The 139055-nt window shown below is 54.3% G+C and overlaps 3 protein-coding genes, 2 non-coding genes and 1 pseudogene across 7 annotated transcripts; 4 read left to right on the top strand and 2 right to left on the bottom strand.

Annotated features, from left to right (window-relative positions):
- The first annotated feature begins 17816 nt into the window (after window positions 1-17816).
- LOC117073939 lies at window positions 17817-17923 on the top strand. Its single transcript, XR_004433468.1, has one exon. It is a non-coding gene; the product is annotated as a U6 spliceosomal RNA (small nuclear RNA).
- A 367-nt stretch (window positions 17924-18290) lies between these two features.
- Window positions 18291-19030, bottom strand: LOC117072732 (protein S100-A11-like). The gene is made up of 2 exons (XM_033193131.1): window positions 18719-19030; window positions 18291-18412 (listed from the first exon to the last, which is right to left on the bottom strand). Exons 1-2 carry the CDS (start codon window positions 18910-18912, stop codon window positions 18340-18342), a joined length of 267 nt encoding a protein of 88 aa, XP_033049022.1. The 5' UTR covers window positions 18913-19030; the 3' UTR covers window positions 18291-18339.
- Window positions 19031-55271: 36241 nt separating this feature from the next.
- On the top strand, window positions 55272-58971 carry ACTB (actin beta). Its single transcript, XM_033193120.1, has 6 exons — window positions 55272-55616; window positions 56463-56591; window positions 56726-56965; window positions 57411-57849; window positions 57945-58126; window positions 58239-58971. Exons 2-6 carry the CDS (start codon window positions 56469-56471, stop codon window positions 58380-58382), a joined length of 1128 nt encoding a protein of 375 aa, XP_033049011.1. The 5' UTR covers window positions 55272-55616; window positions 56463-56468; the 3' UTR covers window positions 58383-58971.
- Window positions 58972-73351: 14380 nt separating this feature from the next.
- Window positions 73352-138112, top strand: FBXL18 (F-box and leucine rich repeat protein 18). 2 transcript variants are annotated; one of them, XM_033193098.1, is made up of 5 exons: window positions 73352-73504; window positions 87605-87823; window positions 91496-93039; window positions 100993-101211; window positions 137085-138112. In XM_033193098.1, the coding sequence occupies exons 1-5, from the start codon at window positions 73487-73489 to the stop codon at window positions 137089-137091; spliced, it is 2007 nt and encodes a 668-aa protein (XP_033048989.1). In that variant the 5' UTR covers window positions 73352-73486; the 3' UTR covers window positions 137092-138112. The 2 variants fall into 2 exon arrangements, with proteins under 2 accessions (XP_033048989.1, XP_033048988.1); XM_033193097.1 differs by lacking the exon at window positions 137085-138112 and adding an exon at window positions 111976-112975 and having other exon boundaries at window positions 73356-73504.
- LOC117073908 lies at window positions 108434-108540 on the bottom strand. Its single transcript, XR_004433453.1, has one exon. It is a non-coding gene; the product is annotated as a small nucleolar RNA U13 (small nucleolar RNA).
- LOC117072726 lies at window positions 113354-116318 on the top strand (annotated as a pseudogene). The gene has a single exon (XR_004432916.1). The product of XR_004432916.1 is annotated as an uncharacterized LOC117072726 (transcript).
- Window positions 138113-139055: the final 943 nt, after the last annotated feature.

Here is a 139055-nt window from a genome sequence, read left to right as displayed (position 1 = left end):
CCCAGTTTCATGCGATTCTCCTGCCTCAGTCTCCCTAGTAGCTGGGATTACAGGCGCCTGACACCGTGCCCAGCTAATTTTTTTTCTTTAATTTTATTTTTAGCAGAAACGGGGTTTCACCATATTGGCCGGGCTGGTTTCGAACCTCTGACCTCAGGTGATCCACCCATCTCTGGGATTAAAGGCGTGAGCCACCGCGCCTAGCCTTGTTTTTGTTTTTGGGGAGTTTGTTTGTTTGTTTGTTTTGTTTTGTTTTTGACACAGAGTCTTGCTGTGTCACCCAGGCTGGAGTGCAGTGGCACGATCTCGGTTCACTACAACCTCTGCCTCCTGGGTTCAAGCAATTGTCCTGCCTCAGCCTCCCGAATAGCTGGGATTACAAGTATACGCCACCATGCCTGGCTCATTTTTTGTATTTTTGGTAGAGATGGGGTTTCACCATGGTGGCCACACTGGTCTCGAACTCCTGACCTCAGGTGATCCGCCCCCCCCACCGGCCCGACTTCATCCTCCAAAAGTGCTGGGTTTACAGGCGTGAGCCACTGCACCCGGCCTGATTATTTTTTTGTATCATGATTTATTTTTATTTTGCCGGAGGAGAGACGGGCTCGCTCTGTCCAAGCCCAAGTGTAGTGACACTATCATGGCTCACTGAAGCCTCAAACCCCTAGCCTGAAGCAATCCTCCCACCTCGGCCTTTCAAAGTGCTGAGATTACAGACATGAGCCGCCTCACCCAGCTGTACCGTGTTCTTTTTTTTTGGTGGTGGGGACAGAGTCTTGCACTGCTGGAATGCAGTGGTGTGATCTTGGCTCACTGCAACCTCTGCCTCCCTGGTTCAAGCAATTCTCCTGCTTCAGCCTCCCAGTAACTGGGATTACAGGTGCGCAGCACCACGCCCGTCTAATTTTATGCTTTTAATAAAGACGATACTTCACCATGTTGGCCAGGCTGGTCTCGAACTCCTGACCTCAAGTGATCCACCCCCATCAGCCTCCCAAAATGCTGGGATTACAGGCTTGAGCCACCGCCTCTGCCTCCCGGGTTCAAGTGATTCTCCTGCCTCAGGCTCCTAAATAGCTGGGACTACAGATGCCCGCCACACACACACGGCTAACTTTTTGTGTTTTTACTAGAGACAGGGTTTCACCATGTCAGCCAGGATGGTCTCAATCTCTTAACCTCGTGATTCACCTGCCTCGGCCTCCCAAAGTGCTGGGATTACAGGCGTGAACCACCACGCCCGGTCAAATTTTTGTGTTTTTAGTACAGATGGGAATTCACCATGTTGGCCGGGCTGGAAAGTAACATAACTTACTGAACATAAGTTTAGTCTCAGGCCGAGCACAGTGGCTCACACCTGTAATCCCAGTGCTTTCAGAGGCCCAGGAGGGAGGATTACTTGAGTCCAGGAGTTCTAGACCAGCCTGGGCAACGTAGTGAGACTCCATCTCTCAAAAAAAAATTAAAAAATTAGCCAGGCATGGTGATGCACATCCATAGTCCCAGCTACTCAGGAGGCCGAGGCACAAGGATCTCTTGAGCTCGGGAAGTCGAGGCTGCCGTGAGTCATGATCACACCACTGTACTCCAGCCAGGGTGACAGAGTGAGACCCTGTCTCAAAAGAAAAAATACTAAAAAAGAATAAAGAAACACAAAGACAACAATTATCTTTGTGTGACTGTGTCCTGGAGCCAGGGGAGATGTCTGGGCCTGGGAAAGGGCCTCCCCAGACGCCAGGCTCACAGCCAGCCTCCCAGTGACCCCAGGCACGGCTCCGAGGACCTCCCTTTCAGGAAGGCACAATGACAGGAGACCTCACTCCAGGCTGAGGGGCTCAGTGGGGGTAGTTTAGCCAGGTCTGCAAGGAAGGGGCCTTCCCCAGCAGGCAGTCGGCCAGATGCTGTGATTCCGGCCCTGACAAGACCCCTTATCTCAGCGGCAGCCAACAGCCCATTGTCCAGGGAAGGAAGAGGAGAGGAGGCCGGCCAGCCCCATCCACCCTTCCCCTCCCGTCTTCCCCCTCCCCCACCCCTCCCTGTCCTTCCCAGCCTGCCAGGCCCCCTCTCTCACCAGATGCAGCCCCTGGATAATCAGGCAGCAATTTTATCAGAAGTTGTATAGTGGAAACGCTGTATCACGTTAAAACAAAAGGAAGTGTGTTCTAGACTAAAGTGCACACGGGGCATGAATTTTTAAACTAAAGCAAGAACCGGAGAAAGCCTCCTTCCTTCTCTTCCTTTAGTCCCTTCCCCTTTCCGTTTCCTTCCAGAATAATCAGTCCCGGAGCCATTTGCTGGAGCAGAGCCAGGTGGGTGTCCCAGCGAGGTAGGGGAGGGTGGGGACGCTGAGCAGGGGTAGAGGCTGAGTGGGGTGGAGAGGGCTTGGGGGTAGGGGGTAGGAGAGAGGTGGCTGCTTGATGGACAGTCAAAATGTGGGAGGATGAGATCAGTGAGGGTAGGGAGCTCAATTAGGTGGGGTCGGTGACCTGGGAGCGATGTCCGTCCTGGGGCTAGAAGATATCCCTGCCAAAGGACAGCAAGGCTGGGGGACAGGTCTACATGGTGAAAGGTGACTGTGTCCAGGAGACACGTGCTACACCCGGAGGGTTGATAAAAGCAGCAGATGTGGGCCGGGCGCGGTGGCTTATGCCTGTAATCCCAGAACTTTGGGAGGCCGAAGCGGGTGGATCACCTGAGGTCAGGAGTTCCAGACCAGCCTGGCCAACATGATGAAACCCCATCTCTACTAAAGATACAAAAAATTAGCTGCATGTGGTGGCCCATGCCTGTAATCCCAGCCACTCAGGAGGCTGGGGCATGAGAATCGCTTGAACCCTGGAGGCGGAGATTGCAGTGAGCCGAGATCACACCACTGTACTCCAGGCTGGGCGACAGAGTGAGACTCCAACTCAAAAAAAAAAAGGCAGATATGGTCAGGCATGGTGGCTCCCGCCTGTAATCCCAGCACTTTGGGAGGCCGAGGTGGGCAGGTCACCCCAGGTCAGGAGTTCGAGACCAGCCTGGAGGACATGGCAAAACCCCATCACTACTAAAAATACAAAAATTAGCCAGGCATGGTGGCAGGCACCTGTAATCCCAGCTACTTGAGAGGCTGAGGCAGGAGAATCGCTTGAACCCGGGAGGTGGAGGTTGCAGCGGGCCAAGATCATGCCACTGCACTCCAGCCTGGGTGACAGAGTGAGACTCCATCTCAAAAAAAAAAAAAAAAAAAGGCCGGGCGCGGTGGCTCAAGCCTGTAATCCAGCACTTTGGGAGGCCGAGACGGGCGGATCACGAGGTCAGGAGATCGAGACCATCCTGGCTAACATGGTGAAAACTCGTCTCTACTAAAAACTACAAAAAACTAGCCGGGCGAGGTGGCAGGCGCCTGTAGTCCCAGCTACCCGGGAGGCTGAGGCAGGAGAATGGCGTGAACCGGGAGGCGAAGCTTGCAGTGAGCTGAGATCCGGCCACAGCACTCCAGCCTGGTGACAGAGCGAGACTCCGTCTCAAAAAAAAAAAAAAAAAAAAAAAAAAGAAGCAGATGTATCATAATAATGATAGCCAGGTTTTCACAGGCAGAGAAGGGAGTTATAAAACGGAGTGCACCCCTAGAGTTTACTATCAATGTAAACTCTTGGCTTTCAATATACATAAGAGGTATAGGATTTAGTAGAGATGCACATAAATATATTTTCCTAGCTCTGTCCCCTGAGAGAGGGCTTGGAACAGCAATACCCCAGAAACACCTCCCACCAACACCCCCATCCCCCACTAAAGGGATCAGAAATAACTGATTTCAGGCTGGGCGTGGTGGCTCATGCCTGTAATCCCAGCACTTGGGAGGCCGAGGTGGGCAGGTCACCCCAGGTCAGGAGTTCGAGACCAGCCTGGAGGACATGGCAAAACCCCATCACTACTAAAAATACAAAAATTAGCCAGGCATGGTGGCAGGCACCTGTAATCCCAGCTACTTGAGAGGCTGAGGCAGGAGAATCGCTTGAACCGGGAGGTGGAGGTTGCAGCGGGCCAAGATCATGCCACTGCACTCCAGCCTGGGTGACAGAGTGAGACTCCATCTCAAAAAAAAAAAAAAAAAGGCCGGGCGCGGTGGCTCAAGCCTGTAATCCCAGCACTTTGGGAGGCCGAGACGGGCGGATCACGAGGTCAGGAGATCGAGACCATCCTGGCTAACATGGTGAAAACTCGTCTCTACTAAAAACTACAAAAAACTAGCCGGGCGAGGTGGCAGGCGCCTGTAGTCCCAGCTACCCGGGAGGCTGAGGCAGGAGAATGGCGTGAACCCGGGAGGCGAAGCTTGCAGTGAGCTGAGATCCGGCCACAGCACTCCAGCCTGGGTGACAGAGCGAGACTCCGTCTCAAAAAAAAAAAAAAAAAAAAAAAAAAGAAGCAGATGTATCATAATAATGATAGCCAGGTTTTCACAGGCAGAGAAGGAGTTATAAAACGGAGTGCACCCCTAGAGTTTACTATCAATGTAAACTCTTGGCTTTCAATATACATAAGAGGTATAGGATTTAGTAGAGATGCACATAAATATATTTTCCTAGCTCTGTCCCCTGAGAGAGGGCTTGGAACAGCAATACCCCAGAAACACCTCCCACCAACACCCCCATCCCCCACTAAAGGGATCAGAAATAACTGATTTCAGGCTGGGCGTGGTGGCTCATGCCTGTAATCCCAGCACTTTGGGAGGCCGAGGCGGGTGGATCACCCTAAGTCGGGAGTTCAAGACCAGCCTGACCAACATGGATACCGTCTCTATTAAATACAAAAATTAGCCAGGCATGGTGGCGGGCGCTTGTAATCCCAGCTACTCGGGAGGCTGAGGCAGGAGAATCGCTTGAACCCGGGAGGCAGAGGTTGCAGTGAGCCGAGATAGCGCCACTACACTCCAGCCTGTGTGACAGAGGGGACTCTGTCTCAAAACAAACAAACAAAAAAAAATCCATCAGCCTGCAGGCTTGATGTGTTTTCAGGGAGCCCTCCCTGGCTTAGCTCATAACTGTGTATCAGGGGTGGGGAGAAGTGGGAGGTAGAGGATTACACCAGCCACCGCTTCTCCCTTTCCTTCCCATCCCTCAGTATTATTTCTGGGCTACCCCCTACTGCTGTGTGACTCGGGGCAGTTTAACTACCCTCTCTGAGCCACAGTTTTCTTTTCTTTTCTTTTTTTTTTTTTTTTTGAGACGGAGTCTGGCTCTGTCGCCCAGGCAGGAGTGCAGTGGCGCGATCTCGGCTCACTGCAAGCTCCGCCTCCCGGGTTTACGCCATTCTCCTGCCTCAGCCTCCCGAGTACCTGGGACTACAGGCGCCTGCCATCTCGCCCGGCTAATTTTTTGTATTTTTTTTTTAGTAGAGACGGGGTTTCACCGTGTTAGCCAGGATGGTCTCGATCTCCTGACCTCGTGATCCACCCGTCTCGGCCTCCCAAAGTGCTGGGATTACAGGCTTGAGCCACCGCGCCCGGCCAGAGCCACAGTTTTCTTAACTGTGACAGTTCCGTAACCAATTGAGTCCACTATCCCCCTCCCCTGGGCAGGGAGAGAAAATAGGGAAGGTCTGGGAACTAGGGGAAGGGGGTCAGTCCCTGGGAGGGATTAGAACCCCGGGGCTAGGGGTTGGGTAGAAGGGCTCCGAAATTTCCCCTCCCAGGCGGGATCCGAGGCTGTGGCAGCGGGACAGGCCCTAAGCCAGCGCCTTCCTCGAGTGCTCGAGTTCGGTGCTCACGGCCACCATGGCCGCAGTCACTACTACGACCCCCACGCGGGGACCGCGGCCCAGCCGCGCCGCCGGGGGCTCGGCGCACTCGGAGTTTGGGCTGGCTGGGCTGGCTGGGCTGGCCCGGCTCTTTGTGCCGACCAGGAGGCGTGGCCTCGCGGAGATGGACCACTCAAAGGAGGTCTTAGCTCTGGGAAGCCAATGGCGGGGTGGCGGGCGGGGAGTAGGTGCTGCTGGCAAGAGATGGGCAGCTGGGCTCCAGTGGGCTGCGGTGGCTGAGGGTCGTGCGCGGCCCCAGTAGTGCCATGGGACACGCGAGAGAGGCGTACCGGGGCAGCAAGGCCTGGGGTCCTGCAGTGGGGGTCAGCCCCCAATGTGGGCGCGGCTGGAGAGGGGGCGCCCTGGGGTTCACGAGGCCTTGCAGAGCGCACACCCTTGGCCACGCCCTGCCTGCCGACCCCTCCGGGTTGTTTCCCTCTCCGGTGAATCTGGATCGCAGCCCTCACCGCCCCTCCATTGGTCTGGCTCTGTCGCCCAGGCAGGAGTGCAGTGGCGCGATCTCGGCTCACTGCAAGCTCCGCCTCCCGGGTTTACGCCATTCTCCTGCCTCAGCCTCCCGAGTACCTGGGACTACAGCGCCTGCCATCTCGCCCGGCTAATTTTTTGTATTTTTTTTTTAGTAGAGACGGGGTTTCACCGTGTTAGCCAGGATGGTCTCGATCTCCTGACCTCGTGATCCACCCGTCTCGGCCTCCCAAAGTGCTGGGATTACAGGCTTGAGCCACCGCGCCCGGCCAGAGCCACAGTTTTCTTAACTGTGACAGTTCCGTAACCATTGAGTCCACTATCCCCCTCCCCTGGGCAGGGAGAGAAAATAGGGAGGTCTGGGAACTAGGGGAAGGGGGTCAGTCCCTGGGAGGGATTAGAACCCCGGGGCTAGGGGTTGGGTAGAAGGGCTCCGAAATTTCCCCTCCCAGGCGGGATCCGAGGCTGTGGCAGCGGGACAGGCCCTAAGCCAGCGCCTTCCTCGAGTGCTCGAGTTCGGTGCTCACGGCCACCATGGCCGCAGTCACTACTACGACCCCCACGCGGGGACCGCGGCCCAGCCGCGCCGCCGGGGCTCGGCGCACTCGGAGTTTGGGCTGGCTGGGCTGGCTGGGCTGGCTGGGCTGGCCGGCTCTTTGTGCCGACCAGGAGGCGTGGCCTCGCGGAGATGGACCACTCAAAGGAGGTCTTAGCTCTGGGAAGCCAATGGCGGGGTGGCGGGCGGGGAGTAGGTGCTGCTGGCAAGAGATGGGCAGCTGGGCTCCAGTGGGCTGCGGTGGCTGAGGGTCGTGCGCGGCCCCGTAGTGCCATGGGACACGCGAGAGAGGCGTACCGGGGCAGCAAGGCTGGGGTCCTGCAGTGGGGGTCAGCCCCCAATGTGGGCGCGGCTGGAGAGGGGGCGCCCTGGGGTTCACGAGGCCTTGCAGAGCGCACACCCTTGGCCACGCCCTGCCTGCCGACCCCTCCGGGTTGTTTCCCTCTCCGGTGAATCTGGATCGCAGCCCTCACCGCCCCTCCATTGGTTTCCTGCTGGCAGAGGCAGACGGGCGCTCAGCAGGAGGTCTGGGGGTGGGGGATGGGGGAAGCCGAGGTTTCTGGCCTCCATCCCGACGGCTTCCTGCAGAGTCTGCGAAATCCCTGGCTGCAGGCTCCCTTCCCTAAGGTCCCCTGCCACACCCACATCCCATGCTCCTTCCACCCTCCCTACCTCTCCCGCTGCACTGCTCTCTCTCCTGCTCCTCCAACCCCCGCCCCAGCCACATCCTCCACCAGCCCTCTCTGACTGCCTAAGGGATTTCCTTGTAAATCTCTCCTTCCCCCACCTTCTGCACTCCCACACATTGTAGGACAGCTCAGATCTTCATTCTGGTGCCTAGGGGGCCAACCTCTTCCCACGCAGTCATCGCCCTGGGGATGGGCATGTGAACCTGAATTGTGCCATCAACAGCAAACTCAGGCCTGCTGCTGGGAATTGCTGCCGCAGAATCCTGCTCTCTAGGAACACCTGGAGTCACCAGGACCCCAAGCAGGCAGGTGGCCACCCATGAATATAGATAAAGCTGACCCATGGGAAAGCCACTGCTAAGGAGGTCACAGGGATATGCAGCTGGAGCCTTGATCATAGCATACCTGAAGTCCTGTCACCTCTACACAGTTACAGAAGCCCTTATGACTGTTCTAGCCAGGATGCATTGCATTGGTATTTTCCACTTCTTTTCCTTTTTTTTTTTTTTTTTTTTTTTTTTTTTTGAGATGGAGTCTCGCTCTGTCGCCCAGGCTGGAGTGCAGTGGCGCGATCTCGGCTCACTGCAAGCTCCGCCCCCGGGGTTCACGCCATTCTCCTGCCTCAGCCTAGGGTGTAGCTGGGACTACAGGCGCCCGCCACCACGCCCAGCTAATTTTTTTTTTTTGTATTTTTAGTAGAGACGGGTTTCACCATGTTAGCCAGGATGGTCTTGATCTCCTGACCTCGTGACCCATCCGTCTCGGCCTCCCAAAGTGCTGGGATTACAGGCGTGAGCCACCGCGCCCAGTCTCCTTTTTTTTTTTTTTTTGAAACAGGGTCTTGCTCTGTCGCCCATGCTGGAGTAGTGCAGTGGCACAATTATGGCTAACTGCAGCCTCCACTGCCTGGGCTCAACCGATCCTCCCATCTCAGCCTCCCATGCCGCTGCTCTCAGCTAATTTTTTTTTTTTTTCAAGACAGAGTCTGGCTCTGGTGCCCAGGCTAGAGTGCAGTGGCGAGATCTTGGCTCACTGCAACCTCTGCCTCTCGGGTTCAAGCCATTCTCCTGACTCAGCCTCCCGAGTAGCTGGGACTACAGGTGGGCACCACCACGCCCAGCTAATTTTTGTATTTTTACTAGAGACAGGGTTTCACCATGTTGGCTAGGATAGTCTCGATCTCCTGACCTTGTGATCCACCTGCCTCAGCCTCCCAAAGTGCTGGGATTACAGGCGTGAGACACCGTGCCCGGCCGCTCTCAGCTAGTTTTTAACTTATTTTTGTTTTGGGGGTGGTTTGAGAGTCTCACTCTGTCACCCAGGCTGGAGTTCAGTAGCTCCAGCGTGGCTCACTGCAACTTCTGCCTCCTGGGTTCAGGCCATTCTTGTGCCTCAGCCTCCCGGAGTAGCTGGGATTACAGGCACGCACCACCACGCCCAGCTAACTTTAATATTTTTAGTAGAGACAGGGTTTCGCCATGTTAGCCAGGTGGGTCTCGAACTCCTGACTTCAGGTGATCTGCCTGCCTCAGCCCCCCCCAAAGTCCTGGGATTACAGGCGTGAGCCACTGCACCTGGCCTGCTCATTTTTAATTTTTAAATTTTTGGTGGAGACGAGGTCTCAGTATGTTGCCCAGCCTGGTCTCGAACTCCTGGGCTCAAGTGATCCTCCTGCCTTGACCTATCAAAGTCCTTGGATTACAGGCATGAGCCACAGCACCCATCGCATTTTCTTTTTTTTTTTTTTTTTTTTTGAGACGGAGTCTTGCTCTGTCGCCCAGGCTGGAGTGCAGTGGCCGGATCTCAGCTCACTGCAAGCTCCGCCTCCGGGTTTACGCCATTCTCTCGCCTCAGCCTCCCGAGTAGCTGGGACTACAGGCGCCCGCCATCTCGCCCGGCTATTTTTTGTATTTTTTTAGTAGAGACGGGGTTTCACCGTGTTAGCCAGGATGGTCTTGATCTCCTGACCTCGTGATCCGCCCGTCTCGGCCTCCCAAAGTGCTGGGATTACAGGCTTGAGCCACCGCGCCCGGCCACCCATCCTATTTTCTATTTCTTGCAACATGAAGATCCTAACTGACAATATGTTCATTGTATCTTCAAATCAACCCTGGGAAGATATTATGTCTTACTTTACAGTTTAGGAAACCAAGGCTCCAAGGAGCTAATTTATTCAGGATCCCTCAGCAAGGCAGTGGTAAATTGGGACCAGAGTCTGGGCTTTCCTGACTCTCTATTAGGTGCTGTATTTACTAGACCAAGGTGGGAACAACACACACAGCTGTGTCTCACTTTTGCACCATGGCAGACATTACCAATCAATTGCCAAATGATTTCCCCAGCAACCCATAAAAGGTGTCTGAGTTCCTGTCCTCTTAGGAGATCAGACCTGTTTCCAAGCCATTAGGGGTTCATCATGGCTCCCCTTCCCACAACCTCATTCTATCTGGATTTGAATGCAATCCAGTAGAATCAACGGAAAAGAGGATTCCCAGACTCCCATATCTAAGGGCCTCTGCCCCGCTGCAAGCTGTATGGGGGCAGCCACAATCTCCCCTCCTCCCCCCAGTCTCCAGCTGGAGGCAAGACATAGAGACTCAGAGAGGGGCCAAGATTTCCTGGAATCACACAGAACCTGGGGGCAGAGCTCAGAAGTGTGGCTGCTCCAATTCCTTCTTTAAAAAAAACTAGCCGGGCGCGGTGGCTCAAGCCTGTAATCCCAGCACTTTGGGAGGCCGAGACGGGCGGATCACGAGGTCAGGAGATCGAGACCATCCTGGCTAATACGGTGAAACCCCGTCTCTACTAAAAAATACAAAAAACTAGCCGGGCGACGAGGCGGGCGCCTGTAGTCCCAGCTACTCGGGAGGCTGAGACAGGAGAATGGTGTGAACCCGGGAGGCGGAGCTTGCAGTGAGCTGAGAGCCGGCCACTGCACTCCAGCCTGGGTGGCAGAGCAAGACTCCGTCTCAAAAAAAAATAAAAATAAAAAATAAAAAAAACTAGAGGGGGCCAGGCATGGTGGCTCATGCCTGTAATCCCAGCACTTTGGGAGGCCAAAGTGGGCAGATTGCTTGAACTCAGGAGTTGAAGACCAGCCTGGGCAACACAGCAAAACCTCATCTCTACTAAAACTACAAAAACTAACTGGGCATGGTGGCACACCTGTAGTCCCAGCTACTGGGGAGGCTGAGGAAGGAGAATCACTTGAACCTAGGAGGTTGACGCTGCAGCGAGCTGTGATCATGCTACTGAACACCAGCCTGGGTGACAGAACAAGACCCTGTCTCAAAAAATAAAAATATTAAAATAAGTTATCTGGGGCCAGACACAGTGGCTCACATCTGTAATCCCAGCACTTTGGGAGGCCAAGGCCAGGGTGGGTATCACCTGAGGTCAGGAGTTTGAGTCCAGCCTGGCCAACATGGTGAAACCTTGTCTCTGGTAAAAAATACAAAAATTAGGCCAGGTGTGGTGGCTCAGGCCTGTAATCCTAGCACTTTGTGAGTCCAAGGAGGGTGGATCACTTGAAGTCAGGAGTTCAACACCAGTCTGGTCAATATGGTAAAACCCCGTCTCTACTAAAAATATAAAGATTAGGCCGGGAGCAGTGGCTCATGCCTGTAATCTCAGCACTTTGGGAGGCCGAGGTGGGCGGATCACGGGGTCAGGAGTTCAAGTCCAGCCTGACCAACATGGTGAAACCCCGTCTCCACTAAAAAAATACAAAAATTAGCCAGGCATGGTGGTGCATGGTAATCCCAGGTACTCAGGAGGCTGAGGCAGGAGACTTGCTCGAGCCTGGGAGGCTAAGCTGTAGTGAGGCGAGATCGTGCACTCCAGCCTGGGCAACAAGAGTGAGACTCCGTCTCAAAAAAATAAATTAATAGGTCAAGACGGGCGGGTCAGGAGGTCAGGAGATCAAGACCATCCTGGCTAACACAGTGAAACCCCGTCTCTACTAAAAAATATAAAAAACTAGCCCGGCGAGGTAGCGTGTGCCTGTAGTCCCAGCTACTTGGGAGGCTGAGGCAGGAGAATGGCGTAAACCCGGGAGGTGGAGCTCGCAGTGAGCTCAGATCCGGCCACTGCACTCCAGCCTGGGTGACAGAGCCAGACTCCGTCTCAAAAAAAAAAAAAAAAAAAAAAATTAGCCAGGCATGCTGGTGTGTGCTTATAGTCCCAGCTACACAGGAGGCTGAGGTGGGAGGATCGCTTGAGCCTGGGAGGTAGAGGTTGCAGTGAGCCAAGATCATACCACTGCACTCCAGCTTGGGCGACAGAACGAGACCTGTCATAAATAAATAAATAAAGTGCCGGGCGCCTGTAATCCCAGCACTTTGGGAGGCCGAGACGGGCGGATCACCAGGTCAGGAGATCAAGACCATCCTGGCGAACACGGTGAAACCTCGTCTCTACTAAAAAAAATACAAAAAACTAACCGGGCGAGGTGGCGGGCGCCTGTAGTCCCAGCTATTCGGGAGGCTGAGGCAGGAGAATGGCGTAAACCCGGGAGGCGGAGCTTGCAGTGAGCTGAGATCCGGCCACTGCACTCCAGTCTGGGTGAAAGAGCGAGACCCCCCTCTCAAAAAATAAATAAATAAATAAATAAAGTAAATAAATAAAAGAAAAAAACCTTTCGAATATTGGACAGGAGGCCAAGGGGGAGGGCTGCTTTGCATAAAGAGCCCGCCTAAGGATTCTTTAATTCTTTCCAGTAAACTTTGGTTTGACTTTACTATCTACTTTTGATTAAGGGCTGAGGCTCAGTGAAGTTACAGGTTAACTTGTGAATTTGTATCTAAGACAAAAGATAACACAAAAAGTTACTCTTGATTGCCAGAAAGGACATTAGTCAGGTTGCTGGGTTTTGTGTTTCTGAATTGAATTTAGGAATCTTCCTTCCTTCATTCCCTTCCTTCCTCCCTCCCTCCTTTCCTTTTTTTCTTTTTTTTCTTTTTTTTTTGAGACAGAGTCTCGCTCTGTCGCCCGGGCTGGAGTGCAGTGGCCGGATCTCAGCTCACGGCAAGCTCCGCCTCCCGGGTTCACGCCATTCTCCTGCCTCAGCCTCCCGAGTAGCTGGGATCACAGGCGCCGCCACCTCGCCCGGCTAGTTTTTTGTATTTTTTAGTAGAGACGGGGTTTCACCGTGTTAGCCAGGATGGTCTTGATCTCCTGACCTAGTGATCCGCCCGTCTCGGCCTCCCAAAGTGCTGGGATTACAGGCTTGAGTCACCGCACCCGGCTCCTTTCCTTTTTTTCTTTCTTCTTTTCTTTCTACCTTCCTTCCTTTCGCTCTTTCTTTCTAAGATGGGTGTCTCAATATATTGCCCAGGCTGGAGTGCAGTGATGTGATCATAGGTCACTGCAGCCTCGAAGTCCTGGGCTCAAGTGATCCCTCTGGCCTCAGCCTCCCCAGTAGCTGGGGCTACAGGCATCTGCCACCACGGTCAGCTACGCTCAGCTAATTTTTTTTTCTTTTGAGACGGAGTTTCACTCTTGTTGCCCAGGCTGGAGTGCAATGGTGAGATCTCGGCTCACCACAACTTCTGCCTCCCAGGTTCAAGCTATTCTCCAGTCTCAGCCTCCCGAGTAGCTGGGATTACAGGCATGCACCACCACACCCTGGCTAATTTTGTATTTTTAGCCAGGGTTTCTCCATGTTGGTTGGGCTGGTCTCGAACTCCCGACCTCAGGTGATCCACCCGCCTAGACCTCTCAAAGTGCTGGGATTACAGGTGTAAGCCACTGCACCCGGCCTAGACAAAGTCTTACTCTATCGCCCAGGCTGGAGTGCAGTGGTGTCATCTTGGCTCACTGCAACCTCTGCCTCCTGGGTTCAAGCGATTCTCCTGCCTCAGCCCCCCAAGTAGCTGGGATTACAGGCACGCACCACCATGCCCAACTAATTTATATATATATATATATTTTTTTTTTTTTTTTTTTTTTGAGACGGAGTCTGGCTCTGCCGCCCAGGCTGGAGTGCAGTGGCCAGCTCTCAGCTCACTGCAAGCTCCGCCTCCCGGGTTCACGCCATTCTCCTGTCTCAGCCTCCCGAGTAGCTGGGACTACAGGCGCCCGCCTTGTCGCCCGGCTAGTTTTTTGTATTTTTTAGTAGAGACGGGGTTTCACCGTATTAGCCAGGATGGTCTCGATCTCCTGACCTCGTGATCCGCCCGTCTCGGCCTCCCAAAGTGCTGGGATTACAGGCTTGAGCCACCGCGCCCGGCCTAATTTTTATATTTTTAGTAGAGATGGTGTTTCACCATGTTGGCCAGGCTGTTCTCGAATTCCTGACCTCAAGTGATCTACCCGCCTTGGCCTCCCAACATGCTGGGATTACAGGCATGAGCCACCACACCTGGCCTTGCTCAGTTAATTTTTAAATTTTTTGTAGAGATGGGGTGGTCTTGCTATATTGCCCCGGCTGGTCTTGAACCCCTGGCCTCAAGTGATCCTCCCACTTTGGCCTCCCAAAGCTCTGGGATTACAGCATGAGCCACTGCGCCCAGCCTTGACTCTTATTTTGCATTTTTGAAACCAGTACTTTTTCTCCACTTCAAAGGCTTTTTTGTTTGTTTGTTTGTTTGTTTTTTTTTTGAGACGGAGTCTCACTCTGTCGCCCAGGCTGGAGTGCAGTGGCACCATCTCGGCTCACTGCAAGCTCCACCTCCCGGGTTCACACCATTCTCCTGCCTCAGCCTCCTGAGTAGCTAGGACTACAAGCGCCCGCCACCACACCCGGCTAATTTTTTTTTGTATTTTTAGTAGAGACGGGGTTTCACCATGTTAGCTAGGATGGTCTCGATCTCCTGACCCGGCCCAAAGGGCTTTTAAATGTGTCTGACTGCCAGGCACGGTGGCTCACACCTGTAATCCCAGCACTTTGGGAGGCCGAGGAAGGTGGATCACCTGAGGTCGGGAGTTCGAGACCAGCCTGACCAACATGGAGAAACCCCGTCTCTATTAAAAATACAAAATTAGCTGGGCGTGGTGGCAGATGCCTGTAATCCCAGTTACTCGAGAGGCTGAGTCAGGAGAATCGCTTGAACCTGGGAGGCAGAGATTGCGGTGAGCCGAGATCGCGCCATGGCACTCCAGCCTAGGCAACAAGAGTGAAACTCTGTCTGGAAAAAACAAAACAAAACAAAAAAACAGTGTCTGGCTGCCCAAAGGGCCCCATCACCGGACGAGTCCAGCCCCACCCAGCTTGGCGCGGCAGTCGCGTCTATGGCGCCACCTGGCGGTCGCCTAGAGCCCTACAACCCAACCAACCAGGTAGGGGAGATGGTACGAGGGCGGGCGCGCGGGCTGCTGGGGTCTAGGATGCGGCTGTCCCTGCTCTAGCTCTTAGGAGGGAACAGACCCAGGGCCACCCCGCCGCATCGTTTGTTCCGGCTTCCCTAAGGAAGGCAATTTGGGGATGGACCCTGCAGGACGCTGTTACTTCGCCTTCGGTCCAGCACCCCACTTATCCCAGGTGCCAGAGCGCGGTTCTTGCCCTGAATTAGGTGAATTAGGCGGACAGCGCGCAGCCTGCCAGTGACTCCAGCAAGCCTCATTCTTGGGACTGTTATGCCCATTGTATGCGTGGGAATTTTGAGGCTGAGCTTTTAGATTGGGGCTGAGGCCGCTGCTCAGGTCCAGCGCTTGGACCTTCACTCCCGTCTGCCCCAGCCTGGGGTGGAGAGCTGCTCGGAGCTCCCTCTCTCCCAACACACACATGTCCCATCAGCCACCAGGAAAGGGATCACTCTGGAGGGCCTGTTTTATCTCCGCGGACCCACTCCCGTCTGCTGGGTGAAAGATTCCCTTTATTTAGAGGAAGGGAGTCAGTCCCGGAGAGGGCCAGGACTGGGCTGAGTCACTCCGGGGCCTGGACAGGGCCAACCCTGACTGCTCCAAGCCAAAACCCTTGAGCCCCGTTTTGAGGGCAGAGTCAGCCCCCACCCCACCCTCAAATCAATCTCAGGGACCGGGGTTCCGAGAGGATGGGGCTATCCCACCCTAAGTCTTCCAGCATCATCCCCGTCTCGTCGCCGCTGGTGCCTGCAGATGTCTGGGCGGAGGGGAGGACGCGAGAGTGGGCGAGCTCCGCGGTCCGCAGGAACTGGGAGGAGGGGCTTGAGCGCGGGCAATGCCCCCTCCCCCAGCCCATCTGGAGCAAGCCTCGCCCCCACCCCAACTCCCAGGAATTCTGCTGAGTCACTTCCGAGGCCGCAGCTGCAGCCTTGGGAACAATACGAGTCCTTCAATTCACTAGGCAGCGGCCCCGCGCTCACCTGGGGGACCTGGCCACGGTCTCTTCTTAGAAGCCTTTTCATGGCCAACGCGGCCAGCCCCACCTCACCCCTATCCTCTCCCCCGGCCACACCCTGGGCCAAGCGTGCTCCCACCTCAGGGCCTTTGCAGTAAGCTGTGTTGGCTGCCCGGTACCTCCTTCCCGCGGGGGCACCTACAGCCTGGACATCCTCCCACCCTCACTGCCAAGGCCCCTGCTTCAGCTGGGGCTGCGTCAGGGAAGAGCGAGCGAGCATCTGCAAGCCTGATCCGCAGGACGCTTGGATGGGCACTTAGATTGGCAACGATGTCCAGGTACAAACTGCAGACCTGGAGCGCCCATATGCGTATGGTACTAGGGGACAGGTATGCGCCCGGGTCTGTGTGCCCGTGCGCGGGACTGCTCGTGGGCAGCGTGAGTATAGGGACACCGATTGTGCCTTTCGCAATTTCCCTGCTGACCTGGATGTCGGCCACAGAACTATTGTGTGGCAGCTCCGAGCCCACCCATCATAGTGGGCCTGTGACTCCGGCATGGGGGCTGCAAACTACATTTCCCAGAATCCATGACTGCCAGCTTCCTGCTAGGCTGGACCAATAGAAAGTACCAGGGCTGTAAGCTTTCAGGGGCGTGGATGCGATTAGCATTTGATGACATTTAGGGACCCCTTCTCAAAATCAAAGTTAAAAAAATAATTGTAGTAAAAGGTACATAACATAAAGTTTATCATTGTAACAATTTTTTTTTTTTTTTTTTTGAGACGGAGTCTCGCTCTGTCACCCAGGCTGGAGTGCAGTGGCCGGATCTCAGTTCACTGCAAGCTCCGCCTCCCGGGTTCACGCCATTCTGCCTCAGCCTCCCGAGTAGCTGGGACTACAGGCGCCGCCACCTCGCCCGGCTAGTTTTTTTTTTTTTTGTATTTTTAGTAGAGACGGGGTTTCACCGTGTTAGCCAGGATGGTCTCGATCTCCTGACCTTGTGATCCGCCCGTCTCGGCCTCCCAAAGTGCTGGGATTACAGGCTTGAGCCACCGCGCCCGGCCTTTTTTTTTTTTTTTTTTTGAGATAGATTCTCACTCTGTTGCCCAGGCTGGAGTGCAGTGGCATGATCTCGGTTCACTGCAACCTCAGCCTCCCGGGTTCCAGTGATTCTCCTGCCTCAGCCTCCCAAGTAGCTGGGATTACAGGTGCAGGCCACCACACCCAGCCAGTGTTTTGTATTTTTAGTAGAGGGGAGTTTCGTCATCTTGGCTATTCTGGTCTCAAACTCCTGACCTCAAGTGATCCACCTGCCTCCTATTTTCTTTCTTTAATGATGATCATGTCAGTGTGGCCGAGGTGGCTCAGGTACAGGCTGATCCAGCCACAAACACCGTATTTTGGTGGCACATTTTGCGGGCTTAGTTTACACACATGAGTAAAGCAACCAGAGTTTCTTCTTAAACCTTTACATCAGCATACTCTTGGCATTTTATTTATTTGTTTATTTTTTTGGAGATGGAGTCTTGCTCTGTTGCCCAGGCTGGAGTGCAGTGGTGCAATCTTGGCTCACTGCAGCCTCTGCCTCCCGGGTTCAAGCGATTCTCCTGCCTCAGCCTCCTGAGTAGCTGGGATTACAGGCACCCACCACGCTCAGCTAACTTTTGTATTTTTAACAGAGACAGTGTTTCACCATGTTGGCCAGGCAGGCCTCGAACTCCTAACCTCAGGCAATCCCTCCACCTCGGCCTCCCAAAGTGCTGGGATTATAGGCATGAGCCACTAGGTCTGGCCTGTCTTTAAAAAAAAAAAAAAAAAAAAAAAAAAATTTTTTTTCATGTTTTAAAAAAGTGACATTGTTGGGCCAGGTGCAGTGGCTCACGCGTGGTGGCGGGTGCCTGTAATCCTAGCTACTCGGGAGGCTGAGGCAGGAGAATGGCGTGAACCTGGGGCAGAGCTTACAGTGAGTCGAGATGGTGCCACTGCACTCCAGACTGGGCGACAGAGCGAGACTCCATCTCAAAAAAAAAAAAAAAAAAGTGGTGCTCGCTTCGGCAGCACATATACTAAAATTGGAACGATACAGAGAAGATTAGCATGGCCCCTGCGCAAGGATGACACGCAAATTCGTGAAGCGTTCCATATTTTTCAGCTGGAAACCATCATTCTTAGCAAACTATCACAAGAAGAGAAAACCAAACACCGCATGTTCTCACTCATAGGTGGGAACTGAACAATGAGATCACTTGGACTCGGGAAGGGGAACATCACACACTGGGGCCTATCATGGGGAGGGGGGAGGAGGGAGGGATTGCATTGGGGAGTTATACATGATATAAACGTCATGCACATGTACCCTAGAACTTAAAGTATAATAAAAAAAAAAAAAAAAAAAAAAAAAAAAAAAAGTGACATTGTTTTATTACTATCCGCAGGTGGGATCTGCATGAGGTAGTTGGTGTGCCGGGCTCAGGGGATGCGTGGGCTGTGGAGATGATGACAGAAAAGTTGGAAGAAAAGGGGATGGGTTTGAAGGCCAGGCCCAAGGGGTCCTCAGCTCTGCTTCTAGGAAGGGACAGCCTTGAGGAAGGAGTCATGGCAAGCCATAGCTAGGCCACCAATCAGATTAAGAAATTCTAGGCCGGGCACGGTGGCTCAAGCCTGTAATCCCAGCACTTGGGAGGCTGAGACGGGCGGATCACGAGGTCAGGAGTTCGAGACCATCCTGGCTAACACGGTGAAACCCCGTCTCTACTAAAAAATACAAAAAACTAGCCGGGCGAGGTGGCGGGCACCTGTAGTCCCAGCTACTCGGGAGCCTGAGGCAGGAGAATGGCATAAACCTGGGAGGCAGAGCTTGCAGTGAGCTGAGATCCGGCCACTGCACTCCAGCCCGGGCAACAGAGCGAGACTCCGTCTCAAAAAAAAAAAAAAAAAAAATTCTGAGAAATCTAGCTGTCCATCATTGTTGGTGTCCAGTTTCTTCATTATGTGGTCAAGGACACTGGGGTCCTTCTGGTTCTTTGTGAAGGCAGCCAATTCTGTATTCATGAAGCTTAGGAACTCCATTTTGGAGAGAATGCAGTTATAACCACCCTTTCCCGCATACCTCTGGAAAAGAGCAATCAGGGACTCCATGCTCAGTCTCTGTAGGGCTGGAGATTTTTGCAGTGTTGGAGCTGAGCCAGGCGCAGGAGCCTTAATCAAAATTTCCTGGCTGGCTGCAGTGCCTCACACCTGTAATCTCAGCACTTTGAGAGGCCGAGGTAAAAGGATTGCTTGAGCCCGGGAATCTGAGACCATCCTGGAAAACATGACAAGACCCTGTCTCATGGCCAGGGGTGGTGGTTCACACCTGTAATCCCAGTACTTTGGGAGGCCCAGGTGGGTGGATTGCCTGAGCTCGGGAGTTCGAGACCAGCCTGGCCAACATGGTGAAAACCGGTCTCTACTGAAAATACAAAAAATTAGCCGGGCGTGGTGGCGGGCGCCAGTAGTCCCAGCTACTTGGGAGGCTGAGGCAGGAGAATCGCTTGAACTTGGGAGGCCGAGGTTGCAGTGAGCCGATATCGTGCCACTGTATTCCAGCCTGGGTGACAGAGTGAGACTCTGTTTCAAAAGAGAAAAAACAAAAAGAAGAAGAAGACCCCGTCTCTTAATTTAATTTTATTAATTTATGTATGTTTTGGGGACACAGTTTCACTCTGTTTCCCAGGCTGGAGTGCAGTGGTACAATCGTAGCTCACTGCAGCCTCAGCCTCCTGGCTTCAAGCAGCCCTGCATCAACCTCCCAAACTACTGGTATTACCAGCGTGAACCACCACACCCAGCCCGCAGGCTCCTGTTAATGGAAATTGCTTCCTTTGCCATGCTTTAGCAGTACACTATAAGCTATTTCCTCCCAGGCTAACCTGGGAAATCTGAAATCTGCCTTTAGGGTAAGGGGTGGAGGTCACAGCAGAGGGGGAACCTGCAGGACAGGGCATTACCATGATCGGGTCTTGCAGCCAGGGAAAGCTGGATTCCTCAGATACAGGATCAGGTGCCGGCTCTCAGCTTCGTCTGCCTCCACCCAGAGCCACCCAGATGTGGAGACTCGGGGTGCCCAGTTGCACAGGAATGACCATGCAGCAGGCTGAGGGGTGGCGGGGTGTGCGATTGTGTGCCTGCATGCTGTCTGTGTCTCCTGGGCTGCTTGGGGATAGGCTTGGATCCCATGGAAACTCCCCAGCTTGACGACTTGTTGGCCACACCCCTGGGCAAGTGCCACCGCCCCCCTAGACCTCAGTTTCCTCATCTGTGTTTTATTGTTGTTGTTGTTTGAGACAGAGTCTCGCTCTGTCACCCAGGCTGGAGTGCAATGGTGCAATCTCTGCTCACTGCACCTCCATCATCACCCAGGTTCGAGCGATTCTCCTGCCTCAGCCTCCCGAGTAGCTGGGATTACAGGCGCCTGCCACCAAGCTGGGCTAATTTTTTTTTTTTTTTTTTTTTTTTTTTTTTTGAGACGGAGTCTTGCTCTGTCGCCCGGTCTGGAGTGCAGTGGCCGGATCTCAGCTCACTGCAAGCTCCGCCTCCCGGGTTCACGACATTCTCCTGCCTCAGCCTCCCGAGTAGCTGGGACCACAGGCGCCCGCCACCTCGCCCGGCTGGTTTTTTTTTGTATTTTCAGTAGAGACGGGGTTTCACCGTGTTAGCCAGGATGGTCTCGATCTCCTGACCTCGTGATCCGCCCGTCTCGGCCTCCCAAAGTGCTGGGATTACAGGCTTGAGCCACCGCGCCCGGCCGAGCTAATTTTTGTAATTTTACTAGAGATGAAGTTTCACCTTGTTGGCCAGGCTGGTCTCAAACTCCTGATCTCAGGTGATCCACCCGCTTCAGCCTCCCAAAGTGCTGGGATTACAGGCATGAGCCACCATGCCCAGCCAGTTTCATCTGTGTAAAGGGGAAAGCAGTACCTCCCAGGGTCCCTGTACCATTTAGTGGGTGGGCGATGGCAGAGCCCTGGGGCAGCTGAGGATGCTTTCCACGGCCACTTGTCCATCAAAGCCTGGGGGGACGCCACCCGAGCCTGGTGGGGGGTGAGGGATGATTGGGATGGGGATGCCCATGGTGGGCGGGGCATTCGGTGGGGCTATCACAGGTCCCTCTCTCCGGGTATGATGGCAAAGAAGGTCCCCACTAGGTGGCACCCAAGAGCAGTCTCCGTCTAGCCAGTCCTGGCGGCAGTCCCAACCCTCCAGCTGTCATTGGCTTCTCTGCACCCTGGCCCTTCCCCAGAAATGAGGCCCTTCCCTCCACCCCTCATTCCTGCCCATTCCCGGCAGCTGCTTCCTACCCACTGGTGAGGGCTTGCAAGTCCCCCCAGTCATATGTCTGTCAGTCTCTCTCTTTTTATCTCCCTGGGTCCCAACTCCTCCTGACTGCTCTTCTCAGCTGGTCACCTTGGTCAAGTTGTTTGACTTGCTGTATTTGGGAGTCTTTTGTTTTTTTGGAGACGGGACGGGGTCTCACTGTGTTGCCCAGGCTGGAAGCGCGGTGGCACCGTCACCACTCCCTGCAACCTCGACCTCCTGGATTCAAGTGATCCTCCTGTCTTAGCCTCCCTAGTAGCTGGGACTACAGATGTGCACCACCATGCCTGGCTAATTTTTAAATCTTTTGTAGAGATGGGGTCTTTTCCTTTCTTTTTTTTTTTTTTTGAGATGGAGTCTCGCTCTGTCGCCCAGGCTGGAGTGCAGTGATGTGAATGCGGCTCACTGCAAACTGCCTCCCGGCTTCTCACCATTGTCCTGTCTCAGCCTCCCGAGTAGCTGGGACTACAGGCACCCGCCACTACGCCCGGTTAATTTTTTTGCATTTTTAGTAGAGTAGGGGTTTCACCGTGTTAGCCAGGATGGTCTGATCTCCTGACCTCGTGATCCGCCCACCTTGGCCTCCCAAAGTGCTGGGATTACAGCACTGTGCCCGGCCAAGATGGGGTCTTGCTACATTACCCAGGCTGATCTCAAACTTCCAGCTTCAAGCAATCTTCCTGCCTTGGCCTCCCAAAGTGCTGAGATTACAGGCAGAAGCCACTATGCCTAGCCTTGTGGTCTTAATTCCCCTATCAGGGTCATGGGGGGCTCTTCTCAGAGAGCCTGGGTGCAGGGCTCAACACCCACGGGTGTTCAAAAATAACATCAGAAGTAGCTGCTCTCCTTTTACTTTCTCTTTTCTCTTCCTACCCCTAACCCCACCCCCTCCTGCCCTCCTCCCAGGCCGGCTCTGTCCGCCCACATACCTCTGGGGCTCTCTGGGCTATGATCCTGCAACAGTGCTCCGGCCAGGGCTCCAGGCCTGACCAGCTGGCACCTGCCACCCCAGTGTCCTCACTGCCCAGACAGGCTGCCTGAAGATCCGGTCGCCTGGAATTGGAGGTCAGGTGACCTGCCTGCCTGTGTCCGGTTGGGTACACTGGCCTTGAGTCTCACCCCAAGTGACCCTGGCCCCGGGGACAAGACAGGACAGGATGGAACAGCACAGGCAGGGCCTGGGGTTGGCTGGCCCCATTTGTCAGAAACACAAGCCTTCCCAACCAGGTCAGGTCGGGCCAGGAAAGAGCTGGGTGCAGAGAGCTGTGGGTGGAGGACCTTCCCATCCAAGAACCCCATCCCAACAAGGCCTCCCTTCCCCCAGGGGAGAAAGGGCAGCCCCTCACCAGACCCCTTTGTTGAGCACCTACTCTATGCCCAAGACTCATACTTACCACTTTGCACGCATTATCACGTATCATTTCAATTACCCCCCAAAAGATTATTGCCCCATGGTATGGAAGAAGAAACTGAGGGTCAAAGTGGTTGACCACTGTGTCCAGCTCTGAGCCTTTGTCCTTTTCCTTTCTTCCCTTTTTTGAAAAGTGTGAAATCTTTCTTTCTTTCTTTCTTTTTGAGACAGAGTTTTGTTCTTGTTGCCCAGGCTGAAGTGCAATGGCCCATTCTCGGCTCACCACAACCTCTGCCTCCGGGGCTCAAGTGATTCTCCTGCCTCAGCCTCCAAGTAGCTGGGACTACAGGCATACGCCACCACGCCCAGCTAATTTTGTATTTTTAGTAGAAATGGGGTTTCTCCATGTTGGTCAGGCTGGTCTTGAACTCTCGACCTCAGGTGATCCGCTCACCTTGGCCTCCCAAAGTGCTGGGATTACGGGCAAGAGCCACCGCGCCTTGCCGAAATATTTCAAAGATACAGAAAAGTACAGAAGGTACTGTAATACACCCCCGAATTGAGCAATTACTATTTTGTTATGTTTTATTCAGTTTTCTCAAAGAAATATAGGATCTCAGAATCAGTGGATTCCCCTCGCCACTCACTAACTCATGCTCTTCTCTGTGCCCCCTCCCATAAATACCTGCCCCCTCATCTGTAAATAATGCCACCTGTCTGCTGTCACCAGAAAATGTGAGGCTTCTTCTAGAACTTCACATAAGTGGAGTCAGACGGTAAGAACCCGTCTGTGTCTGGGGAACACTGAGGTAGACCCCCGTCGTCCACTGTAGCGCTAGTCCCTGCCTTGGCGCAGTGACTGATCCCCTGTTGGTCCCACCCACCCTCCGCCCTGCAGGAACGGGTTCTGGGTGGTTTCGGCCTGGGCGTTTTTCACATTTTACAGACTGGACGTCACCGCCTTGCACTTTTCTCCCAAGGAGGCCTCGCTGAGATTTCTCGGAGCAGGCACTTGGGCCTCCCTCGCCGGCGTCTTCCGGGTGGCCACTCCCTGCTGGACCCAGGGACCCCCGCCCCGCCCCACCGACCCCGGCTGGAGCCCAGCCCCTTACCCCCGGGTGGGAGGCCCGGCAGCTCAAGGGTTAAGGAGCCGCGGGCTCATTCCGGAGGGCGGGGCAGGGCGGGGGCCATCCCCTCCCCCACCCGGCCGATCCCCCGCTTCCCCACCATGGCTCCAAGGGCGCCCCCTCCGCCGCCCCTTCGGAGAAGCAGCCGAGCATTTCGAAAGCCGCGGCCACACCTCGGACCCCCTCCGGGCCCCGCTCCGAAAACGGGAAGCCCGCGGAGGAAGTCACTGCGGCTGCCGGCGGGCCGGATGACTAAGTTTGGCAGAGCGACCCGCGCCGTTTGCCTTTTATGGCGGACTCGTGGGCCGCGGACGTGGCCGGCTCAGGGCCCACCCTGCCGCGGAGTCACAGGGGCCGCGGGCCGGGGGCGGGAGGCGGTGCGCTCCCCCAAGGGTCCCCCAGGTTCCCCTCTGCCCGGCTCCTCGCCGCCCTCCGCCCCCCCAGGGGGTCAGGCCCGGCCCTGGCCTGCAGCAGGCAGAGGGGGAAACTGAGGCCCAGAGAGAGGCGAGACCTGCCCCGGCCCCAGAGCCAGGCGGGTGGAGCCAGATGAGAGCCAAGGCCCGGCTTCACAGCCTCGCCTGGACCGAGCTGACTCACGCTCCCCAGGGGGGTGGGGCGGGAGGGGCGCAGCTGCATTTATTGAGCACCCGGTGTTTGCTTGGTGATGTGCCTTATGTCTGCGTCTCCCTGCAGTCTTGCTGGGGCGGGCTTAGATCCTATCCTTCTCACCCCAAATGCAGGTTCTTCTGAGAGGGGTGTATGCGGCAGGGCAGGGGCCGGGAGTGCGCCGGGTCCCGCCCTTATCCCATTCCTCCTGTCCCCCGGCACTGACTCTCGGTTGGGTGTTGTACTTTGCACAACACGTTGTGCAAATTCGGCAGATGCAAACCTTCGCCCCCCATTTAACAGACAGGGAAACTGAGGCTGTTCGTAAAAGTGTCGTGTGCCCAGGGTCACGTGCGAGCTAAGTGGCAGCGCTGGCGGGGGTGTCTAGTCTAAGTGCGGGGAAGGGCCCCTCTTCCCTGAGGCCCCCAATCCCTGCAGGTGTAAAAATACACATGCATCCCACTTGCAGAAGGGTTCTTGTGCGTCTGTGAGGAGCTGGCTTGCCACCTGGAAGCACGTTGTGGCCGTTCAGTCCCCAACCCCGTGGCCCCAGCCGGGCCACGCTGCGGGCCTCAGTTTCTTCAATCGCAAAATGGGGATAGAGAGCACGGGACTCGCGGGGACCGGGAGGGTGTTGTGGGGCCGATCCGGAGTGGGGACTGGGGTCAAGGGTCGTGGTCTGGGGGCCCGGGGTGGGGGTCGCGGCAGGGGGGCTGGGCTGCACCCCCCCTGGCCTGGCGAGGACTCGCAGTGGGGGAGGGGAACGCGGTGGGCGGGGGCGGCCCGTGGACCCAACGCCCCCTCCCCGGGCGCTCCCAAACCTCGCCTTTTATGGAGAGGAACTCGGGCCAAGTGGGCCGGGCCGGTGCGAGGGGCGGGGTGGGGGCCGGCCGGCCCTGTCCGCGCTGGACTCTCACCGGGCCTGGCTTATCTCCCGGAGCGCCGCGCGGCCCTGGGACGCTGGAGGCCCCGCGAGCCGCGGCCGACGTGAGCCGCGCGGGCCTGGGAGCGCCCGATAACAACCATCCACTCAGCTTAAGCAGAGGCGGCCCCCGCATCCCGAGCTGAGACTCTAGCCCTGGCTCCGGGTTCGAACCCCGACCCTGCCAGAAGGCCCGTCTGGGGAAGGGGACGGATCAGCCTCTTCTCGGGCATCAGAGAGATCTGAGGGATCACCGACCTGGGGGAGGGACAGATGGACCCAACACCTCTAATTAGCTCTGAAGGAGCACACCCCCCCCACCAGTGCGCATGTGTGTACACACACACACACAGAGCTCTGGGACTACAGAAGGACCCTTGTCTGGGGCCAGGGACTCCCAGTAGGGAAATCTTGCTCCAAATGCCACCAGCTCCGCCCCACCCGGATTGTCCAGCCAGCCCTAGGAGGCCATTGGCTCCATTATACAGATGGGTACCTTGAGGCCAGACACTGCAGGGCTAACCCTGGGTGAGGCAAAGGTTCTGATCTTCTGCTGCTGGGCCCTAAGGACTGACTAGACAGCTCCAGACACCAGGAATGTAGATATTCCCAAGGAGGGCCCCCATGACTGGCGTGACAGGCTGTGATTTATTGGTTTTCTTTTCTTTCTTTTTTTTCTTTTGAGACAGGGTCTCACTCTCTCAGCCAGGCTGGCGCACAGTAGTCTGATCACGGCTCATTGTAGCCTTCACCTCCCAGGCTCAAGTGATCCTCCCACCTCAGCCTCCCTAGTAGCTGGGACCACAGGCGAGTGCCACCACACTCAGCTAATTTTTAGGTTTTTAGATTTTCTGTAGAGAGAAAATCTCACTTTGTGGCCCATGCTGGTTTCAAACTCTTGGGCTCAAGTGATCCTCCTACCTTGGCCTCCCAGAGTGCTGGGATTATAGGTGTGAGCCACCACGTGCATCTAATTTTTAATTTTTTTGGTAGAGATGAGGTCTTGCTATGTTGCCTAGGCTGGTCTTAAACGCCTGGGTTCAGGTGATCTTCCCACTTTAGCCTCCTGAGTAGCTGGGACTATAGGCGTCCGACACCGCATCTGGCTAATTTTTTTTTTTTTTTTTTAGAGGCAGAATCTTGCTCTGTCACCCAGGCTAGAGTGCAGTGGTGCGATCATGGCTCACTGCAGCCACAACTTCCCAGGCTCAGGTGTTTCTCCCACCTCAGCCTCCCGAGTAGCTGGGACTACAGGCACATGCCACCACACCCAGCTAATTTTTGTATTTTTTTTTTGTAGGGATGGGGTCTGACCATGTTGCCCAGGCTGGTCTCGAACTCCTGGGCGCAAGTGATCCTCCTGCCTCAGCTTCCCAAAGTGCTGGGATTACAGGCTTGAGCCACTGTGCCCGGCCTCAGGCTGTGACTTCTTACGACCCACCCAGAAATGTCCAGTGTCACTGTGTCAGGGCTGTGGCTGGGCATGGCCTCTGGTCCGGCTCCCCCAGGAAGGTATGCACTGTGGCATTTTGACGCTCACCTCCCTCTTCTGGGAACCTCCGGGCCTCCATTTCTGGACAGTAACATACCTGCTCCCTGCCCCCAGGCTGAGGGTGATGGTTCAGTGGGCAGGTGGGGGCAGAAGGGGCCTGCTTGCAAAAGCTCAGATAGAGGGCCCGCGCCCCACCCGGTGCACCCTCAGGGAAGGATGGCTGTCATGATTAAACCTAGATAGGCCGGGCGCAATGGCTTACGCCTGTAATCCCAGCACTTTGGGAGGCCAAGGTGGGCGGATCACGAGGTCAGGAGGTCGAGACCATCCTGGCTAACACGGTGAAACCCCGTTTCTACTAAAAATACAAAAAATTAGCTGGGTGTGGTGGTGGGCGTCTGTAGTCCCAGCTACTCGGGAGGCTGAGGCAGGAAAATGGCATGAACCCAGGAGGCAGAGCTTGCAGTGAGCCAAGATCGCGCCACTGCACTCCAGCCTGGGCGGCAGAGTGAGACTTCATCTCAAAAACAAAAAAACAAAAAAAAAAAACCGCCGGCCGGGCGCGGTGGCTCAAGCCTGTAATCCCAGCACTTTGGGAGGCCGAGACGGGCGGATCACGAGGTCAGGAGATCGAGACCATCCTGGCTAACACGGTGAAACCCCATCTCTACTAAAAAATACAAAAAATTAGCCGGGCGAGATGGCGGGCGCCTGTAGTCCCAGCTACTCGGGAGGCTGAGGCGAGAGAATGGCGTAAACCCGGGAGGCGGAGCTTGCAGTGAGCTGAGATCCGGCCACTGCACTCCAGCCTGGGCGACAGAGCGAGACTCCGTCTCAAAAAAAAAAAAAAAAAAAAAAAAAAAAAAACCGCCTAGGTAATGCCCGAGTGGCCCCTGGATGACAGGGAAAGGCCGGACTCCAGATCCTGACTTTTGCCCTTTGTCCTCTTTGCTGGACTCAGGTCCCTGGGTATGAGCTAAGACATGACCAGGAAGCTTAACCTTCATCCCATCTTTGAATACCCTGCTCCTCCTCTCTGTATCTCCCCTGCCCCCCTTCCCTAGAACCTACAGAGAGGCCGGTGGCTCCTGATTCCTCCCTGAGTGAGTAAGCAGTAATGACAGCTAACTTTTACTAGCACATGAGCTGCGGGCAGCGCTGGTCTGATTCCTGGACACACTGGCGTTGCCCTCCCAGGAACTCCATAGAGCAGGTTTCCACCCCTTTTTTTTTTCATTTCATTTTATTTTAGTTTAGTTTAGTTTAGTTTTTGAGACAGAGTCTCGTTCTGTCGCCCAGGCTGGAGTGGAGTGGTGGGATCTCGGCTCACTGCAACCTCCGCCTCCCGGGTTCAAGCGATTCTCCTGTCTCAGCCTCCCAAGTAGCTGGGATTACAGGTGCATGCCACCATGCCTGGCTAATTTTTATGTAGTTTTAGTAGAGATGGGATTTCGCCATGTTGACCAGGCTGGTCTTGAACTCCTGAACTCAAATGATCCACCCGCCTTGGCCTCCCAAAGTGCTGGGATTACAGGCATGAGCCACTGCACTCGGCCCACCCCATTTTGCAGATGAGAAAACGGGGGCCTGTGCCTCTGTTGGGGATTGACAGGGCCAGAGCAGGATGGGGCCTGGCTTCTGATGACCTTTGAAGGACGTCTGGGCCAGAAGGGACAGGGGTCTTAGCCAGGGGCTCACCACCTCCCCTAACCCAGCTGAGCAACGCCCTGATGGAAGGTGTGGGAGCTGCACACACCAGTCTCAACTACTGGCCCAAGGACCCGCAGCTATAAAATGGTGTGATAGGCTGGGCCCGGTGGCTCAAACCTGTAATCCCAGCACTTTGGAAGGCCGAGACGGGCGGATCACGAGGTCAGGAGATCGAGATCATCCTGGCTAACATGGTGAAACCCCGTCTCTACTAAAAAATACAAAAAACTAGCCGGGCGAGGTGGCGGGCGCCTGTAGTCCCAGCTACTCGGGAGGCTGAGGCAGGAGAATGGCATAAACCCAGGAGGCAGAGCTTGCAGTGAGCTGAGATCCGGCCGCTGCACTCCAGCCTGGGTGACAGAGCGAGATTCCGTCTCAAAAAAAAAAAAAAAAAAAAATGGTGTGATGACCTCGGGAGGCCGAGATGGGAGGATTGCTTGAGGACAGGAGTTCGAGACCAGCCTGGCCAACATAGACTCCTCCTGGCCATCTCTATAGAAATAGAATAAAATAAAATATAAAATAAACTGGTGTGATGATAGCTGCCCTGCTTACATCTTGGAGTTGCCATGGGGGCAAAAATCAAATTATAAAGCATCAAACTGAAAAAGCAATACAGACACACAGGTTGTTACTAGTATTATTATTGTTATTTTTTTGAGATGGAGTTTCGCCCTTGTTGCCCAGGCTGGAGTGCAATGGCACCATCTCGGCTCACCACAACCTCTGCCTCCTGGGTTCAAACGATTCTCCTGCCTCAGCCTCCCGAGTAGCTAGGATTATAGGCATGTGCCAGCATGCCTGGCTAATTTTTTTTTTTTTTTTTTTTTTTTTCTGAGACGGAGTCTCGCTCTGTCACCCAGGCTGGAGTGCTGTGGCCGAATCTCAGCTCACTGCAAGCTCCGCCTCCCGGGTTCACACCATTCTCCTGCCTCACGCCTCCCGCGTAGCTGGGACTACAGGCGCTGCCACCTCGCCCGGCTAGTTTTTTGTATTTTTTAGTAGAGACGGGGTTTCACCGTGTTAGCCAGGATGGTCTTGATCTCCTGACCTCGTGATCCGCCCGTCTCGGCCTCCCAAAGTGCTGGGATTACAGGCTTGAGCCACCGCGCCCGGCCCAATTTTGTATTTTTAGTAGAGATGGGTTTCTGCCATGTTGGCCAGGCTGGTCTTGAACTTCTGACCTCAAGTGATCTGTCCTCCTCGGCCATCCAAAGTGCTGGGATTACAGGCGTGAGCCACTGCACCCAACCCATTATTACAACTTCTTTTTTTTTTTTTTTCTTGAGACGAGTCTCGCTCTATTGGCAGGTTGGAGTGCAGTGGCGTAATCTCGGTTCACTGCAACCTCTGCCTCCCAGGTTCAAGCAATTCTCCTGCCTCAGCCTCCTGAGTAGCTGAGAGAGACTACAGGTAAGCACTACCATGTCCAGCTAATTTTTGTATTTTTGTATTTTTGTATTTTGTATTTTTAGGGGTTTCACCATGTTGGCCAGGATGATCTCGATCTCTTGACCTCATGATCCACCCGCCTCAGCCGCCAAAAGTGCTGGGATTACAGGCGTGAGCCACCGTGCCCGGCCCATTATTACAACTTCTAACAAACTTCTACTTAGCCAGAGGCGGAGAGAAATCTGAAATCCAAAGTCACGGGGTCTGTGCTGGACTCCTCTTCGGTCCTTTACAATATAGAGCCACCTCCTGAAACACCTTTTGCTTCTCTCCTGCTCTCATACCCTCCATGGCTCCCCATCGCCCTTAGGGAACGAAGCTGCAGCTCCCGAGACCACGTCCAGCCCTGCGGTTCTCCTCTGAGGACACTCCTGCCCCAGGCATTCCAGATCCCGGCTAATCTCTAGATTCCAAGGCCCTCCCCCACCTCTTAGCTGAGTTCCAGTGCCACATTCTTGCTGTGTGACCTTGCAAGCTCTGTTTTCTTCTCTGGACCTGGGCTGAGGGGGAGGAAAAGCTCACCTTCCCCCAGCTTTTGGGAGAAGGAAGCCCAGAGGTCCTGCGGCTGTTAGCTGGGAGGCCTGATCCAGAGTTCTAGTGCCTACTTTCTGCTAAGTTTTTTGGCAGGTCTCCCAGTGCCCCCAGCGCTGGGCCCAGAAGCTGACCCAGTCAACTTCCCTCTGTGTGGAGCCCAACTCCAGGGGAGCCTGTCTTTTGCCTTCATGGGCTCCAGAACCCAAGCTGAGCTCAGGTGTGTAAGCATGGACTCTGTCCCTGCCCACCTCGATCTTCCCATCTGTACAATGGGTCCAGTCCATTGCTTCAAGCAGCCAGGGTCCTCTCTGACCTCCTGTTGCACGCTGTCTTGGGAGGGATCAGTGCAGACAGAAAGGGGTGGACAGTGCTAAGAGGGCTCACCCAGCGCCCATGCCCCCACCAGCCTCCTCATCCAACTAGACTTTCTCACTGGAGTTCTCCCCCACACCTTTTTTTTTTTTTTTTGAGACGGAGTCTCGCTCTGTCGCCCAGGCTGGAGTGCAGTGGCCGGATCTCAGCTCACTGCAAGCTCCGCCTCCCGGGTTTACGCCATTCTCCTGTCTCAGCCTCCCGAGTAGCTGGGATTACAGGCGCGCCACCTCGCCTGGCTAGTTTTTGTTTTTTTAGTAGAGACGGGGTTTCACCGTGTTAGCCAGGATGGTCTCGATCTTCTGACCTCGTGATCTGCCCGTCTCGGCCTACCTTTTTTTTTTTTTTTTTTTTTTTTACTGAGACAGAGTCTTGCTCTGCTGCCCAGGCTGGAGTGCTGGAGTGCAGTAGTGCGAACTTGGCTCATTGCAACCTCGGCCTCCTGGGTTGGAGCGATTCTCCTGCCTCAGCCTCCCAAATAGCTGGGATTACAGGTGTGAGCCACCATGCCCAGCTATTTTTTTTGTTGTTGTTGTTCTGTTTTCAGTAGAGATGGGGTTTCACTGTGTTGGCCAGGCTGGTCTCGAACTTCCGACCTCAGGTGATCCTCCTGCCTCGGCCTCCCAAAGTGCTGGGATTACAGGCATGAGCCACCGCGCCTGGCCTCTCCACTTACCTTACTGGGTGTTGGCCAGGAAAGAAATGGTGTCCAGTCCAGACCTCCCCACCAAAGTCTCTCCAGACGCTTCCCAAAGGGCCCAGGCACATCAGATACTTGCAGTTTCCCCAACATCCTCTCCTGTCAAGCCCTCCCTAAATTGTCTCCTTGGTGAACTCCTATTCAGACTTCAAGGCCCAGCCCAAAAGACCCTTCCTCAGGAAAGCCTTGCCAGTTCCTCAAGCTGGGTTAGCGGCCTCCTCCAGGTCAGCCTCTCGCACACATTCAGGATATCAGACAGTCATTGATTCATTCCCCTGGGGGCCTCTGGAGAACAGGCTGTAGTCTGGCCTGTGAGTATTAATTTTTTTTTTTTTTTTTTTTTGAGACGGAGTCTCGCTCTGCCGCCCAGGCTGGAGTGCAGTGGCCGGATCTCAGCTCACTGCAAGCTCTGCCTCCTGGGTTTAGGCCATTCTCCTGCCTCAGCCTCCCGAGTAGCTGGGACTACAGGCGGCCGCCACGTCGCCCGGCTAGTTTTTTGTATTTTTTAGTAGAGACGGGGTTTCACCGTGTTAGCCAGGATGGTCTCGATCTCCTGACCTCGTGATCCGCCCGTCTCGGCCTCCCAAAGTGCTGGGATTACAGGCTTGAGCCACCGCCCCCGGCCGAGTATTAATATTATCAGAGTCCCGGTGAGTCAGCCGCAGCCCACGGACCAGGCACTTCCTGTGACACATCCTCCTCTCTGACATCCTCAGAAGGTGTGAGCCCCAAGCCAGCCCAGCCCTTTCCTCCCTAGCGCTATTCCTCAACAGCTCTGGCAGTCCCAGGACACTGTTCCTGCCAAGGGTGTGCCCACACCCTCCTGGGACACACTCCTGGGGCAGGACGCTCACTTGACAACACATCCATTCCGGACGTTCCTTCTGTCCCTTCTGACATAGAACGGGGTCTGCCCTCTCTCCCTCTCTCCTCTCCTTTCCTTTTCTCTCCTTCCCTTTCCTCTCCTTTCCTCTCCTTCATCCCTCTCTCCTTCCCTTCCTCCTTCCTTCTTCTCTTCTTTCCCTCTCTCCTACCTTCCTTCCCTCCCTTCCCTGTCTCTCTCCTTCCTTCCTTTATTCCTTCCTTCATCCCTCCTTCTTTCCTTCCTTTATTCCTTCCCTCCTCCAGCATTCCCTTCTTTCTTCCCCTTCCTCCTTCCTTCCTTTCTTCCTATCTGCAAGTAGGAGCTGAGTTTACTGAGTCCTAACTACATGCCGTGATCCCAAAGTGATCAAAACAGGTGTCAAGGCCAGACGTGGTGGCTTGCACCTGTAATCCCAGATTTTGGGAGGCTGAGGCTGGGCAACAAGGGAAAACCCCATCTCTACAAAAAGTACAAGAAATTTGGCAGGGCGCAGTGGCTAATGCCTGTAATCCCAGCACTTTGGGAGGCTGAAGTGGGTGGATCACAAGGTCAGGAGTTCGAGTCCAGCCTGGCCAACACTGTGAAACCCTGTCTCATAGTTGAGACAAAAATTAGCTGGGCACAGTGGTATACGCCTGTAGTCCCAGCTACTCACGAGGCTGAGGCAGGAGAATTGCCCGAACCTGGGAGACGAAGGTTGCAGTGAGCTGAAGATTGCGCTACTGCACTCCAGCCTAGGCGACAGGACAAGACTCCATCTCAAAAAAAAGAAAAAAAAAAAGACATTAGCCAGGTGTGGTAGTGTGCACTTGTACTCCTAGCTACTCAGGAGGCTGAGGTGGGAGGATCACTTGAGCCCCAGAGTTTGAGGCTGCAGTGAGCTATGATCGAGACACTACACTCCAGTCTGGGCCAAGAGTGAGACCCTGTCTCAAAAAAGAAACAAACAGATGTCATTCCTGCCTGTGGAGCAGTGAGGCAGAGCATAAACCCATCATCACACAGATACACTCAGTTATCCACTGTGACCAGTGTGACAAAAAATACTACAAGAGCCCTGACCCAGTCTAGGGATCAGGGAAGACTTCCTGTAGGAGGTGATGCCGACACTGACCCCTGAAGGATAAGTAAGAAAGAGCTACAAATGCTCTGTGTGGGGGAACTGGTGAGGCTTTTCAGAGAGGGAGGAGTCTTTTGGGCTGGGCCTTGAAGTCTGAATAGAAGTCCACCAAGGAGACAATTTAGGGAGAGCCTGACAGGAGGGTATGGTGGGGGCACAACAAGTGCAAAGGCCCTGTGGCAGGCAGGAGTTTGGTGCTCCAAGGATCAGAGAAGACCAGGCACAGTGGCTCACGCCTGTAATCCCAGCACTTTGGGAGGCCCAGGCTGGAGGATCACTTGAGCACAGGAGTTTGAGACCAACCTGGTCAACACAGCAAGATCCCATCTTTACAAAAAAATAAACATGGGGCCGGGCGCGGTGGCTCAAGCCTGTAATCCCAGCACTTTGGGAGGCCGAGACGGGTGGATCACGAGGTCAAGAGATCGAGACCATCCTGGCTAACACTGTGAAACCCCGTCTCTACTAAAAAATACAAAAAAACTAGCCGGGCAAGGTGGCGGGCGCCTGTAGTCCCAGCTACTCGGGAGGCTGAGGCAGGAGAATGGCGTGAACCCGGGAGGCGGAGCTTGTAGTGAGCTGAGATCCGGCCACTGCACTCCAGCCCCGGCGACAGAGTGAGACTCCGTCTCAAAAAAAAAAAAAAAAGAAAAAAAAGAAAAAATAAAAAAAAATAAAAAAAATAAATAAATAAACACGGACGGGCGTGGTGGCTCAAGCCTATAATCCCAGCACTTTGGGAGGCCGAGACGGGCGGATCACGAGGTCAGGAGATCGAGATCATCCTGGCTAACACGGTGAAACCCCGTCTCTACTAAAAAAAAAAATACAAAAAACTAGCCGGGCGAGGTGGTGGGCGCCTGTAGTCCCAGCTACTCGGGAGGCTGAGGCAGGAGAATGGTGTAAACCCGGGAGGCAGAGCTTGCAGTGAGCTGAGATCCGGCCACTGCACTCCAGCCTGGGCAACAGAGCCAGACTCCGTCTCAAAAAATAAAATAAAATAAAATAAAAATAAACACTTAGACATAGTGGCATGTACCTGTAGTCTCAGCGACTTGGGAGGCTGAGGCAGGGGGATTGCTTGAGCCCAGGAGGTCAGTGAGCACCACTGTGCTCCAGCCCGGGCGAAAGAGCCAGAGAGCCACACTTTGTCTAAATGGATGGATGCATGGATGCATGGATGCATGGATGGATGGATGGAGGCTGGGTGTGGTGACTCATGTCTGTAATCTCAGCACTTTGGGAGGCCAAGGCAGGTGGACTGCTTGACCCCAGGAGTGCCAGATCAGCCTGGGCAACAGACCCCCCCACCTGTCTCTACTAAAAATACAAAAAATTAGCCGGGCGTGGTGGCATGCGTCTATAATCCCAGCTACTAGGGAGGCTGAGGCAGGAGAATTGCTTGAACCCGGGAGGCGGAGGTTGCAGTGAGCCAAGATCATGCCACTGCACTCCAGCCCGGGCGACAGAGTGAGATTCTGTTTCAAATTAAAAAAAAAAAAAAAGGAGTAGGACATATATTAAGAAGTGCCCTTGGGGCCAACAGAAGTTGAGCTTCAGTGCAGGCCCAGGGACACCATGATGGCGAGGGACAGCCCGGCCCACCCCACAGGAGTTCTGTAGCTGGAAGGCCCTTCAGAGGTGCCTGGCATTGGGCAGAGATGGCCAGGGCTCGCAAGCCTGTGGCCAGGAGCTGATGGATGTGGGCACCCTGCCACCACAGTGACCTTGGGCCAGGTGGCTCTGCAGCTCAGGGCCTGGCAGCAAGTCTTGCATGTATTAGGCATGCCAGTGGCACATCCCAGCAGCCATCGCAAACCCTCAAAACCACGCTGACCCTGCCCGACCACGGGCTCTCCCTTGCTGGGCCCCACAGTATGAATATCCAGGGCCTAGGGCGCTATCCTGGGGTTCTGTCACCACATGGGATGGGTCCCCTCCCAGTGGACATTCAGGAGGTTTTCTTCCTCCTTGGGGTGCCCAGGAATGGGCACAGCAGCCTTGGGAGGTGCAGACCTTGGTGATCAGCCCTAAATGCCAGTGCCCCAGGGCAGATGCCATCAGTGGGCTTCCTAGGTTGCGACACCTGTTTCTTGGAATCAGAGAAACCCTGGCTCCAGAGAAATATCGGGAACAGGAGGGTCTTGTCCCGGAGGAGGGTCTTGTCCCTCCTTCACCTCCCCAAAGTGGCCCAGGATGGAGGGCACGAACCACCCAAAAGGTGTCTCTAAGACCCATGAGTATCATCCCTCTGTCCCTTATTGGAGCCCTCAACGGAGGCTCCTCCTTTCCTCTAGCCCCCAACCCCAGCAACCCTGTGACGGTGATGAGGTGTCACTACCTTCATGTCACAGAAACGCAGTGTGCCCAGCCCAAAATTGCTTCCTGTGGCTGCGCCAGACTTGATCTCTCTTTTTTTTTTTTTTTTTTTTTTTGAGATGGAGTCTTGCTCTGTTGCCCAGGCTGGAGTGCATGGAGTGCAGTGACTGGATCTTGGCTCACTGCAACCTCTACGTCCCGGGTTCCAGCGATTCTCCTGCCTCAGCTGGGATTATAGGCACTTGCCACCATGCCTGGCTAATTTTTTTTTTTTTTTTTTTGAGATGGAATCTCACTCTGCCGCCTGGGCTGGAGTGCAGTGGCCGGATCTCAGCTCACTGCAAGCTCCACCTCCCGGGTTTACGCCATTCTCCTGCCTCAGCCTCCCGAGCAGCTGGGACTACAGGCGCCCGCCACCTCACCCGGCTAGTTTTTTGTATTTTTTAGGAGAGACGGGGTTTCACCATGTTAGCCAGGATGGTCTCAATCTCCTGACCTCGTGATCCGTCCGTCTCGGCCTCCCAAAGTGCTGGGATTACAGGCTTGAGCCACCGCGCGCGGCCTAATTTTTGTATTTTTAGTAGAGACGGGGTTTCACCATGATGACCAGGCTCGTCTCGAACTCCTAACCTTGTGATCCACCCGGCTCGGCCTCCCAAAGTGCTGGGATTACAGGTGTGAGCCACTGCACCCGGCCTTGGAACTGATCTCTTTATCCTTCCCTACAGATCTTTGAGGTGGGCAAGGAACTGGGCCAAGAGGTTCAGTCACTGGCCCCAGGCCACCATGGCATGCTGGCCGCCGGGCTGTGTCCTCAGCAGGGGAGATGACAGGTCTGCTTCTCCTGACCTCCCATGCTCGCCTACCATAGCCGCGGTGCCTGCTGCGTGCTGGAACCACAATAACCAAACCAGAGCCCAGCCTCAGGGAGCCCCAGTCTGCAGGGTGGGGGCAGCAGGGGCCTTGGGAGCTGGGAGGGGGTCAAGGAGGCCCCCAGCCTCTGAGAGCTCTGTGAGGAAGGAGCTGGGTGGGGCCGGTTCTCCGCTGAGTCCTCTGCACCCAGCCCGGGGCTCTGGAGAGCCCAGCAGCCCGCAGGGAGGATTTGCTGGTTGAATACCTGACATCGGGGGCTGAGATGACGGAGGACTTCTGCAAGGAGACGGTGGCGGTTGTCCAGCATCCATGGTCCATGGTGACCCGGGAGCAGCGCGGCAGGGAATGGAACAGAAAGTGGAAATTTGCAGAAGCAAGATGAAGCCAGGCCCTGTGTGGGAACTGCAGGGCCCTCAGACTCAAGGAGGGCTGAGGGATGGGGCTGGGAAGGTTGGCAGGCCAAGGAATGCAGCTCAAGTTGCCTTCATTCATTCATTCTTTCAAACATTTAGTTAGTTAAGGGGTCTCCCTCTGTACCTCCCAGGTTCAACTGATTTCTCCTGCCTCAGCCTCCCGAGTAGCTGGGACTACAGGCGCCTGCCACCACACCCAGCTAGTTTTTGTATTTTTAGTAGAGTCAGGGTTTCACCGTTGGCCAGGCTTCACCTAGCTAACATTATACATGTGCAATAATAATTTATGGTGGCCGGGCGCGGTGGCTCAAGCCTGTAATCCCAGCACTTTGGGAGGCCGAGATGGGTGGATCACGAGGTCAGGAGATCGAGACCATCCTGGCTAACACGGTGAAACCCCGTCTCTACTAAAAAATACAAAAATAATAATAATAGGCCGGGCGCGGTGGCTCAAGCCTGTAATCCCAGCACTTTGGGAGGCCGAGACGAGCGGATCACGAGGTCAGGAGATCGAGACCATCCTGGCTAACACGGTGAAACCCCGTCTCTACTAAAAATATACAAAAAATTAGCCGGGCGAGATGGTGGGCGCCTGTAGTCCCAGCTACTCGGGAGGCTGAGGCGAGAGAATGGCGTAAACCCGGAGGCGGAGCTTGCAGTGAGCTGAGATCCGGCCACTGCACTCCAGCCTGGGCGACAGAGCGAGACTCCGTCTCAAAAAAAAAAATAAATAAATAAATAATAATAATAATAATAATTATTATTATTATTATTATTTATGGTGACACTACTCCCGGGTCACCGTGGATGCTGGACAACTGCCACCGTCTCCTTGGAGAAGCCCTCCATCATCTCAGCCCCCGATGTCAGGTATTCAACCAGCAAATCCTCCCTGAGAGCTGCTGGGCTCTCCAGAGCCATGGGCTGGGTGCAGGGGACTCAGCGGAGAACCAGCCCCACCCAGCTCCTTCCTCATAGAGCTCTCAGAGGCTGGGGGCCAACACGGTGAAATCCTAGCCTAGTGCAGTGTCACAATCATAGCTCACTTCAACCTTGGACTCCTGGGCTCAAGCGATCCTCCCACCTTAGCCTCCGGAGTAGCTGGGACTATAGATGTGCACCACCACACCCAGCTTCAGGGTCCTGCACCCACCCTGGACAGACCAGCCTGGCCCAGGAGAAGACTTCAAATTGTGGCCGGGAGTGGTGGCTCATGCCTGTAATCCCAACCCTTTGGGAGGCCGAGGCGGGCAGATCACCTGAGGTCAGGAGTTCAAGAGCAGCCTAGCCAACATGGTGAAAGGAGGTAGAGGTTGAGGTAGAGGTACCCGGGAGGTAGAGGTTGCAGTGAGCTGAGATGGTGCCACTGCACTCCAGCCTGGAAGACAGAGCAAGACTGTATCAAAAAATAAATAAATAGACTGGGCACGGTGGCTCACGCTTGTAATCCCAGCACTTTGGGAGACAGAGGCGGGCCTCACTATCCCAACGGTATGCAAAGTGCAATGCCCCCAACCAGGCCCCCCAGGCCTGGGCTCTGGCTCTGCCTCACCACACGTGCTGTGCGATTCTGGCTGAGCCTTCGCTCATCTCTGAGCCTGGTTTCCTGCCCTCCCTCTTTTTTTTTTGAGACAGAGTCTCACTCTGTCGCCCAGGCTGGAGTGCAGTGGTGTGATCTCGGCCCACTGCAAGCTTCACCTCCCAGGTTCACACCATTCTCCTGCCTCAGCCTCCCGAGTAGCTGGGACTACAGGTGCCCACCCACCATGCCCAGCTACTTTTTGTATTTTAGTAGAGATGGGGTTTCATCGTGTTAGCCAGGATGGTCTCGATCTCCTGACCTCATGATCCGCCCGCCTCGGCCTCCCAAAGCACTGGGATTACAGGCGTGAGCCACCACACCTGGCCCTCCCCTTTTTTAAATTTGAGACACGGGCCGGGCGCGGTGGCTCAAGCCTGTAATCCCAGCACTTTGGGAGGCCGAGACGGGCGGACCACGAGGTCAGGAGATCGAGACCATCCTGGCTAACACGGTGAAACCCCGTCTCTACTAAAAAAATACAAAAAGCCGGGAGGCTGAGGCAGGAGAATGGCGGAAACCCGGGAGGCGGAGCTTGCAGTGAGCTGAGATCTGGCCACTGCACTCCAGTCCGGGCCACAGAGCGAGACTCCGCCTCAAAAAAAAAAAAAAAAATACAAAAAGCTAGCTGGGCGAGGTGGCGGGCGCCTGTAGTCCCAGCTACTCAGGAGGCTGAGGCAGGAGAATGGCGTAAACCCGGGAGGCGGAGCTCGCAGTGAGCTGAGATCCGGCCACTGCACTCCAGCCCAGGCGACAGAGCGAGACTCCGTCTCAAAAAAAAAAAAAAAAATTTGAGACACAGTCTCGCTCTGTCACCCGGGCAGGAGTGCAGTGGCGTGATCTTGGCTCACTGCAACCTCCGCCTCCTGGGTTCAACCAATTCTCCTGCCTCAGCCTCCCAAGTAGCTGGGATTACAGGTATGAGCCACCATACCCAGCTAATTTTTGTATTTTCAGTAGGGATGGAGATTCACCATGTTGGCCAGGCTGATCTTGAACTCCTGACCTTAAGTGATCCACGCGCCTCGGCCCCTCAAAGTGCTGGGGTTACAGGCAAGAGCCACCAAGCCTGGCCTGGTTTCCTCATTTTGTGTCCAGCTTCTAGACGGTCTGTGACAAGCCCCTGAAAGGACTGGAAGTCGCCCTTCCCCAGTCAGTGTCATACACAAAAGGTCATTTTTTTGGTCTTTTTTTTTTTTTTTTTTGTAGAGACAGGGGTCTTGCCATGTTTCCCAAGCTAGTCTCAAACTCCTGGCCTCAAGCGATCCTCCTGCCTCAGCCTCCTGAGTAGCTGGGGCCACAGGCACATGTTATCACACACAGCTAATTTTTAAAATTTTTTCTGTGGAGATGGGGTCTCACTATGTTGCCCAGGCTGGTCTCAAACTCCTGGCCTAAAGCGAACCTCCCAACTCAGCCTCCCAAAGGATTGGGATTACAGGCATGAGCTGCTGCACCTCACCCACACAGGGCCTTGCTGAGGCTTATGGGCTTGAAGAGGCTGAGTCACTTTCTAAGGACATCCAGTGTGTGAGTGGCACGGCTGAACCCTACTATAAAGTCTGAAAGTGGCTCCAAGAAGGAAAGATCAGGGTCCTCAAAAGACTATTCTGGGCCGGGCGCGGTGGCTCAAGCCTGTAATCCCAGCACTTTGGGAGGCCGAGACGGGCGGATCACAAGGTCGGGAGATCGAGACCATCCTGGCTAATACGGTGAAACCCCGTCTCTACTAAAAATACAAAAACTAGCTGGGCGAGGTGGCGGGCGCCTGTAGTCCCAGCTACTCGGGAGGCTGAGGCAGGAGAATGGCGGAAACCCGGGAGGCGGAGCTTGCAGTGAGCTGAGATCTGGCCACTGCACTCCAGTCCGGGCGACAGAGCGAGACTCCGCCTCAAAAAAAAAAAAAAAAAAGACTATTCTGGGCATCTTGCAGCGTGGGAAGGATACTACGCCCATTTCTGGAGAGCCCCACCGGATCTGGGGCGCTCTTCACTCTGGCTTTTTTTTTTTTTTTCTTTTTGAGACAGAGTTTCGCTCTTGTTGCCCAGGCTGGAGTACAGTGGCGTGATCTTGGCTCACTGCAACCTCTGCCTCCCAGGTTCAAGCAATTCTCCTGCCTCAGCCTCTGGGGTAGCTGGGATTACAGGCATGTGCCACCAAGCCCGGCTAATTTTTTTGTATTTTTAGTAGACATGAGAGTTCTCCATGTTAGTCAGGCTGGTCTCGAACTCCCAACCTCGGGTGATCTGCCCGCCTCGGCCTCCCAAAGTGTTGAGATTACAGACGTGAGCCACCGCGCCCAGCTTCACTCTGGCTTTGCTGAGCTAAGAGGGCCCAATGCCTAGCACCCTGGCCTGTGCACAGTCGGCTCACTGCTAAGTCCCACCTGAGCCTGGACCAGCCCTCCAGCCTTACATGTCCCGGGTCACAGCCTCAGGGACATCTGTGTGCCTTCCCCCACAGTCACCCCCAATGCTACATGTCTAGGCAGCCCAGGTGGCCCCAGGGACAAAGGTATGGAGGTCCCAACATTGGGCCTTGGTCATCGCTGGCCTTGATGGCCCCTGGCTATCGGAGAGCCCGAGTGGCTTTATTATTATTATTATTTATTTATTTATTTTATTTATTTATTTTTTTGAGACAGAGTCTCGCTCTGTCACCCAGGCTGGAGTGCAGTGGCGTGATCTCGGCTCACTGCAAGCTCCGCCTCCCGAGTTCACACCATTCTCCTGCCTCAGCCTCCCGAGTAACTGGGACTACAGGCACCCACCACCATGCCTGGCTAATGTTTTGTATTTTTAGTAGAGACGGGGTTTCACTGTGTTAGCCAGGATGGTCTCCATCTGCTGACCTCATGATCCACCCGCCTCAGTCTCCCAAAATGCTGGGATTACAGGCGTGAGCCACCGCGCCTGGCTGACTTTATTATTATTATTATTTGAGACAGTGTCTCTACTGTTGCCCAGGTTGGAGTGCAGTGGTGTGATCTCAGCTCACTGTGACCTCTGCCTCCCCAGTTCAAGCAATTCTCGTGCCTCAGCCTCCTGAGTAGCTGGGATTATAGGCATGTGTCATGACGCCTGGCTAATTTTTGTATTTTTAGTAGAGATGGGATTTTGCCATGTTGGCCAGGCTGGTCTCAAACTCCTGGCCTTAAGTGAACTGTCCGCCTAGGCCTCCCAAAGTGCTAGGATTACAGGCATGAGCCATCGCGCCACGCAAGGTGACTTAAGCAGCAAGAATTACCCCCTAGAGACCTGGGAAACGGAGCGGCGGGGCTTCCTCAGGGAGGTCAGGGAGCCCTGCCTGTGCCCTGCCTCCAGCAGAAGCCAAAGTCCCAAGGGAAACCCCTTCTTGCCTGAGCTGCCAAAATCGAAGACTGGGAGGCCTCTGGGACTCTCCCTGCGCTGAGGCTGGGTCTGGGGCTTTCTCTGGGTTTGCACAGGACCAGTCTCATGGGATCAGGGCTGGCTAGCTCTGTGGCACTGTCCCCATTGGACAGTTCATGCCAGGGAGGTGCCCTCCTGTCCCCAGCACCTGGCACGGGGTAGCACATGGGAGACACTTCAGGAAGCCCAGACAGCTGGGCCTGTCCCCCACGGGCCGGCTCAGGTTCCTGATGAGCCCAGCAGTGGCAGAGATTTCTGGCTGAGGAGGGCCTGGTGATGCTGCACGGTGGCTGTGATCGGGTTTCCCCTCCGGCAGGCGGGCCCGGGAGTACAGGAGCCCACACCAGCTCAAGAGCACCAAGTGAGCCCTGCATGCGCCCCACAGCAGGGCAGCATGGCCAGTTGTAACCATGGAGCCTGGCTCTGCCTCTTCCCACTGGCCACTCAGAACCTCAGTTTACCCATCTGAAACGTGGAGCTGAGAACAGCAACCACATAGAGGCTGAAGGGCTTGGTCGGCCTTTGGAAGCTCGCCATGAACGGTGGCCCTGCGCCAGGACCTGGACAATCATGTTCCAGAACATTCTGGTAATAGCCAAACCGTGTTAACTACAGGGTCAAGTCCCTCACTTTCCCTGTCCTCAGTTTACTCATCTGAGAAATGGGAGCGTCCCACATGGCCAACAGGGGCGTCAGGAGCTTTCGATGAGGTGACGTGGGCACCTCCCTGACACGTGCAGCACGCAGTAGGCCCTTGGGGCCTCTGTCTTCCTTTCTCCTCTCTGGACTGGGGGCAGCCAGGAGGTCAGGCTGAGCCCCAAGGCAGGTGAGCCAGTGGCCTCCTGAGTCAGCAGCCGCCCCTCTGGCCTGCACCTCCCATCGCCTCCCTTTTCTCCCCTTCTCCACCCCTCCAAGGGGGCCTCACCCTCCCATTCCACCACTGCCCCACCCCCAAGGAACATTTATTTATTTATTTATTTTAAATTTTTAAATAAAGGCCGGGTGCGGTGGCTCAAGCCTGTAATCCCAGCACTTCGGGAGGCCGAGACGGGCGGATCACGGGGTCAGGAGGTCGAGACCATCCTGGCTAACACGGTGAAACTCCATCTCTACTAAAAAATACAAAAAACTAGCCAGGCGAGGTGGCAGGTGCCTGTAGTCCCAGCTACTTGGGAGGCTGAGGCAGGAGAATGGCGTAAACCCCGGAGGTGGAGCTTGCAGTGAGCTGAGATCCAGCCACTGCACTCCAGCCTGGGCGATAGAGCGAGACTCCGTCTCAAAAAAAAAAAAAAAAAAAAATTTAAATTAAAAAAAAAAATTGTGTGTGTGTGTGTGTGTGTGTGGTGGAGTCTTGCTCTGTTGCCCGGGCTGGAGTGCAGTGGCGTGATCTTGGCTCACTGCAACCTCCACCTCCCGGGTTCAAGCGATTCTCCTGCCTCAGCTTCCTGAGTAGCTGGAACTACAGGTGCCTGCCACCACGCCCAGCTAATTTTTGTATTTTTAGTAGAGATGGGGTTTCACCATGTTGGCCAGGCTGGTCTCGAACTCCTGACCTCGGGTGATCCTGCCCGCCTTGGCCTCCCAAAGTGCTGGGATTACAGGTGTGGGCCACCGTGCCCAGCCTCTCTTTCTTTCTTTCTTTTTCTTTGAGACTGAGTTTTGCTCTTCTCACCCAGGCTGGAGTACAATGGCATGAACTCGATCTCAGCTCACTGCAACCTCCACCTCCTGGGTTCAACTGATTCTCCTGCCTCAGCCTCCCGGGTAGCTGGGATTACAGGCGCCTGCCACCACACCCAGCTAATTTTTGTATTTTTAGTAGAGATGGGGTTTCACCATGTTGGCCAGGCTGGTCTCGAACTCCTGACCTCGGGTGATCCTGCCCGCCTTGGCCTCCCAAAGTGCTGGGATTACAGGTGTGGGCCACCGTGCCCAGCCTCTCTTTCTTTCTTTCTTTTTCTTTGAGACTGAGTTTTGCTCTTCTCACCCAGGCTGGAGTACAATGGCATGAACTCGATCTCAGCTCACTGCAACCTCCACCTCCTGGGTTCAACTGATTCTCCTGCCTCAGCCTCCCGGGTAGCTGGGATTACAGGCGCCTGCCACCACACCCAGCTAATTTTTTGTATTTTTAGTAGAGATGGGGTTTCACCTTGTTGCCCAAGCTGGTTTTGAACTCCTGACCTCAGGTGATCTGCCCACCTCGGCCCTCCAAAGTGCTGGGATTATAGGCGTGAGCCACTAGGCCCAGCTCCAAGGGGGCATTTCTGAGGTCCCAGGCCAGGCAGGAGAGTGTCAGGGATAAGCCGACCCAGCCAGGAAGGGGGCGAGTCCCTCGCACTGACCCTGGGCCTGGACTGCAGACCCCGCGTCACTGGCTCCTCTCAGGGGCCACCTGGGAGCTAGGTAACCCCCTGCCCCTTTTCATCGCTGAGGGCAAGAGGCCCAGGGCAGGGAAGCCACTGCCTGGGACAGTCTTTAGTATGGGAAGGACTCATCTTTGGCCCGTGCAACACCCCAAGAGGGTGTCAGAGCCAGGGTGTCAGAGCCAGGGCCTTAGGAGCCCCACTCAACCTGAACTTGAACTTGCTACTGACCCCCATCTCTCCTGCCCCAACTTGTCACCCAGCTTCTGAGGCCCCTCTTGGGACAACCAGAAGGGTCCTGAGTCCCGAGGGCTACCTTGGCCTCCAGGGGAGTGATTGTGAGCGCTGCGGAGGATGAGGGTGCCCGCAGCCTCCCCCCCAACCCCCAACCGCCTAGACCTCCAGGCCCCAAAGGATGCAGTTCCCATGGGCACATGTGGTCTCTGTTTCTCATCTGGAGAAGGGGGAGAGCTGGCCCTATAGCAGATGGGTCTAGAGAAAGCAAAAAGGGTTGTGTGTGTGTGTGTGTGTGTGGTACGTGTGTGGTGTGTGTGTGTGGTGTGTGTGGTGTGTGTAGTGTGTGGTGTGTGTGTGGTGTGTGTGGTGTGTGTGTGGTGTGTGTGTGTGGTGTGTGGTGTGTGTGTGTGGTGTGTGTAGTGTGTGGTGTGTGTAGTGTGTGGTGTGTGTGGTGTGTGTGTGATGTGTGTGGTGGTGTGGTTGTGTGTGTGTGTGTGTGGTGTGTGTGTGGTGTGTGTGGTGTGTGTGTGTGGTGTGGTGTGTGTGTGGGGTGTGTGTGGGTGTGTGTGTGGTGTGTGTGTGGTGTGTGTGTGGGGTGTGGGGTGTGTGTGGGGTGTGTGTGTGTATGGTGTGTGTGTGTGATGTGTGTGGTGTGTGGTGTGTGATGTGTTGGGTGTGTGTGTGGCGGGTATGTGTCTGTGGTGTGTGATGTGTGGTGGGTGTGTGGTGGGTGTGTGTGTGGCGGGTGTGTGTGTGGTGGGTGTGTGGTGTGTGTGTGTGTGTGGTGTGTGTGTGGGGTGTGTGTGGCAGGTGTGTGTGTGGGGGGTGTGTGTGGCAGGTGTGTGTGTGTGGAGTGTGTGTGGTGTGTGTGTGATGTGTGGTGTGTGTGTGTGTAGTGTGTGTGTGGCGGATGTGTGTGTGTAGTGTGTGTGTGGGGTGTGGGGTGTGTGTAGTGTGTGTGTGTGGTGTGTGTGTGTGGGTGTGTGATGTGTAGTGTGTGTGTGGTGTGTGTGTGATGTGTGGTGTGTGTGGGGGTGTGTGTGTGTGGTGTGTGTGGCGGGTGTGGGGTGTGGTGTGTGTGTGTGTAGTGTGTGTGTGGTGTGTGTGTAGTGTGTGTGTGGTGTGTGTGGCAGGTGTGGGGTGTGTGGTGTGTGTGTGTAGTGTGTGTGGTGGTGTGTGGGGTGTGTGTGGTGTGGTGTGTGGTGGTGTTGTGGCGGTGTGGGGTGTGTGGTGTGTGTGTGTAGTGTGTGTGTGGGGTGTGTGGTGTGTGTGTAGTGTGTGGTGTGTGTGGCGGGTGTGGGGTGTGTGTGTGTGTAGTGTGTATGGTGTGTGTGGCGGGTGTGGGGTATGTGGTGTGTGTGTGTGTAGTGTGTGTGTGGTGTGTGTGTGTTGTGTGTGGTGGTTGGTGGTGTGGCGGGTGTGGGGTGTGTGGTGTGTGGTGTAGGTGTGTGGTGTGTGGGGTGTGTGTGTGTGGTAGTGGTGTGGTGTGTGGTGGCGGGTGTGGGTGTGTTGGTGTGTGTGTGGTAGTGTGTGTGTGGTGTGTGTGTGTAGTGTGTGTGTGGTGTGTGTGTGTGTGTAGTGTGTGTGTGGTGTGTGTGGCGGGTGTGGGGTGTGTGGTGTGTGTGTGTAGTGTGTGTGGTGTGTGGGGTGTGTGTGTGTAGTGTGTGTAGTGTGTGTGTGGTGTGTGTGTGTAGTGTGTGTGTGGTGTGTGTGTGTAGTGTGTGTGTGGTGTGTGTGGCGGGTGTGGGGTGTGTGGTGTGTGTGTGTAGTGTGTGTGTGGTGTGTGTGGCGGGTGTGGGGTGTGTGGTGTGTGTGTGTAGTGTGTGTGTGGTGGGTGTGGGGGGGGTGTGTGTGTGTGTGAGTGGGAAGCCCAGGGAACCGCATTTTCTTTTTCTGAATAATTCAATCAAATAAGCAAGTCCGGGAACTCCCTAGGAAGGAAGGCTGGAAGGGTTTCTCCGGGTACCCTGGGGGCTGGAGAGAGGGTAGTTTTTAAGGATTTTTTAAAACTCTCCCAAGAGATGTTAGAAGTTCCCACTTCCTCTGGGGCAGGGATTCCCCCTTAGCCTGGTGCCTCTGCCCAGGATCTGGGGAGGCCCAGGGCAGAGCTACTGAAGGCAGCCAGGTGACCACCCAAGGCTAGGTCTGGAAGCCAGGTGTATATGGGGACCAAGGCTCTGCTGGTCACCTCCCCTGAGGAGCCCTCCCTGACTGCTTTTTTTTTTTTTTTTTTTTTTTTTTTTTTTAGACAGAGTCTCACCCTGTCGCCCAGGCTGGAGTGCAATGGCGCGATCTCAGCTCACTGCAACCTCCACCTCCCGGATTCAAGCCATTCTCCTGCCCCAGCCTCCCAAGTAGCTGGGATTAGAGGCATGTGCCACCATGCCTGGCTAATTATTGTATTTTTAGTAGATATGGGGTTTCACCATGTTGGTCAGGCTGGTCTCAAACTCCTGACCTCGTGATCTACCTGCCTCAGCCTCCCAAAGTGCTGGGATTACAGGTGTGAGCCAGCGCACCCGGCCTAACGCCCTCATTCTTTTTTTTTTTTTTTTTTTTGAGACAGAGTCTTGTTCTGTCGCCCAAGCTGGAGTGCAGTGGCACGATCTCGGCTCACTGCAAGCTCAGCCTCCGGGTTCACGCCATTCTCCTGCCTCAGCCTCCGAGTAGCTGGGACTACAGGCGCCCACCACCGTGCCTGGCTAATTTTTTGTATTTTTTTTTTTTTTTTTTTTTTTTTTTTTTGAGGCGGAGTCTTGCTTTGTCGCCCGGACTGGAGTGCAGTGGCCGGATCTCAGCTCACTGCAAGCTCTGCCTCCCAGGTTTACGCCATTCTCTGCCTCAGCCTCCCAAGTAGCTGGGACTACAGGCGCCCGCCACCTCGCCCGGCTAGTTTTTTTTTTTTTTTTTTTTTTTTGAGACGGAGTCTTGCTCTTTCACCCGGGCTGGAGTGCAGTGGCCGGATCTCAGCTCACTGCAAGCTCCGCCTCCCGGGTTTTTACGCCATTCTCCTGCCTCAGCCTCCGGAGTAGCTGGGATTACAGGCGCCCGCCACCTCGCCCGGCTAGTTTTTTGTATTTTTAGTAGAGACGGGGTTTCACCCTGTTAGCCAGGATGGTCTCGATCTCCTGACCTCGTGATCCGCCCGTCTCGGCCTCCCAAAGTGCTGGGATTACAGGCTTGAGCCACCGCGCCCGGCCTAGTTTTTTTTTTTTTTGTATTTTTAGTAGAGACGAAGTTTCACGGTATTAGCCAGGATGGTCTTGATCTCCTGACCTCGTGATCCTCCCGCCTCGGCCTCCCAAAGAACTCCCTCATTCTTTTTTTTTTTTTTTTGAGATGGAGTCTCGTTCTGTCGCCCAGGCTGGAGTGCAGTGGCCGGATCTCGGCTCACTGCAAGCTCCGCCTCCCGGGTTCACGCCATTCTCCTGCCTCAGCCTCCCGAGCAGCTGGGATTACAGGCGTCCACCACCACGCCCGGCTAGTTTTTGTATTTTTAGTAGAGAGACGGGGTTTCACCATGTTAGCCAGGATGGTCTCGATCTCTGACCTCGTGATCCGCCCGTCTCGGCCTCCCAAAGTGCTGGGATTACAGGCTTGAGCCACCGCGCCGGCCTAGTTTTTTTTTTTTTGTATTTTTAGTAGAGACGAAGTTTCACGGTATTAGCCAGGATGGTCTTGATCTCCTGACCTCGTGATCCTCCCGCCTCGGCCTCCCAAAGAACTCCCTCATTCTTTTTTTTTTTTTTGAGATGGAGTCTCGTTCTGTCGCCCAGGCTGGAGTGCAGTGGCCGGATCTCGGCTCACTGCAAGCTCCGCCTCCCGGGTTCACGCCATTCTCCTGCCTCAGCCTCCCGAGCAGCTGGGATTACAGGCGTCCACCACCACGCCGGCTAGTTTTTGTATTTTTAGTAGAGACGGGGTTTCACCATGTTAGCCAGGATGGTCTCGATCTCCTGACCTCGTGATCCGCCATCTCGGCCTCCCAAAGTGCTGGGATTACAGGCTTGAGCCACCGCGCCCGGCCTCAGAACGCCCTCATTCTTTTTTTTTTTTTTTTTTTTTTTTTTTTTTTTTTGAGGCGGAGTCTTGCTCTGTCGCCCAGACTGGAGTGCAGTGGCCAGATCTCAGCTCACTGCAAGCTCCGCCTCCCGGGTTTCCGCCATTCTCCTGCCTCAGCCTCCCGAGTAGCTGGGACTACAGGCGCCCGCCACCTCGCCCGGCTAGTTTTTGTATTTTTAGTAGAGACGGGGTTTCACCGTGTTAGCCAGGATGGTCTCGATCTCCTGACCTCGTGATCCGTCCGTCTCGGCCTCCCAAAGTGCTGGGATTACAGGCTTGAGCCACCGCGCCCGGCCAGAACGCCCTCATTCTTAAGGAAACCTGTTGCTTTTCTTCCTGACGCCATTCAACTTGTTCTCTCGCTCTCTCTCTCTCTCATTTGAGATCTGTCTTGAGAATTGTGCTTGCTTTCTTCAGGGTGCTTTTCCCATTTCTCAAAATAGTGCCAGTTAACTCTGGAAGCATGTCTGGTTGGTCAGTGACGGTGTGCTGCATGCAGGAGCGGTGTGATCCAGGAGCTGCTGCAGGTGAAAGGCCCTTCAAGCCCACAGCTCCTGGCTGTGCCCTTACTGGGTGATCCTGGTTGGGTCACTGACCCTTTCTGAGCAGGAAACCTGCTGTTAGAATAGAACAGGGAGGGAGTCATGGCAGGCTTCCTGGAGAAGGCAGCCTGAAGCTGGCCCTTAAGGCTGAGAAGGTGGCCAGCAGGCAGAGAGATCCCACTCTGTTTTATTTAAAAACATAAAATAGGCTGGGCACGGTGGCTCACGCCTGTAATCCCAGCACTTTGGGAGGCTGAGGCGGGCGGATCACAAGGTCAGGAGATGGAGACCATCCTAGCCAACATAGTGAAACTCTGAAACTCCGTCTCTACTAAAATCCAAAAAAAAAAAAAAAAAAATTAGCTGGGCATGGTGGCACGCGCCTGTAGTCCCAGCTACTCAGGAGGCTGAGGCAGGGGAATACTTTGAACTCAGGGGGTGGAAGTTGCAGTGAGCCGAGATCGCACCATTGCACTCCAGCCTGGTGACAGAGGGCGAGATGTCCTCTCAAAATAAATTAATCAGTAAAATAAAGGCCAGGTATTGTGGCTCACACCTGTAATCCCATCACTTTGGGAGGCCAAGGCAGATGGATCACCTGAGGTCGGGAGTTCGAGACCAGCCTGGCCAACACGGTGAAACCCTGTCTCTACTAAAAATACAAAATTAGCTGGGTGGGGTGGCGAGTGTCTGTAATCCCAGCTACTCAGGAGACTGAAGCAGGAGAATCGTCTGAACCTGGGAAGCGGAGGGTGCAGTGAGCCAAGATCACGCCATTGCACTCCAGCCTGGGTGACAAAGCAAGACTCTGTCTCAAAAAAGAAAAACATAAATAAAAATAAAATAAAATAAACTGTCCAGGCATGGTGGTTCACGCCTGTAAACCCAGCACTTTGGGAGACTTAAGTGGGCAGATCATGTGAAGTCAGGAGTTTGAGACCAGCCTGGCCAATATGGTGAAACTCCATCTCTACTAAAAATACAAAAAAAAAAAAATTAGCTGGGCATGGTGGCGCGAGCCAGTAGTCCCAGCTACTCAGGAGGCTGAGGCAGCAGAATCCCTTGAACCCGGGAGGCAGAGGTTGCAGTGAGCTGAGATTGCGCCACTGCAGTCTAGCCTGGACAACACAGCAAGACTCCATCTCAAAACAACAACAGGCCTGGCGCGGTGGCTCATGCCTGTGGTCCCAGCACTTTGGGAAGCTGAGGCGGGCGGATCACGAGGTCAGGAGATCGAGACCACCTTGGCTAACATGGTGAAACCGTCTCTACCAAAAATACAAAAAAAAATTAGCCAGGCATAGTGGTGGGCGCCTGTAGTCCCAGCTACTCGGGAGGCTGAGGCAGGAGAATGGCGTGAACCCGAGAGGCGGAGCTTGCAATGGGTCGAGATCACACCACTGCACTCCAGCCTGGGCAACAGAGTGAGACTCCATCTCAAAATAAAATAAAATGAAACAAAACAACAACTGAAAACGAACAACAACAACAAAAAACTGAGGCCAGGTGTGGTGGCTCACACCTCTATTCCCAGCACTTTGGGAGGCTGAGGTAAGAGGATCACTTCAGCTCAGCAGTTCGAGACCAGCTTGGACAACATAGGGAGAGAGACCCTGTTATATTGTAGAGAGACCCCCATCTCCATAAGATATAAAAATAAAAATGTTAGATGTGGTGGCATCCCTGCTGTCCCAGCTACTCAGGAGGCTGAGACAAGAGGATCACTTGAGCCCAGGTCAAGGCTGCAGTGAGCTGTGATCATGCCACTGCACTCCAGCCTGGGTCACAGAGCTAGACCCTATCTCTAAAAATAAATTAAATAAATAAACCTGGAGCACCCAATTTTTTAATTTAATTTTTCTTTTCATTTTACTTTTTTTTTTTTTTTGAGACAGGGTCTCTGTCACTCAGGCTGGAGCACAGTGGTATGATCTTGGTTCACTGCAGCCTCAACCTCTGGGGCACAGGCAATTCTCCCACCTTAGCCTCCCCAATAGCTGGGACTACAGGCACATGCCACCACGCCCGGCTAATTTTTGTCTTATTTTTTGGTAGAAAAGGTTTCACTATGCTGCTCAGATCGGTCTTGAACTCCTGGACTTAAGACATCCTCCTGCCTCAGCCTCCCAAAATGCTGGGATTACAGGTGTGAGCCACTGTGCCCAGCTATTTTATTTTTAAATGAATAAAAGCTGGAGCACCCAACTTTTTTTTTTTTTTGAGACGGAGTTTTGCTCTGGTTGCCCAGGCTGGAGTGCAATGGCACAATCTTGGATCACTGCAACCTCTGCCTCCCGGGTTCAAGCGATTCTCCTGCCTCAGCCTCCTGAGTAGCTGGGATTACAGGCATGTGCCACTACACCCAGCTAATATTTTGTATTTTTAGTTGAGACAAGGTTTCATCATGTTGGCCAGGCTGGTCTTGAATTCCTGACCTCAGGTGATCCACCCGCCTCGGCCTCCCAAAGTGCAGGGATTACAGGCGTGAGCCACCACGCCTGGCCTGGAGCACCCAATTTTTAAATTTAATTTTCCTTTTCTTTTTTTTGAGACAGAGTCTTCCTCTGTTACCCAAGCTGGAATGCAGTGACTTGATCATAGCTCACTATAGCCTTGACCTTCCAAGCTCAAGCAATCCTCCTGCTCCAGCCTCCCAATTAGCTGGGAGTACAGGCATGTGCCACAACACCCAGCTAATTTTGTAGAGGTAGGATCTCCCATGTTGCCCAAGCTGGTCTCCAACACCTGGGCTCAAGCGATCCTCCCTCCTTGGCCTCCCAAAATGCTTGGATTACAAGTATAAGCCATCACACCCCAGCCGGAGAGCCCCCACTTGTTGCTGTGTGACCACAGGCTAATGGTGTCCTCTCTGAGCCTCAGGTGATAAATGCTGAGGAGTGAGGTGGGCCCCAGGAATTCAGACTTTCAAACAGCCTTTGGACTTGGGCCTTGGGGACATTCCAGGGGACACTTTAGTAGGGAGGGGCAGTGTGAGACAGGAGGCGGGGCTGCCGCCTCTGGGGCCCTGAGCCTAGAGTCCTTCCCACTGCATTTGGGGACTTGAGCACTTCACCAGTCCTGACTCAGTTTCCTAGTCTGTGAATGGGGGTGTGTCTCCTGCAATGTTGCACCCCTTCAATCATTCACTCATTCATTCATTATCCTCTCATGAGCACCTACTGTGTTCAGAGCGCTGAACTGTGCCCATCCTCCTGGAGCTAACTCAAGTCTAGGAGGGAAGCTTTGTCTCAGTTCCTTCCTCTAAAAAATGGAGCTTGAGGACAGGCATGGTGGCTCACGCCTGTAATCCCAGGACTTTGGGAGGCTGAGGTGGGAGGATCGCTTGAGCCCCCAGGAGCTGGAGACCAACCTGGGCAACATGGTGAGAAGCCCGACCTCTACAGATAATTTAAAAATTAGCCAGGCATGGAAGTGTGTGCCTGTAGTCCTAGCTATTTGTGAGGGCTTTGAGCCCAGAAGGTCGAGGCTGCAGTGAGCTGTGACCGCACTCCAGCCTGGGCATCAGAGCAAGACCTTGTATCAAAAAAAAAAAAAAAAAAAGGTAATAAAAAGGAGGTTGGATTCCCTCTTGGCAGGGTAGGGAGGGGGCTTCAGTGCCCAGGGCAAGGTGGCTGGGTGGCGGTTTTGCGGGAGGGCCAAGGAGTGGTCCCTGGGTCTGGGCTGTAAGAGTCGGTTGCCTGGAGGCCTTGCAGGGTGGGGTCATCACCAAAGCAAAGGCTTGGAGGGGAAAAAACAAAAGCCCCAGCCAGGCAGGTGGAGTCCCCTTGGCTGAGTTCAACCGAGGGTTCTCTGGGGAATGCGTGCATACTCAAGTGACAGCTCCGAAAACTCCCTTCCAGGGCAAAGTTCCCAAGCGCAGAAGAGAACCTGTTCACTTCTCCCCTGCTCAGCCCGCCCCCCGGCCAGCCAGTTCTACTTCCTCTTTTCCTGCTCCGCTGCTTGCTTTCTCTCTTCAGCTCCTCCCTGCCCCTCACCCCAGGCTGCTCGGCCACCTCCAACCTGCCATCTGAGGACATCCAGGCAGTCACTCATTCAACAGCGAGGAGCCCTGGGGTGGGTGTGGTGGGAAGGAGTGGGGGTGATGGAGACCCTGGGAGGGCTCGCAGCCTGGTGGGTGAGGCCCAGTTCTAAATGCCAGCTGCAAGCCTTGGTCTGAGGTAGGGAGGAAGGCGTGTTTACAGAGGCTAAAAGGTTTCCCTAAAGACGGACTTTCTGGGATGGGACTTGAAGGGTGCATAGGAGAGCACCAAGAAGTGGCCGCTGCAGACAGAGGGAACCACAAGCCAGGAGGATAGGCCAGGAATGCTGCAGCCTGGGGTGGGGTGGGGCTGGAGCTCCTGTCTCTTGGCCAGCTGAGTGGAGGCCCAGTGGCAGCACAGGTCCTGCCTGGGGATCAGGTCTGCTCTGCACCCTACCTTGCTGCCTGGAGCCGCCCACCCGACAGCCTCCCATCCTTGCTCTGCAGATCTGGTCCCATCCCCACCTCCCACAGCACTCCACCCAGTTCAACCTTTGAGGAACCCCCAGAACCAGCCCTCATCAACAGGCAGCAAGAGGGTCCCCCCGCCCATCACCCCACAACGCTGGCCCGGTGAACTGTAGGGTTGGCAGGTCCTGAGACAGCTGGCAAGACGCCTGCAGCTGAAAGATACAAGGCCAGGCAGAGGACAGTCCCATCCCCAGGAGGCAGGGAGTATACAGGCTGGGAAAGTTTGCCCTTGCGTGGGGTGGTGATGGAGGAGGCCTAGCAAGCCTTCTGGACTGTGAACCCGTGTCTGCCACTGTGTGCTGGGCGGTGGTCATCTTTCCCACCAGGCTGTGGTCTCCGCAACCTTCAAGGGAGGAGTGGGTCCCACTAACTGAGCACAGCCTTGTACCGTGAACTGGAACAAGCCACCTCCTTCCTGGCCACAGGTTCCACGTCCTTATATGGACTCATCTTTGCCTGTTGCAACACACAGTCAATGAACACCTACTACGTGCTGCAAAGCCCCCCGAAGGCCTGAAGTGCCCCCACCTCACCACTCTTCCTATTTTTGTGTAAAAATCCAGCTTCTTGTCACCACCTCAAAGGAGGGGGATAAGGAGGAGGGCATGTTCCTCTAGGTTGAGCTGAATACCCCTCTGTGGTCCCATGCCACTGATCACTGCATGTCCACCAGCTGGGTACATACAGTCTCTCATTCCCAGAGCAGAACGACCCTGGCCACCCGGGTCTTGTGTGCTACTCAGTGGACAGACCCAAGGCAAGAAAGGGTGACAGGGAGAGGGTCTTCCCAGGCTGGCTTTGAGCTCCTACCCCGCCCCGCCCCCAATCCTCTCTGGCACATTGAGTCTTGGTCCCCAGAGTCCCCCCGCGGTCTCCAGATGGTCTGGGAGGGCAGTTCAGCTGTGGCTGCGCATAGCAGACATTCAATGAACGGTGGGCGCAGACCCAGGCTGTGTAGACCCAGCCCCCATGCCCCGCAGTGCCTGGAGCTGCCTGGGTCACCCACTAACGCCCCAGGCCTGGTCTTGGCTGGGCGTGACTGCGTTACCCTCAGGCAGCTCCTGGGGAAAGTTTCCCGGCCGTGTAGAGCCCACCTTCCCAGGGCCTTGGCTGGATGGGTTTGCAGCCTTCATCACAGGCCACCTCCAGCCACTGGACCGCTGGCGCCTGCCCTGTCCTGGGCAGTGTGGTCCTGCGACTTCTAAGTGGCCGCGAGCCCCCTGACTCCCTCAACACCACACTCTACCTCTCAAGCCCAAGTCTCTCCGTAGTGACCCACCCAGCCCATTTCGCTAGCTGAGCCCCACAGCCAGAGGTCCCGAGACCCTGCTTTCAGGGCAGTTGCTCTGAAGTCGGCAAGGGGGAGTGACTGCCTGGCCACTCCATGCCCTCCAAGGGCTCCTTCTGCAGGAGCGCACAGCACCCAGGACCCTGGCACCCGTGCAGACCCTGGTCCACCCCACCTGGGCGCTCAGTGCCCAAGAGACGTCCACACCTAGAATGTCCCGCGGTGGGTGGGGGGCCCGAGAGACGGGCAGGCCGGGGACAGGCCTGGCCATGCGGGGCTGAACCAGGCACTGCCCAGCGTGGGGTGCGGGGGCCACGGCGCGCGCCCCCAGCCCCCGGGCCCAGCAACCCAAGGCGGCCAACGCCAAAACTCTCCCTCCTCCTCTTCCTCAATCTCGCTCTCGCTCTTTTTTTTTTTCGAAAAAGGAGGGGAGAGGGGGTAAAAAAATGCTGCACTGTGCGGCGAGGCCGGTGAGTGAGCGGCGCGGGGCCAATCAGCGCGCGCCGTTCCGAAAGTTGCCTTTTATGGCTCGAGCGGCCGCGGCGGCGCCCTATAAAACCCGGCGGCGCGACGCGCCTCCACCGCCGAGACCGCGTCCGCCCCGCGAGCACAGAGCCTCGCCTTCGCCGCTCCGCCGCCCGTTCACACTCGCCGCCAGGTAAGCCCGGCCAGCCGACCCTCTTAGGCGGCTCCCGGCTCGGCCGCCTAAGGCCGCGGCCCCTTCGCCCGTGCAGAGCCGCCTGCGCCGCAGCGGGGGTCGCATGTGGGGACTGGACTGCAGTGGAAGAAGCCCCTGGGCCTCCAGAGATGTGGGGACACCCCGCTCCAGTTTGGAGGCGCGGGGCCGCGCTCGGGAGGCGCGCTCTGGGGGTACTGCTCTTGGGACGGGGGCAGCCGGCGGGGTCTTTGTCCGAGCCGGTCTCTTGCCAGTGGGGACTGCAGGGTGGGCGCGGCGGAGCCCCCGCCAGGCTTGGTGGGGGGCTGGGGCGCCATTGCGCGTGCGTCCTGGGGCTTGGGGCGCTAACTGTGCGTGCGCGCTGGGAATCGGCGCTAATTGCGCGTGCGCGCTGGGACTCGAGGCGCTAACTGCGCGTGCGTTCTGGGGCCCCGGGGTGCCGCGGCCTGTGCTGGGGCAAGGGCTGGTCCCGCCGGAAGGGGTGGGGTCGCCGCGGCTTCGGGGCGCTTGCGCGCACTTCCTGCCCGCGCCGCCCGCCGCCTGAGGGTGTGGCCGCCGCGCGCGCTAGCCGACCCGGCGCTATTTGAACGGAGCGGAGGCGGGGCCGGCTCCCGTTTGGGAGGGGGTGGGGGCCTGGCTTCCTGCCGCGCGCGGTGGGGACGCCTCCGACCAGTGTTTGCCTTTTATGGTAATAACGCGGCCGGCCCGGCTTCCTTTGTCCCCAATCTGGGCGCGCGCCTGCGCCCCCTGGCGGCCTAAGGCCTCGGCGCGCCGGAAGTGGGCAGGGCGGGGCCACCTCAGCTCACAGCGCTCCCGACTTTCCCGCAGATCACCATGGATGATGATATCGCCGCGCTCGTTGTCGACAACGGCTCCGGCATGTGCAAGGCCGGCTTCGCGGGCGACGATGCCCCCCGGGCCGTCTTCCCTTCCATCGTGGGGCGCCCCAGGCACCAGGTAGGGCAGCTGGGTGGGTGGGGCGGCCCCGGAAGCGGGCGGGAGGCGAGGGCGTTTTCTCTGCACGGCGGTCTCCGGGTTTCTGGGGTGGGGGCCTCGCCCGTGCTCAGGGCGCCTTGTTGTTTCCTTCCCAGGGCGTGATGGTGGGCATGGGTCAGAAGGATTCATATGTGGGCGACGAGGCCCAGAGCAAGAGAGGCATCCTCACCCTGAAGTACCCCATCGAGCACGGCATCGTCACCAACTGGGACGACATGGAGAAGATCTGGCACCACACCTTCTACAATGAGCTGCGTGTGGCTCCTGAGGAGCACCCCGTGCTGCTGACCGAGGCCCCCCTGAACCCCAAGGCCAACCGCGAGAAGATGACTCAGGTAAGTGGCCCGCTACCTCTTTTGGTGGCCACCTCCCTCCTTCCTGGCCTCCCGGAGCTGCGCCCTTTCTCACTGGTTCTCTCTTCTGCCGTTCTTCGTAGGACTCTCTTCTCTGACCTGAGTCTCCTTTGGAACTCTGCAGGTTCTATTTGCTTTTTCCCAGATGAGCTCTTTTTCTGGTGTTTGCCTCTCTGACTAGGTGTCTAAAACAGACAGTGCTGTGGGTGTAGGTACTAACACTGGCTCGTGTGACAAGCCCATGAGGCTGGTGTAAAGCGGCCTTGGAGTGTGTATTCAGTAGGTGCACAGTAGGTCTGAACAGAATCCCCATCCCAAGACCCCAGCACACTTAGCGGTGTTCCTTGCACTTCCTGCATGTCCCCCATCTGGCCTGGCTGTCCCCAGTAGCTTCCTGAGTGTGACATCGTGCATTTCTCCCTTACAGATCATGTTTGAGACCTTCAACACCCCAGCCATGTACGTGGCCATCCAGGCTGTGCTGTCCCTGTACGCCTCTGGCCGTACCACTGGCATCGTGATGGACTCCGGTGACGGGGTCACCCACACTGTGCCCATCTATGAGGGGTATGCCCTCCCCCACGCCATCCTGCGTCTGGACCTGGCTGGCCGGGACCTGACTGACTACCTCATGAAGATCCTCACTGAGCGCGGCTACAGCTTCACCACCACGGCCGAGCGGGAAATCGTGCGTGACATCAAGGAGAAGCTGTGCTATGTCGCCCTGGACTTCGAGCAGGAGATGGCCACGGCGGCTTCCAGCTCCTCCCTGGAGAAGAGCTACGAGCTGCCCGATGGCCAGGTCATCACCATTGGGAACGAGCGGTTCCGCTGCCCTGAGGCTCTCTTCCAACCTTCCTTTCTGGGTGAGTGGAGACCCACCTCCCGGCCCTGCCTGACCTGAGGGTCACCCTTGGGGCTGTGCTGTGGAAGCTAAGTCCGGCCCTCATTTCCTCCTCAGGCATGGAGTCCTGTGGCATCCATGAAACTACCTTTAACTCCATCATGAAGTGTGACGTGGACATCCGTAAAGACCTGTACGCCAACACAGTGCTGTCTGGTGGCACCACCATGTACCCTGGCATTGCTGACAGGATGCAGAAGGAGATTACTGCCCTGGCGCCCAGCACGATGAAGATCAAGGTGGGTGTCCTTCCAGCCTGAGCTGACCTGGGCAGGTGGGCCATGGGGCCCTGTGGTGTGTGGGGAGCTATCACATCCAGGGTTCTCACTGCCTGTTCCCTTCCCTTCTCAGATCATTGCTCCTCCTGAGCGCAAGTACTCTGTGTGGATCGGCGGCTCCATCCTGGCCTCGCTGTCCACCTTCCAGCAGATGTGGATCAGCAAGCAGGAGTATGACGAGTCTGGCCCCTCCATCGTCCACCGCAAATGCTTCTAGGCGGACTGTGACTTAGTTGCGTTACACCCTTTCTTGACAAAACCTAACTTGCGCAGAAAACAAGATGAGATTGGCATGGCTTTATTTGTTTTTTTTTGTTTTGTTTTGGTTTTTTTTTTGGCTTGACTCAGGATTTAAAAACTGGAACGGTGAAGGTGACAGCAGTCGGTTGGAGCGAGCATCCCCCAAAGTTCTACAATGTGGCCGAGGACTTTGATTGTACATTGTTCTTTTTTTTAATAGTCATTCCAAATATGAGATGCATTGTTACAGGAAGTCCCTCGCCCTCCTAAAAGCCACCCCACTTCTCTCTAAGGAGAATGGCCCAGTCCTCTCCCGAGTCCACACAGGGGAGGTGATAGCATTGCTTTCGTGTAAATTATGTAATGCAAAATTTTTTTAATCTTCGCCTTAATACTTTTTTATTTTGTTTTATTTTGAATGATGAGCCTTCGTGCCCCCCTTTTTTGTCCCCCAACTTGAGATGTCTGAAGGCTTTTGGTCTCCCTGGGAGTGGGTGGAGGCAGCCAGGGCTTACCTGTACACTGACTTGAGACCAGTTGAATAAAAGTGCACACCTTACACATGAGGCCAAGCGTGACTTTGTGGCGTGACTGGGTTGTGGGCAGCAGAGGATGAACCCTGGAGAAGGGTGGGGCGGTGGGGCCAATTTGTCCTTACCTAGAGTGGAGGTGGGCCAAGGTCCCTTCTGCCTCAACATTGAGCAGCCTTAGAGGGTAGGGGAGGTTCAGGATTCAGGTCTCCGTTCCTGCTTACTGGGGAGTTCCTGGCCTGGCCCTTCCACCCATTCCCAGGTACCCTAATTTCTGTGGTACTCAGTGCATATGCTTGAGTTGGGAATGGGCTATTTTGGGGTGTCTGTTGGCCCAGGTGCCATTCCTCATTGGGGTTGGTTGGCATCTGCATTTCCTGGGAGTGGAACTCCCTGAGGGTCAACTTTTAGCGTGGTGTTCCCTTGGGTGGGGGTGTAGTGGGTGTTCGTAGCTGCCACACCTTTTCCTTCACCATATGGGGTGTTGGCTCTCAGGGTCACCCATGAGAGTCAGCCTGGCCCAGGCTCCCATAGGCTGAGGAGAGGCTGGGATTCCTGCCTATTCACCCAGACTGGAGAACCTGGAATCACTGACTGTGAAGTCATGGGGCCGTATCTGGTCTGCAGACAGCTCTGGTTAGCTGTGGGCTGAGGTCTGGATTCTGCCTTGTGACTGGAGACTGGGTGCCATCCCATGGTCTCGGCCAGTTTCTTCGTGACCCATGCTGCAGAGGGAGACATCCAGACTCCTGGACAGCAGGGCTTGCCTGGCACTGCAGGCAGATTCTTTTTTTATTCTTGAGCCAGGGTCTTGTGTTGCCCAGGCTAGAGTGCAATGGCACAACCTTGGCTCACTGCAGCCTCAACTTTCAGGGCTCGAGCAATTCTGCCTCAGCCTCCCAAGTAGCTGAAACTACACAGGCACGCCCCAGCATGCCCAGCTAGTTGCAGGTCAGATTCTCATTGTTCTGCAGGGCCCTGAGTTAAATACTCTTGCAAGAAGAAACCAAGCCTGGCCTCCCTTCCCTCTGCTAGAAGCTGTGATTGACACAAGCAGAGAATGAAGAAAAGGGGGTGAGGATCCCTTGCAGGGATGCTGTTTACCCAAAACACCACCTGGTGCATAGGAGTTGTTCTGGAAATGATTCAGTCCTCCCAGGAGGCCTAGGACTGCCTCACCTGTGCACAGTGGCTGCTGGCAGAGAGGAAGGTGGTCCCCTTCCTCCTGGGTTATCTTGGAGGTCCCCTGAAGGACTGGGGCGGTTCCAGCTCTTTTGGTCTGATTTCTGCAGTGGTGAGCCCTGGGCCACCTTGGGCCACTTAAATACCCATCCATTGAGTGACCACTATATGGCGGGCCCGAGGCTGCTAAGATGACCTGGACAAGGACTCTGCCCTGGAGGAGCTGTCAGTCTGGAAATGAGGACTTCATTCATTCACTCATTCGTCCATCCATCCAATCACTATTTGTGCCAGGTACTGCAGGTATAGAGGAGAACCAACTAGATGTGTTCCCTGTCCTCACCAGGCACCCAGTTTAATGGGGAAGACATCACAAGCATGAAGGCAAATGAGTGTACACATGCTGTGATCATGGGAAGAAAGAGCAGAGGCTTTGATAAACACGAGCATCAGGTGATGTTCATTATGTCATTCTGGTGGTGGTCTGGCGGGTGTAGACATACTTCAAAACTTACCTAATTGGGCCTGCCGTGATGACACATACCTGTAATCCCGGCACTTTGGGAAGCTGAGGTGGGAGGATCGCTTGAGCCCAGCAGCTCAAGGCTGCAGTGAGCTATGATTGCACCACTGCACTGCAGCCTGGGTGACAGAACAAGACCCTGACTCTAAAAACTAAAATAGACCAGGCAGGCATAGTGGCTCGCACCTGTAATCGCAGCACTTTGGGAGACTGAGGCAGGTGGGTCATTGGAGTCCAAATGCAGGCTAGGCAGCATAGTGAGATCCTGTCTCAATTTTTTTCTTTGTCTTTTTTTTTTGTGATGAAGTCTCGTTCTGTCACCCAGGCTGGAGTGCAGTGGCGTGATATTGGCTCATTGCAGCCTTTGCCTCCTGGGTTCAAGCAATTCTTCTGCCTCAGTCTCCTGAGTAGCTGGGATTACAGGCATGTGCCACCACCCCTGGTTAGTTTTTGTATTTTTCGCAGAGACAGGGTTTCGCCATGTTGGCCATGCTGCTCTTAGACTCCTGACCTCAGGTGATCCACCCCCTTGGCCTCCCAAAATGCTGGGATTACAGGCGTGAGCCACCACGCCCGGTGGCTGTGCACTCCTTATGAGCATCTAATGCCTGATGACCTGTCACTATCTCCCATCACCCCCAGATGGGACTGTCTAGTTTCAGGGAAAGAAGCTCAGGGCTCTCATTGATTCAATATCATGTTGAGTTGTAGAATTAGTTGATCATATATTACAACGTAATAATACTAGATAGAGTATGCGATAAGCATAATGTGCTTGAATCATTCAAAAACCATCCCCCGCCCCCATTCATGGAAAAATTATCTTCCACAAAACTGGTCCCTGGTGCCAAAAGACTGGGGGACTGCTGACATTGGTGACGCACAGCTGGGACAGCTTCACCCATAGGTTGACCAGCGACTTCAGCAGCTCCTGCTCCTTGTCAAGAAAGTCCCAGTCTTAATTTTGGGCATGGCTGCACAAGCCTCTGCTGCTGCCCCCTACTCCAAAAGAAAGGAAGAGGGCCAGAAATACAGATTTTAAAAAGCAAAGGGAGACCAGCCTGACCAACACAGTGAAAACTCATCTCTACTAAAAATACAAAAATTGGCCAGGCACGGTGGCTCAAGCCTGTAATCCCAGCACTTTGGGAGGCCGAGACGGGTGGATCACGAGGTCAGGAGATCGAGACCATCCTGGCTAACACGGTGAAATCCTGTCTCTACTAAAAAATACAAAAAACTAGCCGGGCGAGGTGGCGGGCGCCTGTAGTCCCAGCTACTTGGGAGGCTGAGGCCGGAGAATGGCGTGAACCTGGGAGGCGGAGCTTGCAGTGAGCTGAGATCCGGCCACTGCACTCCAGCCTGGGCAACAGAGCGAGACTCCGTCTCCAAAAAAAAAAAAAAAAAAATTAGCCGGGCAGCGTGGCGTGCACTTGTAATCCCAGCTACTCAGAGGCTGAGGCAGAAGAATCACTTGAATCTGGGAGGTGGAGGTTACAGGGAGCCAAGATTGCGCCACTGCACTCCAGCCTGGGAGACAGAGTGAGACTCCGTCCCCCCGCAAAAACAGCAAAAGAGCCAGATGCAGTGTCTCATGCCTGTCATCCCAGCACTTTGGGAGACCGAGGCAGTCAGATCACGTGAGGTCAGGAGTTCGAGACCAGCCTGGCCAACATGATGAAACCCCATCTCTACTGAAAATACAAAAAATGTTCTGGGCATGGTGGCGTGCACCTGTAATCCCAGCTACTCAGGAGGCTGAGGCGGGTGAATCGCTTGAACTTGGGAGGTGGAGGTTGCAGTGAGCTGAGATCGTGCCACTGCACTCCAGCCTGGGCAACAGAGTGAGACTCCATTTCAAAAAAAAAAAAAAAAGCAAAAGATCATTCAACATGGGTAGACTTGGGGATAGGGAGAGACAAGGAGAGAGAAGCTGTCACTCTTTTTCTTTTCTTGTTTTATTTTTTGTAGAGATGACGTCTTGCTATATTGCCCAGGCTGTTCTTGAACTCCTGGCCTCAAGTCATCCACTCACCTTGGCTCCCGGAAGTGCTGGGTTTGCAGGCATAAGCGATAACGTTCAGCCTATTTCATTTTTCACAATCGGAGGCTCACTCTGTCACCCAGGCTGGAGTGCAGTGCTGTGATCATAGTTCACTGTAACCTCCAACTCCTGGACTCATGCAATACTTCTGCCTCGGCCTCCCATGTAGCTGGGACTACAGATGTGTACCACTGTGCCTGGCTAACTGGGCCATCACTCTTGAGTAGGCTTCCCCAGAGGGCTTCCTGGAGGAAGAACGCTTGAGCTGCCTCCGGAGGCCAGAGGAGTCACCTGGGGGGGTGGTGTAGCGTGTGCATCTCAGAGGCATGGATTGATTGGGGACAGAGGCCCAAAGAGGAGATACAACCTCCAAGACAGAATGGAGCATCGGTTGATTGTCAAACATGTTGTCTATGTGGCTTTAGGAAGTCACATCACTGCCCATGTCCCCATTTGAGAAATGGGCATATCAGTAACAACTGGAGGGGTGACTGTAGCAGGTACACTGCATCAGTCCTTTTATTTTATTTTATTTTATTATTTTATTTTATTTTATTTTACTCTTCTTGTTAGTTTTTTGAGACAGAGTCTCGCTCTGTCGCCCAGGCTGGAGTGCGGTGGTGTGATCTCGGCTCACTGCAACCTCTGCCTCTCAGGTTTAAGCAATTCTCCTGTCTCATCCTCCCTCGTGGCTAGGACTACAGGCACCACCACCACACCCAGCTAATTTTTTTTTTGTACTTTTAGTAGAGATGGGTCACCATGTTGGCCAGGCTGGTCTTGAACTACTAACCTCAGGTGATCCACCCACCTTGGCCTCCCAAAGTTCTGGGATTACAGGCGTGAGCCACCGTGCCCAGCTATTTTAGTTTTATTTTTAGAGATGGCATCTCCTTCTGTTGCCCAGGCTTGGTGCATTGGTGTGATCGTCGCTCACTGCAGCCTTGAACTCCTGGCCTCAAGCGATCCTTCCATCTGTTGGTCTCCTAGAGGGGAGGGATTACCAGCATGAGCCACTGCACCTGGTCAACGCTTTCCTTTTATTTTATTTTTTTCTGAGACAGAGTCTCGCTCCATCGCCCAGGCTGGAGTGCAGTGGCACGATGTCGGCTCACTGCAGGCTCCACCTCCTGGGTTCCCGCCATTCTCCTGCCTCAGCCTCCGGAGTAGCTGGGACTACAGGCGCCCGCCACCTCGCCCGGCTAGTTTTTGTATTTTTTTAGTAGAGACGGGGTTTCACCGTATTAGCCAGGATGGTCTCGATATCCTGACCTCATGATCCGCCCGCCTCGGCCTCCCAAAGTGCTGGGATTACAGGCTTGAGCCACCGCGCCTGGCCTTACCTGGCTAATTTTTATTTATTTATTTATTTATTTATTTATTTATTTATTTATTTATTTATTTGAGACGGAGTCTCGCTCTGTCGCCCAGGCTGGAGCGCAGTGGCCAGATCTCGGCTCACTGCAAGTTCTGCCTCCCTGGTTTACGCCATTCTCCTGCCTCAGCCTCCCGAGTAGCTGGGACTACAGGTGCACGCCACTTCGCCCGGCTAGTTTTTTGTATTTTTTAGTAGAGACGGGGTTTCACCTTGTTAGCCAGGATGGTCTCGATCTCCTGACCTCGTGATCCGCCAGTCTCGGCCTCCCAAAGTGCTGGGATTACAGGCTTGAGCCACCGCGCCCGGCCTTATTTATTTATTTTTTATTTATTTTTATTTTTATTTTTATTTTTATTTTTTGAGACGGAGTCTCGCTCTGTCGCCCAGGCTGGAGTACAGTGGCCGGATCTCAGCTCACTGCAAGCTCCGCCTCCCGGATTTACGCCATTCTCCTGCCTCAGCCTCCCAAGTAGCTGGGACTACAGGCGCCGGCCAACTCGCCTGGCTAGTTTTTTGTATTTTTTAGTAGAGACGGGGTTTCGCCGTGTTAGCTAGGTTGGTCTCGATCTCCTGACCTCGCGATCCACCTGTCTCGGCCTCCCAAAGTGCTGGGATTACAGGCTTGAGCCACCGCGCCCGGCCACTTGGCTAATTTTTAAAAATTTTTTGGCCGGGCGCGGTGGCTCAAGCCTGTAATCCCAGCACTTTGGGAGGCCGAGACGGGCGGATCACGAGGTCAGGAGATCAAGACCACCCTGGCTAACACGGTGAAACCCCGTCTCTACTAAAAAAATACAGAAAACTAGCCGGGCGAGGTGGCGGGCGCCTGTAGTCCCAGCTACTCGGGAGGCTGAGGCAGGAGAATGGCGTAACCCGGGAGGCGGAGCTTGCAGTGAGCTGAGATCCGGCCACTGCACTCCAGCCTGGGCGACAGAGCGAAACTCCGTCTCAACAAAAAAAAAAAAAAAAATTTTTTATAGAGATGGTGGTCTCGCTATATTGCCTGGGCTGGTCTGAAACTCCTGGCCTCAAGCAATCCTCCTGCCTCCACCTTCCAAAGTACTGGGATTACAGGTATAAGCCACCTGTAATTAAATGCAACTATTTAATCAAATATGACTATTTCATTACTTAAATATTTAATTAATTAAAAATGCATATTTAATTACTCACGGTGATGGTACACTTGATCTTAGCCAAAACGCTGAATGGTGATAACTATCCACAGTGATAAACGCCATCTAGGAATATTCTGAGGGACAATGGCAGAGGATGCAACGGAATGGTGACATGGTCTAGGGAAGGGTAGGGCTTCTGCAGAAGGGATGTGAGGAAGATGAAGAGAAATTAGCCTTGGCCGTGCACGGTAGCTCAAGTCTGTAATCCCAGCACTTTGGGAGGCCGAGGCGGGTGGATCATGAGGTCAGGAGATTGAGACCATCCTGGCTAACACAGTGAAACCCCATGCCTACTAAAAATACAAAAAATTAGCGGAGCGTCGTGGCGGGCGCCTGTAGTCCCAACTACTAGGAGGCTGAGGTGGGAGAATGGCGTGAACCTGGGAGGTGGAGCTTGCAGTGAGCTGAGATGGCGCCACTGCACTCCAGCCTGGGCGACACAGCGAGACTCCGTCTCAAACAAAAAAAGAAAAGAGGCCGGGCGCGGTGGCTCAAGCCTGTAATCCCAGCACTTTGGGAGGCCGAGACGGGTGGATCACGAGGTCAAGAGATCGAGACCATCCTGGCTAACACTGTGAAACCCCGTCTCTACTAAAAAATACAAAAAACTAGCCGGGCGCGGTGGCGGGCGCCTGTAGTCCCAGCTACTTGGGAGGCTGAGGCAGGAGAATGGCGTGAACCCGGGAGGCGGAGCTTGTAGTGAGCTGAGATCCGGCCACTGCACTCCAGCCCCGGCAACAGAGTGAGACTCTGTCTCCAAAAAAAAAGAAAAGAAAGAAAGAGAAATTAGCCGGAGGTGGGGTGAGGGCCACTCAGCAAGGTGAGTAGCTCATGCAACGACCCTGAGGCCATTAGGTATGAGTGGGAGGATCCCCATGAGTGAGAAGGCTAGACATGCAGTTCAAGCCTGGCCTGGTGGCTCACACCTGTAATCCCAGCCCTTTGGGAGGCTGAGATGGGTGGATCACTTGAGGTCAGGAGTTCAAGAGCAGATTGGCCAAATGGCGAAACCCTGTCCCTACTAAAAATATAAAAATTAGCTGGGCATGGTGACAGTTGCCTATAATCCCAGCTAGTCGGGAGGCTGAGGCAGGAGAATCACTTGAACCCGGGAGGTGAAGGTTTCAGGAGCCAAAATCGCATCATTGCACTCCAGCCTGGGTGACAGTTAGACTCTGTATTGGAAAAAAAAATACAAAAGTTAGCTGGGCGTGGTAGCACATGCCTGTAATCCCAGCTACTCAGGAGGCAAGGCTGGAGAATTGCTTGAACCTGGGAGGCGGAGGTTGCAGTGAGCTGAGATTGCACCATAGCACTCCAGCCTGGGCGACATGAGCGAAACTCTGGTTTGAAAACAAAAATGCAGTTCCAAAAAAATTAATAGACTTTATTTTTTTAGAGCAGTTTTAGGTTCCCAACAAAACTGAATGGTGAGTGCAGGAAGTTCCCAGGTACTCGCTGTCCCCACACACCCACAGCCTTCCCCTCTATCCACACCCCCACCAGAGGGCTACATGTTACAGCTGATGAAACTGTGTTGACACAGTATCACCCAGAGCCCACAGTTTACATTACAATTCATTGTTTTTTTTTTTTTTTTTTGAGACAGAGTCTCGCCCTGTCACCCAGGCTGGAGTGCAATGTCACCATCTCGGCTCACTGCAACCTCTGCCCCCTGGGTTCAAGCAATTCTCCTGTCTCAGCTTGCCAAGTAGCTGGGATTATAGGTGTGTGCCACCAAGCCTGGCTAATTTTTGTATTTTTAGTACAGATGGGGTTTCATCATGTTGACCAGGCTGGTCTTGAACTTCTGACCTCATGATCCACCTGCCTCGGCCTCCCAAAGTGCTGGAATTACAGGCGTGAGCCACAGCGCCCAGCCTAGAATTCATTCTTGAGTTTAGAGACTAGTTTGGGCAACATAGCGGGACTCTATCTCTTTTTAAGAAAGAGAGAAAGAGGCTGGGCGTGGTGGCTCACACCTGTAATCTCAGCACTGTGGGAGGCTGAGGCAGGCAGATCACGAGGTCAGGAGATCGAGAGCATCCTGGCTAACATGGTGAAACCCCGTCTCCACTAAAAATACAAACAATTAGCTGAGCGTGGTGGCAGGTGCCTGTAGTCCCAGCTACTCGGGAGGCTGAGGCAGGAGAATGGCGTAAACCCAGGAGGTGGAACTTGCAGTGAGCTGAGATCCAGTCACTGCACTCCAGCCTGGGCGACAGAGCAAGACTCTGTCTCAAAAAAAAAAAAAAAAGAAAAAGAAAAAGAAAACGAAAGAAAAATAGATGATGGCAGCCAGGCACAGTGGCTTACACCTGTAATCCCAACACTTTGGGAGGCTGAGGCGGTTAGATCACCTGATGTCAGGAGTTGGGGACCAGCCTGGCCAACATGGCGAAACCCCGTCTCTACTAAAAATGCAAAAAAATTAGGTGGGTGTGGTGTCAGGTGCCTGTAATCCCAGCTACTTGGGAGGCTGAGGCAGGAGAATTAGTTGAACCCAGGAGGTGAAGGTTATAGTGAGCTAAGATCATGCCATTGCACTCTAGCTTGGGAGACAAGAATGAAACTCCATCTCAAAAAAAGAAAAAGAAAAAGAAAGATAGATGGTGGCATATGTAACCATCCTGACTAGTTTTTCTCTTGAGGGGGTTTCACCATGTGGCCCAGGCTGGTCTCGAACTCCTGGACTCAAATAATCTTCCCACCTCGGCCTCCCAAAGTGCTGGGATTACAGGCAAGAGCTGCTGTGCCCGGCCTCGGACCCCACTGTGGATGAATTGGAAAGGAGTGGAGAGTGGGGCAGTCACAGACCACTACCATAGCCTGCCTCATTTCCAGGCCCTGTGCCAGGCTCTCAGTGAACTCACAGGGCCTAGTACTCTGCCCTGGCCTCAGAGTCCCACTGCCCACCACAGTCAGCCAGGTGCTCCAGGGGGCTCTCACACCTTGAGCTGTGGGGACTCTGTGAGGAACTGTCACCCAGATCCAGCCTCTCCAATCCCAGAATGGCCTGTGTGAGAGTGAGAGCAGCCAGGCGCTGGCACCAACTCTGCCCCTGGGGTCTTTACACCCAACATTCAGTGGTTTCCATCTTTCTTTCTTTCTTTTTTTTTTTTTTTTTGAGACGGAGTCTCACTCTGTCGCCCAAGCTGGAGTGCAGTGGCCGGATCTCAGCTCACTGCAAGCTCCGCCTCCCAGGTTCACACCATTCTCCTGCCTCAGCCTCCCGAGTAGCTGGGACTACAGGCACCCGCCACCATGCCCGGCTAGTTTTTTGTATTTTTTAGTAGAGACGGGATTTCACCATGTTAGCCAGGATGGTCTCGATCTCCTGACCTTGTGATCCGCCCGCCTTGGCCTCCCAAAGTGCTGGGATTACAGGCTTGAGCCACCGCGCCCAGCCTCTTTTTTTTTTCAAGACTGAGTCTCGCTCTGTCGCCCAGGCTGGAGTGCAGTGGTGCAATCTCGGCTCACTGCAACCTCCGCCTCCTAGGTTCAAGCGATTCTTATGCCTCAGCCTCCCGAGTAGCTGGGATGACAGGTGCCTGCCATCATACCCGGCTAATTTTTGTATTTTCAGTAGAGACTAAAGTGCTGAGATTACAGGTGTGAGCCACTGCACCCGGCCTCATTGGTTTTCATGTTGAATGTTCCTGAGACTTGGCGATGCTCATGCAATGTGGGACTACTTCCTTACTAGAATTCATAATAGTATTAGTGGTTATAGCTTCTGTTGATTGAATCACTCCTCTGCACTGGACACTTAGATGCATTATCTCATTCAATTCATCGTTTATTTGGCAAACACTGATCAAGGGTCTGCTACTGCCAAGTACTGTTCTAGCGGAGGACAGAAAATAAACAGGTCAGGCTGGGCAGAGTGGCTCATGCCTGTAATCCTAGCACTTTGGGAGGTGGGAGGATCGCTTCAGCCCAGGAGTTTGAGATCAGCCTGGGCAACACAGTGAGACCCTGTCACTACAAAAAATAAACAAAATTAGCTGGACATTGTGGTGCATGCCTGTGGTCCCAGCTCCCCCTTGGGATGATGAGGTGGAAGGATTGCTTGAGTTCAGGAGCTGAGGCTGCAGAAAACCATGATTGTGCCATTGTACTCCAGCCTGGATAACACAGCAAGATCCTGTCTAGTAAAGGAAAAAAAGAGGGGAGGGGAGGGGAGTGGAGGGGAGGGGAAGGGAAGGGAAGGGAAAGGGGAAGGGAAGGACTGCTGCAATGAAAAACATATCTTGTGTTTTTGTTTTTGTTTTTTTTGAGATAGAGTCTTGTTCTGTCATCCAGGCTGGAGTACAGTGGCGCGGTCTTGGCACACTGCAACCTCTGCCTCCCAGGTTCAAGCAATTCTTCTAGCCTCAGCCTCCCGAGTAGCTGTAATTACAGGCATCTGCCATTACATCTGGCTAATTTTTAAATTTTTGTAGAGATGGGGGTTCACCATGTTGGCCAGGCTGGTCTTGGACTCCTGACCTCAGGTGATCCACCCGCCTTAGCCTCCCAAAGTGCTGTGATTACAAGCATGAGCCACCGCGCCCGGCCTAGAATATGGCCTTATTTGTAATGGGGTCTTTGCAGATGTAATTAGTTAAGGTGAAATCATACTGGATTGGCCGGGCACGGTGGCTCACGCCTATAATCCCAGCACTTTGGGAGGCCGAGGTGGGCGGATCACGAGGTCAGGAGATCAAGACCATCCTGGCTAACATGGTGAAATCCCGTCTCTACTAAACAAAATACAAAAACTTAGCCAGGCATGGTGGTGGGTGCCTGTAGTCCCAGCTACTTGGGAGGCTGAGGCAGGAGAATGGCGTGAACCAGGAGGCGGAGCTTGTAGTGAGCTGAGATTGCACCACTGCACTATAGCCTGGGCGACAGAGCGAGACTCTGTCTCAAAAAAAAAAAAAAAAAAGGAAATCATACTGGATTAAGATGAGCCCTTAAATCCAACATGACTGGTGTCCTTAGAAGATGAGGAGAGGACAGAGAGAGAGACAGTGGGGAGACGGCCACCTGAAGACGGAGAAGGACGTTGGAGTAATGAGCTGCAGGCTGAGGAACTCCAAAGATTGCAGGGAACCACCCAAGCTACGAAAAAGGTTGGCATGGTAGTTCATATCTGTACTCCCAGCACTTTGGGAGGTTGAGGCAGGAGGATCACTTGAGCCCAGGAGTTCAAGACCAGCCTGGGTAACACAGCAAGACCTTGTCTCTATTTAAAAATATATAAAATTAAAAGGAAAAAGCGAGGGAGGATCCTTTTCTAGAGCTTTTGACGGGAGCATGATCCACTGCCATCTTTATTTCCCATTTCTGGCCTCTGGAACTGTGAGAGAAGACATTTCTGCTGTTCACCCTATCCCTTTGTGATACTTGTTTAAACCAGCTCTAGAAAATGAATACACTTGCTTAGGGTCACCCCAGAAGTCAGTTCCAGTATTCAAACCCAGTTCTTTTTTCTTTCTTTTTTTTTTTTGAAACGGAGTCTTGCTTTGTCGCCCAGGCTGGAGTGTAGTGGCATGATATCGACTCACTGCAAGCTCCGTCTCCCAGGTTCACACCATTCTCCTGTCTCAGCCTCCCGAGTAGCTGGGACTACAGTGGCACCCATCACCACACTCAGCTAATTATTTGTATTTTTAGTGGAGACGGGGTTTCACTGTGTTAGCCAGGATGGTCTCTATCTCCTGACCTCGTGATCTGCCCACCTCGGCCTCCCAAAGTGCTGGGATTACAGTTTTTGTTTTTTTTTTTTTTTTTTTTTTTTTTTTTGAGACGGAGTCTCGCTCTGCCGCCCAGGCTGGAGTGCAGTGGCCGGGTCTCAGCTCACTGCAAGCTCCGCCTCCCGGGTTTACGCCATTCTCCTGCCTCAGCCTCCCGAGCAGCTGGGACTACAGGCGCCCGCCACGTCGCCCGGCTAGTTTTTTTTGTATTTTTTTAGTAGAGACGGGGTTTCACCGTGTTAGCCAGGATGGTCTCGATCTCCTGACCTCGTGATCCGCCCGTCTCGGCCTCCCAAAGTGCTGGGATTACAGGCTTGAGCCACCGCGCCCGGCCAGTTTTTGTTTTTTTAATGATTTTAATATTTTATTTTATTTTTTTGAAATGGAGTCTTGCTCTGTTGCCCAGGCTGGAGTGCAATGGTACCATCTTGGCTCACTGCAACCTCCGCCTCCTGGGTTCAAGCAATTCTCCTGCCTCAGCCTCATAATTAGCTGGGATTACAGGTGCACATTACCACGTCTGGCTAATTTTTGTATTTTCTTTTAGTAGAGACGAGGTTTCACCTTGTTGGTCAGGCTGGTCTCGAACTCCTGACCTCAGGTGATTCACCTGCCTCAGCTTCCCAAAGTTCTGGGATTACAGGCGTGAGCCACTGCGCCTGGCATTTTTTTTTTTTTCTTTCTTTCTTCGTCTCTTTTGTAGAAAGAAGTCTTGCTGTGTTGCCCAGGCTGGTCTCAAACCCATGGGCTCAAGTGATCCTCTTATCTCAGCCTCCCAAGGTGCTAGGATTATAGGTGTGAGCCACTGTGCTTGGCCTCAAACCCAGTTCTTTTGATTTCAGAGAATGAACTTTCCCCAGGGATTTTTATTAGTAAAGTATTTTTATTTATTTATTTGTTGAGGAGACAAGAGTCTTGCTCTGTCATCCAGGCTGGAGCGCAGTCGCGCAATCTCAGCTCACTGCAGCCTGGAACTCCTGGGCTCAAGCGATCCTCCCGCCTCAGTCTCCAGAAAATGTTTTGTAATTTTTATAGAGGGCGTGGGGGTTCTTGCTGTGTTGCCCAGGCTGGTCTGGAACGACTGGCCTCAAGGGATCCCCCCCCCGCTTAGGCCTGCTGAAGTGCTGGAATTACAGGCATAAGCCATCCTGTCAGCTCTAGGTATGTATGTGTGTATCTATGAATGTATGTATGTACGTATGTGTGTTATGTATGTATTTTGAGACAGTCTCACTCTGTTGCTCAATCTGGAGTGCAGTGGCAAGATCTCTGCTACTGCAACCTCCGTCTCCCGGGTTCAAGCAATTCTCCTGCCTCAGCCTCCCGAATAGCTGGGATTACAGGCGTGTGCCACCACGCCCAGCTAATTTTTGTATTTTTAATAGGGACAGGTTTCGCCATGTTGGCTGGGCTGGTCTGAAACTCCTGACCTCAGGCGATCCGTCCGTCTCGGCCTCCCAAAGTGCTGGGGTTACCGGCATAAGCCACCAAGCCTGGCCGGGTCTAATTATTTTAAAACGCAAACGCTTAAGTGTGAGGGCACATACATTCATATTTACTTTTTTTTTTTTTTTGAGACAGAGTCTCGCTCTGTTGCCCAGGCTGGAGTGCAGTGGCTCGATCTCGGCTCAGTGCAAGCTCCTCCTCCCGGGCCCAGGCCATTCTCCTGCCTCAGTCCCCCGAGTAGCTGGGACCACAGGCGCCCGCCACCGCGCCCAGCTAATTTTTTGTATTTTTAGTAGAGACAGGGTTTCACCGTGTTAGCCAGGATGGTCTCGATCTCCTGACCTTGTGATCCGCCCGCCTCAGCCTCCCAAAGTGCTGGGATTACAGGCGTGAGCCACCGCGCCCGGCCATACTTAGCAAATATGTATTGTCAGTGTCTATCACATTCCAGGGACAGTTTCAGGTATTGGGAAATCCTGTCCCTGCTTACAGTTTATTAGCGGAGGACCACAAAAAAAAAAAAAAAAAAAGATACAGTCGGTCAGATGGTGCAAAAATCTATGGAGAAACACACAGGATGAGAGGCAAGTTTCGGGGTGTATGTGAAGGTAGAGAGGAGGCGACGCTATTCCATGAGGGGTGCTCAAGACCTGTTGCTTTTGCACAGGAAAGACAGGAGGAAGGGCAAATGCAAAAGCCTGCCAGGGGGAACGTGCTAGACCGGCATCGGGAGGCCGGGTGGCTGGAAAAGAGCGTGCAGACGGCAGAGGGGGTCTAAGAACGAGCTCAGAAAAGAGGCAGAGGTCGCCGCAGCCCTTCCTGCCTCCCTTGCGCTCCAGCAGCTCCCCGGGTGGAGCCACATCCAACATGGCGGCCGCCTGGGGCCCGCCTGCGGGCGGACGGAAGTGCGTGTCGGCGGGCGCCGGAAGTGACGAGACCCGCTCCCCTGCGGGGTCTCGGTTGAGCCGTGGACGCGCCGCCTTCGAGCATCCCTAGCCGGGCAGGTGGGAGGCCCCGGGGTTGCGGCTCCCGCTGCCGCGGCTTGGCCCCGCCAGCGACATGGCCAGCTCCGGAGAGGTACTGTCCGCGCCTGTCTCCTCTCTGCTTCTGCCTTGGCGGCCTCGGTCCCCCTGGGTTCTTCCATCCCGACCCGGGTTCCCTTGCATCCTTTCTATCCCGACACCTACCCCGCCCGTCCTTCCCATCCCGACCCTGGCCTTGCCCCTGCTCTCGTCTTTCCCGCATCCTGTCCCCAAGACTCCTACCCTGCCTCGGAAGGCACAAGCTGTCTCCCCCTTCGCTCGTCCATTCCTGATTGCCAGAGTTGCCCCCGTCTCTCCGTCCCCTGAGGGTCCAGGCTCCTCCGAGGCCCCTTTCTCAGTGCCCCGTTTCCTTGGCTGGGCCCCTGCAGCCCTAGGACATTCCCCCTCCGTGCCCACGTCCCACTCCATCTTCTATCTCTGGATGCTCAGTTTCAGCCCCAACCCACTTCTCTCTGGAGCCTGCTTGCTGAATGACGTGGGGGGCGGGTGATGGAGGAAAAGCCATTTCATCTGGGGGACTTACGACGTACCCTGGAATTCTTTGCCATCACTCCCCAAATCTGGGTTCGATGGAGAAGCCTGCCGCGTCCCTGTAATGTGGTGCAAGGTATTGTCTCTGCAGACAGGGGTGTAGCGGGGACTCTAGACTCTGACTAGTGGCTTCCCGGTGATGCTTCCTGCCTATCTGTATGGACACCTAGGTTGGTATCTGTCACCTTTCAGGACTCAGATCGTTGGGTGCACTTCACAGATTTAGGAGCTTGCCTGGGTTCTAGGGAGCAGGAGTGAGAGGCTCAAGTGTCTTCCTCAGAGTGATGGGGCAGGGGTCTGTGGAGATGGCTGGGGTTCGCTGTGCTCACCACCCCTCTTCATTTGAAGTGAATTTGGCCTAGAAATGACCCCAGTGGCTTCTTCATTGACACGGAACGGTATATGGCCCAACTGCAGATTGATAAGATTAAAATGAAGATTCCAGTTAGCTGTGTGTGCTTGGGGTTAGGGAAGGAGGGTCCTGGTACCTTGGCCTTACAGAATTCCAGCTCAAAGGACCCTCTGTTCCTTTTGTTGTTTGTTTGTTGTTTGTTTTTGAGACAGAGTCTCACTCTGTCGCCCAGGCAGGCTGGAGTGCAGCGGTGCGATCTGCAACCTCTGCCTCCCCGGCTCAAGCGATTCTCCTGTCTCAGCCTGCCAAGTAGCTGGGACTACAAGCGTGCATCACAACCCCTGGCTAATTTTTGTATTTTTAGTAGAGACGGGGTTTTGCCACGTTAGCCAGGCTGGTCTCAAACTCCTGACCTCAAGTGATCCACCCGCCTTGGCCTCCCAAAGTGTTGGGATTACAGGCATGAGTCACCGCACCCAGCTGGGCTCTGCTTTTTTTTTTGTTTGTTCCAGTAGCACTTCACATGGTTCAGTGCCTCTTTTTCTTTTTCTTTCTTTTTTTTTTTTTTTTTGAGCGAGTCTTGCTCTGTTGCCCAGGCTGGAGTGCAGTGGCGCAATCTCGGCTCACTGCAAGCGCCGCCTCCCGAGTTTAAGCCATTCTCCTGCCTCAGCCTCCCGAGTAGCTGGGACTACAGGTGCCCGCCCATCTCGCCCGGCTAGTTTTTTGTATTTTTTTTTTAGTAGCGACGGGGTTTCACCTTGTAGGCCAGAATGGTCTCGATCTCCTGACCTCGTGATCCACCCCTCTCGGCCTCCCAAAGTGCTGGGATTACAGGCTTGAGCCACCGCACCCGGCCTTTTTTTTTTTTTTTTTTTTTTTTTTTTTGAGACGGAGTCTTGCTCTGTTTCCTAGGCTGTAGTGCAGTGGCGCGATCTTGGCTCACTACAAGCTCTGTCTCCCAGGTTCACGCCATTCTCCTGTCTCAGCCTCCCACGTAGCTGGGCCTACAGGTGCCCGCCACCACGCCCAGCTAATTTTTTGTATTTTTTTTAGTAGAGACGGGGTTTCATCATGTTAGCCAGGATGGTCTCAATCTCCTGACCTTGTGATTCATCTGCTTCGGCCTCCCAAAGTGCTGGGATTACAGGCGTGAGCCACCATGCCCAGCCTCAGTGCCTCTTTTTCTCAAATATTAAAAATGATCCTGTCAGGGCATGGTGGCTTATGCCTGTAATTCCAGTACTTTGGGAGGCCAAGGTGGGCAGATTGCTTGAGCCCAGGAGTTTGAGACCAGCCTGGGGAACATGGAAACCCTGTCTTTACAAAAATTAGCTGGGCACGGCAGCTCACGCCTGTAATCCCATCACTTTGGGAGGCCGAATGGGCAGATCACGAGTTCAGGAGTTTGAGACTAGCCTGGCCAACATGGTGAAATCCCCATCTCTACCAAAAATACAAAAAAATTAGCCAGGCGTGGTGGCACATGCCTGCAGTCCCAGCTGTCCCAGAGGCTGAGGCAGGAGAATCCCTTGAACCCGGGCAATGGAGGTTGCAGTAAGCTGAGATCACGCCACTGCACTCCAGCCTTGGTGACAGAAAGAGACTCCGTATCAAAACAAAACAAGGGCCGGGCGCGGTGGCTCAAGCCTGTAATCCCAGCACTTTGGGAGGCCGAGACGGGCGGATCACGAGGTCAGGAGATCGAGATCATCCTGGCTAATACGCTGAAACCCCGTCTCTACTAAAAATACAAAAACTAGCCGGGCGAGGTGGCTGGCGCCTGTAGTCCCAGCTACTCGGGAGGCTGAGGCAGGAGAATGGCGTAAACCCAGGAGGCAGAGCTTGCAGTGAGCTGAGATCTGGCCACTGCACTCCAGTCCGGGCGACAGAGCGAGACTCCGTCTCAAAAAACAAAACAAAACAAAACAAAAAAACGAAAATTTGCTGGATGGGGTGGCGTGCACCTGTAGTCCCGGCTACTGGGGAGGTTGAGGTGGGAGGATTGCTTGAACCTGGGAGGTGGAGGTTGTACTGAGCTGAGATCATAGCACTGTACTCCAGCCTGGGCAACAGAGTAAAACTGTGTTCTCCCTAAAAATGAAAGAAACAAAAAAACCCCACAAAAACTCTCTGGCTAGGCGTGGTGGCTCTTGCCTATAATCCCAGTGCAGTGGGAGGCCAAGATAGGAAGATTGCTTGAAGCCAGGAGTTCGAGACCAGCCTGGGCAACATAACAAGATCCCATTTCTAGGCCGGGCGCGGTGGCTCAAGCCTGTAATCCCAGCACTTTGGGAGGCCGAGACGGGCGGATCACGAGGTCAGAGATCGAGACCCCTGGCTAACATGGTGAAACCCCGTCTCTACTAAAAATACAAAAACTAGCTGGCGATGTGGCGGGCGCCTGTAGTCCCAGCTACTCGGGAGGCTGAGGCAGGAGAATGGCATAAACCCGGAGGCGGAGCTTGCAGTGAGCTGAGATCCGGCCACTGCACTCCAGCCTGGGCGGCAGAGCGAGACTCGTCCAAAAAAAAAAAAAAAAAAAAAAAAAAAAAAAAATCCCATTTCTACAAAAATTACAAAATTAGCTGGTGTGGGGCATGCGCCATAGTCCCATCTACTCGGGAGGCTGAGGCAGGAGGATCACTTGAGCCCGGGAGGCCATGGCTGCAAAGAGCTGTGACTGTGCTACTGTACTCGCTTGGGAGACGGAGTGAAACCCTGTCTCAAAAAAAAAAAAAAAAAAAGTAAATAAAAATGCTCCCTGTTCAAAAGGCATTCCTGCAGTGGGGGAAATCATTACAGTTTGTCTGATGAGACTGGAAGGGGAGACCTGGTGAGCTGTGGGAGGCAGTGAGTTAAGTGTGCCTGGAGAGTACTGGGAGGGCTTCCCTGAGGAAGGAGCTTTTGAGCTGAAGTTTGAGAGTATAGCAGTTTCCTTTGCTTGGTGGCATGTCTGGTCAACGGGACAGCTTGTGCATAGACTGGGTGGCAGCAGTGCTGTGTCTGAAGGGATGGCCTAGAAAATGCCAAGTAGAGGCCAGGCGCGGTGGCTCAAGCCTGTAATCCCAGCACTTTGGGAGGCCGAGGCGGGTGGATCACGAGGTCAGGAGATCAAGACCATCCTGGCTAACATGGTGAAACCCCTTCTCTATTAAAAATACAAAAAAGGCTGGGCGCGGTGGCTCAAGCCTGTAATCCCAGCACTTTGGGAGGCCGAGATGGGCGGATCACGAGGTCAGGAGATTGAGACCATCCTGGCTAACATGGTGAAACCCCGTCTCTACTAAAAAATACAAAAAAATTAGCCGGGCGAGGTGGCGGGAGCCTGTAGTCCTAGCTACTCGGGAGGCTGAGGCAGGAGAATGGTGTGAACCCGGGAGGCGGAGCTTGCAGTGAGCTGAGATCCGGCCACAGCACTCCAGCCTGGGCGGAAGAGCAAGACTCCGTCTCAAAAAAAAAAAAAAAAACTAGCTGGGGTGGTGGCGGGCACCTGTAGTCCCAGCTACTCGGAGGTGCTGAGGCGGGAGAATGGTGTGAACCTGGAGGTGGAGCTTGCAGTGAGCCGAGATCGCGCCACTGCACTCCAGCCTGGGTGACACAGCAAGACTCCGTCTCAAAAAAAAAAAAAAAAGAAAATGCCAAGTAGATAAGCAAAGCCCTAAGAAGAGGGGCACTGGAGAAAGAGTAAAGACCTTAACATTGTTTATCCCTTTAGATCATGCCTGCGATTGAACACTTTTCAAATTTCTTGCTGTATTGCTTAGGCTGGTCTCCAACTCCTGGACTCAAGCTATCCTCCCACCTTGTCCTTCCAAAGTGCTGGGGTTATAGGTGTGAGCCACCGTACCTGGTCAGTTGGTGGTGGTTGTTGTCGAGACAGGGTCTTGCTCTATCACCCAGGCTGGAGGGCAATGGCACAATCTTGGCTTATTGCAGCCTCTACCTCCCAGATTCAAGAGATTCTCCTGCCTCAGCCTCCCAAGTACCTGGGACGACAGGTGCCTGCCACCATGCCAGGCTAATTTTTGTATTTTTGTAGAGACGGGGTTTCACCATGTTGGCCAGGATGGTCTCGATCTCTTGATCTTGTAATCTGCCCGCCTTGGCCTCCCAAAGTGCTGGGATTACAGGCGTGAGCCACTGCGCCTGGCCAATGAACTCGTTTCTATACACTTGTCCAGTTTCAGTAGTTGTCAACACATGACCCATCTGGGTTCATCTCTGTCTCCCCTTCTCCCCCGACTCTTCCCCACCTCTCCTGTCCCCCGTGGATTAGTTAAAGCACATCCCAGACATCTTACCAGTTGATTTGTGAATTCTGTGATTTCACTGGGTGCCTGAGTCATAAATAGGTTAGGGCCCATTCTTTATTTTTTGTTTTTATTTATTTCTTTTAAGACGGAGTTTCACTCTCGTCGCCCAGGCTGGAGTGCAATGGCACAATCTTGGCTCACCACAACCTTTGCCTCCCGGGTTCAAGTGATTCTCCTGTCTCAGCCTCCCAAGTAGCTGGGACTACAGGCACGCGCCACCACGCCCGGATAAGTTTTGTATTTTTAGTAGAGATGGGGTTTCACTATCTTGGCCAGGCTGGTCTAGAACTCCTGACCTCGTGATCCACCTGCCTCGGCCTCCCAAAGTGCTGGGATTACAGGCATGAGCCACCGTTCCCGGCCCATGCTTTATTTTTATTTCTTTTTTTCTTTTTAAAATTTTTCGTAGAGATGGGGTGTCACTATGTTGCTCAGACTGGTCTCAAACCCCTGACCTCAAGTGATCCTCCCACCTTGGCCTCCCAGATTGCTGGCATTATAGGTGTGAGCCCCTGCACCCAGCCAGGCTAGGGTTCTTTCTGGGGTGATGTTTTTTGGCAGGTAATAAGATTTTAGATCCTTTTTTTTTTTTTTTTTAGACAGAGTCTGGCTGTGTTGCCCAGGCTGGAGTGCAGTGGCGCGATCTCGGCTCACTGCAAGCTCCGCCTCCCGGGTTCATGCCATTCTCCCGCCTCAGCCTCCGAGTAGCTGGGACTACAGGCGCCCACCACCATGCCCGGCTAATTTTTTGTATTTTTAGTAGAGATGGGGTTTCACCATGTTAGCCAAGGTGGTCTCGATCTCCTGACCTCGTGATCCACCCGCCTTGGCCTCCCAAAGTGCTGGGATTACAGGCTTGAGCCACCGCGCCCGGCCAGATCCTTTTTTTTTTTTTTGAAACGGAGTCTCACTCTGTCGCCCAGGCTGGAGTGCTGTGGCTTGATCTTTGCTCACTGCAAGCTCCGCCTCTTGGGTTCACGCCATTTTCCTGCCTCAGTCTCCCAAGTAGCTGGGACTACAGGCGCCCGCCACCACATACGGCTAATTTTTTTTTTTTTTTTTTTTTTTTGAGGAGTTTCATTCTTGTTGCCCGGGCTGGAATGCCATGGCACGATCTCAGCTCACTGCAGCCTCCTCCTCCCAGGTTCAAACGATTCTTCTGCCTCAGCCTCCTAAGTAGCTGGGATTACAGGCGTGCACCACCACGTCCGCATTTGTATTTTTGTAAAAAAAATACAATTTTTTTTTTGTATTTTTGGTAGAGATGGGTTTTGTCCACATTGGTCAGGCCGGTCTTGAACTACCGACCTCAGGTGATCTGCCCGCCTTGGCCTCCCAAAGTGCTGACATTACAGGCATGAGCCACCGCACCCGGCCCCTGGCAAATTTTTTTGTATTTTTGGTAGAGACCGGGGTTTCACTGTGTTAGCCAGGCTGGTTTCGATCTCCTGACCTTGTGATCCACCTGCCTTGGCCTCCCAAAGTGCTGGGATTACAGGTGTGAACCACCATGCCCAGTCAAGATTTCAGATCTTAATTTTGCTTAACTTTTGAAAAAAACTAGGCCGGGCACAGATCACTTGAGCTCAGGAGTTTGAGACCAGCCTGGGCAACATGGCAAAACTCTGTCTCTACAAAAAAAGAGTTTTTAAAAAACTGAAATGTGGCCGGGCGCGGTGGCTCAAGCCTGTAATCCCAGCACTTTGGGAGGCCGAGACGGGCGGATCATGAGGTCAGGAGATCGAGACCATCCTGGCTAATACGGCGAAACCCCGTCTCTACTAAAAAATACAAAAAAAAAAAAACTAGCCGGGCGACGAGGCGGGGCCTGTAGTCCCAGCTACTCGGGAGGCTGAGGCAGGAGAATGGCGTGAACCCGGGAGGCGGAGCTTGCAGTGAGCTGAGAGCCGGCCACTGCACTCCAGCCTGGGCGGCAGAGCGAGACTCCATCTCAAAAAAAAAAAAAAAAAACACCACAGAGTTTAGTGAATGGCTAAACTCTTTTTTTTTTTTTTTTTTTTTGAGGCGAGTCTCGCTCTGTCGCCCGGACTGGAGTGCAGTGGCCGGATCTCAGCTCACTGCAAGCTCCGCCTCCCGGGTTTACGCCCTTCTCCTGCCTCAGCCTCCCGAGTAGCTGGGACTACAGGCGCCCGCCACCTCGCCCGGCTAGTTTTTGTATTTTTAGTAGAGACGGGGTTCACCGTGTTAGCCAGGATGGTCTCGATCTCCTGACCTAGTGATCCGCCCGTCTCGGCCTCCCAAAGTGCTGGGATTACAGGCTGAGCCACCGCGCCGGCCTTTTTTTTTTTTTTTTTTTTTTTTTTTTTTTTTGAGACAGAGTCTCACTCTGTCGTGCAGGCTGGAGTGCAGTGGCCGGATCTCAGCTCACTGCCAGCTCTGCCTCCCGGGTTTACGCCATTCTCCTGCTTCAGCCTCCCGAGTAGCTGGGACTACAGGCGCCCGCCACCTCGCCTGGCTAATTTTTTGTATTTTTTTTTAGTAGAGACGGGGTTTCACCATGTTAGCCAGGATGGTCTCGACCTGACCTCGTGATCCGCCCATCTCGGCCTCCCAAAGTGCTGGGATTACAAGCTTGAGCCACCGCGCCCAGCCTAGCTAAACTCTTTAAACCACTTTCAAGTTGTCATTATAGCCGATGGTTCCTAGTGTGCCTGGTAAGCACATTCCAGGGCCTGCCACTCACACCAGAATTGGAATTTCAGGAGACCCCAGAAATGAGGTGCCTGGTCCGGACCTGTCTGGAAACCCCAGCTGCCCTTTCCTGGTGGTGGAGGGAAGGGAGGTTCTGGGCTTAGGAGCCCAGGCCCTGTGGCAGGCATTACTTGTCCTTTGACCTCTGGCCAGTTACCTAGATTTTATTTTTAATAGGAGACAGGATCTCTCTCTGTCATCCAGGCTGGAGTGCAGTGGCGTGATCATGGCTCACTGCAGCCACCACTTCCCGGGTTCAGGTGATCCTCCCACCTCTGCCTCCTGAGTAACTGGGAATGACTCTAGACACGTGCCACCGTGCCCAACTAATTTTTTTTTTTTGGGATGGAGTCTCCCTCTGTTGCCCAGGCTGGAGTGCAGTGGCGTGATCTTGGCTCACTGCAACCCCCGCCTCCCAGGGTCAAGTGATTCTCCTGCCTCAGCCTCCTGAGTAGCTAGGACTACAGGTGCACATCACCAAGCCTGGCTAAGTTTTGTATTTTTAGTAGAAACGGGGTTTCACCATGTTGGTCAGGCTGGTCTCGAAGTCCTGACCTCGTGATCTGCCTGCTTTGGCCTCCCAAATCACGCTGGGATTACAGGCGTGAGCCACAGTGCCCGGCTCAACTAATTTTTTGTATTTTTTTGTAGAGACGAGGTTTTGCCACATTGCCTAGGCTGCAACTTGGGTTTTTTTTTTTTTTTTTTTTTTTTGAGGCAGAATCGTACTCTTTCACCCAGGCTGGAGTGCAGTGGTGTAATCTTGGCTCACTGCAACCTCTACCTCCTCGGTTCAAGCAATTCTCCTTGCCTCAGCCTCCAGAGTAGATGGGATTACAAGTGCCTGCCACCACGCCCAGCTAATTTTTGTATTTTTTTTTTTTTTTGAGATGGAGTCTCGCTCTGTCACCCAGGCTGGAGTGCAGTGGCTGGATCTCAGCTCACTGCAAGCTCCGCCTCCCAGGTTCACGCCATTCTCCTGCCTCAGCCTCCCGAGTAGCTGGGATTACAGGCGCCCACCACCTCGCCTGGCTAGTTTTTTGTATTTTTTTAGTAGAGACGGGGTTTCACCGTGTTCGCCAGGATGGTCTCGATCTCCTGACCTCGTGATCCGCTCGTCTCGGCCTCCCAAAGTGCTGGGATTACAGGCTTGAGCCACCGCGCCCGGCCTATTATTATTATTTTTGTATTTTTTAGTAGAGACGGGGTTTCACCGTGTTCGCCAGGATGGTCTCGATCTCCTGACCTCGTGATCCGCCTGTCTCGGCCTCCCAAAGTGCTGGGATTACAGGCTTGAGCCACCACGCCCGGCCTAATTTTTGTATTTTTGGTCGAGATGGGGTTTCACTGTGTTGGCCAGGCTGGTCTTGAACTCCTGACCTCAAGTGATCCGCCTGCCTCAGCCTCCCAAAGTGCTGAAATTACAGGCACGAGCCACCGCGCCCGTCCTGCACCCTGGTTTTTGTTTCCTCTCCAGAGCTTACCACCTTTTTTGGTGCAAGGTGCCTTAACAGAGTTGTCTCCAGAAGCCTAAGTTCCAGGGAAATGACTCAACTCACCTGCCCAGCAGCCGCCTCCTAGGGTCCTCTGGCCAGAGATGGAGAGTGGGGGTGGGGGCCCATTTGAGCTACTTCCTGGGCCAGCTTCTCTTGTCTGGGCATCACCCCCCGAATGCCTGCCCCAGCAGTTTGGGTGCTGGCCCCACAATTGCATTAGAGGTCTGGCCTGAGATGAAACTTGTTTTTTTTTTTTTTTTTTTTTTTTTGAGACGGAGTCTCGCTCTGTCGCCCAGGCTGGAGTGCAGTGGCCAGATCTCAGCTGACTGCAAGCTCCGCCTCCCGGGTTTACGCCATTCTCCTGCCTCAGCCTCCCGAGTAGCTGGGACTACAGGCCCCCGCCACCTCCGGCTAGTTTTTTGTATTTTTAGTAGAGACGGGGTTTCACCGTGTTAGCCAGGATGGTCTCGATCTCCTGACCTCGTGATCTGCCCATCTCGGCCTCCCAAAGTGCTGGGATTACAGGCTTGAGCCACCGCGCCCGGCCTTTTTTTTTTTTTTTTAGAAGGAGTCTCGCTCTGTCACCCAGGCTGGAGTGCAGTGGTGCGATCTTGGCTCAGTGCAAACTCTGACTCCCGGGTTCAAGCGATTCTTCTGCCTCAGTCCCCTGAGTTGCTGGGATAGTTGCTGCAGACAGTAGCCCGCCACCACGCCTGGCTAACTTTTGTATTTTTAGTAGAGATGGGGTTTCTCCATATTGACCAGGCTAGTCTTGAACTCCTGACCTTGTAATCTGCCCACTTAGGCCTCCCAAAGTTCTGGGGATTACAGGTGTGAGCCACCGTGCCCAGCTGAAGCTTCTCTTTTATTTGGGGCACAGCATGTGGAAAAAATGATGCTGTGGCATTTGCTGGGGCTGGGTGGAGAGAGCTGGAACTGAATTCCTGACATGCTGTCTCTCCCTCCCTTTTTAAAAAAAATTATTGTGATTTCTATGCGGTTTTAAGAAAAATTCAGTATGGTAGTATAACTGTAGAATCCATATGATGCTGGAGTTTGTCTCAGCCTCCCGAGTAGCCGGGATGACAGGTGCCCGCCACCACGCCCAGCTAATTTTTGTATTTTTAGTAGAGACTAGGTTTCACCATGTTGCCCAGGCCTGTCTCGAACTCCTAACCTCAGGTGATCCACCCATCTCAGCCTCCGAAAGTGCTGGGATGACAGGTGTGAGCACAGCATTGTAGTGCCTGGTCCAATGCTGGAGTTTTTAAGAGTATTTTGCCCTAAGTTCTCACTCTTACCACGTGAGCTCTGCGATGGCATTCTTTCATAAATCTGCAAATCGGGAATTGTTCATTCCTTGGAATTTCAAGGAAACAGTTCATTCCTTGATAAGGATTGTTCCTGGTTCTGATAAGGATTGTCTCTGATTCTGATAAAGATTGTCTCTGGTTCTGGTAAAGGTTGTCCCTGATTTGGGAGTCTGTCTTTTGGGGATGGGCCCCACAGGTCTGGGGTGGGTTTTAAGAATCTGATTTTTATTTATTTATCTTTTTTTTTTTTTTTCTGAGACAAGGTGTCTCTCTGTCATCCAGGCTGGAGTACAGTGGCAAGATCCTAGCTCACTGCAGCCTCGACTTCCTGAACTGAAGCGATGCTCCCACCTCAGCCTCTTGACTAGCTGGGACAACAGGCGCATGCCACTGTGTCCCACTAATTTTTTTTTTTTAGACTAAGTCTTGCTCTATTGCCCAGGCTGAATGCAATGGCGTGATCTCGGCTAACGGCAACCTCTGCCTCCTGGGTTCAAGTAATTCTCCTGCCTCAGCCTCCTGAGTAGCTGGGATTACAGGCGCCTGCTACCAGGCCCAGAGAATTTTAGTATTTTTTTCTTTCTTTTTTTTTGAGACGGAGTCTCGCTCTATCACCAGGCTGGAGTGCAGTGGCACTATCTCGGCTCACTGCAACCTCCACCTCCCGGGTTCAAGTGATTCTTCTGCCTTGGCCTCCCGAGTAGCTTAAACTACAGGCATGCACCACCACGCCTGGATAATTTTTGTATTTTTAGTAGAGACGGGGTTTCACCATGTTGGCCAGGCTGGTCTCGAGAACTGACCTCGTGATCCGCCCACCTCAGCCTCCCAAAATGCTGAGATTACAGGCGTGAGCCACCACACCCAGCCTGTCCTTATTTTTTTTTGAGACAGAGTCTTGCTCTGTCACCCAGGCTGGAGTACAGTGGTGCAATCTTGGCTCCCTGCAACCTCTGCCTCCCGGGTTCATGTGATTCTCCTGCCTCAGTCTCCTGAGTAGCTGGGACTATAGGCGCCTGCCACCATGCCCAGGTAATTTTTGTATTTTTAGTAGAGATGGGGTTTCACCATGTTGGCCAGGCTGGTCTCGATCTCTTGACCTTGTGATTTCCCCACCTCGGCCTCCCAAAGTGCTGGGATTGCAGGTGTGAGTCACCGTGCCCGGCCTTGTCCTGCTAATTATTAAAAAGAGGCAAGGCAGAAGTAAGTTTCGAACCTCTGACCCTCATGACCCTCATGGGTCCTTACGGGCCAAGTCCTTTGGTTTCCGTGTGGCTTTCTCTTTTGGAGGATGGAGGGTACTTCTTTGTTCCCAGGGAGGAACAGGTGGGACACATTTCAGGACACCCGTCTAGGGCCTGGCAAGGGCTTAGCGGGATGGGAAGCCTGTCTGGAGAGGGTGAGAGGACGGTTGTGGTCAGAGTTCCCAGGAAACCTCCGACACCTGTGTGGGGTGTGCAGCCAGGCTCTTCCTCCACAGCCTTCATGGTTGCCATGGCAGCAGCCAGACTTTGCAAAACTCAGAGCTTCCATCCAGGCAAATATGTACAGGAAGCAGGAGCAGGCTGGAGCCAGAGGGTTGTGTAGACACATTCCCCGGAAAAATGATGCAGTCGAGATGATCCCGGGCACTCTCTCCTCGGCATGGTCTTTACAGAGAGCAGCTGCTCTGAGAGGCTCCCCTTGGTAAAGCCTTCTGCCTTCCTTTGTCCCTGATTTGGGGACTTCATGTCTCATTAGGTCCAGCTCTTCTCCCTCTTCATCGTATAAACCAAAAAGGCATCAGGCATTTTGACTCAGGCCCACATTAGGGAAGAACACCTTGTAATTTGCCAGATATTAACTACAGCAATGCAAAAGGAAGTGTGCGTGGCCAGGTGCAGGGCTCATGCCTGAAAGGCCAGCGTTTTGGAGGGCAGATCACTTGAGGCCAGGAGTTCAAGACCAGCCTGACCAACATGGCGAAACCCTGTCTTTACTAAGAACACAAAAAGTAGCTGGGCATGGTGGCACATGCCTTTAATCCCAGCTACTCAGGAGGCTGAGGCACGGAAATCTGAACCTTCGAGGTGGAGTTTGCAGTGAACCAAGATCGCACCATTGCACTCCAGCCTGGGCCACAGAGTGAGACTCTTTCTCCAAAAAAAAAAAAAAAAAAAAAGGCCGGGCATGGTGGCTTACACCTGTAATCCCAACACTTTGGGAGACTGAGGCAGACGACGAATCACTTGAGGTCAGAGGTTCGTGACCTGGCTGGCCAACATGGTGAAACCCTGTCTCTAGTAAAAAGACAAAAATTAGCTGTGTGTGGTGGCAGTTGCCTGTAATCCCACTTGGGAGGCTGAGGCAGGAGAATTGCTTCAACCCAGGAGGCGGAGGTTGCAGTGAACCAAGATTGCATCATTGCACTCCACCCTGGGCGACAAAGCAAGACCTTGTCTCAAAAAAAAAAAAAAAAAGAAGAGACCGGGCATGGTGGCTCACACCTGCGATCCCAGCACTTTGGGAGGCCCAGGAGTTCAAGACCAGCCTGGGCAGCATAGCAAGACCCTGTCTCTATTATAACAAAACACCCTTTGGGAGGCCAAGGCAGGAGGATCACTTGCCCAAAAGTTTGAGATCAGCCTGAGCAACATAGGGAAACCCCGTCTCTACAAAAAAACAAAAAAATTAGCTGGACAAAGTGGCATGTGCCTGTAGTCTCAGCTACTCGGGAGGCTGAAGCAGGAGAATCGCTGAAGCCTGGGAGGTGGAGGTTGCAGTGAGCTGAGATCATGCCATTGCACTCCAGCCTGGGCAATAAGAGTGAAACTGCCGTCTCACAAAATAAATAAATACATACATAAATAAAGACATAATGATCTTTTTTCTTTTTTTTTTTATTATTTATTTATTTATTTATTTATTTTTGAGATGGAGTCTCGCTGTCACCCAGGCTGGAGTACAGTGGCCGGATCTCAGCTCACTGCAAGCTCCGCCTCCCGGGTTCACGCCATTCTCCTGCTTCAGCCTCCCAAGTAGCTGGGACTACAGGCGCCGGCCACCACGCCCGGCTAGTTTTTGTATTTTTTAGTAGAGACGGGGTTTCACCATGTTAGCCAGGATGGTCTCGATCTGTTGACCTTGTGATCCGCCTGTCTCGGCCTCCCAAAGTGCTGGGATTACAGGCTTGTGCCACCGCGCCCGGCCAATTATCTTTTTTCTAATCTTTCATTTTTGAAGAGAGACTCTGGCTTACAGCTCTATAATGGGGTTTTGAAGGATTTTGAATTCTTTGTTATGCAGTTGAGATTTTTAGTGAAAGCACTTTCTTTCCCATGGATAAGAGCTTATCTTTGCTCCTCTCCCTAGCTGCAGGCTGGGCTGACAGCCATCCTTGGGGATCCTGTGGGAATTTGGTGTCCCCCTTATTTTTAGGACATATCCAATGATGATGATGACATGCATCCTGCAGCAGCCGGGATGGCGGACGGGGTCCACCTCCTGGGGTTCTCTGATGAGATTCTCCTTCACATCCTGAGTCACGTCCCCAGCACAGACCTGATTCTGAACGTCCGGTGTACCTGTCGGAAGCTCGCAGCCCTGTGCCTTGACAAGAGTCTCATCCACACCGTGTTGCTGCAAAAGGACTATCAGGTGAGTAGGCGTGGGGGCAGGAGATGAGAAACAAGTTAGATCTCAGTCTTTGAGGACTGGGCACAGCCCTGCAGTGGAACCCTGTGTGCTGATGGAAAGGTGGCAGTCACTCCAAGTCCTGACTGGTGCTGTCTGCAGGATGCATTGAGGGACAGAAGCAAGGGGCAGAAAAGTGTGGGTGCTGTGCTTCCTGGGGAGGAGGGCACAGATGTATGTGGACCTCGTCCTGGGAGGGAACCTAGGGCCTTGGGAGTCAGGGAGAGGGGTTGGAGACTTGCTTTCCGATGGATCCCTAGGAGTGGGATTGCTGGGTCACAGGAGAGGTGTTGGATGTTTCTTATAAAGTTAAATATGCAGCTCTCCAGTGGTGCAGTGGGAGGGCACCATTTTGCACCCTCCAGCAGGATGTGGGAGTTCCAGTTGCTCTGCAGCCTTGTGAACACTTGGTACTGTCAGTTTTTTAAGTTTTAGCCATTCTTTTTTTTTTTTTTTTTTGAGACGGAGTCTCCTTCTGTCGCCCAGGCTGGAGTGCAGTGGCGTGACCTCGGCTCACTGCAAGATCCGCCTCCTGGGTTCACGCCATTCTCCTGCCTCAGCCTTCTAAGTAGCTGGGACTCTGGCCGGGCGCGGTGGCTCAAGCCTGTAATCCCAGCACTTTGGGAGGCCGAGACGGGCGGATCACGAGGTCAGGAGATCGAGACCATCCTGACTAACACGGTGAAACCCCGTCTCTACTAAAAAATACAAAAAACTAGCCGGGCGAGGTGGTGGGCGCCTGTAGTCCCAGCTACTCGGGAGGCTGAGGCAGGAGAATGGCGTAAACCCGGGAGGCGGAGCTTGCAGTGAGCTGAGATCCGGCCACTGCACTCCAGCCTGGGCGACAGAGCGAGACTCCATCTCAAAAAAAAAAAAAAAAAAAAAAAAGTAGCTGGGACTACAGGCTCCTGCCACCACGCCTGGCTAATTTTTGTATTTTTTAGTAGAGACAGTGTTTCACTGTGGTCTCAATCTCCTGACCTTGTGATCCGCCCGCCTCAGCCTCCCAAAGTGAGCCACCGTGCCCGGCCTGTTTTTTTCTTTTTTAAATTTTTTTTGAGACGGAGTCTTGCACTGTTGCCCAGGCTGGAGTGCAGTGGCGTGATCTCGGCTCACTGCAAACTCTGCCTCCTGGGTTCATGCCATTCTCCTGCCTCAGCCTCCCACGTAGCTGGGACTACAGGTGCCTGCCACCACGCCTGGGTAAGTTTTTTTTTTTGAGACAGAGTCTCACTCTGCCGTGAGGCTGGAGTGCAGTGGCACTGTGTCGGCTTACTGCAACCTGTTTCCTGGGTTCAAGCAATTCTCCTGCCTCAGCCTCCCAAGTAGCTGGGATTACAGGTATCCACCACCACGCCCGGCTAGTTTTTATATTTTTAGTAGAGACAGGGTTTCACCCTGTTGGCCAGGCTGGTCTTGAACTCCTGACCTCAGGTGATCCGCCTGCCTCGGCCTCTGAAAGTGCTGGGATTACAGGCGTGAGCCACCGTGTCCAGCCTCTCTCAGCTAATTTTTTGTACTTTTAGTAGTGTTAGCCAGGATGGTCTCAATCTCCTGGTCTCGATCTCCTGACCTCGTGATCTCTCTGCCTCTGCCTCCCAAAGTGCTGTGATTACAGGCATGAGCCACTGTGCCCGGCCAGGAGCTTTTTTTTATTTTAATTTTTTGGCCAGGTCTGGTGGCTCATGCCTATAATGCCAGCATTTTGGGAGGCCGAGGCAGGTGGATGAGATGAGCTCAGGATTTCTTTTTTTTTTTTTTTTTTTTTTTTGAGACGGAGTCTCGCTCTGTCGCCCAGGCTGGAGTGCAGTGACCGGATCTTGGCTCACTGCAAGCTCCGCCTCCCAGGTTTACGCCATTCTCCTGCCTCAGCCTCCCCAGTAGCTGGGACTACAGGTGCCCGCCACCTCGCCCGGCCAGTTTTTTTGTATTTTTTAGTAGAGACGGGGTTTCACTGGGTTAGCCAGGATGGTCTCGATCTCCTGACCTCGTGATCCGCCCATCTCGGCCTCCCAAAGTGCTGGGATTACAGGCGTGAGCCACCGCACCCGGCCGCGCTCAGGATTTCAAGACTGGTCTGGACAACTTGGTAAAACTCCGTCTGAACGAAAAAAAAAAAAAAAAGGAAAATCAGCCTGGCATGTTGGCACATGTCTGTAGTTCCACCTACTCAGGAGGCTGAGGTGGGAGGATCTCTTGAACCCTAGGACGTCAAGGCTGCAGTCAGCTATTGTCGTACCACTGTGCTCCAGCCTGGACAACAGAATGAGACCTTGGCTCAAAAAACAGAAACAGGCCGGGCGTGGTGGCTCGGTCACAGCTCACTGCAAACTCCACCTCCCAGGCTCAAGCCATCCTCCTGCCTCAGCCTTCCAAGTAGCTGGGACCACAGGTGTGCACCACTACGCCTGGCTAATGTTGTTTTTTTTTTTTTTTTTGGTAGATATGGGGTCTTGCTATGTTGCCCAAGCTGGTCTCCATCCCTTGAGATTAACCGATCTCTCTGCCTTGGCCTTCCAAAGTGCTGGGATTACAGGCATGCGCTGAAGCGCCCGGCCTTCCTTCCTCTTTGTGGCTGGATCACATTTCCCCGTGTGGACTTGGCATTTACTTTGTCCGTCCACCTGTTGATGGACACTGGGGCTCTTTGTACCTGTGGCTTCTTGTGAATCTGCCACAGTGAACAGGCACAGAGTCGGGAGGCTGAGTCTCAGCTTTCGGTTCCTTTGGGTCTGTCCCTAGGAGTGAAATTGCTGGGTCATGTGGTAGCCCTGTGTTTAGCTTTTTGAGGAACCACCAGACCGTTTTTTTTTTTTTTTTTTTTTTTCTATTTTGAGACAGAGTCTTGCTCTGTCGCAGGCTAGAGTGAAGTGGTGCTATCTTGGCTCACTGCACCTCCGCCTCCTGGGTTCAAGCGATTCTCCTGCCTCCTCCCCAGTAGCTTGGCTTACAGGCACATGCCACCACACCCAGCTAATTTTTGTATTTTTAGTAGAGATGAGATTTCCCTATGTTGGCCAGAGTGGTCTCGATCTCCTGACCTCAGGTGATACACCTTCCTTGGCCTCCCAAAGGGCTGGGATTACAGGCGTGAGCCACCGTGCCCGGCCTTTGTTTTTTCCTTTTTGAGACAGAGTCTCTTTCTGTTGCCCAGGCTGGAGTGTAGTGGTGACATCTTGGCTCACTGCAACCTCCACCTCCCAGGTTCAAGTGATTTTCCTGCCTTCGCCTCTGGAGTAGCTGGGATTAAAGGCGCCCGCCACCACGCCTGGCTAGTTTTTGTATTTTCAGTAGAGATGGGGCTTCACCACGTTGGCCAGGCTGGTCTCGAACTCCTTACCTCAGGTGATCCATCTGCCCTGGCTTCCCAAAGTGCTGGGATGACAGGCATGAGCCACCGTGCCTGCCTACCAAACCGTTTTCTACCATGGCTGCACCCCTCTACCAGTCCCACTTAGCTGGGGACTCTCGACTCTTGGCTCCAGGTCAGTGTGCGGGCAGGTAGACAGGGAGAGGTGGGGAGCTTCCCTCCCGGTGGAGCTGCTGCCGTAGGAGGAGTGTGCGCACTGAGGGTTGGAGACCCGTAGGTGCCTTCAGCCCTTTCCTTCCTCTCCCCGCCCCGCCTCTGTCCCGCAGGCGAGCGAGGACAAGGTGAGGCAGCTGGTGAAGGAGATCGGCCGGGAGATCCAGCAGCTGAGCATGGCTGGCTGCTACTGGCTGCCTGGCTCCACCGTGGAACACGTGGCCCGCTGCCGCAGCCTGGTGAAGGTGAACCTCTCCGGTTGCCACCTCACCTCCCTGCGCCTCTCCAAGATGCTCTCGGCCTTGCAGCACCTGCGCTCGCTGGCCATCGACGTGAGCCCCGGCTTCGACGCCAGCCAGCTGAGCAGTGAGTGCAAGGCCACGCTGAGCCGCGTGCGGGAGCTCAAGCAGACGCTGTTCACGCCCTCCTACGGCGTGGTGCCCTGCTGCACCAGCCTGGAGAAGCTACTGCTCTACTTCGAGATTCTGGACCGCACACGCGAGGGCGCCATCCTCTCGGGCCAGCTCATGGTGGGCCAGAGCAACGTGCCGCACTACCAGAACCTACGGGTCTTCTATGCGCGCCTGGCCCCTGGCTACATCAACCAAGAGGTGGTGCGGCTCTACCTGGCTGTGCTTAGCGACCGTACGCCTCAGAACCTCCACGCCTTCCTCATCTCCGTCCCCGGCAGCTTCGCGGAGAGCGGAGCCACCAAGAACCTCCTGGACTCCATGGCGCGCAACGTCGCGCTGGATGCCCTGCAGCTGCCCAAGTCCTGGCTGAACGGCTCTTCCCTCCTACAGCACATGAAATTCAACAACCCCTTCTACTTCAGCTTCAGCCGCTGCACCCTGTCGGGCGGCCATCTGATCCAGCAGGTCATCAACGGCGGGAAGGACCTGCGGAGCCTGGCCAGCCTGAACCTCAGCGGCTGCGTCCACTGTCTGTCCCCAGACTCGCTGCTCCGCAAGGCGGAGGACGACATCGACAGCAGCATCCTGGAGACGCTGGTGGCGTCCTGCTGCAACCTGCGCCACCTGAACCTCTCGGCCGCCCACCACCACAGCTCAGAGGGCCTGGGCCGCCACCTCTGCCAGCTCCTGGCCCGGCTGCGTCACCTGCGCTCCCTCTCCCTGCCTGTCTGCTCCGTCGCCGACTCCGCGCCGCGCGCGGACCGTGCGCCCGCCCAGCCGGCCATGCACGCAGTGCCGCGCGGCTTTGGCAAGAAAGTGCGCGTGGGCGTGCAGTCCTGTCCCAGCCCCTTCTCTGGCCAGGCGGGCCCCCAGCCTTCCTCCGTGTTCTGGTCTCTGCTGAAGAACCTGCCCTTCCTGGAACACCTCGAGCTGATCGGGTCCAACTTCTCCTCCGCCATGCCGCGCAACGAGCCCGCCATCCGCAACTCGCTCCCACCCTGCAGCCGCGCGCAGAGCGTCGGAGACTCGGAGGTGGCCGCCATTGGCCAGCTGGCCTTCCTGCGGCACCTGACGCTCGCACAGCTGCCCAGCGTCCTTACGGGCTCCGGGCTGGTCAGTATCGGCCTGCAGTGCCAGCAGTTGCGGTCGCTGTCGCTGGCCAACCTGGGCATGATGGGGAAGGTGGTGTACATGCCCGCGCTCTCAGACATGTTGAAGCACTGCAAGCGGCTGAGGGACCTCAGGTGAGGGGGCCGCGGGGACCTCCTGGGCCTCTGTTGGAGGCTGGCGGAGGGAAGTGGGGCGTTCACGTGGAGCTTGCAGGCAGCGCTGCCGCAGGCCTGCCCTCCAGGAGCCCAGAGGCTGGGGCGGGGCCTCGCCACGTGCCACGTCGGTCTCTGGGGGCTCGGGGGAGAGCGGCTTCTAGAGGAGCCGGAGGTGCCGGAGGCGGATGTCTGAGCTTAGCGTCCTTATTCCTGATCGTGTTTGAGTGATTGCCCGGCCCTACTGTGAGTCATCCTGTGTAATCTTCTCACGAGCCTGCCAGGTGCGTCATTGTTGCCACTCAGCAGAGCTAGTAGGTGGGAGAGTCAGGATTCGAACCCAGGTCTTTCTGACCTGACTTTGCAATGCAATTCCTTTTTTTTTAAATTTAAATTTTATTTATTTATTTATTTTTGAGACAGAGTCTCGCTCTGTCATCCAAGCTGGAGTGCAGTGGCGCCATCATAGCTCACTGTAGCCTCAACCTCCTGGGCTCAATTAATCCTGCTGTCTCAGCCTCCCAAGTAGCTGGGACTACAGGCATATGCCATCATGCCTGGCTATATATATATATATTTAAAATTTTGTAGAGACAAAGTCTCACTGTGTTGCCCAGACTGGTGTCGAATTCTTGAGCTCAAGCAATCCTCACCTTGGCCCCCCAAAGTGCTGGTGCTGGGATTGCAGGTGTGAGGCACTGCACTTGGCCTCTATCTTTGCTTTTTTTTTTTTTTTTTGAGACGGAGTCTTGCTCTGTTGCCTGAGCTAGAGTGCAGTGGCCCGATCTCAGCTTACTGCAAGCTCCGCCTCTCGGATTCCCGCCATTCTCCTGCCTCAGCCTCCGGAGTAGCTGGGACTACAGGCGCCCGCCACCTCGCCCGGCTAGTTTTTTTTTTTTTTGTATTTTTAGTAGAGACGGGGTTTCACCATGTTAGCCAGGATGGTCTCGATCTGACCTCGTGATCCACCCGTCTCGGCCTCCAAAGTGCTGGATTACAGGCTTGAGCCACCGCGCCCGGCCGTTTTTTTTTTTTTTTTTTTGAGACAGAGTCTCACTCTACACACCCAGGCTGGAGTGCAGTAGCGTGATCTTGGTTCACTGCAACCCCTACCCCCTGGGTTCAAGCGATTCTCCTACCTCAGCCTCCCGAGCAGCTGGGACTACAGGTGTGCACCACCACATCTGGCTAATTTTTTTATATTTTTATTAGAGACGGGGTTTTGCCGGGTTGGCCAGGCTGGTCTCGAACTCCTGACATCAGGTGATCCGCTTGCCTTGGCCTCCCAAAGTTCTGGGATTATAAGGCATAAGTCACCACGCCTGGCCAGGCAGATGCTTTCTGGGTCAGTAAGCACCATGTGAAGAAATCCCAGAGACTTGGAAATTGTGCCTTGGACCCTCTGAACCGACTGCCAGGGAGCAGTCGGTTCAGAGGGTCCAAGGCACAATGTGAGATGGGAGGGAGTAGGGAAGACGGGGCAGACAAGGCAAGTGGGCACCAGTGCCATGGAGTTTCACCTGGGAGAGGGAGCGGCCTCCTTGGGCATCCCACATGGACTGCAGGGGTTGGGATGGAGGAGACAGGAGAGGTCGGCTCAGAAGGGGGACCACAGACTCCTGGGAGGTGATGGTCCCTGAGACTAGGAGCAGGACCTGCCCCAGAGCAGGGAGGAGGTGGAACCATGGGCTTGGGAGAGCTCCATGCCAGACAGTGTTGGGGGCCCATGGTGTTTCCAGAGCCAAGCACGAAATGAATTTATGCTGAATTATGCTGTGGAGTGAACAGTGTTCTTGTCAGTTCCTAGAATTTAAGGAATAAGAATTCGTTAACTTGAGATGAATTTGAGAATCTTGGCCGATAAATCTGACCTTGAAAAATTACCCAAAATGAGGTCGGGCATGGTGGCTTACTCCTATAATCCAAGCACTTTGGGAGGCTGTGGTGGGCGGATCATCTCAGGTCAGGAGTTGGAGACCAGCCTGGCCAACATGGTAAAACCCTGTCTCTACCAGAAACATACAAAAATTAGTCGGGCGTGGCAGCAGGCACCTGTGGTCCCAGCTACTCAGGAGGCTGAGGCAGGAGAATTGCACTTTACCTGGGAGGCAGAGGTTGCAGTGAGTCAGATCACACCACTACACTCCAGCCTGGGTGACAAAGCGAGACTCTCGAAAAGAAAAGAAAAGAACGAAAAAGAAAAGAAAAATTACCCAAAATGGGCCGGGCGCGGTGGCTCACGCCTGTAATCCCAGCACTTTGGGAGGCCAAGGCGGGTGGATCACGAGGTCAGGAGATCGAGACCATCCTGGCTAACATGGTGAAACCCCATCTCTACTTAAAATACAAAAAATTAGCCAGGCGTGGTGGTGGTCGCCTGTAGTCCCAGCTACTCAGGAGGCTGGGGCAGGAGAATGGCGTGAACCCGGGAGGCGGAGCTTGCAGTGAGCCGAGATCGCGCCACCGTACTCCAGCCTGGGCCAAATGGGCTGGCTGTAGTGGGTCAAACTTGTAATCTCAGCACTTTGGGAGGCTCAAGGAGTTCGAGGCCAGCCTGGGCAACATTGCCAGACCCCAACTCTACAAAAATTAAAAGAATTCGCAGGGTGTAGTGGTGCATGCCTGTAGTCCCAGCTACTCAGGCGGCTGAGGTGGGAGATCGCCTGAGCCTGGGAGGTTGGGTTGAGGCAGCAGTGAGCTGTGATTGTGCCACTGCATTCCAGTCTGGGAAACAGAGCAAGACTGTCAAAAAAAGAAAAGAAAAGAGAATTACCCAAAAGGTAGTGAAGGCCTTGAGCCTCAGTACTGCAAGGGACTAGGTTCGGGAGAAAGTGGAGGCAGGACTTAGATGAGTGAGTTGGTGTCTCTGTGATTCCTTAGCTGGTGGGGTGGGTGGCGGGTACATGAAGTCATGCTCCAGCCTAAGGGGCACGTGGGCACGTGTCATTCTCTCCAGAATAGTTAGCGTTCACTTTGTGCCTTTGCTGAGAGCCATGCACTGAGCCCATCTTCCCTGCCATAATCCGCTGAGGTTGCAGCCTTGATCATTCCCATTTCCCAGATGGGGCTGTGGGAGCTCAGGGGGAGTTGAGTCTCTCGCAAACACCAGAGCTTGACCTTGGCCCTGGAGCCATGCAGAGTAGAGATAAGGGGCCTCTTGTAAATCTCCACTGTCCCGCGGAAGGCATGGCAGGAAGTGGCCGGGTCTGCTGGGGAGCAGCAGAGCTGGAGGCTCACACCCTGGAGCCTTCCAGGGCCTTGCAGCCAGCTGGGCGCCGCCTTCCCTCTTGGCCTCCTCCCACTACAGACCTGTTAGGGTTGGGTTGAGAAGCCCAGGATCAAACCCAGGACTCCAAATGGCAGAGCAGATTGCTAGAAGCCTCTGTATTTCCTGTCTGATGGAGGCACCAGGTCCTGGATTGGCCCCTTTGCTAGAAGCCTCTGTATTTCCTGTCTGGTGGAGGCACCAGGCCCTGGATCGGCCGCTTTGATTCTCAGCTTGAGCCAGTGCGGGGCTCTGTGCTTGGGGAGTGGGGTGGTTATTCATGCTCTGACCCAGGCATCCTGGAGACAGTTGCTTTGAGAACCAGACTGGTGACTTTTCAGAATCTCCCTGCTTTAGAAATTTGACTCAACGGTGGCTCAAGCCTGTAATCCCAGCACTTTGGGAGGCCGAGACGGGTGGATCACGAGGTCAGGAGATCGAGACCATCCTGGCTAACACGGTGAAACCCCGTCTCTACTAAAAAATACAAAAAACTAGCCGGGCGAGGTGGCGGGCGCCTGTAGTCCCTGCTACTTGGGAGGCTGAGGCAGGAGAATGGTGTAAACCCGGGAGGCGGAGCTTGCAGTGAGCTGAGATCCGGCCACTGCACTCCAGCCTGGGCGATAAAGCGAGACTCTGTCTCAAAAAAAAAAAAAAAAAAAGAAATTTGACTCAAAATGCATGTAAATTTTGGACTTCCCCCACATTTTTTTTTTTCTTTAAATGGTCTCATTCTGCCTCCCAGGCTGGTGTACAGTGGCATGATCACAGCTCACTGCAGCCTCGACCTCCTCTGGCTTAGGTGATCCTCCCACCTCAGCCTCCCGAGTAGCTGGGACTACAGGCACACACGACCATGCCCGGCTTTTTTTTTGTATTTTTTGTAGATATGGGGTCTTGCTATGTTGCCCGGGCTGGTCTTCAATTCCTGAGCTCAAGTGATCCTCCTGCCTGGGCTGCCCAGAGGGCCGGGATCACAGGTGTGAGCCACCGTGCCCGGTCCAGAGGGTCTGTTAAGGGCCTCCTAGTTGATGGGCCTGAGCCAAGCCCTGAGTCCAGGCTGAGGTCTGGCCTGGGAGAGTTGCTTTGGCGTCCTCAGCTCATCGGTGGCCTTTAGCTGTGGAAACAGGCGAGCCCATGGATTGGGCTGGGGCACACATGGCAAGGATTCGCCAGGAAGAGGAAGAAGAATGTGGAAGGGAGACCGAGCAGAGGCTGTCAGCAAGGGAGGCACCGGCTGGAGGGGGAGGGGTGTTCTGGAAGCAAGAGGCAGAGGTGATGGCCGCCGCCGTGGGTGGAGGGGACCTTTGGGCTCATGTGATCTCTGCCAGGTACTTTTCACGGGCGTCCAGGTCTTGACCCCTTTGATATTCTCAACAACTTATGAGTGTCAACACAGTTGTACCCACTTTATGGATGAAGAAAGGAAGGCCCAGAGAGTGCGCGAACTTGCCCAGGTCACACGGCTGCTTTCTCCGGCCTCCTGGGGTGAGCGGGATTTCATGGTCCCCGACGGCCTCCAGGCTCTGAGACGGGATCCCCGGGGCCAAGGGCCTTCCTCAGGAGCAGGGCCATGGAGGCAGCGTGGAGAGGCCCGCGGGCCCCAGGGTCAGTGGGTTGTGTGGGCCAGCCTAAGAGCCCGACCCTGCTCATAATGCCATCTCTGTGCACAAACTCTAGCCTGTGCCCAGCAGCCCCTGAGAACCACGTCTGCTCTGAGCTGGGTACTGCCTGTTCAGAACAGACGCCGGTTCCCAGACGCTGCCAGCTGGCCCCGTTCCTCTGGATTCCTGCCTTCTGTGGCAAGGGAGCCCAGGGACGCTGCAGTGAAAGGAGCAGGTGGCACTCGCTTGCCCGTGGGCAGGAGCTGTGCAGAGGAAACGGCGCTGGGACCCCTGGAGGCTGGCACGGTGCGCCGAGGCTGCATCCTGGGGTGGCTGGAGTCTCTTTGGTGGCAGAGCTTGGAATCCCAGGCCAGCCGGCTGCTGCCTCTGGCAGCGCCCACACCATGACCCCCAGCTTTGTGCCTGCCGGGGCTCCTGGCAGAGAGGAGGTGGTGCAGGAAGGAGTCGCTTTGGCTGGGACTTGGACACACCTCAGTAGTAAGGGGATTACAAATTGAACAGAAAAGGCACCTTCTTGCCCCAGACCAACTAAGCCCTGCTTGCGGTGGAGGGCAGGGGAGCATGTTACCCTGAGTCACCCGGGCTGCTGTGATCGGGACCAGGGCAGCATCTGGGCAGAAGCGGACCATCCTTTTCAGAGCCAGGCCCTGGAGCCACCCCAGGGACACCTCAGAGGCCTGGGCGCTGCTCTCACGGCCCGTGTGGTGGGTGGCCAGCTGGGAACCCCTGCACTGTGAGCTCGGTGCCTTTCATGCCCACAGAGTCACCAGGAGACCCAGGTGTCCCCGTGGGGAGCAGGATGGGGTGGCTGGATCCTCACTCAAAGGTGGGTGAGGCCTGATGCAGTGGGAGCCTTTTCCTCATCCCCATCCTCCCTGCAGATGCTGCCGGTCACTCGAGTCAGGTCAGCTCTGCCACGGTCCTGGGTGCCATGCCCTAGGGTGGCGTGCCATGGGAGCCTGAGAAGCTTTAGGCGTGCCAGGCCCCTTGCCTGACCAGTCACTCCCATGGGCCTGCCACGTCCTGAACACCTGTGACAGGTGACTTCCTCTTGGGCAGAAGAATGTGGATGTGGTTATCTAGTGGAAAAAAGGTTTTTTTCACGCTCTGCCGACTTGGTTTTTTTTTTTTTTTTTTTTTTTTTTTTTTTTTTTTTTTTTTTTTGTTGAGACGGAGTGTCGCTCTGTCGCCCAGGCTGGAGTGCAGTGGCTGGATCTCAGCTCACTGCAAGCTCCGCCTCCCGGGTTTACGCCATTCTCCTGCCTCAGCCTCCTGAGTAGCTGGGACTACAGGCGCCCGCCACCTCGCCCGGCTCGTTTTTTGTATTTTTAGTAGAGACGGGGTTTCACCATGTTAGCCAGGATGGTCTCAATCTCCTGACCTCGTGATCCGCCCGTCTCGGCCTCCCAAAGTGCTGGGATTACAGGCTTGAGCCACCGTGCCCGGCCTCGACTTGGTTTTTAACCCCAGAGGCTCGAGTCGCCCTGGGGCGGGTAGCACGGATCCACATCGCCACCTAGTGACCACACGACGGCAGCCGTCCTTGCCCAACGCCCTGTTTCCATCTCCTGCTGTCCCGAGCCTCCTGCTTTTGCTTTGGAGAGAAATCCAGAGGTGACTTTGCAGCCCAGCAGATGCGGCGCCTGCACCATCTTTTTTACACCTCCCCGTTTCCCACCTTCAGGTCTGCAAAGGGATGTTTACTTTAGGATTTTTTTAGGGAGAAGTGGTATTCAAAATACATTGTAATGAAAACACTTTATTACTATCTTTCTTTTTTTTTTTTTTTTGAAACGGAGTCTCGCTCTGTCACCCAGGCTGGAGTGCAGTGGCCGGATCTCAGCTCACTGCAAGCTCCGCCTCCCGGGTTTACGCCATTCTCCTGCCTCAGCCTCCTGAGTAGCTGGGACTACAGGCGCCCGCCACCTCGCCCGGCTAGTTTTTTTTTGTATTTTTAGTAGAGACGGGGTTTCACTGTGTTAGCCAGGATGGTCTCGATCGCCTGACCTCGTGATCCGCCAGTCTCGGCCTCCCAAAGTGCTGGGATTACAGGTTTGAGCCACCGCGCCCGGCCCCCTCTTGATTCTTATCTCAGGGGCTCACTGCACCCCACAGCTTGCCACAGTCCAGGTCTTGCCCAGTCCCACAGCCTGGTTCTCCAAGGGCCCCTGGACCTGTTCTCGGCAGCACCGTATCCCCACATCTGCCACTGCTCCTCGAGACGCGGCCTATCCTGCTTTCCATCTGCATGGACAGACTCCCCAGGAAAGATCTAGAATGTCGTCCGCTACTTCCCTTTCCCAAGTCCTCCCCTTCCCCCTGGGTTCTCCCATCTTGGTCTCTGTCACTGTAGCCTTGGTGTGGACTTGTGGGGCCTCCTCCCTTCCCTGTGACCCGGCCCTGCCCTGGCTGCCAACCTCTTAACTTGGCCTCACTCCCCTCGGCCTCCTGCTTTGGCCCTGCAGCCGCCCAGCGCTGTCCTCCCATCTGTCATAGCTGGAGTGGCCCCCACCTGGCTGAGGTTCCTGCCCACCGCCCCCCCACCTCCCAGATCTCCCGCCCTCTCCCGCCCCCCGCCTCCTGGATTACCGCCCTCTCTCATAGTGTTCAGTCCCCATCTGCCTCCCCGTCCAGTTGAGCTTCCCAAGGGCAGGGGCCATATGCGGGGTCCTCTTTGCATCTGCTACCCAGCACGCCAGCGTTTGAGGAAGATGGGGTGCCTGGGAGTCAGTGGGGTGCACCAGGCAGGCTGCGGACACAGATGCCGATGACCTTGGCTGGTGACTCAAAGCTGGGCTCTGTAGACACTGGCTGGCTGCTTGCATCAGGCCCATCGGGTCACCTCCGAATCAGATCTCCAAGGGGGACCCTGGGGGTCTGCGTCGGCACCCAGTACTCCAGGGGATAGTGGTATGGGGGGGGCCGTGGGAACAGCCAGGCTGGGCCCCAGGCCAGGAAGCTTCCACTGGCAGCATCTGCAGGCGCCCAGCTGGCTTGGCCTGCCACCCCTCCCTCGGGCCTCACAGCTGCCCTCTCTCCCCGCAGGCTGGAGCAGCCCTACTTCAGCGCCAACGCCCAGTTCTTCCAGGCGCTGAGCCAGTGCCCCTCACTGCAGCGCCTGTGCCTGGTCTCCCGCAGCGGCACCCTCCAGCCTGATGCCGTGCTGGCCTTCATGGCTCGCTGCCTACATGTCGTCATGTGCCACCTGTTCACCGGGGAGTCCCTCGCCACCTGCAAGAGCCTGCAGCAGTCGCTTCTCCGCAGGTGAGTGATGTGGGTTGCGTACAGCTTCGGGGGCTGCAGACATCACCAGCATCCTATGACCTGGTCCCCAGCCCTCACCGAGTGCCTACCAGGGATTTCTTGGAATTGAGGAGCACCAGGCAGTGACAGGGTGAAAGCAAGGGGTTTGGTCTCCCATGCGTGGCCCAGCCTCTCCTCTTTGAGCACTCCCTAGCCACATGGTAAATTTTCTAGATAGTTCAAGCTCTCCTCTCCCACAAGTACAAAAGTCTTCTTCTTTCTTCTTCTTCGAGTCTGAGTCTCACTGTGTTGCCCAGGCTGGAGTGTAGTGGCGAAATCTCGGCTCACTGCAACTTTTGCCTCCTGGGTTGAAGCGATTCTCCTGCCTCGGCTTCCCGAGTAGCTGGGACTACGGCGTGTGCCACCAGCGTGTATTTTGTATTTTAGTAAAGACAGGGTTTCACCATGTTGGTCAGGCCAGTCTCGAACTCCCGACCTCAGGTGATCCACCTGCCTCGGCCTCCCAAAGTGCTGGGATTACAGGTGTGAGCCACTGTGCCCGGCCTGCAACCATCTTTTAACTCTGGATTTTTCACATCTCTGCACGTTGTTTAGATCTAGAAGCAGTGGTTATTTGGGCAGTTGTGGGTAAAAGTGGTAGATTTTTTTTTTTTTTTTTTTTTTTTTTTGAGACGGAGTCTCGCTCTGTCGCCCGGGCTGGAGTGCAGTGGCCGGATCTCAGCTCACTGCAAGCTCCGCCTCCCGGGTTCACGCCATTCTCCTGCCTCAGCCTCCCGGGTAGCTGGGACTACAGGCGCCGCCACCTCGCCTGGCTAGTTTTTTGTAGTTTTTAGTAGAGACGGGGTTTCACCGTGTTAGCCAGGATGGTCTCGATCTCCTGACCTCGTGATCCGCCCGTCTCGGCCTCCCAAAGTGCTGGGATTACAGGCTTGAGCCACCGCGCCCGGCCAAAGTGGTAGATTTAACGGAGAACCCTTCCTTCTCGCTCTCCTCGCCACCCTTTCTGGAAGGCCCACGTGCTCTGGCCCTTCTTGCCTGAGCTAGCTAGCATCTCCGCTTCCCCTCGTGACAGGGCATCCTGGAGTTTGATGCTCTGCTGCTGAGCAGGAACTCAGATGAGCACCTAGAATTGAACACAAGTCAGGAGGAGGCGGTTCCTGGAGAGAGCTAGAGCTTCGCAGGTGATCTGGGGAGTGATGCATTTAAAGACCTCTCAGGAGGACGGGCTGAGTGCTGAAGTGAGCAAGGCTCCGGAGAGAGGCGTGTGCCCGGCCAAGGGGGCAGCAGGACATGAATGTCCTGAGTGTTCGTGTCCCTGCAGGTGGGGAGAGGTGACAGGAAGGAGGCCCCAGCTGTTCACAGAGTTGCGAGAAGAGCCATCAGCCAGGAGGTCTGTAGCCACTGGGTCCCGACAGCCCTGCTGGCCAGACTCTGGAGCAGTCTGTTGTCCTTGCGGTTTGCCGCTGGCTTTCTCAGGAATAATCCTAGTTGGGGTTTCCCCCTCTCTGGTTGTAAAAACAACTTGTGTTTATAGTACTTTTTAAAAATTTAGACTATGCAGGCCGGGCACGGTGGCTCAAGCCTGTAATCCCAGCACTTTGGGAGGCCGAGACGGGCGGATCACGAGGTCAGGAGATCGAGACCCTCCTGGCTAACACGGTGAAACCCCGTCTCTACTTAAAAAATACAAAAAACTAGCTGGGCGACGTGGCGGGCGCCTGTAGTCCCAGCTACTCTGGAGGCTGAGGCAGGAGAATGGCGTAAACCCGGGAGGCGGAGCTTGCAGTGAGCTGAGATCCGGCCACTGCACTCTAGCCTGGGCGGCAGAGTGAGACTCCGTCTCAAAAAAAAAAAAAAAGGCCGGGTGCGGTGGCTCAAGCCTGTAATCCCAGCACTTTGGGAGGCCGAGACGGGCGGATCACGAGGTCAGGAGATCGAGACCCTCCTGGCTTACACCGTGAAACCTCATCTCTACTAAAAAACACAAAAAACGAGCCGGGCAAGGTGGCGGGCGCCTGTAGCCCCAGCTACTCGCGAGGCTGAGGCAAGAGAATGGCTTAAACCCGGGAGGTGGAGCTTGCAGTGAGCTGAGATCTGGCTACTGCACTCCAGCCTGGGCGACAGAGCAAGACTCTGTCTCAAAAAAAAAAAAAAAAAAAAAAAAAAAATTTAGACTATGCATCAACCTTTTTTTTTTTTTGAGAGAGTCTCACTCTGTCGTCCAGGCTGGAGTACAGTGGCGGGATCTCAGCTCACTGTAACCTCTGCTTTCTGGGTTCAAGCGATTCTTCTGCTTCAGCCTCCTGAGCAGCTGGGATTACAAGTGTGCACTACTATACCTGGCTTATTTTTGTTTTGTTTGTTTTTTCTGAGACAGAGTCTTGCTCTGTCGCTCAGGCTGGAGTGCAGTGGCGCAATCTCGGCTCACTGCAAGCTCCGCCTCCTGGGTTCATGCCATTCTCCTGCCTCAGCCTCCCAAGTAGCTGGGACTACAGGTGCCTGCCACCACGCCTGGCTAATATTTTGTATTTTTTTTTTTTTTTTAGTAGACACGGGGTTTCACTGTGATGGCCAGGATGGTCTCGATCTCCTGACCTTGTGATCCACCCGCCTCGACCTCCCAAAGTGCTGGGATTACAGGCGTGAGCCACCACGCCCGGCCTAATTTTTGTATTTTTAGTAGAGACGGGGTTTCACCCATTGCCCAGGCTGGTCTCGAAGTCCTGACCTTAGGTGATCCACTCACCTTGGCCTCCCAAGGTGTTGGGATTACAGGCATGAGCCACCACATCTGGCCAACATCAACCTATTTTTAAGTGAAGGCTTCCCAACAGTGAAAGCTGCCAATTTTCCCTGGAGAATCAGCTGGAGATAGGGTTCTCATGTTATTTTGTAATCTGATTTTTAAAAATGTAATACTACACCATGGAGTCTTCTTGTGTCATAAATAAAGCCCTAAGTGATTGTTCTCAGTGCTGGCCTGATGGCACTCAATTGGGTGTCTGGGTGGTCAGTCCTGGTTCATGGCTCTTATGGAAAACACGGTCACTGTGTCCTCGACTTTGCTTTGAATCTTGACTTTGCCTGCAGTGGAACCAGCGGGGCAGCCTGGGTGGTGGCCGGAATGTTCCCGTTTAGCCCCTTGGCTCTGCTTCCTCACACCTTAGCATCCTTGTGCTGTGAGCTGGATGTGACGCCTGCTGATGTGTGCCCCATTTTAGGAGGGCTGAGTGGGTCACAGGCTCCAAAGGGCTTAGCCGAGTGGGCTTGGGGACAGGCGGTAGCTGTTGGGGGAAGGGGCACACTGTGCCTTGTGAGGCTGTGGTACCCAGAGGCCAAAGCTGGGTTTTCTCAGGTGTGGCGGATGCAGGCAGCTCCGCCCTAGCTCTGCCCTGTCAGCTGCGGGAAGAGCCTCGGACCTTCTCCCTCAGTGCGCTTGCGGCTGGACTCCACTCACACGCCCTCCAGCCAGTGGGAGGCTGCGACTGTGCACCCAGAGCCGCCATCTGCTGCGTGGGTGTGTTTTGTTGAAGGGACTTGGGAGTGGGCGTTGCCTGTCTTCTGTGGCCTGTGAGTCTGGGGCCCTAAGACCAAGCGCATGTGGGGCCGTCTCAGCTCTGCAGGGGTGGGTGGCTTTTCCTGCAGCAATGGGGACTGGCTCTGGGAGTTGTCTCTTTCCTTGCTGCAGCGGAGAACGTCCACGATCCCCAAGCAGTTCGGGACGGCTGCGCTCATGACAGGGCGGCCCCCGGCCCCACCCTCGAAGGCCTCCTGCTCCGTTGAGCCTGCTTTGCCTTCTGGTCCTCAGAATCCTCTCTGCATGGCGCTGCAGGCGGGTTGGTTGGACGTGGCACCGGATGCCAGCCCCTGCTTTGAGCTGCTCTCTCCTTCATTTACTTACTGCTGCCTGTGGCCGGCTCCATGCTGCCCTTTGCAGGCCGGGAGCTTCTCCTCTGGCTGCCTGGGTTGACCTGCACCTGCGTGTTTTTTAGGCAAGTCTGATGATCTAAGGTGGATGCAGTAAGCTCTTTGTGTTCTCTGGTTGGATGGTCTGGTTTTTTTTTTTTTTTTGAGGTGGAGTCTCGCTCTGTCGCCCGGACTGGAGTGCAGTGGCCAGATCTCAGCTCACTGCAAGCTCCGCCTCCCGGGTTTCCGCCATTCTCCTGCCTCAGCCTCCCGAGTAGCTGGGACTACAGGCGCCCGCCACCTCGCCGGCTAGTTTTTGTATTTTTAGTAGAGACGGGGTTTCACCGTATTAGCCAGGATGGTCTCGATCTCCTGACCTCGTGATCCGCCCGTCTCGGCCTCCCAAAGTGCTGGGATTACAGGCTTGAGCCACCGCGCCCGGCCGGATGGTCTGTTTTTTGAAGGCTGGCGCTCCATAGTTCTTTGGTGTTTTTGTGTCCTCAGGCACAAGCTGAGCCTGGCGCTGAGCTCGCAGGTGACCCCAGAGGGCGCTGGTTACACGCAGGTGCCTGGGAGAGCCCTTGATCACCCATGCTTGCTGCGTGGTGTTTGAGAGCAGCCCCAGGACTTGCTGGGCGGAAGCCGTACCCATCCCTCTGTGCCAGTCCCTCTGTGACCCCGCTCCCCGTCCCTGTGTCCCGCACCTGGCGCAGCGCATGGGCCTGTGGTGGGACCCACGTTGCACTTGCTGCCAACAGAGTGGGATGAAGGTGTTGAGGCTTCCGTGTTCACAGTACATCTCCCGTGTGTGCCCCTCCAGGGTGCCTGCCTGGGCCCCCGGTGCCTCTGTCCTGAGCATTCTGTCTGCTCCAGGCACTGCGTCTTGCCTCTTGCTCAAGCCTCACCTGTGAGGTCAGTGCTATCAGCCCCGGTTTACAGATGGGGAAACAGCCTCCATCTGAGCAATGAGGCAGGGAGTGAGTGCTGGAGGGATGGGAGTTCACGCCTAGAAGAGGAGATGGGCCATGTCGGGGGCTGTGCAGGCTATCCAAGGCCGAGGGGACCTCTGTGGGAACCTCCAGGCTCCGTGCTGGGGAGGCCCTGTCAGGATCTTCTGCAGATGACAGGGTCACAGCATTGCAAGGACCTCTGTGCTCACATAGGCTGGATTCCCCCAGGACTGCTGAAAGCCTTTCTCTCCCCACCCTGCTGGCAGTCAGATACCACCCCAAAGCCAGGTGGGAGAGACCGCGTGTACAGATGCCTGTGCCACAGCTTCCTCGTAGCCTCAGTGCCTGTGCCTGGCTCCACGCTGGCCCCAATCACAGCAGTGTGGCCCAAGCCGCAGGTCCCAGCTGACCTGCAGACAGGGTCTGACCGGCCTTCCCCAGGCTTTCCAGCCCAGGGCACCTATGGACCTAGCAGTCAGTGTCAGCCCTGCAACTCTGCCTTTGCAGCTGCGCCGAGGGCCCAGCAGGTGGCGCTGGGGCTCCCGGGAACCGGCCGCAGGCCCCGCCCCCTACTCTGCACCCAGGGCGCGGGAGGAGGAGGAGCAGCGATTTGTTGTCGCTTTTCCTGACGCTTTTCTCTTTCTAATCTTTTTTCCTGCCTGGAGGATTATGGAGCCAGAGGGAGGACCTGGCCCTGGGCTGTTGTGCAGCTCACCTGCCCCGTCCGCTGGGTGGCCTGGGGTCTCAACTGTCTCTCTGTGTCTCAGCCTGCAGGGCCGGCCAGTGGGCCAGTGGCGTGGCTGCCGACAGACCTGTCGCTGGTAACCTGTCGCTTGTGATGGCGCTGACTCTTTTTATGGCCAGCACCCTCCTGTCCCTGGCAGACTCACCTTCACACACGGCTGGGTATCGGCCACCGTCTCTTCTTTTTCTTTTTTTAGAAACAGGGTCTCTCTCTGTTGCCCAGGCTGGAGTGCAGTGGTGCAATCACAGCTCACTGCAACCTTGACCTCCCAGGCTCAAGTGATCCTCCTGCTTCAGCCTCCTCAGTCCCTGGGACTACAGGTGCATGCCACCACTTCCGGCTAATTTTTAAATTTTTTTTATAGAGATGGAGTCTCCTGTGTTGCCCAGGCTGGTCTTCCTTTTTTTTTTTTTTTTTTTTTTTCAGACGGAGTCTTGCTCTGTCGCCCAGGCTGGAGTGCAGTCCCGGATCTCAACTCACTGCAAGCTCCGCCTCCTGGGTTCAGGCCATTCTCCTGCCTCAGCCTCCCGAGTAGCTGGGACTACAGGCGCCCCCCACCTCGCCCGGCTAGTTTTTTTTTTTTGTATTTTTTAGTAGAGATGTGGTTTCACTATGTTAGCCAGGGTGGTCTCGATCTCCTGACCTCGTGATCCGCCGTCTCGGCCTCCCAAAGTGCTGGGATTACAGGCTTGAGCCACCGCGCCTGGTGCTTTTTTTTTTTTTTTTTTTTTTGGCACAGTTTTGCTCTTGTTCCCAAGCTGGAGTGCAGTGGCACGATATTGGCTCACTGCAACCTTCGCCTCCCGGATTCAATTGATTCTCCTACCTCAGCCTCTGGAGTAGCTGGATTATAGGCATGTGCCACCACAACCAGCTAATCTTTTTTTTTTGAGATGGAGTTTTGCTCTTATTGCCCAGGGTGGAGTGCAATGGTGCCATCTTGGCTCACTGTAACCTCTGCCTCCCAGGTTCAAGCGATTCTCCTGCCTCAGCCTCCGGAGTAGCTGGGATTACAGGCATGTGCCACCACGCCCGGCTAAATTTTTTTTTTTTTAGTTTTTTGTTTTTTGTTTTTTTTTTTTGAGACAGAGTCTTGCTCTGTTGGCCAGGCTAGAGTGCAGTGGCACAATCTTGGCTCTCTGCAACCTCTGCTTCCTGAGCTCAAGCAATTCTCCTGCCTCAGCCTCCTGAGTAGCTGGGATTACAGGCGTGTGCCACCACGCCCGGCTAATTTTTTAGTGGAGATGGGGTTTCACTATGTTGACCAGGCTTGTCTCAAACTCCTGTGACATCAGGTAATCCGCCCACCTCAGCCTCCCAAAGTGCTGGGATTACAGGCGTGAGCCACCGCGCCTGGCCATGCCCGGCAAATTTGTATTTTTAGTTGAGATGGGGTTTCTCCATGTTGGTCAGGCTGGTCTCGAACTCCCGACCTCAGGTGATCTGTCCGCCTTGGCCTCCCAAAGTGCTGAGATTATAGGTGTGAGCCACCGTGCCCGGCCCCCAGGGTGGTCTTGAACTCCTGGGTCAAGTAAGTGATCCTCCTGCATCAACCTCCCAGAATGCTGGGATTACAGGCGTGAGCCACTGCACCAGGCCTCCTTTTTTTTTTTTTTTTCCACATCTGATGGGTAATGTGTTTATAGCATCTTAACAAGGTTTGAGGGAGGCACATCTCGCCGATGAGTGTGAACACTCAGTCATCACATTGAGGAACTATAGGAGGATCTTAACGTTTCTCAAACTCAGTCTTTTTGAGCCTCGTTGTGTATGTAGCAGACTATGAAGCCGCACGGGAGTGCCCTCTGACCACCAAGAAGGGCTGGCCTTTCTGTCCCGATCCACAGAGACTCCCCCTCTGCCCCAGGTGTCTCCTCCACACACTACTGTAGGGTGGCACCTCCTCATATCACCCAGGGACCTCCAAAGCAGGCTGCTCCTTCCTGGCCACAGAGACAGCTGCAGCCTGTGACCCACAGGGTGTGTGGAAGAGCAGATCCCCCTGCTTCATTCCTTGCTTATGGTGAGAAACGAATCCTGGCTGGGTGCCATGGCTCACACCTGTCACGGCAGTGCTTTGGGAGGCCAAGGAGGGAGGATTGTTTGAGCCCAGGAGTTTGAGACTAGGCTGGGCAACATGGTGAGATCCTGTCTCTACAAAAAATAAAAAATAGTGGCTGGGCATGGTGGCTCACACCTGTAATCCCAGCACTTTGGGAGGCTGAGGCGGGTGGATCACTTGAGGTCAGGAGTTTGAGACCATCCTGGCTAACATGGTGAAACCCTGTCTCTACTAAAAATATGATAATTATCCAGGCATGGTGGCGGGCACCTATAATCCCAGCTACTTGGGAGGCTGAGACAGGAAAATCACTTCAGCCTGGGAGGTGGAGGTTGCATTGAGCCAAGATCGCACCATTGCATTCCAGCCTGGGCCACAGAGTGAGACTCCGTCTCAAAAAAAAATTAAAAAAAAAAAAGAAAATTAGCTGGGCAGTGTGGTGATGTGTGCCTGTGGTCCCAGCTACTGGCTGCAGCGAGCTGATTGTACCACTGCACTCCAGTCTGGGAGACAGAGCAAGACCCTGTCTCAAGAAAAAAAGACAAATCACCTTCCATGTCCCGACAGCAGCTCCTTTTGTTTTGAGACGGAGTCTCACTCTGTCGTCCAGGCTGGAGTGCAGTGGCGCGATCTTGGCTCGCTGCAAGCTCTGTCTCCTGGGTTCACACCATTCTCCTGCCTCAGCCTCCCGAGTAGCTGGGACTACAGGCGCCCGCCACTACGCCTGGCTAATTTTTTTTGTATTTTTAGTAGAGACTGGGTTTCACCATGTTAGCCAGAATGGTCTCAATCTCCTGACCTAGTGATCCACCCGCCTCGGCCTCCCAAAGTGCTGGGATTACAGGCGTGAGCCACCGCGCCCGGCTGACAGCAGCTCCTTAGCAGCCTCAGGAGCTGGAGCCAGAAGGGGTCGAGTTTGATGTAAGTCAAGTACATGGCATGATGGTTTCACAGGCCAGGATGCATCTGCCACATGACCCGTGGGGTTCATGGTCACGGATATCGCTGCCCACGAGATTACTATGCAGGGCCAGGGCTGTGATGGCGTCTTTATTGCCAAAACCTCGGCTTTTCCACCATTGACTCTGTGTGTCGTGAGTCCAGCATCGCCTCAGGCAGGGTCACAGCGAGAGGCTGGACCCCGTTGTCCTCTTCCCTTTAAGTGGCCGCTGTGGCTGGGGGGACTTGACTCAGTGTTGGCAAACGGTGAGGTTCTTTGTTGTGGGTGCCTCCCTGCCTTGAGGCCCTCTGGGAAGAAGTTTCTGGATTTTTTTTTTCTTTTTTTTTTTGTTTTTTTGAGGCGGAGTCTCGCTCTGTCGCCCAGACTGGAGTGCAGTGGCTGGATCTCAGCTCACTGCAAGCTCCGCCTCCCGGGTTTACGCCATTCTTCTGCCTCAGCCTCCCGAGTAGCTGGGACTACAGGCGCCTGCCACCTCGCCTGGCTCGTTTTTGTATTTTTAGTAGAGATGGGGTTTCACCGTGTTAGCCAGGATGGTCTCGATCTCCTGACCTCGTGATCCGCCCATCTCGGCCTCCCAAAGTGCTGGGATTACAGGCTTGAGCCACCGCGCCCAGCCGATTTTTTTTTTCTTTTTTGAGATGGAGTCTCGCTCTGTTGTCCAGGCTGGAGTGCAGTGGTACAATCTCGGCTCGCTGCTAACTCCACTTCCTGGGTTTGAGGGATTCTTCTGCCTCACCCTCCTGAGTAGCTGGGATTACAGGCACCCGCCACCACGCCCGGCTAATTTTTGTATTTTTAGTAGAGATGGGGTTTCACCATGTTGGCCAGGCTGGTCTCTAACTCCTGACCTCAGGTGATCCACCTGCCTCTGCCTCCCAAAGTGCTGGGGTTACAGTCGTGAGCCACTGCGCCTGGCCTGGATGTTTTTATCTTGCTCTCTGGGGCACTGCTGTGTTTTTCCTTCTGCCTGGCGCTCCTGGGCTGGCACTTGGGTCTTCTTTGCATTTTCTTTTCTTTTTTTTTTTTAGAGACAGGGTCTTACTGTGTTGCCCAGGCTGGAGTACAGTGGCATGATCAGAGCTCACTGCCGCCTCTACCTCCGGGGCTCAAGTGATCCTCCTACCTCAGCCTCCTGAGTAGCTCAGGCATGCGCCACCATGCCTTACTAATTTTTAAATATTTTTTATAGAGACAGAGTCTCCCTATGTTGCCCAAGCTGTTCTGGAACTCCTGTCCTCAAACGATTCTCCCACCTCAGCCTCCCAGGTGTTGGGATTACAGGAGCAAGTCACAGTACCCGGCTTGCATTGCATTTTGGCCAAATAAGGCCAGTAGGACTGTGCTGGTGACCCGCTCTGACTGGGGAGGGATCCTTGCTCTGCTTCATGGCCCGCTGGGGGACCGTGGCTCATTGTAGGGTTGTGGGGAAGGCAAAATGAGGTCATGTCTGTCGAGCTCAGAGCCGTGCCTGGCACTCGGTGGGCACCCCATGGCAATTGTGAATGAGTTTTCATGCATGCAGGCTGGTCACCTGGGGGTGGGGGCTTTGGGAGCGTCGCCCACCTGCCATTTGTCATTCGGTCAAACGTGTGCTTTTCCCGAGTAGCCGCTTTGGTATCTGCTTCTCCTAGTGACTGCTGCTGCCTCACTGACTTGGGAGTCGCACCCCCTTGAGGTGGCCCACGTGCGGCTGTGGGGTGTGGACACCTGTCCCTTTTCTCTGTCCTGGCTGTGGGACGTTCATGGGCCAGGTGCCTTGAATCTGCCACTCCTGCAGTGGGGTCCCTCTGCTGCCTTGGGGCACGGCAGCCTGTCCTGGCAGCTTTCCCGCATCTGCAGAGCAGGGTTGGCCTCTGCGGCCTCTGATACTCATGGCTGGCATGGAGCGGGTGCCCCCTGAACCTGGAGAGAAGCGTGTTGCCTGTTCCCGGCTGCCCTGCTCCTCCTCAGCTCTGGCTGCCACGTACGGGGTCCTCGAGGCACATAGAGGGTGACTCTCGCAGCAGGCCTGGTCTCTCCGGGAGCCCCAGGTGAGCCCGGGTGGCGGGGGCAGGTGTGAGTACCTCCTGGGCTCCCCCAGCAGGCTCTGCCCCCTCCGTGGCCACCCACGTAATCCGCTGACCGCCTGTCTCTGGTTCAGCTTCCAGGCCGAGCGGCCCGCATTGAACGTCGTCATCTTCCCTCTGCTCCACGAGGGCCTGACCGACGTCATCCGGGACGTCCCCCTGGTGCACCTGGATGAGATCACCTTATTTAAGAGCAGAGTGGCTGAGGAACCGCCGAACCTGTGGTGGTGAGAGGCCAAGCCGCCGCCCATCGGTCTGAGTCACCTCGAGACGCTGTGGGAGCCTGGGACACCAGGGACCCTTGGTTTGTTACAAGAGGAAGAGGGCCTCTCTCCCGGCCGGGCACGCCCCACCTGGCTCCTGGGGCTCCCGGCATCTCTGCGGCTCTCTCACGGGAACTGTTGCTCTGTGAAGTTTGGGTTGAGGGGATGTGCTCTGGTTGACATGAGGGGGGTCGAGGGACCGTCGACATGGGGGCTGGCTGAACCAGGCTGACCCTTGGGGCCTGGCTTGGGTGTTTGTGCACTGAGCCTCCATCCCTGGGGGCCCTGTCGACGGGCCTGGAGGGCCGGAACCCCGTGCTGCTTCTGACTGGGAAACATGTCCCTTGGCTGTTGTGTTTGTGGTCACCTGCCACTGGGGCCCCGCGGATGGGTGGCCACATGCTGTCCCCCTGAAGTCCATTCGGCCAGGCTGGTCACCGTGTGTCTGAGTGTCCCCTTGCGTGGCCGAGTGTGACATGGGGAAGGGCCTGCCAGTTTAGTGGCTGCGGACTTAGGACTCCCCGTCCCATTAGAACACACTTGAGCCCACTCATGTCTCTGGGGTTTTTCTAGCCCGATGATGCCTGTGGCCCCAGAGAGGTCCCCTGGGGTTGGGACTGCTGGCTGGAGCCTCTGCTATGGTTTTTCAGCCCAATGAGCAGGGCCCGTTCCTCATGAGAGAGGTCTCCTCCTGCTCCCACCCACCCCACAGCCTTCAGCTTCCCTGGGAAGGTCCATGTGCATTCCTGGGGAAATAGATACACATTCGGCTTTGTTAGAATAACGTGAGACATTAAAACCCGAAATGATTCATAAGGCTGGAGTAGCAATCACAGGACCCCATTTCAGATGACTTTATTTAAGACTTTAAAAATATTCAGCTGGGCACGGTGGCTCACGCCTATAATCTCAGCACTTTGGGAGGTCGAGACGGGTGGATCACAAGGTCAGGAGTTCAAGACCACCCTGGCCAACATGGTGAAACCCCATCTCTACTAAAAATACACAAATTAGCTGGGCGTGGTGGTGGGTGCCTGTAATCCCAGCTACTCAGGAGGCTGAGGCAGGAGAATCATTTGAACCTGGGAGGCGGAGGTTGCGGTGAGCCGAGATCACGCCACTGCACTCCAGCCTGGGCGACAGGGCGAGACTCCATCTCAAAAAAAAAAAAATACATATATACATATATATATATATATTCAGTACATTTTGGAAGGATCACTTGAGCCCAGGAGTTTGAGACCAGCCTGGACAACACAGGGATACCCCATCTCTTAAAAATAAAGAGGAAAAAAATTAAAGCTATTCCAAAAATGAGGACACCCTCCCAGCGTCCGAGGCCCAACCCCATGTGCCATGCTGGTCGCCTCTGCCATCTTTCACCTCCGGGCGCTCCTAGAGCTGTCCCTGGGCTGATGGCTTCTGAGGGGGGCTGTGGTTGGGTCCTGCTCGCCTGGACCACCGCCTTGGCTGCTCTTGGTGAAGGGCCCCTTGCCCAGCCCGTCGTCATCCTCCTGGGTTTCCATGTGACAGGTGCACCGTCCTGTGGGGCGGTGTCTCACATTTGCCTTGCTGTTAAAAAATGGGGGACACTATCCCCGGGCCTCCGATCACCGGCCCTGCCCTTGGGCAGGGATGGTTCTCAGCAGCTCCTTGCTCTGGGGGCCCAGCTCCTTGTCCAAGAGGCCTTTGGAGAACTGGGGTCAGAGCTGTGGGGAGGGACAGCCCTCCTGTGCAGGCTGCCTCCCAGCTCTCCACATGGCAGTCTTGGCACTGCCCTGGCGCCTCTGCTCACTGGCACAGGCGGATCTGGGGTTCGAAGTCTCCTCCTACTTCACCTTGACTTTCTTGTACGTATGGGATCAACGCCTCCTCTCTGAAGCCCACGGGTCCTCTCCCAGTCCCAGGCTGCACCCAGTGCAGTGCCTTTGCCTCCTGGCTGGAGAGGCTCTTCTACAGGCTGATTCCAGCAGAATCTGATGGTGGGACCAGCACCAGACCACGCCTTCGCCTCCCAGAGGCCTCCTGGCCCTCCTGTCACGGCCTCTGAGAGCTATACCCTTCGGCCCCGTCTCCTGACCTGCAGGCCGCAGGACCAGCTGCCCACGGCCCACACACTTCCTAGGCATTTCTTTAGAGCTTTAAAATGGTACCTGGAGACCACCAGGCACAGTGATCAGATCCGGTGGTGTGGTACTTCCCAGTACTGACCACTTCTTGGTATCAGACTGAGGTGCGGTGCGGCAGGCAGGGGATGTGGCCCAGGAGGGAGGCAGGTGACCTGGGAGGCTCCCGGACCCGGACCCTCAGTGAGCCTGTGTCTCTGGGCGCTTCAGCTCTGTGCCCTGGTCCTTTCTTCCAGAACATTCCCCACTGGGGCCAGAGAATTGTGTTTGCACCAGGAATGCATCCTAGCATGTGTACGATCACGCCTGGGTGTCCTGTTCTCATGAGCAAGCGGTTTTAACCAGCAGCATAATTTATACTCATAGACAGGACTGGGGGATGGGCCATTCCTGAGGCTGGGGTGCAGTGCCTTGGAAAGCATCCCCGAAACAGTAGACCTTGTATTTTTAGTGTCCCTTGCAACCATCCTTTGACTTAGAGCAAGAATTTCCGCTGCTGCTACCCCCGAGATGGACTTCACCAGATGTTAATAACGTGCTTATTTTCGCTAAGTGCTATTTTGGCACCAGTGTTAGTTGCAATTTATATTCTGCAGCATTTGATGCTGGGAAAAGAACCCACCCTAATGGTCCCCAATTGGCAGAGCTCGGCTGTTAAGCGGCAGACCATATGCTGCCTGCCGGAGGAGCGTGGTCAGCACTTGTCGCCGTGACCACGTGCGTGTGCCTGCGTGTGTGTGCCTGCATGCACGTGTGCATGCGGGTACCTGTGCCCTGTGTGTGCACGTGTGCCTGCGTGCATGTGCCTGTGTGCACGTGTGCCTGCGTGTACGTGTGCCTGTGTGTGTGTGCCTGTGTAAACCTGTGCCCTGTGTGTGCATGCGTGTGTGAGTCACGTCTTCCCTGTGTGAGTGTGAGGGAGAGACTGAGGGCTTGGAGGGAGGGTGGAGGGGAAAGGGTATGTATCCCTTTGTTCTTTAAAAGGGAGTGTTCCTACTTCTCTGGCTGCCCTGTCCTGCCTGTGCCCCCAGCTCACCCCAGACCTAGCTGCTATTTATTCTCCTGACTTCCTCCTGGCCCCGCGGCCCCAGGGCCCTGTGGCCTGTGACCCTGCAGCCCCTTGTCCCACAGCCTCCGCCCCGCCACCTGCTCCGTGTCACCAGGCAACACTGGGCCCCACCAGGCTTCTGAACACCTTCAGGTGCCTGCCCAGGGCAGGCACTTGAGCCTGAGGACCCAGAGCAAAGGTGCCTTTCTGGGCCTTGGGTGCTCCTCTCTGCTGTGTGAGGCTTTTCTCGTTTTCAAGGGCCCGTCCAGCCCAGGGGAGCTGGGTGAGGGCTGCTTCCTTCTGCAGCAGAGGAGGCGGGCTCTATCCCTGCCATCCGCTGCCCCCAGACGCCCTGCCAGGACACAGGCCTGAGAGGTTTCTTCTCCAAGAGGCCGTCCCGGGACCTGTGTGTGCACAGAGTGGGAAGACACTCGCTGCTTCGACCCAGGACTGCAGCCAGGATGGGCTGAGCTCCTGTGGCGCTAAAAACACACAAGGCGTGCCTGCCAGCTCAGCAGCGCCCTCCCTCAACCACTCCCTGTGCCCGGACCCAGAGCCACAGGCCTTTGGGCCCAAGGGACTGGGGCTGGGCTCAGGCTTGGGCCTGGGGGGCTCATGGAGGGGCCAGGCCTAGAGTAGTAGGGCTGCGACAGCTGAGGGCTGGGCCCCTGCCAGCCGATGAAGCTCCAGACCAGTGTCCTGGCCTTGGAGGTGTCAGCAATGCTCCTGCAGGGATGGAGGGTGCCGGAGGCCTGGATGCGGAGACCCTGAACCCCCAGCAGGCAGTGCTGTGGCAGCCTCCCACCTCCTCTTCCCCTGTTATCTGCTCCTTTTAGGATCTGAAAATTACAGATTTTTTTTTGAGAAGGAGTCTTGCTTTGTCCTCTAGGCTGGAGTGCAGTGGCATGATCTCAGCTCACTCACTACAACCTCTGCCTCACAGGTTCAAACGACTCTCCCACCTCAGCCTCCCGAGTAGCTGGGATTACAGGCACCCACCATCATGACCGGCTAATTTTTGTATTTTAGTAGAGACGGCGTTGCACCATGTTGGTCAGGCTGGTCTTGAACTCCTGACCTCAAGTGATCCTCCTGCCTCTGCCTCCCAAAGGGCTGGGATAACAGGCGTGAGCCACTGTGCCTGGCCCATTACAGAGCTCTTGTAAGAAAGCTTGCGAAGTTCATGGATAAGGTGTGGTGATGAAGCGTGGGGCCACTAAACCGGAGGCAGAGGAGATGTTGACCGCCTCCTGTGGACGTGGGCAGAGCGCTGCTGCCAGTTCCTGGTAGCCTTGACCACAACGCGGGGGGGCTCTTCCTGATGGCCATGGGTCTCGTTTGCACTTGGGGGTTCGGGTTCAGTTAGAAGTTTCTAGATCTCCCGGGCATGATGAACACAAACCCCACAGACGCTGAGGAACCCCGTGGTGGCAGTGACTCGGGCCATCTGTCATCAGGGCTCCTCTACTCTCTCAAGCTCCTTCAAGAAACACAGGAGGGGCCGGGCGCGGTGGCTCAAGCCTGTCATCCCAGCACTTTGGGAGGCTGGGGCAGGAGGATTGCTTGAGCCCAGGAGTTCGAGACCAGCCTGGGCAACATAGTGAGAGTCTATCTCTACGTAAAATTTAAAAACAAGTTAGCTGCGCATTGTACGTGTCTGTGGTCCCAGCTACTCAGGAGGCTGAGACGGGAGGATTGCTTAAGGCCAGGAGTTGGTGGTTGCAGTGAGCCAAGATCACACCATTGCCCTTGACCCTGGGCCACAGAGAAATACCCTGTCTCAAAAAACAAAAAATAAAGCAGAGATGCTGAAGGGGTCGGTTTACGGGAAAAGCCCAGATCAGAACACCTGGCTACTCCCGCCCCAGACCAGTGGACCTGGGAATGAGGGTTGGTCCTGGGAGGCTTTTCTCCAAGCTGTTGCCACCAGACCCGCCAGGGGAACCCTGGCCACAGAAGCCTCCCAGGGAGCGAGCCAGAGCCTGGACCGCCGTGTTGTTGATGTGTCTGGGGCAGAGGGTGGAGAGTGTGCAAGGGTGTATATGTGCCAGGGGGTGTTCACGGGCGAGCATGTGCGTGCCTGTGTGTGTGCGTGCCCCTCCCCTGCAGCCGTTGGTGGTATCTCTCTCCAGCCCCTTCGCCACCCTCTGAGCGTTGCCCATCCACGTGAGACTGCTCAGAGACAGCAGAGCTCCACGTGTTTTTAAGGCGAGATCTTTCCCTGGCCCCGGGGGGGTTTTGCCATATCTCATGACCAGGTGCTAAATGACCCTACATGCATTACCTGCCTCTCGATGACCAACCTCCCTGTCCCCGTCCCGCTGACTTGCCCCCATGGTGTCTCACGGTGATGCCTGCTCCTGACTGTGGTGTTCACTGTAGCAAACTCCATTCTGGATGGGAATTTTCATGTACATGTGTGGCATGTGGAAAATTTCAAATAAAATGGACTTGATTTAGAAAGCCAGGCAGCCGTGTGGTCCTTCCAGCAGGGACACTTTGACCTCTTACCTACAACCCCTTTCTTGGGCCCGAGGCTGGTGGCTTTGTTCACTTCAGATGATGGGGGGCGGGGGCTGTGCTTGGGTGGGGTGTGGGTTGTCTGAAGCAGAGGTGTGTGGATGGAGACACAAGACCCAAAGAGGGGCGCAGAGGGGCACACCCTCCCCAGGGGGCATCAGGAGGTGACACCTGAGACAGCCTTGGGCTGGGGAGGCCAAAGGTGAGAGAGGAGGCTGCGTAGGTCAGGATGGGCCTGGCCGGGAGCAGTGCAGGTGCACTGGCATGGTTGTACAGGCTGCACACTGCAAAAGCCTCCCTGTGGTCTGGTGGCAGCTCAGACGGCAAAAGTGGTGATTGGCTGAAGGCAGGCAGGGCCAAGTCAGCTTAGGCGTTTCCTCGAGGCTGTGGAAACAGCCTCAGCCTTGTTCATTTTATTTTATTATTATTTTTTGAGATAGAATCTTGCTCTGTTGCCCAGGCTGGAGGGCAGTGGTGTGATGGCTCACTGCAACCTCCGCCTCCTGAGTTAAGGCGTTTCTCCTTCTTCAGTCTCCTGAGTAGCTGGGATTACAGGCACCCACCACCATGCCTGGCTAATTTTTAAAATATTTTCAGTAGAGACAGGGTTTCGCCGTGTTGACCAGGCTGGTCTCGAACTCCTGACCTCAAGTGATCCACCCGCCTCGGCCTCCCAAAGTGCTGGGATGACAGGCATTAAGCCGCCAGGCCTGGCCCATCTTAACCATTTTAAAGTGCATAATTTGCCAGCAGAGGGTTTTTTTGAAGAAAATATAAATAAATAAAGTGCATAGTTCAAGCGGGGGGCGATGGCTCATGCTTGTAATCCCAGCACTTTGGGAGATCAAGGCAGAAACATCACTTGTGCCTAGGAGTTTGAGAGCAGCCTGGGCAACATAGTCAGACCTTGTCTCTATAAAAAGTACAAAAATTAGCTGGGCATGGAGGCACACGCCTGTCTGTGGTCCCAGCTATTTAGGGGGAGGCTGAGGCAGAAGCATTGCTTGAGCCTGGGAAGTCAGTGTTGCAGTGAGCCATGATTGCACCACTGCACTCCAGCCTGGGCGACAGAGCAAGACCCTGTCTCAGAAAAAAAGTGAACTGGCCGGGCGCGGTGGCTCACACCTGTAATCCCAGCACTTCGGGAGGCTGAGGCGGGTGGATCACGAGGTCTGGAGATCGAGACCATCCTGGCTAACACGGTGAAACACCGTCTCTACTAAAAATACAAAAAATTAGCTGGGCATGGTGGCGGGCGCCTGTAGTCCCAGCTACTTGGGAGGCTGAGGCAGGAGAATGGCGTGAACCCAGGAGGCAGAGCTTGCAGTGAGCCGAGATCACGCCACTGCACTCCAGCCTGAGCGACAGAGTGAGACTCCGTCTCAAAAAAGAAAAAAAATGAACTGCACAGTTCAGTGGCATTAAGCACATCACAGTGTTGTGCAGCCATCACCACCATCCGCTTCTAGGACTTTCTCATCTTCTGCAACTGAAACTGTGTCCCCATTAAACATTCACTCCCCAGTCCCTCCCTCAGCCCCAGGCACCCACCATTCTACTTCCTGTCTCTATGAGTTTGACTCCTCTGGATGCCCGATAGAGTGGAATCTGGGCTGGGCACAGTGGCTCACGCCTGTAATCCCGGCGCTTGGAGAGGCCGAGGCTGGTGGATCACCTGAGGTCAGGAGTTTGAGACCAGCCTGACCAACATGATGAAACCCTGTGTCTACAAAAAGTACAAAAATTAGCCGGGCATGGTGTGGCGTGTGCCTATAGTCCCACCTACTTAGGAGGCTGAGGGAGGAGAATCGCTTGAACCTGGAAGGTGGAGACTGCAGTAAGCCAAGACCGCACCACTGCCCTCCAGCAGCCTGGGTAACAGCGAGACTCCACCTAAAAAAAGAGTGGAATCTGCAGTACATGTGCTTTTTTTTTTTTCTTTTGAGATGGAGTCCCATTCTGTCACCCAGGCTGGAGTGCAGTGGCTCAATCTCAGCTCACTGCAACCTCTGCCTCCTGACTTCAAGGGATTCTCCTGCCTCAGCCTCCTGAGTAGCTGGGATAATAGGCATGTGCCACCATGCCCAGCTATTTTTTGTGTTTTTAGTAGAGATGGTGTTTCACCATGTTGGTCAGGCTAGTCTTGAACTCCTGACCTCAGGTGATCCACCCACCTCAGTCTCCCAAAGCACTGGGATTATAGGCATGAGCCACCGCACCCGGCACGTGTGCTCTTGAGGCTGGTTTATTTGCTGTGTCAGTTTGGGGGCAGAGCCCTCCTTTATCTGTCCTGGGTTCTGGGAAGAGGCTCGGTCCTGAGTGTGGCAGGAGGTGGGAGGAGGGACCAGAGTCTGGATGGGGACAGGGCTGCTGCAGAACGTAGTGGTCAGGATGGGACTCCTCACATGAGCTGGGGACTCAGCAATGCCTCCTTCTGGCTTGGTCCTTGAGGTCATGGTGTTTCCCTGGCAGAAATGGCGACACAGGGCCGGGAGCCTCCCATCCTGCCCAGCATTGTCTGAGCCGTCGCCTGTGGTTGACGTGCACCCACTGCCCCCGGTGATGTCTCGTGTGTGGCTGGGTCGGTGCTGGGGAATTGGGCAGTGGGTGAGGGCGGATCCTCTGTGCCGCTGATGTCAGTGGCTGCAGCAGGGGAGAGAGGATGGAAATGCGTGCAGCGAGGAAGCCCAGGAGCCCTGTCCTTCAGAGGCACACTTGAGACTGTCATTACAGCGACAGGCAAGAGGGGAGAGGAGGCGCCAAGGCTGAGCAATAGCCAACAACATTCTATCTTGTACATAACAAGGCACTGCCAAGTTCGGGGTCCAGAACGGCCACTGTGAGGTGCTCACGGCTTCTCCAGGGCAGGTGTTTGCACAGGGGACGGCACTACGACTTGCCTGTTGCACGGTGTCTGGAGCCTCTGCCGCAGTGACTCAGCAGTTGGGGACTGAAGTCTCCTGGAAGCGTCTTCACTCACAGGTCTAGTGGTCAATGCTGGTGTTGACCTGGACCTCAGTAGGGCCTGTGGCTGGCTGGAACACTTCCATGTGGCCTCCTGTGGCCTATCCATGAGACCTCTCCCATGTGGTCTCTCTATGTGGCCTCTCATGTGGTTTCTCTATGTGGTCTCTCCATGTGGTCTCTCCATGTGGTCTAAGTGGCCTCTCCATGTGGTCTCTCTACCTAGGCTAGTTGGGCTTCCTCACAGCATGGCAGTTGGGTCCCAACAGCAAGCGTCTCCAGAAAACTAGAGGGACGGGCCCTGGCTTTGGCTGTTGCATGGCATCCCTTCCATACCCTGTCGACCAAGGCAGTCCCAGAAGCTGCCACATTCAAGAGATGGGGCACAGATCCCCCACTTGCCAGGATGAGTGTTGAGCTGTCATTGCAAAAGACCTCTTGGGGTGGGAGGTCATGTTGTGGCCAGTTTTAGAAAGTGTGTCATAGTGCACTAGGCCTGTTGGTGTTGGCCTTGGCTTTGCCGAGGGGTGTGCTGGGGGTGTGGTGGGGGCAGCAGCTTCAGCCCAGGTCTAGGGGATCTTGTGTTTTCCCACACGCCTCCTGAGCTGATGCTCCTGCTTTCATTTTTGTTTTGAGACAGGGTCTTGCTCGGTCACCCAGGCTGAAGTGCAGTGGCGTCATCCTAGTTCACTGCAGCCTCGGCCGCCTGGGCTTGAGTAGTCTTCCTGCCCCAGCCTCCCGAGGAGCTGGGACTGTAGGTGCGCCCCACCACACCACACAGGGTCTTACTGTGTTGCCCAGGCTGGTCTCAAACTCCTGAGCTCAAGAAATCCTTCTGCCTCAGCCTCCCAAAGTGCTGGGATTACAGGCGTGAACCACTGCACCTAGCCATGATGCCCGTTTTGTGAGGGGCACCGTGGCAGGGAGGCCAGAACATGTGAAGAGCCCTGAAAAGATCAGGGGTCTGTACCTGGAGTCGACTGAGTGTGTGAAGCCCCCTGGCCTTTGTCCATGTGGCAAGACTTTAAAATAAAATCAAAATGGCCTCAGCTGGGCGCAGTGGCTCATGCCTGTAATCCCAGCACTTTGGGAGGCTGAGGCGGGCGGATCACGAGGTCAGGAGATGGAGACCATCCTGGCTAACACGGTGAAACCCCGTCTCTACTAAAAATACAAAAAATTAGCCAGGCGTGGTGGCGGACGCCGGTAGTCCCAGCTACTTTGGAGGCTGAGGCAGGAGAATGGCATGAACCCAGGAGGCGGAGCTTGCAGTGAGCTGAGATCATGCCATTGCACTCCAGCCTGGGTGAGAGAGCGAGACTCCATCTCAAAAAAAAAAAAAAAAAAAAAAAAGAAAGAAAAAAATCAAAACTGCCTCAGGTCAAGCCATTCTTTGTGGCAGAGATGAAAAAGCTCAGGCCTTGGCCGGGCGTGGTGGCTCACGCCTGTAATCCCAGCACTTTGGGAGGCTGAGGTGGGTGGATCACAAAGTCAAGAGATAGAGACCATCCTGGCCAACATGGTGAAACCCCATCTCTACTAAAAATACAAAAAATTAGCCAGGCATGGTGGCAGGCGCCTGTAGTCTCAGCTACTCAGGAGGCTGAGGCAGGAGAATGGTGTCAACCCGGGAGGCGGAGCTTGCAGTGAGTTGAGATCGCACCATTGCACTCCTGGGCAAAAAGAGCAAAACTCTGTCTCAAAAAAAAAAAAAGAAAAAGCCCAGGCCTGTGTGTTCCAAGGGTTTGCACTGGAAGTCTCGGGAGTCGTGGCTGGAGGAGGGTGTTCGGAACAGCTAGCTTGAGAGGCTTTGGCTGCCCCCAGGAGCCCTGCACAGCTGGTTGATTTATTGCGGGCGTTGAACTTGCAGGATAGTGGAGGTGGTGTGACAGAATCCTAGCTTCAGAGCCACGGTTTGCTGTGACCCTTGCTTTGCAGATGAAGTGGGGTCGCCCGGGGGTCAGCTGCCTGCTCAAGGCCACGCAGCTAGTGGTGGTTAGTGTGTCGCATGGTCATAGAGCCCGGGCGAGATGCTGCACGCTGGGCCTCTGCTCTGCACGGATGAGGGAGGGGAGGCCCTGCTCAGACACCATTGGCAAGGACACAGGGATGTCTCTGTGTGGCTAGAGCAGCCTGGGAACCCGGCGAGCCTTTCTCAGCCACTGCCATCTCCAGGCCTTTGGTGAAGGAGGAGAGTTCCCAGCCAGCTGTCCTGGGGGAGCAAAGGATGTCACCTTTTTCCCTTCACAGGTGCCGGGGGCCACTCTGCTGTGTTCCAAGCCTGGGAAGTGGATGTGTCCCCCCTGGGAAGGGGAGGGGGCAGCCTCTCGGCTGGGGGTCAGAGAGGCCTCTCTGGAAGGGGCCTGGGGTCTCCCCTTCCTCTTGTGTCGTGTGTCTTGTGTCTGCCTGCCCTGTGGAAGGCTGGCCGTGGTGACACTCAGGAGCCAGGAATGGTGACTTGCTGCTGGCCAGGCCCTTCCTGCGGTTTCTCTGAGCAGCTCGGAACTGCAGGTTTCCCAGGGTTCCTGGTTCTCGGGTTTTGTGGCACCCCACACTCTGACATTCACACATGGATGTTTATTCACACACACACCACACCCACACACATGCCCTCACACACACACCTGCACACTCACACTCAGGCTCACAAAGCTTCTCCCATGTCACACCCATATCACACCCACACAGTTCCACCAGTGCTCACACTTCCACAACTCTCCCAAACTCCGCCTGAGTCCACACCTCCATCCCAGCCACACAGACACACCTCTGCTCACCCCACACGCACGCCACTTACACAGACACCCCACGCTTTCCACGGCATGCTCCCACGTTCACATGCACACATGGAGCTTCCTATATGCACACCCTTTCACGCTTGCACTCACACCACACACACATTCTTATCACACAGCACCTGTGTGGATTTGCACGTACACCCCACATGTTCACTCACGCACACACGGATAGCTCACACATTCACATGCACGTGCACATGTACCGATGTGCTCATTTATACACACACATGCCCATGTTCACTCATGTAGCACACACATGCTCATATAACTCACATTCTTTTTTTTTTTTTGAGATGGGGTCTCGTTCTGTCGCCCAGGTTGGAGTGCGGTGGTGCGATATCGGCTCACTGCAAGCTCCGCCTCCTGGGTTCAAGCCATTCTCCTGCCTCAGCCTCCCGAGTAGCTGGGACTACAGGCGCCTGCCACCACGCCCGGCTAATTTTTTGTATTTGTAGTAGAGATGAGGTTTCACCGTGTTAGCCAGGATGGTCTCGATCTCCTGACCTCGTGATCCGCCAGCCTCGGCCTCCCAAAGTGCTGGGATTACAGGTGTGAGCCACAGAGTCCACCCATAACTCATTCTTACACACATTCTGCATACATAGTCACTCAGACATGTCCACGCAGATGCAGACACATACACAACCCCCACTGCTCACACACAGTCTCTATTCTCATCACACCCAAACACCACACACTCTTACTAAATTCACACACACGTTCACACACCAAAACAAAGGGACTGGATTAATTTTATACACCTAGCAGTGAATACAACCAGTTTGATTAAAGGTGAACTTAGGCCCTGGCAAGGTGGCTCATGCCTGTAATCCCAGCACTTTGGGAGGCTGAGATGGGAGGATCACGTGAGGCCAGGAATTTGAGATCAGCCTGGGCAACACAGTGAGACCCTTGTCTCTACAAAAACTAAAAAGTTAGCCTATCACGATGGTGTGCATCTGTAGTCTCAGCTACTTGGGAGGCTGAGGTGGGAGGATCGCTTGAGCCCAGGAGTTTGTGTCTGCAGTGAGCCGAGATCACCACTGCACTCCAACCTGGGCAACGGAGCAAGACGCTGTCTCAATAACTCACTAACTAAATAAATATAAAAAGAGGTAAACTTAGTTTTATTATGTTCCTTTTCCAGAACATGTGAAAATTTCAGAAAAGTAGAACAGAGGGAAAAGATAGTCCACACCCACGTTCTCACCCGCCCTGCAGTGCATCCATTAATATTTCAGTAAACGTCTTTCCAGTCTTTGTTCTAGGGTCTTAAAAAATGTCTGAGGTGGCTGAGTGCGGTGGCTCATGCCTGTAATCCCAGCACTTTGGGAGGCTGAGGTGGGCGGATCACGAGGTCAGGAGATCGAGGCCTTCCTGGCTAATACAGTGAAATCCCATCTTTACTGAAAATACAAAAACAGAGCCGGTCGCTGTGGCTCAGGCCTGTAATCCCAGCACTTTGGGAGGCCAAGGTGGGCGGATCACAAGGTCAGGAGATCGAGACCATCCTGGCTAACACGGTGAAACCCCATCTCTACTAAAAATACAAAAAATTTAGCCGGGTGTGGTGGTGCATGCCTGTAGTCCCAGCTATTCGGGAGGCTGAGGCAGGAGAATTGCTTGAAACCGGGAGGTGGAGCTTGCAGTGAGCCGAGATCGCACCACTGCACTCCAACCTGGGTGACACAGCGAGACTCTGTCTCAAAAAAAAAAAAAAAAAATCAAAAAAACAACAACAAAAATTAGCCGGGCATGGTGGTGGGCGCCTGTAGTTCCAGCTTCTCGGGAGGCTGAGGGAGAAGAATGACGTGAGCCCAGGAGGCGGAGCTTGCAGTGAGCCAGGATGGTGCCACTGCACTCCAACCTGGGCGACAGAGCAAGATTCCGTCTCAAAAAAAAAAAAAAAAAAGAGTTCGAGACTGCAATCATTGGATTTCATGTCCTGCTTTTCTGCTCACACACAGAGTGCGGGCCTCTTGGGTTCCTCCATCATTTTAATGACAGGGCTTTGCTGTCACAAGCTCTTTCTGCTGTCGGACAATTAGGTTGTCTCTAATGAGTCAGTCTCCTAAGGAAAGAAGCTCCCATCTCCTTAGACCAGTATTTTTCTATCTTTAGGATTGTTTCTTTGGAAGATACTTTCGTTAGTTGAAATGACTAGAGCAGAGGATTAATATTTTTACGACGGGTAGGAGCTTTGAGGACCCCAGAGGCGGAGTTGTGTATCAGGTGTGACCTTAGCGTCTGTCCCCGGTGTGATCTGGCCCTCGAAACGGGCAGGACAGCTCTCAGCTGCTGCCCAAAAGGGTATTTTTATTTGCAAAGTTCCCTGATTTATTTTATTTTAGCTTTTGGAGACTCTGCCTCCCAGGCTGGGGTGCAGTGGCATGATCTTGGCTCACTGCAACCTCCACCTCCCAGGTTCAAGTGATTCTCCTGCCTGAGCCTCCTGAGTCGCTGGAATTACAGGCACCCACCACCACACCCGGCTAATTTTTTTAGTTTTTTTTTTTTTTTTTTGAGACGGAGTCTTGCTCTGTCTCCCGGGCTGGAGTGCAGTGGCCGGATCTCAGCTCACTGCAAGCTCTGCCTCCCGGGTTTACGCCATTCTCCTGCCTCAGCCTCCTGAGTAGCTGGGACTACAGGCACCCGCCACCACGCCCGGCTAGATTTTTTTATTTTTAGTAGAGACAGGGTTCACCGTGTTAGCCAGGGTGGTATTGATCTCCTGACCTCGTGATCCGCCCGTCTCGGCCTCCCAAAGTGCTGGGATTACAGGCTTGAGTCACCACGCCCGGCTAGTTTTTTTATTTTTAGTAGAGACAGGGTTTCACCGTGTTAGCCAGGGTGGTCTTGATCTCCTGACCTCGTGATCCGCCCGTCTCGGCCTCCCAAAGTGCTGGGATTACAGGCTTGAGCCACCACGCCTGGCTAATTTTTTTAGTTTTAATCGGGACAGGGTTTTGCCGTGATGGCCAGGCTGGTCTCGAACTCCTGACCTCAGGTGATACGCCCGCCTCGGCCTCCCAAAGTGCCGGGATTACAGGAGTGAACCACTGCCTGTACATTTAAATTGATGTAAATTATGTTGAGCAGTCTTTCCCCACAAGCCCCCTGAGTTTGCTTTTGTGTCCAGAGATGGGGCGACCTCCAGCTGGCTGCATCCAGGATTGAGGATCAGGGTCATAGCTGCAACCTTTGTTACCCCAAGGAGTCCCAGACTCCTGCCTCCCTCCTGCCTCCTGCACAGGCCTTGGCTGGGTCGTGGCACAGCAGTGCTGTGACCGGCTGTGGAGGCAGAATAATGACCCCCAGAGATGTCCATGTCCGGGTCCCCAGATCCCATGTTTGTGGGTTCTGTGGCAGAAGGGAATGGAAGTTGCTAATTGCCTACCTTGAGATGTGGAGAGGCTGTGGGATTATCCTGGTGGCCCAGTCGAATCACCAGGGCCCTGGAGGCAGGAGGGGAAGAGCTGAGGGCTGGCGGGGGAGAAACACAGGCAGTTGCTGGAGGGAGGACCTCCAGCCATGGAGCACAGGCGGATTCTAGAAGCTGGTAAAGGCCAGGAAAGGGGATCTTCCCGCAGCACCTCCAGGAGGAGCATGGCCTGCACTTGACCTGAGCCCAGGGAGACCTGTCTCGGACTTCTGATCTCCAGGACTATGAGAGATTTAACCTGCATTTCTTTAAGGCACTGTGTGGTAATTAACACCATTTCTTCCAGATGGGAGGGTTTCTTGTGACCTCTTTTTTGTTTTCTTTTTTTTTTTTTTTATCTGATGTCTTTTCCCAGAATTGTTTTTTAAAAATAGATTCAGGAGGGCCAGGTGCAGTAGCTCATGCCTATAATCCCAGCATTTTGGGAGGCCAAGGCCGGCAGATCACCTGAGGTCAGGAGTTCGAGACCAGCCTGCCCAACATGGTGAAACCTCGTCTCTACTAAAAATACAAAAATTAGCTGGGCATGGTGGTGGGTGCCTGTAATCCCAGCTACTCGGGAGGCTGAGGCAGGAGAATTGCTTGAACCCAGGAGGCAGAGGTTGCAGTGAGCTGAGATCGTGCCACTGCACTCCAGACTGGGCAACAGACTAAGACTCCATCTCAAAAAAAAAAAAAAATAGGAGGTACCTGTGCAGGTTTTGTGCATGGGTGTATTGTGTAATCTGGGGCGTTTGGACTTCCAGTGAACTCATCACCCAAGTAGTGAACATAGTACCCAATAGGTAGTTTTTCCAGCATTGCTCCCCTCCCTCCCTCTCTCCCCCTTTTCCCAGATTTTACTTTTATTTATTTATTTTATGTTTTTTGAGACACAGTCTTGCTCTGTCGCCTGGGCTGGAGTGCAGTGATATGAGGTGGGAGGACTGTTTGAGTCCAGGAGTTCAAAACTGCTGTGAGGTATGATCGCGCCTCTGCCCTCCAGTCTGGGCAACAGAGTGAAACTCTGTCTCAATCAATCGATCAGTCAATCAATCAATCAGTCAATCCACTTCAGGAGGCTGAGGTGGGTGGATCACTTGAGGTCAGGCATTCTGGAAGAGCCTGGCCAACATAGTGAAACCCCGTCTTGAGTAAACATACAAAAATTAGCTGTGTGTGGTGGCGTGCGCCTGTAGTCCCAGTTACTCGGGAGGCTGGGGCAGGAGAATCACTCGAACCCAGGAGGCAGAGGTCATAGGGAGCCGCGATCGCACCACTGCACTCCAGTCTGGGCAACGAGAGCACAACTGTCTCAAAAAAATGATCAATAAAATCATACCTATCATAGATCTGGTAAAACAGAAAGTAGTTCACAGTCTATTCATCCCAAAGAGAAGTTGCAGAAACTAGATAGGATGTGATCTTTTATTTTGATTGTAAGAAAGTTGTTTATTTTATTATTATTATTTTTTGAGATGATGCTTCATTCTGTCACCCAGGCTGGAGTGCAATGGCACGGTCTTGGCTCACTGCAACCTCCATCTCCCGGGTTCAAGTGATTCTCCTGCCTCAGCCTCCCGAGTAGCTGAGATTACAGGTGCGTGCTACCACAACTGGCTAGTTTTTGTATTTTTAGTAAGACGGGGTTTCACCATGTTGGCCAGGCTGGTCTCAGACTCCTAACCTCTGGTGATTTGCCCGCCTTGGCCTCCCAAAGTGCTGGGATTATAGGCGTGAGCCACTGCGCCTGGCCACTGTTAGTTTTTTATTTTTTTTTTAACATCCAAACAAATGTGACTATATGACTCTATGTTCCATGCTCCCACCCACTTTTTTTTTTTTTTTTTTTTTTTTTGAGGCGGAGTCTCGCTCTGCCTCCCAGGCTGGAGTGCAGTGGCCGGATCTCAGCTCACTGCAAGCTCCGCCTCCCGGGTTCACGCCATTCTCCTGCCTCAGCCTCCCAAGTAGCTGGGACTACAGGCGCCCGCCACCTCGCCCGGCTAGTTTTTGTATTTTTAGTAGAGACGGGGTTTCACCATGTTAGCCAGGATGGTCTCGATCTGCTGACCTCGTGATCCACCCGTCTCGGCCTCCCAAAGTGCTGGGATTACAGGCTTGAGCCACCGCGCCCGGCCCACTTTTTTTTTTTTAATCAACCATCTTAGTCTTTTTTTTTTTTTTTTTTTTGAGACAAGAGTTTTGCTCTGTTGCCCAGGCTGGAGTCCAGTGGTGCCATCTCAAGTCGCTGCAACATTTGCCTTCTGGGTTCAAGCAATTCTTCTGCCCCAGCCTCCCAAGTAGCCAGGACTACAGGCACCTGCCACCATGCCCCGCTAATTTTTGTATTCTTATTTTATTTTATTTTATGTTTGAGATGGAGTCTTGCTCTGTCACCTGGGCTGGAGTCCAGTGTCGTGATCTTGGCTCACTGCAACCTCTGCCTTCTGGGTCCAAGCAATTCTCCCTGCCTCAGCCTCCTGAATAGCTGGGATTATAGGCGTGCTCCACCATGTCTGGCTAATTTTTGTATTTTTAGTAGAGACAAGGTTTCACCATGTTGGCCAGGCTGGTCTTGTGGTCCGCCCACCTTGGCCTCCCAAAGTGCTCTGATACAGGCCTGAGCCACTGCGCCTGGCCAGTCATTTAAAAATATATAGTTCAGGCCGGGCACGGTGGCTCAAGCCTGTAATCCCAGCACTTTGGGAGGCCGAGACGGGCGGATCACGAGGTCAGGAGATCGAGACCATCCTGGCAAACATGGTGAAACCTCGTCTCTACTAAAAAATACAAAAAACTAGCCGGGCGAGGTTGGCGGGCGCCTGTAGTCCCAGCTACTCCGGAGGCTGAGGCGGGAGAATGGCGTAAACCCGGGAGGCGGAGCTTGCAGTGAGCTGAGATCCGGCCACTGCACTCCAGCCTGGGCGACAGAGCGAGACTCCGTCTCAAAAAAAAAAAAAAAAAAAAAAAAAAAAAAAATATATATATAGTTCAGGCCGGGCACGGTGACTCACACCTGTAATCCCATCACATTGGGAGGCTGAGGCGGGTGGATCATGAGGTCAGGAGTTTGAGACCAGACTGACCAACATGGTGAAACCCCATCTCTACTGAAAATACAAAAATTAGCTGGGTGTGGTGGTGTGTGCCTGTAATCCCAGCTACTCAGGAGGCTGAGGCGGAAGAATCACTTGAACTTGGGAGGCGGAGGTTACAGTCAGCCAAGATCGTGCCACTGCACTCAAGCCTGAGCGACAGAGCAAGACTCTGTCTCAAAAAAAAAAAAAAAGTATGTGTGTGTATATATATACACACATATATATACACATACACACATATACATATATACACACACACATATATACATATACACACACACACACACACATATATATATATAGTTCAGGGGCATGACACAGATTTATATTGTTGTGCAATCATCACCACCATCCATTCCAAAACTTTTTTTTTTTCTGTTTTGAGACAGGGTCTCGCCCTGTCACCCAGGATGGAATACAGTGGTACAATCGTGGTTCACTATAGCCTCGACCTCCTGGGGTCAAGCAATCCTCCTGCCTCAGCCTCCTAAGTAGCTGCGACTACAAGCATGCACCACCACGCCCATCTAATTTTAAATATTTTGTGGAGATGAGTTCTTGTGTTGCCCAGGCTGATCTGGAGTTCCTGACCTCAAGTGATCCTCCTGCCTTGACCTCCCAAAGCGCTGGAATTATAGGCCTGAGCCACTGCCCCGGCCCTCATGTACAAATTCTTAGGTGGACGTGTTTTCAATTCTCTTGGATATATACTAGAAGTAAAATTGCTAAGTCATACGGCAACATTTTCAGGAAATGCCAACCTGTTCTCCTCAGCAGCTGCACCATTTTACATTCCCACCAGCAATATTTGAGGGTTCCAGTATCTTCATGTCCTTGCCAACACTTGCTATTTTCTGTTTGATTTCAGGCATCCTAGTAGGTGTGAGGTGGTATCTCATGATACTTCTGATTTGCATTTCCCTGATGGTTAATAAGATTGGGCTTCTTTGTGTGTGCTTACTGGTCATTTGTTTGTTTATTTGTTTATTTATTTATTTTTTTGAGACCAGGTCTCACTCTGTCACCCAGGCTGGAGTGCAGTGACGCAATCTTGGCTTACTGCAAGCTCCGCCTCCCGGGTTCACGCCATTCTCCTGCCTCAGCCTCCCGGGTAGCTGGGACTCCAGGCGCCCACCACCACACCTGGCTAATTTTTTGTATTTTTAGTAGAGACGGGGTTTCACCGTGTTAACCAGGATGGTCTCGATCTCCGGACCTCGTGATCCACCCGCCTCGGCCTCCCAAAGTGCTGGGATTACAGGCGTGAGCCACTGCGCCTGGCCTTCACTTTGTTTTTTATTGTTGTATCATTGGTGTCTAATGTTTTTTAACTTTTTTCAATTTTAATTTTTAATTTTTTTTTTTGAGACAGAGTCTCGCTCTGTCACCCAGGGTGGAGTCCAGTGGTGCAATCTCGGCTCACTGCAACCTCTGCATCCCAGGTTCAAGCGATTCTCCTGCCTCAGCCTCCCGAGTCGCTGGGATTATAGGTGCACACCACCACGCCCGGCTAATTTTCTGTTTTTAGTAGAGATGGTGTTTCACCAAGTTGGCCAGGCTGGTCTTGAACTCCTAACCTCAAGTGAATCCACTTAGGCCTCCAAAAGTGCTGGCATTACAGGCATGAGCCACTGTGTCCGGCCAAAGATGATTGTTTTAGAGTTACGGTTCTCCAGCCAGGAAGGGTGTCCCTGAGATCCTCTCAGTGAGTCTGTAAAGTCAAAATTATTTTCATATTGCTATTAAGATGTCATTTGGGGCTGTGTCCTCAGTAAGAGAGTGGAGATTCCTGAGAGCAAGCATTTGAGAACTGCAGGTGAAAATACCGTTTCTCAACCTCATTTGGCTGCAATCCACGGCAAGCTGGGTACTGCCTGCAACGCCTGACCCAGCCCGGGGCCTCCCTCTGCCGTGGCTTGTGACATAGTGACGGATTCTGTTTTATGTAAAAAGGAAATGCGTGCCAACAGGAGATGAATTCATCTCCCAGTGTGCCAGTGGGTACCCACGGTGGGGTGGGTGATGCCTGACTTCCTGTCCTGGCCTCGGGCAAGTGAATACTTTCGTTTTTTCTCTGTAAAATGAGATAATGATGGATGGACCCACCTCACAGTGTCCCGTGAGGATTTTGTTTCTTTTATCTTTTTTGGAGACCGAGTCTCACTCTGTTGCCCAGGCTGGAGTGCAGTGGCGTGATCTTGGCTCACTGCAACCTCCACCTCCTGGGTTCAAGCCATTCTCCCGCCTTAGCCTCCTGAGTAGCTGGGATTGCAGGTGTGTGCTACCATGTTGGCTAATTTTAGTAGAGACAGGGCTTCACCGTGTTGGCTAGGATAGTCTCGAACTCGACCTCAGGTGATCTGGCTGCTTCAGCGCCCCAAAGTGCTGGGATTACTGAAGTGAACCACTGTGCCCAGCTAATTTTGTTTCTTAATTTTGTTTCTTTTTTTCTTTTGAGACGGAGTCTTGCACTGTCGCCCAGATTAGAGTGTAGTGGCATGATCTTGGCTCACTGTAACCTCTGCCTCCCAGGTTCAAGTGATTCTCCTGCCTCAGCCTCTCGAGTAGCTGGGACTACAAGCACCCGCTACCACACCTGGCCAATGTTTGTATTTTTAGTAGAAACGAGATTTCACCATATTGGCCAGGCTGGTCTCGAACTCATGACCTCAGGTGATCTGCCCACCTTGGCCTCCCAAAGTGCTGGGATTACAGGCATGAGCCACTGTGCGCGGCCAATTTCGTTTCTTTTAGAGACAGCGTCTTTCTCTGTTGCCCAGGCCGGAGTATAGCGGCACGATCATAGCTCACTGCAGCCTTGACCTTCTGGGTGTAATTAATCCTCCCACTTCAGCCTCCCAAGTAGTTTGGACTACAGGCACTCACCACTACACCTGGTAATTTAAATTTTTTTGTAGGGATGGCGTCTTGCAATTAGGTTGGTGCAAAAGTAAAGGTGGTTCTTGCCATTACTTTTAATGGCAAAAATCACAATTACTTTTGCATCAATCGAGTATGTTGCCCAGGCTGGTCTGGAACTCCTGGGCTCAAGCAATCCCCTGGCCTCAGCCTGCCAAAGTGCTGGGATTACAGGTATAAGCCACGGTGCCTGGCTGGAAGGAAGAAAATGCAGCCGATTAAGGAAGTGCCCAGCGCAGTGCCCAGCACATAGTAGGTGCACAATAAATGTGAACTCCTGCCCTTGTTATTTCCTGACCTGTCCCTGAGCTGCTGAGCTGGGCTCAGGTCCGGCTGTGTTTGCAGCCACCTGCCACCCCGGGAATGCAGGACTGGAGCCCTTCCTGGGAGGGTTGGGCACCAGGAGAAAGGCTGGCGGGGACCTAATGCAGAAGGCGATTTATGGCGCAAACACAGCACTTGTGTGTGGAAGGAAAAGATTTTCTTTGAACAAACGAGACTCTCAGCCCTGTTTCCCAGTGGCACGATTACTTCAGAACTGTGCAGCTTCCACAAAACAAAAAGTATGGTGAGGGATGAAGGGTGATGAGAACACCCTTGCAGCTGGTGGAACAAATGTTTCGGGACTGCAGAGGGGCGGCAGTTTGCAGATAGTGAGGCAGGGCTTGGGATGGAGGCCTGGGTGTAAGTCCCAAGCCTCTGCTGTCAGATTAGGGTTTAGGCCGGGCGTGGTGGCTCACTCCTGTAATCCCAGGGCTTTGGGAGGCTGAGGTGTGCAGATTGCTTGGGGTCAGGAGTTCAAGACCAGCCTGGCCAACATGGTGAAACCCCGTCTCTACTAAAAATACAAAAATTAGCCAGTGTCATGGCACACGCTGGTGACCCCAGCTGCTCGGGAGGCTGAGGCATGAGAATCACTTGAACCCAGGAGGCAGAGGTTGCGATGGGCGGAGATTGTGCCACTGCACTCCAGCCTGGGTGACAGAGCGAGAACCTGTCTCAAAAAATAAACAAACAAAGTTATGAATTGAGGCATTATTTGAGGGAGGGGAAGGAAGGGGCATGGGAATGACAGACTCATGGTATCCCTGTGTCTTCAGCTGTTGGCCTTTGTATTTGCAAAGTGTTTCATGATTATATTAAGTTTTACAATGTCTAACAGTTAATAGTAGCCCTATTTCACTGTGTGTCAGGTACTTCTTTTTTGTTTGTATTTTTGGAGACCGAGTCTCACTTGCTCTGTTGCCTAGGCTGAAGTGCGATCCTGGCTCATTGCAACCTCCGCCTCCCAGGTTCAAGTGATTCTTCTGCCTCAGCCTCCCAAGTAGGTGGGACTACAGGCATGTACCACCATACTTATTTTTTGTGGAGATGGGGGGTCTCACTATGTTGTCCAGGCTGGTCTTGAACTCCTGGTCTCAAGCAGTCCTTCCGCCTCAGCCTCCCAAAGTGTTGAGATTACAACCATGAGCCACTATGCCTGGCCGAAAGGCTGCGTGTTTCATCAGGTGACTGCTATGCCTTTGTGCCATTTATTTATTTATTTAGAGACAGAGTGTCACTCTGTTGCCCAGGCTGGAGTACGACGGTGTGATCTCAGCTCACTACAGCCTCCGCCTCCTGGGCTCAAGTGATTCTCCTGCCTTAGCCTCCTGAGTAGCTGGGATTACAGGTGCATGCCACCATGCCTGGCTAAGTTTTTCTTTTTCTTTTTCTTTTTTTTTGAGATGGAGTCTCACTCTGTCGCCCAGGCTGAAATGCAGTGGTGTGATCTCGGCTCACTGCAAGCTCCATCTCCTGGGTTCATGCCTTTCTCCTGCCTCAGCCTCCCAACTAGCTGGGACTACAGGTGCCTGCCACCACGCCCGCCTAATTTTTGTGTTTTTTTTTTAGCAGAAACGGGGTTTCATCTTGTTCCTTGTTAGTCTCGATCTCCTGACTTCGTGATCTGCCCTCCTTAGGCTCCCAAAGTGCTGGGATTACAGGCGTGAGCCACTGTACCTGGCCAAGTTCTTGTATTTTTTTTTTTTTTTTTTGAGGCGGAGTCTCGCTCTGTCGCCCGGACTGGAGTGCAGTGGCCAGATCTCAGCTCACTGCAAGCTCCGCCTCCCGGGTTTATGCCATTCTTCTGCCTCAGCCTCCTGAGTAGCTGGGACTACAGGTGCCCGCCACCTCGCCCGGCTCGTTTTTGTATTTTTAGTAGAGATGGGGTTTCACCGTGTTAGCTAGGATGGTCTCGATCTCCTGACCTCGTGATCCGCCCATCTCGGCCTCCCAAAGTGCTGGGATTACAGGCTTGAGCCACCGCGCCCGGCCAAGTTCTTGTATTTTTAATAGAGATGGGTTTTCACCATGTTGGTCAGGCTGATCTCAAACTCCTGACCTCAGGTGATCCACCCGCCTTGGCCTCCCAAAGTGCTGGGACTGCAGACGTGAGCCACCGTGCCTGGTCCCCTTGTGCTATTTATTTGTTACTTACTGTACCGGGACTGAGCCAAGGCCAGAGCCCTGTGGTCCATCTCTGCAGACCTGTGTCTGGTAAAATCCTACCCCCGGCCTGAGTTCTGTAGTAGGTTACACGTTTGTTTTCTTTTCTTCTCTTTATGTTTTTTTTTTTTTTTATTTTCTTTCTCGAGACAATGTCTTGCTCCGTCATCCAGACTGGAGTGCAATGGCATGATCATGTCTCACTGTAGCCTCGAATTCCTGGCCTCAGGCAGTCCTCCCCCCTCAGCCTCCTCAGTAGCTGTGACTGTAGGTAGATACCACCATGCCCAGCTAATTTTTTGTAGAGATGGGTTGGGGGTGGAGGGGTCTCACAATGTTGCCCAGGCTCATCTCAAACTCCTGGGCTCAACCAGTCCTCCCAACTTGGCTTCCCAAAGTGCTGGGGTTACAGCTGTCAGCCACCACAAGCAGCCCACACTTGCTTTCAAATGCCCTGCCATGGGCCAGGTGCGGTGGCTCACGCCTGTAATCCCAGCACTTTGGGAGGTCAAGGCGGGCGGATCACCAGGTCGTGAGATCGAGACCATCGTGGCTAACACGGTGAAACCCCGTTTCTACTAAAAATGCAAAAAAAAATTAGCCGGGCGTGGCGGTGGGTGCCTGTAGTTCCAGCTACTTGGGAGGCTGAGGCAGGAGAATGGTGTGAACCTGGGAGGTAGAGCTTGCAGTGAGCCAAGATCGCACCACTGCACTCCAGCCTGGGCGACTGCGCGAGACTCCGTCTCAAAAAAAAAAAAAAAAAAAATGCCCTGCCAACCCAGCAGCCAGTGTTAGCATTTCTGCTGTGTTAAGGTGTTGTTTGCCTCCGGGTTCAAGTGATTCTCGTGCCTCAGCCTCCCAAGTAGCTGGGACTATAGGCATGCGCCACCGCGCCCAGCTAATTTTTTTTGGGGGGGGCATGGAGTCTCTGTTGTCCAGGCTGGAGTGCAGTGGCACAATCTTGACTCACTGCAATCTCTGCCTCCCAAGTTCAAGCGATTCTCCTGCCTCAGCCTCCTGAGTAGCTGGGATTACAGGTGGATGCCACAACGCCTGGCTAATTTTTGTATTTTTAGTAGAGACGGGGTTTCACCATGTAGGTCAGGCTGGTCTCGAACTCCTGACCTCCTGATCCATCTGCCTCGGCCTCCCAAAGTGCTGGGATTACAGGCATCAACGACTGCGCCTGCCTAATTTTTGTATTTTTAGTAGAGACGGGGTTTCACCATGTTGGCCAAGCTGGTCTTGAACTCCTGACCTCAAACAATCCACTCACCTTGGCCTCCCAAAATGCTGGGATTACAGGGGTGAGCCACTATGACTGGCCAGAAACCTCTCTATACAGAGTAAGGCCTTGGGGAGTCATTTTATTGGGGGATAGTGTGGACCCCCGTCTTGCTGCCAGTTCACTGCTGTGTTGCCCAGAAACAACTGACTGTCCCTTATCAGCTCTGAGACAAACTTCAGCCAAATCCTGAAACGGTTCCACCTGCTTTTCAGTTTGTGGTTTAAGGTTTTGGGGTTTTTTTTTTTTTTTAGGAAGTGAAATGAACAACTCTCCTCTGGAAGAGAAAGATAAGGCTTCAATCCGCAGGAGCGATGTCTGCTGGAAAGAAATATTTTTTAACTTGTGGGCAGTTCTCCAGCTGGGCTGTGTGAGTGAGGAAGCTGGCAGCACTCTCGCTGAGAGAATTGGACGGAGACTCTGTCGAGGCAGGGGTTCCTTTCCCCGGCGAAGCAGGCTGTGGGCCCAGGCCAGCCAGACGCAGCGACAGGGATGACTTGTGCCACAGTGTGGCCTGGAGATCTGGTGAACTCGGAGGCCTGGACCCATTCCCCAGGCCAGCCACCTCCTCCCTCTGAAACACCCACTCCTGGCTGATGGGGGCCACTTAGGGCACCACAGGCCTTTGCTATCTAAAAGCTGCATTTCCCGGGCCTTCCGTTGCTTTTTAAAATACAGCTTGACCCTCCCTGACACTGCAGAGTCATCCTCTAGCTTGCTGCCGTCTGGAGACTGCTATGTATGGCTTCCAAGGTGGCCTCAATGATCCACTGAGTTTCTGCAGGAACTCACTCCTACCGCCTGTTGCGGGATGTGTTTGGTAGCAAATAATAAAAAACCTAGCTTGAAACAGCTTCACAATGAAGGGAATCTGGTGTAATGGAAAATGTGCAGTGGTAGGGTGGGCTTCAGGTCAGGATTGATCCAGCAGCTTACTCACATCTCTAAGGACTCAGTTTAGAATAGCTACCAGCAAACTGGGCTGTGGGATTCCTTGTTTATTCCTGCTACTGAACCAATTGCTCTGACCAGGGGAATGAGAACACCTTGATTTGCTTAGAGTAGTTACCCATTCTGTGGCACCCACACCACACAGCTGCCATGGAATGGGACAGATCGAATTTTATGGTGCCCACAGAGTCCCCCCAATCCCTTTGTAAAATGTAGTATAGTGACTCCTGTGGAACTGACCTGAGCTGAGCTCATCTGAGCTGTCCTCTGACCATCACCCACAAGGCTGTGTGTTCTTAGAGGGGACAGCCCTAGGCCAGGTGCAGTGGCTCACGTCTATAATCCCAGCACTTTGGGAGGCCAAGACAGGTGGATCACTTGAGGTCAGGAGTTCAAGACCAGCCTGGCCAACAAGGTGAATCTCCATCTCTACTAAAAACACAAAAATTAGCTAGGCGTGGTGGCATGCACCTGTAATCCCAGCTACTGGGGAGGCTGAGGTGGGAGAATCACTTGAACCAGGGAGATGGAGGTTGCAGTGAGCTGAGATTGCACCACTGCACTCCAACCTGGATGACAGATGAGACTCTGTCTCAGACAAACAAAAAAAGGGGACTGCCCCGTTCTGTTCTGAGTCTCAGCACTTGGGGCCATCCCTTCCCACCTCCCCGCCTCCTTCCGCTGTCCTTTGCTTCCAGCCATGCTGGCCTCCTTTCCATGCCTTAAGTGTTCTGTCCTTGGCCTGCCCCAGGGCCTTTGCACAAGCTGTTCCCTCTGCCTGGAGCCCGCACCTTGCCGAGTCTGTTGCTTCTGCTCATTCTTCAGGATTCAGAGAATCTGCCCCCAGGCTTGGCCTCCCTGTTCTCGGGGCCTCCTGGGCCTCGCCTGCCCCCACTTCCCAGGGCTTGTAATTGACGGCATGAGATGAGGCGTTTATGTGCGAGTGCATCGTGATGAGTCTGAGATCCCCCTTGGTTTGTCCTCCCACTGATTGGAGCTGCCCCCAAGCTCACTGCCTTGGGAAGGGGCGAAGTGGAAACTGAGGGATGGCTGGCTTTGCCTCATGAGAGCCCAGGGCGGGCCGACTGGTGCGGGGGGAGCATGGTCCCGAGAGAGCAGATGCCGTGGGCCTAAGGGACCAGGGATGGGAGCAGGCAGCGGGTTCCTGGGCAGAGCTGAGCCTTGGGGAGGACAGCAGTGGGGGCTGGGCTGCTTCTAGGTCCCATGATGAAGTTGGCTGGGAGCAGGAGTTGCCAGTTTCAGTGGGGTGACCG

Source organism: Trachypithecus francoisi, unplaced genomic scaffold, assembly GCF_009764315.1.
Source record: "Trachypithecus francoisi isolate TF-2019V2 unplaced genomic scaffold, Tfra_2.0 Lachesis_group4, whole genome shotgun sequence".
Classification (NCBI taxonomy): domain Eukaryota; kingdom Metazoa; phylum Chordata; class Mammalia; order Primates; family Cercopithecidae; genus Trachypithecus; species Trachypithecus francoisi.
The sequence above is the reverse complement of the archived record's forward strand: the minus strand, read 5'-3'. Positions and strand labels throughout refer to the sequence as shown.

Excerpts from the sequence above, each read along its gene's own strand:
- ACTB (XM_033193120.1), top strand. The coding sequence starts at position 56,469 with ATGGATGATGATATCGCCGCGCTCGTTGTCGACAACGGCTCCGGCATG. Across the intron at positions 56,592-56,725 it reads TGGGGCGCCCCAGGCACCAG|GGCGTGATGGTGGGCATGGG; the intron begins GTAGGGCAGCTG and ends TTTCCTTCCCAG. Across the intron at positions 58,127-58,238 it reads CCAGCACGATGAAGATCAAG|ATCATTGCTCCTCCTGAGCG; the intron begins GTGGGTGTCCTT and ends TTCCCTTCTCAG.
- FBXL18 (XM_033193097.1), top strand. Across the intron at positions 87,824-91,495 it reads TGCTGCAAAAGGACTATCAG|GCGAGCGAGGACAAGGTGAG; the intron begins GTGAGTAGGCGT and ends TCTGTCCCGCAG. Across the intron at positions 101,212-111,975 it reads CAGCAGTCGCTTCTCCGCAG|CTTCCAGGCCGAGCGGCCCG; the intron begins GTGAGTGATGTG and ends TCTCTGGTTCAG.
- LOC117072732 (XM_033193131.1), bottom strand. The coding sequence starts at position 18,912 with ATGGAGTCCCTGATTGCTCTTTTCCAGAGGTATGCGGGAAAGGGTGGT. Across the intron at positions 18,413-18,718 it reads GATGGACAGCTAGATTTCTC|AGAATTTCTTAATCTGATTG; the intron begins AGAATTTTTTTT and ends CGTGCCCGGCCT.